This window comes from Lactuca virosa, chromosome 7 (genome assembly GCF_052849685.1).
Source record: "Lactuca virosa cultivar CGN04683 chromosome 7, Lactuca_virosa_CGN04683_v6, whole genome shotgun sequence".
In the NCBI taxonomy this organism is placed as follows: Eukaryota; Viridiplantae; Streptophyta; class Magnoliopsida; order Asterales; family Asteraceae; genus Lactuca; species Lactuca virosa.
The window spans coordinates 59,421,320-59,565,498 of NC_136432.1; the positions used below are offsets into that span (position 1 = coordinate 59,421,320).

At 36.6% G+C, this 144,179-nt stretch overlaps 4 protein-coding genes across 4 annotated transcripts; 3 read left to right on the forward strand and 1 right to left on the reverse strand.

The window, feature by feature from the left end:
• Positions 1-43,899: 43,899 nt before the first annotated feature.
• LOC145123449 (ABC transporter C family member 2-like) lies at positions 43,900-52,454 on the forward strand. Its single transcript, XM_079058661.1, has 26 exons — positions 43,900-44,159; positions 44,492-44,894; positions 45,603-45,781; positions 45,865-45,904; positions 45,977-46,133; positions 46,224-46,338; positions 46,417-46,497; positions 46,584-46,608; positions 46,708-46,764; positions 46,852-46,917; positions 47,051-47,125; positions 47,207-47,314; positions 47,424-47,558; positions 47,650-47,756; positions 47,845-47,938; positions 48,012-48,179; positions 48,297-48,437; positions 48,529-48,729; positions 48,821-48,919; positions 49,013-49,539; positions 49,615-49,795; positions 49,869-50,192; positions 50,270-51,026; positions 51,115-51,482; positions 51,560-51,977; positions 52,121-52,454. Exons 2-26 carry the CDS (start codon positions 44,562-44,564, stop codon positions 52,219-52,221), a joined length of 4,857 nt encoding a protein of 1,618 aa, XP_078914787.1. The 5' UTR covers positions 43,900-44,159; positions 44,492-44,561; the 3' UTR covers positions 52,222-52,454.
• Positions 52,455-71,308: 18,854 nt separating this feature from the next.
• Positions 71,309-81,704, forward strand: NRPD1B (nuclear RNA polymerase D1B). The gene is made up of 19 exons (XM_079059994.1): positions 71,309-71,342; positions 71,524-71,612; positions 71,724-71,850; positions 72,004-72,119; positions 72,651-72,704; positions 72,814-72,978; positions 73,078-73,242; positions 73,359-73,511; positions 73,919-75,643; positions 76,078-76,253; positions 76,356-76,428; positions 76,538-76,665; positions 76,861-77,009; positions 77,156-77,463; positions 78,106-78,279; positions 78,358-78,498; positions 78,959-80,505; positions 80,711-80,825; positions 80,948-81,704. The coding sequence occupies exons 1-19, from the start codon at positions 71,324-71,326 to the stop codon at positions 81,425-81,427; spliced, it is 5,904 nt and encodes a 1,967-aa protein (XP_078916120.1). The 5' UTR covers positions 71,309-71,323; the 3' UTR covers positions 81,428-81,704.
• Positions 81,705-85,443: 3,739 nt separating this feature from the next.
• Positions 85,444-89,667, forward strand: LAF3 (Amidohydrolase family). The gene is made up of 15 exons (XM_079061248.1): positions 85,444-85,615; positions 85,703-85,893; positions 86,101-86,202; positions 86,485-86,557; positions 86,670-86,776; positions 86,857-86,980; positions 87,058-87,252; positions 87,424-87,509; positions 87,619-87,726; positions 87,816-87,911; positions 87,998-88,096; positions 88,349-88,423; positions 88,615-88,746; positions 88,941-89,056; positions 89,145-89,667. Exons 1-15 carry the CDS (start codon positions 85,534-85,536, stop codon positions 89,320-89,322), a joined length of 1,764 nt encoding a protein of 587 aa, XP_078917374.1. The 5' UTR covers positions 85,444-85,533; the 3' UTR covers positions 89,323-89,667.
• A 14,164-nt stretch (positions 89,668-103,831) lies between these two features.
• Positions 103,832-107,226, reverse strand: LOC145124818 (phosphatidylinositol 4-phosphate 5-kinase 6-like). The gene is made up of 6 exons (XM_079060281.1): positions 105,724-107,226; positions 105,303-105,636; positions 105,099-105,215; positions 104,829-105,022; positions 104,529-104,720; positions 103,832-104,412 (listed from the first exon to the last, which is right to left on the reverse strand). Exons 1-6 carry the CDS (start codon positions 106,683-106,685, stop codon positions 104,130-104,132), a joined length of 2,082 nt encoding a protein of 693 aa, XP_078916407.1. The 5' UTR covers positions 106,686-107,226; the 3' UTR covers positions 103,832-104,129.
• Between the last annotated feature and the right edge of the window lie 36,953 nt (positions 107,227-144,179).

Here is a 144,179-nt window from a genome sequence, read left to right on the forward strand (position 1 = left end):
GGATGTTACAAAACCGATTAAAACCGACGAAACTGAAACCGAAAAAACCGAAACCGAAGCAAAACCGACGGTTAGGGTTTGAATTTTTTAAAAACCGAAAAATCGGGTTCGGTTTCGGTTTTTACCTAGAAACCGACCCATCAAACCCGAAAAACCGACCCATACTTAAAACCGACAAACCGCCCTAAGAAACCGACCCATCCAACCCGAGAAACCGACCAATACTTGATTGTGTTTTGGTTATAATAGACTATTTCGGGCTTTGGTTGTAACTTGTAATAGACTATTTGTTGTAAGACTCATGTTTTTTGAAGTATTTAACTTGTTGCTTCATTTATGAAAAATGCGTGAAAACCCAAAACCCATGGGTTTAAACCCAGAACCCGTGAGTGTATGGGTTGAACCGAAGAAACCGAAAAACCGCCCAAACCGACCTCAGAACCCGAGAAACTGATCCTATTGGGTTCTGAAAACCAGAAACCGACAATTTATGAGTTGGGTTGTGTTTAGGTCCAAAACCGACCCAAACCGACCCATGCACAACCCTACTATTTCGGAGTATGATAGTCAATACCGTACATATAACTGACATTTCCGCGTCATGGACACACATTCCGAACACACATTCCAAACCCCATAAAAGTAGATATTTCGTCCTTATATAAAATGTTATCTCATTTAGTTAGTCACATACTCCGCATCATCCACAATTCTTTATTATAATTGTTTGAAGATGAGTTTCTCAGACAGTAAACGCGAAGAAAACTTTAACAACCTGTCTGTTTACATGCGCAACCTTCGGCAGACGAACCCCCATAGTTACACGGACATCAAAATCAATGTTATGGATCGTTTCCAACTATGTTTTGTGGCTATTGGATGTGTGGTAAAAATATTTTGTTCCTTGTTTGAATTGTATTTTAAGGAACCTATAAATAAAATGGTTAAAAAATAACAAACCTTCTAAAGGTTGAACCACCTTTTACGTTTTTATATATAAATTTTATATGTTTTATAATCTTTTTAGTATTCATTGTTTTTTATATTTTCCAATCTCGTAGGTTTGGCTCATGGGTAGATTTTCCCATAAATCAAAAAAGTTTGTAGGTTTGGCTCATGGATAGATTTTTTCATATATCATAAAAGTTTGACAATGTAAGCATAAACATCTCATCATTTTCTTCTCTTGCTAATATAACTATACCTTCCACTTGATATATATATATATATATATATATATATATATATATATATATATATATATATATATATATATATATATATATATATATATATATATATATATATATATATATATATGGGATGGTTCCCTTGAGATTAATAAAAAATTAGAGATTGTGAGATTAAATATCAGCCAATGGAACTTAACCTCAACTGTTAAATGATTAAGGGGTATAACAGTAAACTTCAAATTAATGTTCAGAAAGCGGACACCTTCCTTCTCTAAAAATCATCATATCGCTAAATCATCTATTTTCAGTATCAGTCACGTAATCATATCATCCAATCTTCAACAATTATTCAATATAATAAAAAAGATCATATTTTTAATGAATCTGTTATCAAATTAATCGCAATCTTCAAATCGAAAAAAACGATCGAAACAAAGCATCAGTTCATATCCTCATAAATACGAGATACAATCCTCAAATCGAAGAAACAAGCACCTCGCAATCATAAACAAAGCATTTGAAAATTGAATCAAAATCAATTTTCATAAATGATGTCGAATCCAAAAGAAATTGACAAGTCGATCGCAACTTTTACTATTATAGCTGAAATCAATTCATCTCGTAACGACGAACAAATCGATTCAATTTCTTTCACTTCTGAAGAACTTCAAAATACGATTCGTATTGAAGGTACAACTAATTCGTTTTAATACTACATATTACATTACAGTTTCTGCACTTCATTCTGATTCTTTTATTATACAATATAAATTATGAAAAATCATATATGATTATACAATACAATATGTGATTTAATCATATAAGGATGAATAATCATATATGACTGTTCATATCTATGATTAATCATATGTATTTATAGTTTGTAATTATGATTTATCATATATGTTTTCAAATTGAAATCTATATTAATATTATATTTGGATGAATAATCATATATGATTATACATCATAAAATATGATTAATCATATATTACAAACTACAAATACATATGATTAATCATACATGATTAAACAATATCAAGTATGATTATTTATAAATTAATACGTATAATCATTTATGATTACACAATATATTATATGATCAATCATATAATACAATGTACAAATACATATGATTTAACATCTAATAATATATTAATATCTAAAATCATATATGATTTTTTATACTAAAATATAAATACATATCGTTAATCACATATGATTATTACAACATAAAATTATATAATAACATATTTGTCATTCCCTTCTTTTATCAGGTGAAAGTTCCAATTCAACAAATGAATCATATTGCAGTAACATAATTGAAGAATCTGAATATAAACCAGATGTCCCTATAGAATTTGTACCAGTTGTAAACAGTGTTTTCAAATCACTAAATTTGGCAGTAAAAATGTATACGGATTATGCAGAAATGGCAGGTTTTCATACAAGACTGAGTAGCCAATCAAAATACAATAGCCAAATAATAAAAGAAAAATATGTTATATGCAATAGGGGTGAAAAGGATAAACCAAAACCTTGTGATACGTTGGCTACAAGTTCTGTCAAGAGGAAACCAAATTCAAACAATATAATTATTGGGTGTACAACAAAGATTGAAACCAAATTCAAACAATATAATTACTGGGTGTACAGCAAAGATTATATTTGAAATTTTTTTTTGTGGAACAACAGATTACAAAGTTAAGAAATTCTTTGAAATGCACAACCACCCACTAGAAAGTATTGAGGAAAGACCTTATACGAAAAAGGCAAGAAAGATGTCATATTCTGAAAAAGAGTTTGTAGTACGTGCATCAAAAGCTAAAATTGGTCCCACAATGGCTCACAAAATACGAGCAGTTTTGAAAGGAGGATATGAATATGTAGGGGCGAAGGTAACAGACTACAAAAACTTGATGAGAGGAGTAAATAGAATCTTATGTTACAAGGATGCTCAAATAATGATAAACAAAATGAATGATCGTAGAGATCATTACCCAAATTATTCATTTGAGTTCCTACGTGATGGAGATCTGTTGGCTGCTATGTTTTGGGCATATGAAAGAGAAAAGGCTTTTTATGCAGAGTTTGGAGAAGTTATATCTTTTGATACAACTTTTAGAACAAACAAGTAAGTTAATGTATATAAATTCAAACATACTATTAATCAAATATGATTGTACTAAACACATTTTCTTTATATAGGTATAAAATGGTATTTGTTCCATTCACAGCAGTTGACCACCACAAGAAATCAGTTACTGTTGGTGCTGGGTTGCTGAGTAGAGAGAAAATTGAGTCGTATGAATGGCTACTTAAAGCTTTTCTTAGAGATCATGAAGGGAAAGCACCAAAAATTGTTCTAACTGATCAAGATACAACAATAAAACAAGCAGTGGAATCTGTCTTACCAAATTCAAGACACAGACTATGCGTGTGGCACATAATGAAAAAACTGCAAGCAAAGGTATAATAAAAATACATTATATAATCATATATGATTATATAGTATTATGACAGATGATTCATATATGACTTATCAGATATCATACTATATAACCATATATGATTAATCATATATGATTAACTATTCTAATAATATGAATTATCAGATACCATACTTACTGTATAAACATTTATGATTACATAGTATGTAATATGATAATACAGTATATAATCATATATGATTGATATAATGATATATAATTAAGTATTTTAATAATATGATTATATAATCATATATGATTATATACGATTAATCATATATGATTATAATAATATAAGTTATCATATATCATACTATGATTATGATGATACAATATATAATCATATATGATTATATAATACGATTATATAATCATATATGATTAATCATATATGATCAATCCTACGTTACAGTACATATATGATATATGATTAATCATATATGATTAATCATATATGATTAATCATACATATATGATATATGATTAATCATATATGATTACAGTACATATATGATATATGATTAATCATACATGATATATCCTACATTACATTAATCATATATGATTAATCATATATGATTACTCATATATCATATATGATTAATCATATATGATTACAGTACATATATGATATATGATTAATCATACATGATATATCCTACATTACAGTAATCATATATGATTACTCATATATGATATATCCAAATAGGTATATAATTTATACTTATATAAGCAAAGTTGTTCATTCATAGGTTACTGATGATTTATTTAAAAACAAAGACTTCAAGAAAATATTTAACAAGCTTGTTTGGAACATGCATATCAAACCTGATGAATTTGAAAAGAAGTGAGATTTGATTATTAATGAATTCAGTCTGGAAGATAAAAGATGGTTCAATGATATGTTTGAATTACGTGACAAATGTTGGGTTTTGAGCATTCTAACACTCCTAAGGTGTTCATGCAACCCTAGAAACCTTGGATCTATGTTTGACTAAAATACATGCAAAATAATTTTCCAAGGTCCATAACCTATCTAGCATGGCATGGGGTACTTTTAAACATAAAAGATACTAGAAGAATTACATACCTTTAGTAGTGAGTTGATTCCTTAGGAGTTTGAGAGCCTAGCACCAATAATGTGAATGCCTCAAATGGAAATCACAAAACACCACAAACTTGGAAAACTTTATGAGAGAGTATATTAGCTCTAGAAATCGGCCCCTCTTATGCACACACACATAGTGTCATTTCAAGCATCACAAGCCTCTTTATATAGTGTAGATGATTAGGGTTATGAACCATGTAAACCCTAATAACGCATGTCTTTTCCTTTTCCAAGGATCCATGGATTAAAAGCTCCATGGATCATCCATGGACTCCCATGCAAGCTTAGCCCATTTCCTAATGAGTATTATCCCACACTATATAAATATAATAGCCCAATATTTAATTAGTCACCTTTTGATCACTAAATTAATTCATAATTAATTTAAGATCAATACTAATTAAATAATATGATTTCATATTAATATATTATAACTTATAATATATTAATAAGTCATAAACATACTATTCTCATAATATTATCCATATAAATAGTTCGGGTGAAGTGCAACCCAAATGGACCATGCCGAGTCGGGTCAAGTATACACCAAATAAGTTATGGACTTAGACACCTTATCCAATAGTCTCCCACTTGGATAAGTCTGATAACTGTATTTGCCTATATAGCTTCAGGAACCAACCGACAATCGTAGCTCTCGAAAACTCTGTTGAACTATGAAGCGCCATTTTAGATAAGTGATCATATAATCCTCTGCTCTCATGATATCAACCGGACAAATACATGGAACAATGTCTTACTTATTGTCCAACAGTTTGTTTCCCGATTTCCGATTTGTTTGACAAAGAACTTAATCAAACACATCAATTTAGTTCTGACCGGGCCCGGTACATAGGTCAAAACAAAATCATCGAGGGGCCCAGATATCGCTTCTAATCCAAGAAGGAATATCAAGTTACACAAAGGCACGTTTTATAACATCAAGTTACTAATGCGTTTTCGTGCAATCAATGCACAACCAACTCATAGGCAACAACTCATATCTCTAGGTTTGAAGACTTATATGATATTACCGTCTCACGATCACTCGAGATAAATTCCATGAAGTGATACAAGTGAGCGTGGGTTAATAATGATAGCAACACCTTACTCATAAATAAATCAAAACTTTTATTCATCATCAAACGTCGATTACATTTTACAAGTTTCAGTAATAACTATCTAATCCGTAAAACTAATATCGTCCCTCAGCCCGATGCGCCTCGCATGCTGCAAATGCCTAACCCTCGTCAGTCCCTTCGTAAGGGGGTCCGCAGGGTTCTCATCCGACGATACCCTCTTTGCCACGATGAGTCCTTCTTCTATCTTGTGTCTTATGAAGTGATATTTTCTGTCAATGTGTCGGGATCTGCCATGATCTCTTGGTTCCTTGGCTAAGGCAACCGCACTATTGTTGTCACAGAAAATCTCCATAGGCTCCTTAATAGATGGTACAACTCCAAGGTCTCCGATAAAGTTCTTCAGCCATATCGCCTCCTTTGCTGCTTCACTCGCTGCTATGTACTCTGATTCACAAGTCGAATCAGCTATCGTCTCCTGCTTGGAACTCTTCCAAGTGATTGCCCCTCCATTTAGGGTAAAGACCCAGCCAGACTGAGAGCGGAAGTTATCCCTATCAGTCTGAAATCTAGCATCACTATACCCTACTACTCTCAAGTCATCACTCCCACCAAGGGTAAGGATCCAATCCTTAGTCCTCCGCAGGTACTTGAGAATATTCTTTACCGTAGTCCAATGAGCCTTGCCAGGGTTCCCCTGATATCTGTTGACCATGCTCAAAGCGAAGGCCACATCAGGGCGGGTACAAGTCATAGCATACATGATCGAGCCAACAACGGAAGCATAAGGTAATCGACTCATCTCAGCTATCTCAGCCTCTGTACTCGGACTCTGAGTCTTACTCAGCTTGGCATTGCTTTAGATGGGTAAATCTCCTTTCTTGGAATTCTGCATGTTGAACCTTTTCAACACCTTATCCAAGTCAGTACTCTGACTAAGTCCAATTAGTCTTTTACTCCTTTCTCTTAATATCCATATCCCTAGGATATAGGCAGCTTCCCCAAGGTCCTTCATAGCAAAGCACTTCCCAAGCCAGGACTTAACCTCCTGCAAGGTTGGGATGTCATTTCCTATGAGAAGTATGTCATCTACATACAGTACCAAAAAGCTAACTATACTCCCACTAGCTCTGACATACACGCAGGACTCATCTTCACTTCTCGAGAAGCCAAACTCTTTGACCTTTTCATCGAAACAAATATTCCAGCTTTGAGATGTCTGTTTCAATCCATAAATGGATTTCTCAAGCTTGCACACTCTATTAGGGTACTCTGCACTGACAAAACCCTCTGGCTGATTCATGTAATCATCCTCAGCCAACTTTCCGTTAAGGAAAGTGGTTTTAACATCCATTTGCCATATTTCATAATCATGAAATGCAGCAATGGCTAGCATAACCCTAATAGACTTAATCCTCGCTGCTGGTGAAAAAGTTTCATCATAATCAATACCTTGAGTATGAGTAAAACCCTACACGACCAGTCGCGCTTTAAAAAATTTCAAACAAGCAAACAAATTCAAAGTGCAGCAGAAATAGCGTATAGAAAAATAGAATTTTAAAGGATGCGGATGGAAAAGTAGAATGTTCAAAGCAATAAAGGATGCGGATAGAAAAGTAGAATTCAAAGTGCAGCAGAAATAGCGTATAAAAATTCAAACAAGCAAACAAAAAGATGCTCGGGATGTGGAGAAAGGGCTCCTCATAACTTGCGGACATGCCCAATCAAACTTGCAGCAGAACAATCATCAAAAGCTACATAGATATTTACTGCTTTAATCAGTAATGAATAAGTCATGAATTTTTTTTTCAAAATAATATACTTTTTGTTTAGTACACTTTACTCTTTTTATAAAACAGAATTTACTATGATTTTTTCTACTGGATTTAATCTACTTTGATAATTCTTTCTTTGATTTGATAATATATTCATTCATGATTAAACTTTTATTAAATGTTACTACAAGCATTTAAGATTACATATAAACTGTTATTCAATACATGTAATCATTACACATAACCATATACAATATTCATCTGTATAATCATAAAATATTATGTAATACTACTTCATATGTTTTGTTTAATCATAAGTGATTAAAAATATGATTACACATAAAAAACATCTAACCATTACATATAACCATATACAACAACATCGCTCCTAACAAATATACAACACTGCTCATAAAAAAATCTAAAGATAACAATATTCATCATCATAGAATAACATCAAACATGATAAAATCTTCAATAACAAACAATTTCACAAGTCTCAAATATCACGTTCCCCATTTTCCAAGATTCTTGTTCTTCATATTCCTAGCTAGATTTTCATACAGATTGTAGCTGACTCCAAGAACTCTTCCACCATTACTTAGAAAGATTATCTCCATTGAACATAACAAATCTTTACTACATATTTGATGTAGAGAAATGTTGTTCATTAAAAAGAAATATTTTTTAAATGAACAACATTCCTCTACTTCAAAGACATCTAGTAAAGATCTGATATGTTCAATGAAGATAAACTTTTTAAGTAATGGTGGAAGAGGCCTTCTTGGAGTCAGCTATAATCTGTATGAAAATCTAGCTACAAATAAAAGAACAAGAATCTTGAAAAAATGGGGAACATGTTATTAGATACAACAAAATTAGTTCTTTTAGACTTATGGACTCCATATTTTACCTGAAACAAAATGGAAGTTATTTAGATCATAAATAAATAATTGTGATATATAAAAATTGAAGAAATTAATAAACAAAACTAACCATTTGGAAGTATAAGGACTCATCTTTGAAGAAATATAAGGGGTAGCACGAGGCTACCCCCTTTATACAAACATAATCACTTATCAAAAATACAATATATGGTTGTACAAATCAGTTTTCATTTATAAAGAAAAGATTCTTCAATACAAACACTAAAAAACAAAACTAAAATCTTACAAAGATAAGATTTTGCATGGTGATGTATTCCATGCAGTAAAGATAAGCTCACTTATCAAGAAAAATATATAATAAATTATAATGTGTTGTACAACAAATATAATCATTTATGATTACAAAAACATAAAAAAATAATCGATACAATCACTAATGATTACATATAAACAACATATAATCAATACTAAAAACATAAATTACATATAAAAATATAACATAATCACTTATGATTAACATTCAATAACATAATTCACACAAACAAACTTACATAATAAAATCCACCAAAATACATATTAACTTGTTTTCCATCACCATGTTTTCCATCATCATAAAAACAAACATTCTTCACAATATCCATAACATACACAACATAAACAAACTTGTTCTTATAACATCATCAATAAGAAAATATTCAATCAAAAAAAATTTGACAGCCTTCTTTCTATATTCCATTGAGCATCATATGAATGCTTACCACGAATCTTTTGATCAACTTTTTGATACTAATATGCAGCTTTCAACACATCATCACGCTTTGTATTAATCTCAGAAGTTAAAATTGCTGCTGCATATTTCATTCTCAACTTTTCCAGAATTTTTTCTTGAGAACCACCTTCTTTTGGAAGACCACATTTCCATTTAGAACCTTTTTCTCCAAAATAACTCTCCATATGTCTCATAGCAAAAACTCCACTATCCACTTTGTTATAAATTGTCCTCCATGACATTGTCAATCTTACTGGAGTAAGATTTTTATCAGCCATTTCATTTGCTTTAACATGATCAATCTCTTTTAGATACTTCAAAAAAGACTTTTTCTGAAAATCATATATGATTTCAAGTCAGAAAAATATAAGTATAATAATTATAAAACATATCATATATGATTTCAAATCTAAAGAATAAATATCATTTGAAACTTACAAGAGGTTTAAAAACTGCACCATACTTATCATCGAAATCAACATCATCTGCACCATTATCGATAACCTCAAAAACACGTTTCTTCAGATTCATAACAATAAGATATATGTGCTTATGCCTCAAAACCGGGAAAAATACCTAACATCAACATGTATAATATTATAAATAAAATATTAATGTATATATATATATATATATATATATATATATATATATATAAATGTATAAAAAAATAAATATATCATATCAACATCCTTCAAAATCTTCAAGTCTCTATCACCAGAAATACTGCGAGAGAAGCTGTCCTTGAAAACTTTATATTTTGCAGTTTCATTCAAATGAGTATATTCAAATGACAAAGTCTGTAATATAAGAAAATCATAAATGATTATATAATAACATGTAAATATTTAATAAAAAAATTATTAATGATTATCAACATATGAAAAGCAAAGAATAAAATAAAAACTTACAGTGTCAGAATTCATGAACAATCTGAGTGGAGAATTAACAACATCTCTGAATTTCTCTTAATGATTTAGTATACGAGACCATGAATCAAGAACACTAACATGCAAATGGGTTTTTTTAAAAAGACTTTCATAATTAGCTCTAAAACCAATAACATCTGTTTCCATAAGCAATACAATATCCCTGTATATATTTAATTAAATGTTATTTAAAATAAAAAATTATAATTATAAAAATAAAAAGTTATATTAAAAAAAATTACCCTGGATTTCCTTGAAGATTGAAAAGCCATTCACAAACAACATTTTCTACTTGTGTCAAACTAGGTTTAAAATCAATTAACCTTTCCTTAAATGGTGACTTATAAACATAAGAAAACTTCATTTGTATCTTTCCTTTGATATCCACTACTGATGTTGCTTCTTCATTTATATCTTAAGGTTTGCCAGAAACAGGTTTTGATGGTCCTTCTAATGTACCCAAAGGGGGTGCAAAAGAAACTGGACTAGCATCAATAACATCAACATTTGGAATAACACACTCTGGACCAGCACTTGGTTTTCCCAAAATAACTCTATCCTTAATCTTTTTCTTTGTCATCCGTTCAGAAGAAATTTGACTTTGAGATGACTTCTTGGAACCTTCAGAATCTTGACTAAATCCAAGACTAAAACTTGGAACAATATCATTTTTCAATGATCGAGTCTCATTTGAATCCTTGTTTTTAATTGAACAATCTTCAACATTTCTACCCAATAAAATTATAAAAATCATATATGAATAAACAATAATTATAAACACAATTGTATATGAATAAACAATAATTATAAACAAATTACCTCCATCTTTATTTTTATGATCATCCTCACCCAAATTTACAGTCCCTAAATTATTAAAATCATAAATGAATCATCTATATAACATATTTATATTTATTTTATGTATTAAAAATACATAGATAAATACTTACCATTATCAATACCAGTCAAATTCAAATTCACATCATCTTCAACTAATTTCTGATTTAAACAACCATCAGTACCTATAAAATTCAAATATAAAAAATTAAAATCATATATGATTAAAGTATATATAATAATAAAATATGCCTACCTTGATCCAAAGTTTTAAGAAAACTTTCAACAATTGGATCGCAAATAAATTGACTAAAAGATACACATTCCTGGCTATCAATTAGACCCACACTCTTAGTAACATTTTCGACAACAGAATTTAAATTCATGGCCTCTTCTTTATTACATCCACTTTCATTTCCTTGTTCATCATATTCATCATCATCACATTTACCTTCAACATGATTTTTACCAATATTGCCCTCATGTGGATTACTTCCATCCCCCTGACCACCAGAAGATTTCCCTTTATCATAATCTTCAACATTTTCATCATGCTTAAGAAAATCATTCTCATAATCTTGATCATTAACTTGAACAAAACCAGGTGTTAATATCGGTTCTTTATATTTTTTTGAAACATAATTGAAATCAAAACTTTCTGTGCTTAAATCTTCAACAGGAAATAATAATTTCCAATTTTTCAAATTTTGACTTTGAGGAAACTTCAACACTCCCTCATCTATCTTTACAACAAGATCCTTTTTCAAATGCTCCATCTTCTGATACATACATGAAATTTTACTTTTATACACCTACATAAGAAAAAAGATACTTACAACTAAAATACTTAAACATAAAAAGTCATAAATGAATAAACTAATTAAATCATAAATGAATAAAACTATAGAATTACCTCCACATCACTAACTTTATTAACATCAAAATCTTCTTCATCCTCATCACATAAATCCTCTTCACCATCAGATTCAACCTCATCACCACTAGATTCCTCCTCATTATACTCAGATTCTTGAAATTCTTCTTCAACATATGCTTCATTAACATGTCCACATCCAAATCCTCCACTCTCTTGTAAAATATCCTCAAGAAACCTTATCTTCTCTGACGTCTAATAAAAAATAGTTGGACGTTTACGTGTGACTTGCAAATGATCAAACTTGAAAGTATCCACATACAACAACTACAAAAAACATATATAACATCATAACATATATAACATCATATATGATTTTGATGTGTAATATATAATTAAACAAAAATTATACTACATAATCATATATGATTATATGTAATAAAATCATATATGATTTATTATAAAAACAAACATATTTTTACAACTAAAAAGAATAATAAATATAAAAAAATAACTCACGTACCATAAGGTATGTTGCTGGTCCATAAAAGAAAGAAGATTCTTTCTCTGGATTGTAAACCTTCTTCGTCCTTACCAAACAATCCACAATGTAATCGCACCAGTCAATGCTACTTAAACCAGTATCTCTTCTGATTAAATACAATGGATTCAGATTACATTTACCCATGCTTGTAGACTCACAAAAAGTATTAATAAAAAGAACCAAAAAATTAATTCTGAAGTTGTCATCCGCAGCACTAGTTTGAACAAGTTCATTATTTAGCTGTTTCAATCTCAATTTATCATTATTTTCATACTGTTTCTTCCACTCAAACATACAACTCTCTTCATTATTCTCCGAAATGTAATCCATGTTTGAAAGTAATGAGCCACCAGATGGTAATCCTAACATCTCTTGAACAGACTTACTATCAACATTAACTTCACAATTATCAAACTCCACCTTCAAAGATTCAAAATTAAAATGATCAAGAACATAATAAACAATCTTCAACGGTACGTCAATCATCTTCATCCCTAACAAACTCCCAAATCCCATAGCCCTAACACAATCCTTCTGTTCTCTACTTAAACCTTGAATAACACCCAACAATGACCTGGGTGAACATCTATTCTTCAATGAAGGAAATTTTTTTATAACAGCAGCTTGTTTATCTTTCTTCAAAACTTTAGTTTCTCTCTTTGGTTTCTTTGAAGATCCAGGACGACTCTGAAAATCTGAATCATCTTCATCAGATGGTTCGCGTTTTTTACTTACAGTTTTGACCTTAACCCTCAGGTTCACTTTTGGTTGTTCAATAACTGTTTTTTTTATGTCTTTGAACGTGTTTGCGACACCTCATTCGCCTTTCTCTTTTGGAAGATGACCGTGTCTTCCTTGAGCTATCTACATTTCCTTTTTTAACTACAATTTTCATTACAAACATAGTGTTAGTAAAAAATAAAACATACATTTATCATTACTATTCACTAATGATTATAAACAGACATATAAAATCATTTATGATTAGAACAATAAATAAAAATACAACTAAATGTTATATACAATCCACTTAAAAGAACCACAAAATCAGTTATGATTACAAAAATAACTTTATATTCATGTTTGATACATAAAAATACATTTATCATTACTATTTACCAATGATTATAAACAAACGTATAAAATCATCTATGATTAGAAGTAGAAATAAACATATAACTAAATGTTATGTTCAATACACTGAAAAAATCAAAAAATCAGTTATGATTACAACAAATAACTTCAAACATTAAGTTATATGTTTATTTCTACTTCTAACCATAGATGATTTTTTTGAACTGTACCTTCGGAAATAACAACACTTCTACCGCATTCGATATTTTTTTGATTTTTGAATTTTTTTCGAACATAGTTTCTTTTGAAATCATTATCTGTGAAAATATAAACAAAAACTTACATAAAAAACCACCACAAACAAACATAATAAAAAAACATATCAACTCTAAACGAGACAATCATCAAAATCAAGTTAAAATGACGAAAAACCTACTGAATCAAAACAAAAAAACACCATTATCAACATAAAACGACAGTTAACTAATTAATAAAAACATGCATTATCAATAAAATGAATAATAACTCGCATTCTAACCTTTCATTTCGATTAACGAAGATGTGTGACAACCGTCACTTTCTGGTCAGGTCAAAGTCAAAGAAAGTCAACAAGTCAAACTGGTCAACTCAACTAGTGTTAATATGATTAGGGATTTCTTTATGGTTACTAATGTATGACTCTAAATCTTAAATGCAAAGTATCACTTGAAAGTTTCAAATGTTCAAAATTCTAAACCCTAATCAGAATGGGGGAAGTAGCAACTCTATAAAACACTATTACGTGCCCTTCGGGGGTGTATAACACTCAAAATGGGATGTAACTAAGTCTACGGTCTTTGAACTTCGAAGAAAAATATTAATAAAGGCTCCTGACAAAGTCTCTCGCAATCTCTCCCATTGTATCTATATCTCTTCCAAATCTCTCCAAGTATGTGAAATCTCTCCCAAATCTCTCTATGTACCTTCCTCAGTCGAAAACAGCACAAAACCGAAGGAGAAAACCCAAAAGGACCCTCTTGGTCCGAAACCCTCTTGGTCCGGAACCCTCTTGGTCCGGACTCCTCTTGGTCGGGAACCCTCTTGGCCCGGACTCCTCTTGGTCCGGAACGCTCTTAGTCTGGATACCTTCTAAGAAACCAAGAAGCTTCTCACTTCAGATCTCCTTTAGTCCGGACTATCCTCCTGCTTCGGAACCTCCTTCTGACTCCGGAACATGTGGGGCGGTTCGGACCTCCAAGCTGAACCGGACGAGTTTCGCTCCTAACCTCGGATCCGAGAAGAAAGCTTCGGACCTCGCCCAACGCCTCCGGAACTTCCTGCCTACCCACTTCGGACCCTCGCAGCCCTGATCCTCTCCTTCGGAAATTGGGTTATAGCTCCGGAATGCTTAGAGGAGCGTCGGAAATTTTGCTGTGGCTCCGGATTTCACCCCTTCACTCCGGATTTTCATCAATTTCGTACTTTTTAGTAATTTTAAGTGATTTTTACTCTGGAAATTTCCTCAAACTTTTATTGTTCATACTTTAAACACTCCAATCCCATATTTTGATATGTAAGACCCCATATTATCATATTTTAAACCACATTTTGGGAGAGGAACGTAAACTAAGGACAATATCTATTGGGTGAGATATTGTGTTAGAGTATTGATTTTCCATAGAGTGTGACACAAGCTATCTCCCATACCCACATAGGACAACCCTCAGTCACTATCCATCCATATCTTTCTTCCAACACTCCACCAGATCCTCTTCAACAAACCTACTCATTAGATTTTCAACCTTCACCTATAAAACTCACCCATATCCTCCAAAGGAACACTTTTCCTCCTACCACCTTTCTCTCTAGAATTCGAGATCATTCCCAGGAAGTAACTATTCCTACTTCACTCTTGGTAAGTTCTCCCTCACTACTCTTAAATATTCTCCACTTCTACATCCAAATCTCGAATTTCTCATTCAAATGTAATCCTAATGGTACTTAGGATCTTCAAGTCCTCAAGCTTTCTCCAAGTGTTCTTGACTTGGAAACCTCATTCCTCCAACATCCATCTCAGGGAAACACTCAATGTGAGGTCATACCCCCACATTTTCATGTTTTCTTTAAGTTTTAGGGGGAGAATACAAGTTAAAATACCAAGAACTTAACTAAACTCAAACATCAGCTTTCAACAGGAAAGTTTAGTTCCATTCACGGACTGTTTTGACCATCTTAAACTTAATATATTTCAAAACTGTTTAATATGAAAATAGTTCAGCTTCATAACTTTAAAATGACTACTTGCACATCTCCATACGATTTTTCTACAATTTATGGTGATTTTTACAAAACTGCCTATCATTTCAGAAACGAATTCGGACCAGTCTGTGAATATGGACATTTTCACACCAGTTAGAGACTTCTAAAAATCATAATAAAAATTATGAATAAACTAGACATATTTTCTAAACTCTCAGAGTTTACGGATTTAGTTTTCGACTTCGTATGATTTTTCTATGATTTTCGTAAAACAGTGCAGAAAGGTTAAAAACTAGTTACATAACTTACAATATTAACAACACTTTGTAGTATGTTGAGCAAAGTGCATAACAATAAGTTTCTAAATGTTGGAGGTATTTCTTGTTAGTTTATCATCATAAACAGAAATAAGTCATTCGTGATAAGGTTTTTGCTTTGTTCGTCCGAGAAGTGACTTTTTCAATTATATCTATGATGGTTGTATTTACTTTGAGCACTATTATACTCGTTGTTATGATACTATACATGAAGTCCTCCACCCCCGGACGTTTCCGCCATCCTTGGTTTGGGGGTGTGACAGATTGGTATCAGAGCATTGTTTATAGTGAACTAAGTATATCGAACCACATAAGATATACAAACTATAAATGCATTGGGACTAACGTCTCTGATTAAACATTTTCAAATAACTATACTTTTAGAAATAAATAGTTTCTTGTTAAAAGTATAAGTACATACATGCATACCTGTATAGTGTCACGTCAAAGGAAAACACAAAAGTTAAAAATAGAGGAGTTGTGCAATGTGAATATGCACCGGGATGTGCAATCAAGTCTGGGAGGAATATAGCCTGATCAACTATATTCGTCCGAGAAGTGACTAGTATGTGCCGGAGGATGGTCATAGTGGACAACAAGTCTATCAACTCACCAACACCCATACCAGAAAATCATTAAGAACCAAACATAACATTTAAAATACTATAGGAGTATTTTGTGGTGCTATAACTTATTTGAAAACTAAACAGATTCTTGCTAGTAGATCTACAATCACTAAGTCCATACTCTAAAGTTATATATAACTTAGATATCATAGACTTAGAATCTGTGATCATTGCTTTACTTCCTGTTCCTTGTTTGGTTGTGGTTTTGGAGTATGATCACTTATTCGAAGGTCTATTATATCCTTGTTTATATGTAACTGGTATGCACCATGTCATTATAGAAGTAACTAAGGAGTATCAAACCCCTGTAAGTATTTCTAGGGATATGATAATTATATGCCTCTTACCTCACCCCTATTCTCGCACGGACATCATGACAATATTTTACTTACCAGGAGACCCCTACTTTCCGAACCCGGAGAGTTAGTGGGTCATTAGGAAAAGAGTCGGAAGTGGAGCCAGAGGTCGACAACTCTCCTTACATAGCCAGGACTCTCGCTAACCGTTTCGACTACATCGAACCTGTGCCCCGTTGGGCAGCATTGATCAAGGGATGGAGTCGCCATCAACAACAACAATTGCCATTTGGGGACCAACAAGGTTGCAGTAACCTCAACCATCGGGGACCAAAACAGGGAGACTGCGAATCGAGTTCGGGAACTGCGTGCTACTACAGACGCTACCATCTCACAAACTCAAGACTTAGAAAGAGACTGCTATTTTAGAGACCAACTCATTAAGGACCTTGTCGCCACCCGGGAGAAGGCAATAGAGCATCAGGATAGACACTCGACACTCGAAGAGAGAGTGGTCGCAGCCGAGCATAGGTTGGCAGAACTACAGGACGCATCGGCTTCGTTTCAAGCACCACTGGGGACGTATTGTCGTGAGCAGAGTTCATTTTACTCACAAGACCTTGTAGATTAGGTCTATGAGTATGCGTTGGTGCTACTCCCCTCCATGTGTAGGCCCGACCCTGTGAGTTAGTGATTACACTAGTTGAGAGATTGATTTGCGGTCCAAACTTTTCCTTGCAATGATGTGGTGTAGGCCTACTTCAGGCACAAAATTTTCTCTAAAACTAAATATGCTAGAATCATACAAACAAAATGGGCATGCGTATTATTTCATTGGGAGCAATACTACTAAGAATTCATAAGTTTATTATATACATACTCTCGTTATGAATTGTTTTCAGAACACCATAAAAATTGGAACACAATAATCTCATAACTAATATAAACTTAGTGAGATAACTCCCGACGTATAAACCCTTATTCAAGACTCATTATCATCTCACCTTTTTAAACCTCATAGTTGAAAGGTCCCTTTTTCGTAGACCTATAGGGTGCGATCGTACCAGCACTAATGCCCCGGATCCCATCACAACTCCTCAGCTAAGCGTGTTTGGACAAACATAATCCTAGGATGGGTAAAACTTAACGCCGTACCAAACCTACTTCTACCCATTACCATAACTCCGACTCAGGAACGTTAGCAGAAACATCGAGAATAGTTCAGTAAAGTGCGAAATTTAAATGTGTATATAAATGGTAAGGATATAACTAGAGATAATCATCCCCACTCACGACATCGTTTCTCCCCATGCAACAGGGTAATGTCTTCACAAGAAGGTAACCAACCAACAAGCAAGGTAGCAATCCTGCAGATAGACTCTGCTACTTTTCAAGTTGCGGTCACAGCAGCCGTGACAGCCGTCATGGCGCAACTCAATGCTAACAACGCGAGTAGAGGTGAAGGCGGTGTCGGCAATACTAACCGCAGTAACAGTTAAGAACACCAGCGGGTGTCCACCAACAAAGGCGCCTCAGGCCACAAGCCTAAGAACAAGAAATGAGAGTTTTGGGACAAAAAGAAGCGCAACCTATCTCAAAAACGTGCTAAAAGACAAAAATCCGTGGCTGTCCCTGTAATTACAACAACAGTCACGACTCATGCCTCGACACTAGCCACAACGTCTGTCACTCAAGCACCGGTCAGACAATATATGGGAACACTCCCAAAGTGTAACAAGTGCAGCTACCATCACAATAGGGTTTGTCGGGTGCCGCACTGTAAAAACTGCAACAAGAACGGACATACTTCCCGCTTCTGCAGGACCCAGACCCAGCGCATCGCTTCAATCACCAATACTAGTGTAAGTCCAGTATGCTACCTATGCGGTGAAACGGGAGACTTCAAAAGAGACTGTCCAACTGAGAGGGATAATGGGGGAGCAGGAGGAGCGTGACAAACAAACCAGCAGGAGCAACAAGGAACCTTATTAGGACTTTTGTAATGTTTCCAACAACAAAAAGGTTTAAGTACCTTCTGTTTGTAATGAATTTGGTATGTTTGCTAAAATTACCGTATTTCAAAAAGTAGTTAAAATACTCTCTCGTTCAATCAAATCAAAGACATTCATATATGACCTTAGGATCATCACCGGTGAGCTGTGATGACTTGGTGTATACATCAGGGTTAATTATAATTAAAATACTACAAGCTTAAAGCAAATAATCATGTCCTGACTCCTGTTCCATGTCTAGTAGTGGGGTTAGGGCAGAGTCACTCACCCGACGATTTCATCAATACCAAATTTCATACGACTTGCATATACCACTCGATCATAGAGTGACCTGTCGGGGGTCATGATATAAAGTATCATTACTAGCTATCAGAACACACTTACTAAATTTGCACCGATTTAAAACTTTTTAATTCATTCAAAATCCATTAAGTTATTACAACTTGTTTTCAAAAGAGTTTAAACATCAGAGTATCCCCATAACCAAATCACAAAATATGAAACATGAGGAGCGGTACGATCACGCCTTCGCCTTGCCACGATCTCCTGAAGTACCTGAAACATAACACTACAACTGTAAGCCCGAAAGCTTAGTGAGTTACCCCCAAAATACCAACCACATATAACCATACACATATCATATCACAATACAGAACAGCCATGCATATCGAGTCTACAGTGTGACTGGTCTGCCCGCACCGAGCCTTCAGTCCACCTGGTCCACTCTCTGAGTCTACAGTATGACTGGTCCGCCCGCACCGGGCCTTCAGTCTGTCTGGTCCACTCTCCGAGCCTCGGCACGTCTGGACCGCCCTCTTGGGGCCTTCAGCCTATCCGGACCGCTCGCTGGGCCTTCGGTCTTTCCGGTCCGCCCTGGGTATGTTGGCCTACAACACAAAGCAGGACCCGCCTCAACCCAACCCCAGTCAAACAACCATGTGCACATAAAACATTTAACCACGTAACAATCCTCAGTCAAACAAACGAATCTATCAGATCATGCAGCATGACAACATCCTAACCAGGATACCGACCTGACCGGTCACTAGCATAACACCATCCTAAAACCAGGATGCAGATCTAGCAACTCAAAAACATATCAAACAAATACCCAGATTTCCATCCGATAAAGGGCCGGCCTTGGTGCCGTAGACCCTGTTGATATAGTGAGGATAACTCACCTCGCAATTGCCGACCGAAAGGATAAGATCAGCTGCTCCGACCACCGACACGAACTCCACCACCGTACACTACCAAGAACCAGATTCATAAGCGCCAATATTACCACAATACCCTTGGAAGTCAAACTGGTCAACTCTTGGTCAAAGTCAAAGTCCTCAGTCAAAGTCAACCTTCCTGGTTGACCCTACTCTCCGAGTCAACCTAGTGACTCGCCGAGTTCCTGCACTCAGAATACTTCCATAACACGACTCAACTCGCCGAGTCGCCCTAATACTCGTCGAGTTCAACGATCTGAATTCCATCCTGTCCAACTCACTGAGTCGCCAACCGACTCACTGATCCGAAGCTTAACCAAAAGAGGTTGGGGTTCTACGACCTGACTCGTCGAGTCCAAGAACAGACTCGCCGAGTCCAAGGCAATCTTCAACAGACTCGCCGAGTTGTGTTGGATTAATGTCTAAGTCCATAACTATAATTGGTAAGACTTGACCCGACCCGGCATGGTCCATTTGGGTTGCATGGCATCATGCATTTGGATAGACTATAATGAGAGAAATAACACTTAAGGTTGGTTAATATATTATAAGTTCTAGTATATTAATAAGGTTATTTAATTAGTATTGATCAAGAATTAATTTGGAATTAATTAAGTGATCAAAAGGAGACTAATTAAATATATGGGTTGATTGTGTAAATCATTCATTCTTATATATGTGGGCTTGTGATCCAAGATTCCTTATGTTGGACTAAGTCCATGGGGTGACCCATGGATACTCCATGGAGGTTAAAATCCATGGAGCATAAGGAATGGGTAAAGTTATGAGTTACATGGTGTAACCCTAATAGCCACCATATAAAAGAATCCCATGGCTCAAGAAATCGTGCACTAATGTGTGAGTGTGAGGGCTAGACGATTTCAAGGAGTGTTCAAGTTTCTCTCAAGTTATTCCAAGTGTATTTGGTGTTGTGTGAACCATTTGAGGTGTCACACTTGGGGCACTAGGCACTCAAGCTTCATGAAGACATTCTACATCAAAGAGGTATGTATTCTATCTTTTTATATTTATTATTTTGTATGCTAGATTAGGATAATACCTTGGATGTTCATAATTGTATGTATAATAGAGAAAACATAGATCCAAGGTATTTAGGGTTGCATGTACACTTAGGAGTGTTAGAATGCTCATAACCTAACAGTGGTATCAGAGCCTAGGCTTGTTTTCTTGTTATACTTGCAAAAGTAGCTGAAAAATCGAGTTGGATGCATATATTCGATTGTTTTGGCTGGAATTGGACTAGGAACATTACCCTAAGATGTTTTTGGACTTATAAACTTGTTTTTGATGTGGTAATGTTCATGCTAATCCAATTTCTAAGATAATTGTCATAATTTCAAGATTTGTATTAGTTTGTATGTTCATGCTAATTTCTTGAAGATTGATGATTTGAATTATCTTGTTCTTATGAGGTTCTTAGATTAATAGAAAAGTTGTGTGAAATAGTTGTTTTCAATCCATTTTAATCTAAGAGTTGATTCCAAAGTGTGTTTTTGTAACTTGTCCTCAAGTTATATGAAAAGTCACATTTAAGAATCATAAAACTCATAAAAGTTGGCAAAGGTTACAAAATGAAGAGTCTCTTCATTAAATTAAAAAAAAAAAGTGTAACCTTAATTAGTTCCATAAGTTACAATAAAAAAAAGGTTATTTTTTTTATTAATTAGTTTAAAGTCTTCCATAACTTGTCCTCAAGTTATGGAACTTGAAGAGTTTTTTTTTTTTTTTAATTAAAACTACTTTAAACTCATAAGTTATGGAATTAATTAGTTTTGAATAGTTTCAAAACTTGCCCTCAAGTTTTGGAATTTGAAAAGTTTTCACTTATGAATACTTTAATTCCAAGTTAGCCCTTAGAATTTTAAAAGTTAAAATTCAACCCTTATACTTTATAATATTATAAGGTAATAATATTTATATATATGTATAAGACTAAAGTCAGTCTTACCGTTAGTAGGCCTCATTCACGAAGCTGGTCTATAAGGGGGGTATAAGGTTGCTGCCTATAAAATGGCAGTTTAATGGGTGTCCACTCTCACCCACCGCTTCCTTGACTGGTGGAGGGTCGTTAGCCGAACGGGTAGGACAAGGACTATAATTCTCCTCGGCATCCCAGTCACAAAACCTGAAGGGCACACTCGAGATTGAAACATGCCTTTGAACAGTTCAATGAATCTCAAAGATCTAGGACTTTCAAATCCAATTAAAACCTAATAAATTATTTCGTTTTTCATGGTGGAAATTGGTGAATCGTCATTCACCTACCTTCAAATATTTTATAGCGTGGATTACGGCATCCCTCTTCTAAGTTATAAAAAAGTTTGTTGGGTCCTAGCCTTAATATTTCATATTGGGTGTCATATTAAGGACTTTAAATCAACTATCTTGAATATCTCCCAAAAATATGTCTGGTCTAGACATTTATGATCTTCCCAAATCTCTTGAAACAAGCTTTCCTAAATGAAGATGATGTCCCATGGATATCATACTTCTTTCACCTCCTCCAATTATTCTCCCTAACCCACAAGTTCCTAAAAAGTTTAAGGTCACTCAAGCCCTATTGGCAAGGCAAGGTCTAGGTGTGATCACATCTTGGAGATGTAGTCACATATTGACAAGCCGGGAGAGTTGGGTGTCAAAGTCTTGAGAAAGTTGGTGGCTCAACTACTTTTTAAGTCACATAGTGAGTTCTTTTGGGAATCCTATGAAACAGACTAAGACAAGACCCTTAATGATCTTATCTATTTGCTAAGATCAACTTCCTAAAACGCTATGGACATTGACAATGATGCCATTGGATATCCAGTAAAGCTCTCTCTTCCTAATGGAAAGGGATCGGCCATAGTCAACTCTGTTGACCCAATGGTAAAGAGAGAGGCGAAGTCTGAGATAGTCCCATTATCAAGGATCCATAGGTAACTATTGCCAAAGGAAGGGGCATTGGTTACGAAGCTGCCAAATTTACCTAAGGATGTTAAAGTCAATAAGTTTGGCTCTACTTCAGGTAAAGTCCATTGTCTAACTCTATTAAGTACATGCTGATTCTGATCGCGAAGATGGATTCCAATCGCATGGTTCGGTGATCAGAATTTTGGGCTATTACTTAAGAGTTATGATATTTATATTGCTTAGGAATAGATAACAACAAGGTTTTCATATGGATTGTAAGGATAAGTTTTTCCGTAAAGTTTTAAAATAAAAGAAAAAAGGTTTTGATTTTATTTATTTTAAGTATCCTTACAATGGCATTTGTGAAAAGTTGTTGCTTATAAGATTCCATTGATAGCAATATTGGAAAAATGGATTTGATTCTTTCGGTTGTGGTAGTGTCTAATATTACCAAATAAGGAAAGATTCTCATCACCCAAGGTTCAATTGGACCGAAACTTGGAATCATGCAAGTTGTATAGTCTGATGAATGAGAACTTTCAGCTTGGAAAATTAAGACTAATTCCTTATGTGAATAAGGAAAGGACTAAGGGATCGAGTACACATTCTTGTGCACTGGTCAAGTCCACCACAAAAGATCAAGAAGACTATTCGTCATGATTTACTTAAGTTCAGTAAATATGGTTATACTTATAAGTTTAAGTATAAGTCTGTAGCATTGGAGAAGTTTCAATGTGAGACAGAACGAATAAGAAGAATCAAAGTATGGCAGAAAGATAAAAGTTTCTCAAATCTGAAAAGATGGGAGAGTACTTTAGTATCATGTTTATGATCATCTTAATGATTAAGATACCATATCACAATTGGTCCTCTAAAGTCAAGAAGAGGAATCATGAATTGTTGAAATGGTTAAATCAAAAAGATGAGTCATACTTCGTTCCAAAACAATTCTTAGAGTCATACTCCAAGATTGTAACTTGAGTGACATATCTTAAAGAGGGTTTGTTAACACTAGTCAAATGTAAGAGTAAAAGGTTATCTACTCTTGTACATTTGAAATTGGTAAGTTGTGATGTTTTGGATAAAACAGAGACCAACTTAGGCCAATTGTGTAAAGTGTTAGTCTTGATAAAGAATCCGCACTATCTCTTGAATATTTGACAAGGGAGTCTTATATGTCAAGAGGACAGTGGGAGTCTTAAAGCTCTTGAAAGTTTCAAGACTTAATCAAGAATAAAACCTAAAGTCCTTCACTAGCACACGACTTGAGGTTTATAACCTATTGTGTTGAAATTTTTGTGCCTATTCAAGTTGGCTTTGCATAGGAGTTCTGAGAGTTCTCAATTGGTTGCACAACTACTTGGAAGCAATGGAAGGCACCTGAGCTGCCAAATGGCAAGAATTTAAGATTGCACAAGTTTAATCAATATGAGTTTGGATTTGTCACTAACCTTGTCTTGTGATTATGGTTTTGACAAATTCACATGGACAATAACACATACACTATTAAATCTAAGTGTCATAAGGTTTCTCTCCGATTCACGAAAATGATGGTGAGGAAACACTTTCACTAAGTAGATTTTAGCTAGATAGCAATTGTGATATTTTCATTCTCAAAGTCGTTAGTGGAGCGTGTGTGGTTTACCGGCACACTAACATGGACTTGTGAGAAGTGGCAAAGGTCTAAACAATTGAGACTATGATTACGGCATCCCTTTTCATAGTTCTAAAATTGTTTAGACACACATGTGAGCTATCTAAGAGAGGTGTATGATTTTGATAAAGTTTTATCAAAACAATCTAGTATCAGAAATCTGAACTTTGGTAAGAAAGTCAGCTGATTTCTGAGTACATGTCAAAGCTAGTGGGAGCATAAGTGTTATGCTAATAATCATCATGTTAGTGGGAGCATGATAATTATGACAAAGGTTGCAAGTTAGCAATGTTAATTATAGAAAACAAAAGTTTCAATTCGTGAGGTTGCAGGCGTTGAAAAAGTTGTTTTGCTATAATTAAGGGAGAGGAAATTATACTTCATTTCAATTCTAAAAAGCTTATATTGAGATTTTAATCGTATTTAATCAAGGATATATATATGAATTTCATGTTGGAATGGCTCAACATAAGGAAATTCTATATATGGGTCCATTATTTGCGTTCTAAAATTCGATTATGATTACGGCATCCCTTTTCATAATCTGAATTTTGAGAACTTGGCAAATTGAAATGGAAATATTATAGCAAAAGACTGGTTTAGTCTTTATGTGAGACATCAATCGTGTCCCATATGCTTCAGATATAGGATCGATTACATGTGCTATATTCATCCTTTCTAAAATTTTCCAAATGCCTGGGACATTATGAAGGGAAAACGTCTAGAATTGGATATGACTAAAATGATTAAGCAATTGTCGAGGACAATCTAAGGTTTACCAAAGATTGGTTGCTCAAGGACAGTTGGAAGTATAATGTTAATTCTGGAAGGACCATATTGACATAATCTGTAAGGAGGCAACTCTTGTTCAGAAGTGATAGTCAAAATGGAATATGGAAATGTTTCAAAGTTAGAAATTATTCAATCTGTGTAAGATTAGGAAACTTAATGAAAGAAGGATGTTTCCAAGTAGCTGATCTCCTTTTGAATGCCCTGTAATGATTGTTGTCAAGTCTTTCTGACTCAAGAAATCGTGCACTAATGTGTGAGTGTGAGGGCTAGACGATTTCAAGGAGTGTTCAAGTTTCTCTCAAGTTATTCCAAGTGTATTTGGTGTTGTGTGAACCATTTGAGGTGTCACACTTGGGGCACTAGGCACTCAAGCTTCATGAAGACATTCTACATCAAAGAGGTATGTATTCTATCTTGTTATATTTATTATTTTGTATGCTAGATTAGGATAATACCTTGGATGTTCATAATTGTATGTATAATAGAGAAAACATAGATCCAAGGTATTTAGGGTTGCATGTACACTTAGGAGTGTTAGAATGCTCATAACCTAACAAGTTGTTCTTCTAACTCGTCGAGTCCATGCCCATCTTCATATGACTCGCCGAGTCCACCCATGTGACTCGCCGAGTCCCTTCAGTCCTTCATCCATACAGAGGCTTTTCGAGCCATGCAGGGGCTCCAAACTGTAGATCCACTCTTCTAGGGCATAACCCCTACGTAAAGTTGCAAACTTTACGTGAAACCAAGGAGTTAAAGGTCCAAATCACTCTAGGGCTTGGGTTTAAGACAAAGGGGGTTCACCAACAACTCATTGACTGATGCTTTATGACATTCTGGACCAACACAAGTGTAGATCTGAAGTAGCAACCTCAGATCTAAACTCCAAACCCAAAATAGATCTCAAATATACCAAAATGGCCCCAAATCTCTTTCATGAATAGATCTAGATGCAAAAGAGTGAAGGTAACAGCTTATTACCTCCAAGATGTGCCCAAACTGAAGTAGATTCTGGATCTACACCACTCCCTTGATGCGAGCCCTTTATGATCTTCAAGTTTCTTCCACAAAAGACAACTTCAAAAGCTTCAATCTCCCTCCAAAGGCCTCACACACACGAGTTTAGGGTTTTCTGGTTCTCAAGGGCAATAGGGGGCTGAGAGAAGGACATAAAGTCCTTTAAATAGGGTGCAACCCTCGAGATTAGGGTTTTCTCATTCCAGCACCAACTCGTCGAGTTCAGCTTCCAACTCGGCGAGTTGGCCACTTAACTCGCGGCCAAATCCCACTCCGAATCGACAAGTAAGAATGCCTACTCGTCGAGTAGCTTCCTTAATTTACACTTTAAGCCCTTCAATCATACTTCTGGAATTTGGGGTGTTACAACTCTCCCCCACTTAAATTAGGCTTCGTCCTCGAAGCCTACTGCAATATACGATACTGAATAAACCTCTTGTACTGCAGACTCCGATTTTCCAACCAACTCAGGTCCTTCCAAACCCTACCACTGCACCCCCTTTAAAATAACTTCTTCTCGCGTGGCATCCTTGCTAATTATTCTGGGCCGACCACCGGCCTTTTCTACTTGATGTCAAAAACACATCAACCCAAGTATCACCCGATGATACTGCCACCTTCCAGTCATGAACACACCTTCGCGACTTGCGAACGTTAGATACCACAATAATTCACTGGGTCCTCTCACATTGCTAGACTATCCTTCCCCTTCCAAGACTGGCGATACCCCGGGTAACTCGCAATATTGGAAGTCGTCCTGACCCCTCCATGGATCTATTCCCTTTTCGCGCTGACAGGCTGATACTTCCTTCAGCTTCTAGAATTTCCATGAACCGACCCGCTATATCACATAACCATTCGTACCCAAATGTACCTACAACAATACTCTCATAAAACCAACACTCACACCTGGCCCAATCAGCCTCGGGCTGGAATATCAGGCGTGCCAACGACGGGTCCGGTCATCCCTAGGATGAAATACCACTACATACATGACCCATGACTATATCCATACTTGGAATCCAAGGATCTATCCTTGCATCTTTTCCGAGCTCCTCTGATTCAACACCACCGATAATCATTACATAACCTCAACAGACACCCCAACCCGGATGTACTTCTATACAACCAGTATAATCCCAATGCTCACTATCCATAACTGAAATACTTTCGATCATCCATCCACATTACTACTTTCACTTCAGCTGACCAACACTCCCTCCCGGAGCTACATACTTTTCCCTTCCATTATTCAAGGGAGTCTACTCGACGACCTTACCACATTAACAAGTGCCACGGTGCTAACACTCCACTCTACACTATCCATTGTTGAGCAACCGATACTCCAAACATTCCACATACTCAAAATCTGATCACAATGGCCATCGAAGCCCATGCACCGCCTTCAATTAACTCCACTATCACGATCAATACTTGGGGCCAGACCTACTGTTTGCTATTACATAGCAACATACCCAATCACCCTCCGTATACATGTCTACTAACACATACAAAGTCTTCAGCATGACTGGACCGCCTCGCCAGGCCTTCAACCTATCTGGACCACTCTCAGAACCTTCAGCATGTCTGGATCGTTCTTCGAGCCTTCAGCCTGAATGGTACGCCCACCGGCCTTCAGTCTATCCGGATCGCTCAAAACTGTTGTACACCATCCTGAACCATTCTTCCTGGGAATCTCTCCCATGCATATTGTTCTAGCCCTCTTGGGGTTCCGAACTCCAGCTCTATTCCATATACTCAATTCCCGACCTAAGCCTAGGCCTTACAACAATTAGTCACCTTTTCCGAAAACCATGGTCTGTTCTCCGCCCACTTGTCTACCACTTGCTCTCACCAATCCACACCCTCAGCAAAACACTGCTGAAATCCAAACAACTAACCATCCTTGGATGCATGTAATGGGTTTTGAGCATTCTAATACTTCCTAAGTGTACATGCAACCCTAATAACCTTGGATCTATGTTTGTCTAATAATCATGCAAAGTTGAATTCCAAGGTTATATTCCTATCTAGCATACATGGGGAACATTTTTAACTTGAATGAAAGATAGAATAACTTACCTTGTTGTTGATTATGATCCTTGAAACCTTGTGAGCCTAGCACCCCAAGTGTGATGCCTCAAATGCTTCACACAACACCAAATGCAAAGGAGTAAACTTTGAGAGAATCTTACACTTGCAAAATCGGCTCTAGCCCTCTTGTTTCTTATGTGTAGCCAATTTTGGTGGAGAATGGGTTTCTTATATAGTGTTGACACATCTAGGGTTACACCATGTAAACCCTAATGTGTCATGACTCTTCATTTCCATGACCCATGGGTTTGTAACTCCCATGGAGCATCCATGGAGCATCCTATGGGTGGAACCCAACTTGATAATCCATGGAGCCTCTTAGCCCACTATATAAGATATGAAAGATTTACATAATCTACCCATATATTTAATTAGTTATTTTTTGATCACTTAATTAATTCTAAATTAATTCTTGATCAAACTAATTAAATAATATTATTAATATATTAGAACTTATAATATATTAATAAACCATAAGTGTTATTTCTCTCATTTTAGTTTATCCAATTTCATGGTGCCATGCAACCCAAATGGACCATGCCGGGTCGTGTCAAGTACATACCAGAAATAGTTATGGACTTAGACACCTTATCCAACAGTCTCCCACTTGGATAAGTCTAATAACTATAACTGCAATACTTCAGGAACCGATCGGCAATCGTAGCTCTTTCAAGGTCTCTCGGAACTGAGAAGATGATGATACGCCATTTAAGATAAGTGATCATATAATCCTCTGTTCTAGATATCAGCCGGACAAATACATGGAACAGTGTCTTACTTTGTGTCCAGCAGTTTGTTTCCCGATTTCCGATTTGTTTGACATAGAACTCAATTGAACACATCAACTTAGTTCTGACCGGGCCCGGTACATAGGTCAAAACAAAATCATCGAGGGGCCCAGATATCAGCTTCTAATCCAAGAAGGAACAGATAAACTTCGACTCATATGTTTGTTCTACTACTCATTGAATTATACACAAGAGCACGTTTTATAACATCGACTTACCAATGCTTTTTCGTACAATCAATGCATAACCAACTCATAAGTAACAAATCATATATCTAGGTTTGAAGACTTATATGATATTACCGTCTCACGATCACTCGAGATAAATTCCATGAAGTGATTCCAGTGAGCGTGGGTTGAGTCCAATGCTCAGAACTTATGAGCACTCATGAGTGTTGTAGCCATGTCCAACAACTTAGACCTCTGCAACCAATCATGACAGTCTTGATTCATACCTACTTCCGACATAAGACCGACTGTGGAGGTTCGAATAATATGATATACCAAACATAATTATTCTGGAAGTCAAAACATGCAAAAGAAATATAGTAAACGATCGACAAGAGATAGCAACACTTTACTCATAAATAAAACACCTTTTATTCATCATCTAATGTCAATTACACTTTACAAATTTCAAGGTTATCTAACTACTAAATCTAATATCATCCTTCAGCCCTATGCTCCGAGCATGCTGAAGATGCTTAACCCGAGTCAGTCCTTTCGTGAGGGGATCTGCTGGATTCTTATCCGATGATACCCTCTTTGCCACGAGGAGTCCTTCTTCTATTCGATGTCTGATGAAATGGTATTTTCTGTCGATGTGTCTGGATCTCCCGTGATCCCTTGGTTCCTTGGCTAAGGCAACTGCACTTTCACTATCACAGAAAATTTCCATTGGCTCTTTAATAGCTGGTACAACTCCAAGGTCTCCAATGAAGTTCTTCAGCCATATCGCCTCCTTTGCTGCCTCGCTAGCTGCTATATACTCTGATTCGCAAGTTGAATCAGCCACTGTCTCTTGCTTGGAACTCTTCCAAGAAATTGCTCCTCCATTTAAGGTAAAGACCCAGCCTGACTGAGAGCGGAAATTATCCCTATCAGTCTGAAAGCTAGCATCACTATACCCTACAACTCTCAAGTCTTCACTCCCACCGAGGGTAAGGACCCAGTCCTTAGTCCTCCGTAGGTACTTGAGGATATTCTTTACCGCAGTCCAATGTGCCTTGTGTCTTACTCAATCTGTCGAGTACACGTCAAAGCAAAGGCTACATCAGGTCGAGTACATGTCATAGCATACATGATCGATCCTACAGCCGAAGCATAAGGTATTCGACTCATTTCTGCTATCTCAGCCTCAGTACTAGGGCTTTGTGTCTTACTCAATCTGGCATTACTCTGGATAGGTAACTCTCCTTTCTTGGAGTCCTGCATGCCGAATCTCTTCAACACCTTATCCAAGTAAGTACTCTGACTAAATCCAATTAGTCTTTTACTCCGGTCTCTCAAGATCCTTATCCCTAGAATATAGGCAGGTTCTCCTAGGTCCTTCATAGAGAAACACTTCCCAAGCCAGGACTTAACTTCCTGCAGAGTTGGGATGTCATTTCCTATGAGTAGTATGTCATCCACATACAATACCAAAAAGCTAACTATACTCCCACTAGCCTTGACATGTACACAAGATTCATCTTCACTCCTAGAAAAGCCAAATTCCTTGACTTTCTCATCAAAGCAAAGATTCCATATGCGAGGTGCTTGATTTAACCCATAAATGGATTTCTCAAGCTTACACACTCTATTAGGGTACTCTGTGTTGACAAAACCCTCTGGCTGACTCATGTAAACATCCTCAGCCAACTTTCCATTAAGGAAAGCGGTTTTGACATCCATTTGCCATATTTCATAGTCATGAAATGCGGCTATGGCTAACAGAACCCTAATAGACTTAATCTTGGCCACTGGAGAAAAGGTCTCATCATAATCAACTCCGGAGTTTGTGAGAAACCCTTTGCAACCAGTCGTGCCTTATAAGTGTGTACATTACCATCCATGTCGGTCTTCTTCTTGAAGATCCATTTGCACCCTACAGTCTTATGACCTGGTACATTCTCAACCAAGTTCCAAACTTGATTGTCATACATGGACTGTATCTCGCTGTCCATTGCCTCTTTCCACTTGGCTGACTCAGGGCCTGCCATGGCTTCCGCGTAACTGTTAGGTTCATCCAGACCTATCAGTGTCTCATCACTGATAAGTGTATCACCTTCCGCAGTAATATGGAATCCATAGTAATGCTCAGGTGCATTCCTAACCCTTGTGGAATGCCTCAGAGGTACAGACTTGTCAATTGGCTCAACAGAAGTTTCCTCCTCAAGTTGAGTGCTAGGGCTTGAAGTTCCTTCACCACTTGACTCTTGAATTTCTTCAAGGTCAACTTGCCTCCTACTGTCTCCTTGGCTTATGAACTCTCTCTCTCTCGAAAGAAAGCCCTCCTAGCTACAAAGACCACATTCTCACTAGGTCTGTAGAAGAGGTAACCAAAGGATTTCTGTGGGTAGCCGATGAAAATACACCTCTCACTTCGAGGTTCGAGCTTATCATGAGTCTCGCGTCTCACGAAAGCCTCGCAACCCCAAATCTTAATGTGGTCTAGTTTGGGTACTTTACCAGTCCACATCTCATGAGGAGTTTTGGCAACTTTCTTTGTGGGAACTAGATTAAGGATATGGGCGGCAGTCTCTAAGGTATACCCCCAAAATGAGATTGGTAGCGAAGCTCGACTCATCATGGAACGAACCATATCCAACAAGGTTCGATTACGCCTCTCAGCTACACCATTCAACTGCGGTGTCCTGGGAGGTGTCAATTGTGAGACAATCCCACATTCCCTAAGATAGTCGAGGAACTCTGAACTAAGATACTCACCACCTCGATCGGATCGAAGCATCTTAATGTTCCTGCCCAATTGATTCTCGACTTCCTGTTTAAACTCTTTAAACCTCTCAAAAGTCTCTGACTTATGCTTGATTAAGTAGACATATCCATATCTACTGTAATCATCAGTAAAAGTCAAATAATAACGATTAGCATCCCTTGTGGCATGTTTGAAGGGCCCACACACATCCGTGTGTATAAGATCCAACAAACCTTCACCCCTCTCACAAGAACCTGTGAAGGGTGACTTTGTCATTTTTCCAAGTAAGCATGATTCGCAACTATCATCTGACTTTAGGTCAAATGACTCCAATACTCCATCCTTTTGGAGTTGGCCTATGCGTTTTTTGCTTATATGTCCAAGACGACAATGGCATAATGATGCTTTATCCAAGTTATTATCATTAACAGAATCAATACACAATACATTATTTCCTAAGTTATCAACCACATATACAGTTTCATACACACCATCACAAGGTAATGCTTTAAAATAAAGAACATTATTAAAGAAAGCATTAATCGAACCAACTTCATTATCAAATGAAAAGGTGAAACCTTGTTTATACAATGCATGAAAGGAAATAATATTTCTTGCCATTTCTGGCGAATAACAACATTTATTCAAATCTAAACTAAACCCACTACTTAGCGATAAAGTATAAACTCCAATCTTGGTGACAGGTAAAGCTTTCCTATTCCCCATGATTAAGTTTATTCTTCCATGCTCCACATTCTCACTTCTTCTTAGTCCCTGCAAATCAGAACAAATATGAATACCACAACCGGTATCAAGGACCCAAGAGTTAGAATGGGGTGAGTTATTAGATAAGATAGTGTAAATACCTGCATGGTTGGGTTTAACTTTCCCATCCTTCACATCTTGCTGGTACTTTGGGCAGTTCCGCTTCCAATGTGACTTTTCATGGCAATAGAAGCATTCAGCCTCTTTAGGGTCAGAAGAAGGAATGACAAAACCTTTCTTGGTTCCACTTGAAGAAGAGCCATCAAGGGTCCTAGCCTTGGTACCCTTCGAAGAGCTCTTCCTCTTCTTCCCTCTACCTTTCCCGATTGCCAAAACCGGGGCGGAGTTTGGAGTAGGAGTGTTAACTACCGACTTACCTTTAAGACCTGTTTCTGCGGTCTTGAGGAGTCCCTGAAGTTTGCTGAGTGTGACCTCTTCCTTATTCATGTGATATGTCATGCGGAATTGATCATAGCACGATGGTAAGGAGTGCAAAATGATATCTATTGCAAGCTCCTCAGGGAAGTTCACATTAAGCTTCAGCAACCGATCCACATACCTTTGCATTTTCTGCATGTGGCTCGTGACGGATTCCCCGTCCTTCATCATGGTTGTTATGATAGAGCATATGATTTCATACCTCTCTTGTCGTGCACTTTGATGGTATCTTTCCATCAGATCTTGGTGCATTTCAAAAGGGTAGAAGTCCTCATAGGACTTTTGGAGTTCCGCTGTCATGGTGGCCAACATGATGCATGCCACTTTTGTAGCATCCCTTTCATGTTCCCGGAAGTCAGCGATCTCCTGGGGAGTTGCAGTGGTCTCATCAATCTCCTTAAGCTCCTTGTCAAGGACATATTCTTTGTCCTCGTAGCGGGTAATCATCCTGATGTTTCTGATCCATTCATTGAAGTTGGATCCATCAAAAGTGACTTTCCCACACAAGTTCATAAGGGTAAAGGAGCCATTAGGATTAGAGCCAGAAGCAGCATTGTTTGAAGACATCTGAAGAAGAGAACAAGATTAGTTTAGATATTAAGAGAGTCCTTAATAAAACACCCAAATGTAATATTAAGGCTAGGATCCAATCACAATATATTATAACTTAGAAGAGGTATGTCGTAATCCAAGCTATAACATATTTGAAAGGTAGGTGAATGACGATTCACCAATTTCCACCATGAAAAACGAAATATAAATATTAGGTTTTTAATTGGTTCTAAGAAATTCCTAAATTCTTTTGAGATTCAATGAACTTTTCAAAGGCATGTTTCAATCTCGAGTGTGCCCTCCAAGTTTTGTGACTGGGATACCGAGGATCACAAAACGAGGTGTGAAGTAACCATGCAAATCACTTGGTACACTCAATGTTTATTACTCAATCGATGTGCCGATTAACCACACGAGCTCCACCGACCTATAATAAACTTTAAGTCACCCTTTACCTACCTTGTTAAGTCCAAGTTAGTGTGCCGGTTAACCACACGAGCTCCACTAACGACTTAAACAAAGTGTAAAGTGTAATTTCATGGATTAGCACCTTATTCACATTTTCCTAAAGTAACTAAGATTGGGAATTTAATAAAAGCATTTAGTTACTTTATAATATTCATCATACTTTTAATGAGAATTTATAAGTCCTTGTCTTACCCGTTCGGCTAACGACCCTCCACCGATCAAGGAAGCGGTGGGTGAGAGTGGACACCCATTAAGTTGCCATTTTATAGGCAACAACCTTATACCCCCCTTATAGACCGGCTTCGTGAATGACGCGTACTAGCGGTAAGACGACTTGACGTTATACATATATATATTAGTAACTTATAATATTATAAAGTATAAGGATTGAATTTTAACTTTTAAAATTCTAAGGGTTGGAACTAAAGTTTTAATCAAGACTTTACATGTTCCAAAACTTGAGGGCAAGTTTTGTAAACTTCCAAAACTTTTCATTTCTTATAACTTATGAATTAATTGAGTAATAAAAATGAAGACTCTTCATTTTTATAACTCTTGTGTTCTTTTAATGGCTTTAATAAAAGTGAGACTTTTGGTTTTCCATAACTTGAGGACAAGTTATGGACTCCATTAAAACACATTATGATCATGAATTAAACTACCATGAAGGTTACAAACAATTTCTATGATCATCTAATCTTCATAAGTTCAAGAACATGAATATGAACACTTTCAAGAATCAAAAAATTACACTTAAAAAAACTTGTAATTTTAATAATTGCCATTGTAAATGGATTAGCATAAACATTACACCATCTAAAACAAGCTTTAAAACATCAAAACAGTTTAGGGTAATGTTTCTAGTCCATTTCCAGCAACAAATGTGCAAACTTTCATACGAGCAGAAAACATAAAAACGATTTTTTTTTCAAGCTGTTTGCACACACAAAAAAAAAAAAAAACAAACCTAGGCTCTGATACCACTGATGGGTTTTGAGCATTCTAACACTTCCTAAGTGTACATGCAACCCTAATAACCTTGGATCTATGTTTGTCTAATAATCATGCAAAGTTGAATTCCAAGGTTATATTCCTATCTAGCATACATGGGGAACATTTTTTACTTGAATGAAAGATAGAATAACTTACCTTGTTGTTGATTATGATCCTTGAAACCTTGTGAGCCTAGCACCCCAAGTGTGATGCCTCAAATGCTTCACACAACACCAAATGCAAAGGAGTAAACTTTGAGAGAATCTTACACTTGCAAAATCGGCTCTAGCCCTCTTGTTTCTTATGTGTAGCCAATTTTGGTGGAGAATGGGTTTCTTATATAGTGTTGACACATCTAGGGTTACACTATGTAAACCCTAATGTGTCATGACTCTTCATTTCCATGACCCATGGGTTTGTAACTCCCATGGAGCATCCATGGAGCATCCTATGGGTGGAACCCAACTTGATAATCCATGGAGCCTCTTAGCCCACTATATAAGACATGAAAGATTTACATAATCTACCCATATATTTAATTAGTTATCTTTTGATCACTTAATTAATTTTAAATTAATTCTTGATCAAACTAATTAAATAATATTATTAATGTATTAGAACTTATAATATATTAATAAACCATAAGTGTTATTTCTCTCATTTTAGTTTATCCAATTGCATGGTGCCATGCAACCCAAATGGACCATGCCGGGTCGGGTCAAGTACATACCAGAAATAGTTATGGACTTAGACACCTTATCCAACAGCATGTTGTTTCACCGGAGAATTTTCCAATTCTCCCCCACTTAGTGCACCGACTACTAACCACCGATGCCCAAAACCGGCATAGCTCAATCGCCCTTACTCCATATATTCCCTTTTATCCATGAACTGACTCCATCGGGAGTGAGTAACCTTCACCGAATAACCCTTTCGCCATCGCACACCCGAACTCCAAGGAAGTTGAATCTCAGCTGAACACTTCTCACATCGCAGGTGCCATACCCAGCAAAGATATCATATACCCTACCTTCGATCGTCTATCCTCTTGGATTCTAATCAACTACAACTCCTAACTACTAAGATCCTCAATCATACTATGATTCATGCGAAAAAGAAGACGAACATATTTACAATACCACACAATCAACAAGATAACAAGATATCAAAATGGAAACATACCCGCAGCTGCATCCGACTCTGCCTTGATCTCCTCTGCTGTAAGCTAGAATGCGTGTCCCTGAGCCCTCGGAGGCTCCGCTCCACCATGACCCCCGCCAGTAATCCTCAAAGTGGTTGGTGCTGGAGCCTGCACCGATCCCGCAGCAAGCTGTGGACAGTTGGCCCTCATGTGACCAACCTGATGACAGTGGTAACAAATCCTCATATCCTGAACCGGGGCTGACTGACGGCAATCCCTCGCATAATGCCCCTCTCTCCCGCACTTGCGGCACGCACCACCGGACCTACAAACTCCGGTATGACCCTTCCCACACTTCTCACAAGTGCGGCTGCTCTGACCTCCCAACCTAAAATCAACGGTCTTGGACCGTTTCGGCGCCGGCTGCGACTGCACCGGGGCCTGCCTCTGCTCTCGAAACTGCAACTCAATCTCCAACTCACGCCGCCTGGCGGCCTCCTGCAACTCTAACAAGGTATCACATCTCTGCGTGGACACAAACTGTCTAATATCCCTCTTGAGCATACTCAGATACCGGGACATCTGAGCCTGCTCCGACGCGAACTCCGGGCAAAACATCGCCCTCTCAATGAACATCCTGGTGATCTCCGTCACCGACTCCGAATCCTGTTTCAGCTCCAAGAACTCCTGAGCCAACCTCTCTCTCTCAACCCGCGGAACATAACGAGTACTGAACATCTCCCGGAACTGATCCCAAGTAACCGCAGCCCGCTGTGCATCAGAATAAGATCCCGTAGTCAACCTCCACCAATCGTTCGCCCCGAGCCTCAAAAGGTTCAGAGCACGCCTCACCCTCTGGTCCGCAGGGCATGAACACGTGAAGAAACAACCCTCCACATCTGACAGCCATCTCATAGCAATGATTGGATCCTGAACTCCATCAAAGGTAGGGGGCTTCGTGTTATCGAAATCCCGATACTGAAAGCCCCGACTAGCTCCCCCTCCTGCCGCTGCTACAGCTGCTGTAGCTGCCACATAAGCCGTCTCTGCCAGGGCTGCATAGCGCTCATCAAAGTACTCAACCATGACGGTCTTGATTGACCCAAACATCTCTGGCAACTCAGCCCGGAACATAGCAGCAACCTCATCATGCAGGATCTCCCGAATCCTGGCATCCAACTCATCCGTACTCATCTGACCAATGACCTCGGGTGGTACTGACCCATCCTGACCACCCTCTCTCGATCCTGATCCCGAACCGGATCCTGCTCCAAAATGCCTCGTAACCACCATACTGAAAATACACCACAAAATATTAGGCATTTCTCATAACAACCCCGGGAACTAACTCCCAACAAAACCCTAGGGGTTGTGACTTCCTTGATACGCGTATGGGTCCTGTGCTTTCAGTAGTACGGGCCCATACTACCTTCCACACCTACCCATATTTGTATCAAGTATCACCACAACACCCTGAAAATAACATATACATAATGAACATTCCATCCTCACTCCTAGAGGAGCACAACTATCTCATAACCGACCTATTGGTCCCACACAACCCACCCATCCATGAAACTTCCGCCAACCCTGCAGCACTAGTGTATGCTAGTCATACATAACACTGGACCCTATAGACTTTCGAATATCCAATTCTACCCTAAGCTCCCAATCAGACAAGAACAGAACATAAGGCCAAATCAAACATTCTCAGGCTATAAGATCTTAATTATGTATAACAATGATGCATACACTAAATAACTACAGTAATGATGTCAATTTCATAATAAGAGAACCCTAGGCTAGCAGGCATTATGTAATCAGGCAATTCTATCATGCAATTCCTGAAAATCCCTAGCCTAGTACTAGCATGCTGTTCTAACATATCACATAATCAAATAGCTTGTATGGTATTTTGGGTTCTACTTACTGGCTCTGGCTGATCGTACCCTCTACATCCTCCTTTGCTTATTTTGAAAACCTTTTGAAAACCATTTTAGAAATCATTTTGAAAATTTTCCTTGGTTTGAGACTGGATTCACACGAATGTTCCTCCAATTCACTCAAACCAAGGCTCTGATACCAACTTGTAACACTCATAAAAATTTGCACCGATTTAAAACTTTTTAATTCATTCAAAAGCCATTAAGTTATTACAACTTGTTTTCAAAAGAGTTTAAACATCAGAGTATCCCCATAACCAAATCACAAAATCATGAAACATGAGGAGCGGTACGATCACGCCTTTGCCTTGCCACGATCTCCTGAAGTACCTGAAACATAACACTACAACTGAAAGCCCGAAAGCTTAGTGAGTTACCCCCAAAATACCAACCACATATAACCATACACATATCATATCACAATACAGAACAACCATGCATATCGAGTCTACAGTGTGACTGGTCCGCCCGCACCGAGCCTTCAGTCCACCTGGTCCACTCTCTGAGTCTACAGTATGACTGGTCCGCCCGCACCGGGTCTTCAGTCTGTCTGGTCCACTCTCCGAGCCTCGGCACGTCTGGACTTCCCTCTTGGGGCCTTCAGCCTATCCGGACCGCTCGCTGGGCCTTCGGTCTTTCCGGTCCGCCCTGGGTATGTTGGCCTACAACACAAAGCAGGACCCGCCTCAACCCAACCCCAGTCAAACAACCATGTGCACATAAAACATTTAACCACGTAACAATCCTCAGTCAAACAAACGAATCTATCAGATCATGCAGCATGACAACATCCTAACCAGGATACCGACCTGACCGGTCACTAGCATAACACCATCCTAAAACCAGGATGCAGATCTAGCAACTCAAAAACATATCAAACAAATACCCAGATTTCCATCCGATAAAGGGCCGGCCTTGGTGCCGTAGACCCTGTTGATATAGTGAGGATAACTCACCTCGCAATTGCCGACCAAAAGGATAAGATCAGCTGCTCCGACCACCGACACGAACTCCACCACCGTACACTACCAAGAACCAGATTCATAAGCGCCAATATTACCACAATACCCTTGGAAGTCAAACTGGTCAACTCTTGGTCAAAGTCAAAGTCCTCAGTCAAAGTCAACCTTCCTGGTTGACCCTACTCTCCGAGTCAACCTAGTGACTCGCCGAGTTCCTGCACTCAGAATACTTCCATAACACGACTCAACTCGCCGAGTCGCCCCAAGACTCGTCGAGTTCAACGATCTGAATTCCATCCTGTCCAACTCACTGAGTCGCCAACCGACTCACTGGTCCGAAGCTTAACCAAAAGAGGTTGGGGTTCTACGACCTGACTCGCCGAGTCTAAGAACAGACTCGCCGAGTCGAAGGCAATCTTCAACAGACTCGCCGAGTTGTTCTTCTAACTCGTCGAGTCCATGCCCATCTTCATATGACTCGCCGAGTCCACCCATGTGACTCGCTGAGTCCCTTCAGTCCTTCATCCATACATAGGCTTTTCGAGCCATGCAGGGGCTCCAAACTGTAGATCCCCTCTTCTAGGGCATAACCCCTACGTAAAGTTGCAAACTTTACGTGAAACCAAGGAGTTAAAGGTCCAAATCACTCTAGGGCTTGGGTTTAAGACAAAGGGGGTTCACCAACAACTCATTGACTGATGCTTTATGACATTCTAGACCAACACAAGTCTAGATCTGAAGTAGCAACCTCAGATCTAACCTCCAAACCCAAAATAGATCTCAAATATACCAAAATGGCCCCAAATCTCTTTCATGAATAGATCTAGATGCAAAAGAGTGAAGGTAACAACTTATTACCTCCAAGATGTGCCCAAATTGAAGTAGATTCTGGATCTACACCACTCCCTTGATGCGAGCCCTTTATGATCTTCAAGTTTCTTCCACAAAAGACAACTTCAAAAGCTTCAATCTCCCTCCAAAGGCCTCACACACACGAGTTTAGGGTTTTCTGTTTCTCAAGGGCAATAGGGGCTGAGAGAAGGACATAAAGTCCTTTAAATAGGGTGCAATCCTCGAGATTAGGGTTTTCTCATTCCAGCACCAACTCGTCGAGTCCAGCTTCCGACTCGGCGAGTTGGCCACTTAACTTGCGGCCAAATCCCACTCCGACTCGACGAGTAAGAATACCTACTCGTCGAGTAGCTTCCTTAATTTACACTTTAAGCCCTTCAATCATACTTCTGGAATTTGGGGTGTTACAACGAGTCCTACCATGAACTTCGGGACAAGGCTACCCAGGAGTGCGAGTGAACGTTCTACCATCTGAATAAGTCTAGTCGCGTAAACCGAACCCATATGCTCCCTACCGATCTAATCAAACGAGAAACACTAAAGCAGGCCCTATGCAGCGCTATGAGGAGAAGTTATTACTTATGACTTAGTACAAATTCGAGAAAGGCTGAAAGCATCTCGAAACCGACAAAAGAGCTACACAGATAAGCGACGCAAACCCTCGGAATTGCGGGTTGGTGACCGAGTTCTGCCAAAGGCCTCAACGTTGAAAAGAATGATATGTTTCGGTAAAACATGGGAAACTAAATCCAAGGTACATCGGGCCGTTCGAAATCCTTGCCAGGATTGGCCCGGTGGCATACAAACTTCGGCTACCCCAAGGACTTAACAACGTACACCCGACCTTCCACGTGTCAAATTTAAGGAAGTGTCTGTCTGAAGAGACTCTTGTGATCCCACTCGAGGAAATCGAGGTCAACGAGAGTCTCCACTTCGTAGAAGAACCGGTATAAATCATGGATCGAGAGATCAAGAGAACAAAACAGAGTCGCATCCCTATAGTGAAGGTCCGTTGGAACGTTAAACGATGACCCGAGTTCACCTGGGAACGCGAAGACCAGATGAAACAAAAATACTCGCATCTTTCCCCAACTCTCGAAGTCCCGGTCAAAGTGCTAATTTCGGGACGAAATTCCTTCTAACGGGGGGATGATGTGACAACCGTCACTTTCTGGTCATGTCAAAGTCAAATAAAGTCAACAAGTCAAACTGGTCAACTCAACTAGTGTTAATATGATTAGGGATTTCTTTATGGTTACTAATGTATGACTCTAAATCTTAAATGCAAAGTATCACTTGAAAGTTTCAAATGTTCAAAATTCTAAACCCTAATCAGAGTGGGGGAAGTAGCAACTCTATAAAACACTATTACGTGCCCTTCGGGGGTGTATAACACTCAAAATGGGATGTAACTAAGTCTACGGTCTTTGAACTTCGAAGAAAAATATTAATAAAGGCTCCCGACAAAGTCTCTCTCAATTTCTCCCATTGTATCTATATCTCTTCCAAATCTCTCCAAGTATGTGAAATCTCTCCCATATCTCTCTATGTACCTTCCTCAGTCGAAAACAGCCCAAAACCGAAGGAGAAAACCCAAAAGGACCCTCTTGGTCCGGAACCCTCTTGGTCCGGACTCCTCTTGGTCCGGAACCCTCTTGGTCCGGATACCTTCTAAGAAATCAACAGCTTTTGAGGATGAGACGTTAAATCGTCAAACTTTTCATTTTGTCATCATAGTGTAATTGATTTGAAACATGTAAACACATACTATGGCGTAACTTTTTCAATTATATCTATGATGGTTGTATTTATTTTGAGCACTATTATACTCGTTGTTATGATACTATACATGAAGTCCTCCACCCCCGGACGTTTCTGCCATCCTTGGTTTGGGGGTGTGACAAGATGCGACTTCGTTTATATTTTCTCCTGAAGACATTTACTGATTTCTCAATAACAGGTAAGAAACGAAAACTAGGACAAAATACGATAAAGAAAGAAAAAGAGGGTTTCCTGAGAGTTCGAAGTGAGACTTTGATCGAGAAAGAAAAGAAAACAATAGGCGGTTACAGTATCGTAGCCTGCAAAATTCATATCAATCTTTGTAAAATTACAACAATAGCCCCACAATCGTAAATTAACAGCGTTAGTTTAATAAGTTACCAATATAATTACAAATATGTCACCACATAGTTTCAGAAACAAACATAAGCACATTAAACGATTATACACATATCTCACAATCTCTAATTTTTTTTTTTATCTCAAGGGAACCAACATATATATATATATATATATATATATATATATATATATATATATATATATATATATATATAATATCTTTTAAATCTTGGAACTGATTATTATTTCGAATATATGGTTTCTATAGTTTTGGAAAATTATTGATCTTTGAAGAAAGTGTCTAATATCCCAAATCAAAATACATGTGTACAAGAAGCGTTGAAAAACAACATCATGTCCATCATAAAGGTTCCATCTTGGAGAAAAACTGTAAATGAAAAAAGAGAAGTAATGTGGTTGTGTAAATTCTATCTTAATCGTTACGTTATAATCCAAAAAGATTAAATTGCCCTTATGGAATAGCATAGTTGTTCCAATATGGGAATTTAGTTCCAATGTTGAATGGCATCCTCATGGTTACAAATAGCAGAAAAAAAAGCTTGCAGCTTGTGACTTACTGTATGCATGCAAATATGCGGACAACAAATAGAATATATTTATAAGCATGCTACTATATCCTCAGGTGTCCAGTCTCACAAAAATAGTTGAAGTTGCATAAGATCCTATCCTTGTATTGTCAACAAAATATGTATTTAAAAAAATTTGTTTGCAATTTCTAGATAAGTAGTTTGAAGGATTTTCACACCTTATTATTTGGATTTTTTCGGGCACTACAACATGAACCATATAAGATTAAGTGTAAAAGGTATATTAATTACAATATTATACTTTCAGTTATTTTCTTATTTTAAAAGTATTTTTCAAAATATGATGTTGTAATAGAAAGAAATAAAAGTATGATGCTCTATCAAAAGCTTGGACTCGTTGCGAAGCACAAAACAAACATGTTTTATGAAAGTTAATCGTAATACTAGCAAGCCAAATCAAAATTGGATTTGTATAAATTTCATTTCCGCTTTGTATATATGATTTTTTTTAATATGATACGATATATATCATAATTCTTTATTAAAGTTGTTGGAATATAAATGAAATATCTTTTGAGCAACTTTACAATTAATTAACTATTAAGTTTTTGATAAAAAGTATATAAATCAAAATAAAAATGTGAAACTCACATTCGATTCCGTTGATAACGAGACATAAATTGCAGTATCAGTGGTGTGTAGACCACAGAAGGAAAAAGACGCCCACTTTCGATCTTTTACTGGGTTAAAAGTCCCTTTGTCCTTTATCTCCCAGTTCTTAGGTCCATAAATCATTCAACATTCAATCATATTCTCTTCTCTCCGCCGAATTCATCACCTTTATAACCTAATCATCATCAATCGCTCCGTTTCTGTGGCTGGGATCTTTGCTTCTACCAAAGATCTCAATCTCATAGGTATTCACAATCATATCATCACTTGTAAGTCCCTGCAACTAATGGGTTCTTGGGTTTTTTTCATGTTCGTTTCTTACTTAATATTATCTGAGATTCACTACGAAGTACGATCACTATTCTCGTTCTTTAATCATTAGTTTATTAGTTTTTACGGAATCGGTGAAGCGTCACTCGTTTGAAGCCTAAATCTGGTATAATCTGTTGTGTGAAGGAATTCAATAAGATTGAAATTAGCAGCCGTTGACTTTTCTATATGAACTGATTGCTGCACCAGTTATACATGTTTCGAGTTCCCATACATATCCTAAATACTTTTTCTCAGGATTTGGAGTGATCTGGAATGCTTGTTTTTGCAGGAAAGCAAAAACAAAACATCCAATGAAGTTTGCAATTTAGAAGCAGCTGATTCATTTTCAATCGGAGAAGATGGGGTTTAATCCCTTGGACTCATACTGTCGTCCTGTGGAAAATGGTGTATGGGCGACGGCGGTGGAAAACGAATTTGGGCCTTACACACCTTGTGCAACCGATTCACTGGTTACTGGAATTTCCCATTTGGTACTTCTTGGAATTTGCATATACAGGATATGGGTGACGAAGAAGAATTTCAAAGTGCAAAGGTTCAAATTGAGGTCGAATCTCTACAATTACTTTTTGGGATTATTGGCTCTTTACTGTACTGCTGAGCCTTTGGTCAGATTGATAATGGGGATTTCGGCTTTCAATGTTGATGCAGAGACTGGTCTTGCCCCATACGAGGTTTGTTTCTTTCTGATCGACTTAATGACTTAATGGCATGTTTGTATAAGTTATCTTTAATTGTTCATTCGTTATAACCTATATATGGGTAGGAAGAATAAGTAGTAGGATATTTAATTTCTCATGGTGATTTTATGAAAAATATTATTTTTTCTTTCAGTTACATGCAAGTAGATATGAATGTATATTTATGGCAATGTTAGTTGATTATTGAATATTGATTTGAGAAACTGATTAGAGAAGTGTATTATTGTCTTCTTTTTTCCTTTTTGGTAAATTTATTTCTATAAAGCAAAATATACTTAACTCTTTGAATTCTCTGTTTACCAAAATTCTGTCACCTGCCAACTTGAATTGACTCATAAGATGTTTGACACTTATTTCATATAGGCTTGAATATTTAAGTGCATATGTTAGGGTAGAATATTAATTAAGTAAATATATTGTTTCCATAATAACATAACTCTATAAATATGGACTACAGGAGATTGATTATTCATTATTGTGCTTGATTTGATTGATAATATTCTAGAATTAGATTAGCCATGGAACCTACCTCTCATGAACTTTATGCTAATAACAATACTAATAACAACTAATTAACTATTAGGGAAGTTAGAAAATCTATAAAGGAGGGGTGAAATTTACCAATCGATTATAAATGCTATAAGTTGTTGCAAACTTGAAGATTTTCATTTATTTTTGCAGATTGTTACCTTAGTTATCAAGACTCTTGCATGGTGCTGTGTGTTGATTGTGCTCGGGGTCGAAACCGTAATTTATGTTTGTGAAGTTCGTTGGTTTATGAGATTTGGTGTCATTTATGCTTTGCTTGGAGATGCTGTCTTGTTCAACCTTGTGCTTTCTGTGAGCCAATATTACACAAGGTCAGTTTTTTAATACTATATTCTTGCATATTTACACCATATGAAAGTTTTATAATAATAATTCAAACTTTTTTTTTTTGCAGAGATGTACTGTATCTCTATTTCAGTGAGGTTGCCATCCAGGTTAGTTTCTTTCTTTCTTTCTTTCTTTTTTTAATTTATGAATCTTCTAGACATTTGTTTTATCTGATGTAGGTTTTGTTTGGGGTATGCTTGATTGCCTATCTTCCAACTTTGGATCCTTATCCGGGTTACACCCCAATACGGGTCGACCCGTTGGATGATGGTGAATATGAAGAACTTGGTGGAAGTGAAGAAATTTGTCCAGAAAGACGCACCAACATTATTTCTAGTAAGTCCTTTTATTGGTTTAATTTGAAATTTAGTTTTACAAATTAACAACTTGAATCTTTTTATAATATCTTTTCTTGTTTCTTTTTAGGTATCTTCTTCTCTTGGATGAATCCACTCATGCTTTTAGGTTACAAAAGACCTCTCACAGAGAAAGATATATGGAAACTTGACACTTGGGATCAAACAGAAACACTTAACAGCAAGTATGTTGTTGTTTCCAGTTTCTAGTTTTTACTTATATATATTTTTCCACAAATGCTAATTCCATTTTTGCCCTTCAGATTCCAAATATATTGGGAAGAAGAGCTCCGCAAACCTAAACCATGGCTTTTAAGGGCTTTACATCGTAGTCTTGGAGGAAGGTTTGTATAATAACATTCTCATACAAAATTCTGTTAATATTAATTCATGTTTCTGTTAAAAGATTATAACTTTTATTTAATTACAGGTTTTGGTGGGGAGGCTTTTGGAAGGTATTTAATGAATATTTTGGTTTTGACTTTTGAGTTCAATTGTTTTTGCATAGTTTTGAATCTCACATGATTTGTTCCTTTTTTTTTATCCATTTGTAGATTGGCAATGATCTTTCTCAGTTTGTTGGACCACTGATTTTGAACCAACTGTTATTGGTGAGTTTACTATTAATTTCCAAACATTTCCAATGATTTATGATTTTATTCCCTTTTTTACTATTTTTAATAATGGATAATTTGTAGTCTATGCAAGAACGTGGTCCAGCTCAGATTGGTTACATCTATGCTTTCACAATTTTCGTTGGAGTGGTATAAATTCTATAACTTTTTTCTCTATGTTTATTATTCTTAAACAATTCCAAGTTCCTATTACTTTTCCTTTTTCCCAATAACCAAGGGTAAATTTGTAAAATGTTAAAGAAAGTTATTTTGGTTCATTTAGGTACTTGGTGTGTTGTGTGAGGCTCAATATTTTCAGAATGTGATGCGTGTTGGTTATCGCCTTCGTTCGACTCTGGTAATTACTTTTTTAGCATATTTTAAGGATGTTTGGAGCTTGTTTTTGTACACACCTAATTGAACCTACTTTTCCTCAAAGATTGCTGCAGTCTTCCGGAAGACTTTGAGGCTAACTAATGAGAGTCGCAGAAAGATTGCATCTGGGAAGATAGTCAACTTGATGACAACTGATTCTGAATCACTTGGGGCATGTTTCATTACCATTTTCCTCCATTTTAGTCATATATATATATATATATATATATATATATATTTTTATTATCTTTCTAATTTTCTTTCCTTTCCTTTTTCAACAGCAAGTAACCCAATCCCTTCACACTTTGTGGTCTGCACCTTTTCGTATCATTCTTGCTTTGGTTCTTCTCTACCAACAACTTGGTGTTGCTTCAGTCCTTGGTGCATTATTGCTAGTTCTTATGTTCCCCATACAGGTACTATCACTCATACATACATACATACATACATACATACATGCATGCATACATACATACATATAACTTGTAATTTGTCATTTTGAAACAGACCTTGGTTATTAGTAGAATGCAAAAAATGTCAAAGGAAGGACTGCAGAGAACCGATAAGAGAATTGGTCTCATGAATGAAATCTTAGCAGCCATGGACACTGTCAAGTACTCTCCTCTCCCTCTCTCTTTGTTCCCAATATTTTTTTTAATTATTTAAAATACCATCTTTGACTTTATTTGACTTTTGTATCAGATGCTATGCTTGGGAGAATAGTTTCCAAGAAAAGGTCCAAGTTGTTAGAACAGATGAATTGTCATGGTTTCGAAGAGTACAAATGCTAGGATCGGTATGTTATCAAGGAATGATCAAAGAATTATACTTTTTTGTGATTTTGACATTATTTCTTTTTCTTTTTGCAGTTGAATACTTTTTTCTTGAATAGTATTCCAGTGGTTGTGATTGTGGTTTCATTTGGGTTGTTTACATTATTTGGAGGAGACCTGACACCTGCTCGAGCCTTCACATCACTTTCTTTATTCGCTGTATTACGTTTTCCACTCTTCATGCTTCCAAATATGGTCACTCAGGTTCATGACTTCTCATTCCACATGCTATATCTTTACACAAGTTTCTTGTAGAACAAGCCATCTCTTTCTCTTTCTCTTTCTCTTTGGTCTTCTAACTGTTTTTGTTTTCATTTGCAGGTTGTAAATGCTAATGTGTCTTTGAAACGTTTGGAAGATCTTCTATTAGCTGAAGAGAGACTTCTTCTTCCAAATCCACCTCTTGAACCAGGGCTTCCAGCTATCTCAATTAGAAATGGCTTCTTTTCATGGGATTCAAAGGTGTCTTTTTATTTAATATGTGTTTTTTTTTTTAACTTAAGTTATGACAAAATGTGGGGACTAATTGCAAATTCTGTTATGGTTGTTGCAGCCTGATAAACCAACACTGTCAAATATAAACTTAGATATACCAATTGGTAGTCTGGTGGCAATTGTGGGAAGTACAGGAGAGGGTAAAACATCACTTGTATCTGCCATGCTTGGGGAGCTTCCACCTGTCAGTGATTCACATGTTGTTATGAGAGGAACTGTTGCTTATGTCCCACAAGTCTCATGGATCTTCAATGCAACTGTATGTACTATGTCATACTCATAAGTCATATACTCATATCATTCCTTTTTCTTAATTCCAACTTAGTAATTTATATATGTTTATTTTTCAGGTACGTGACAACATATTGTTTGGATCAACCTTTGAATCTGGTAGATATGAGAAGACAATAGATGTAACTGCACTTCACCATGACTTGGACTTGCTTCCTGTAAGTATATATCATTATGTTTCATCAATTTTCAATCTCCAGTTTCTTGTGTTCATAAGTCACTCATGAGTTATATGATCTTTTATGGTATAGGGTGGTGATCTTACTGAGATTGGTGAAAGAGGGGTGAATATTAGTGGAGGGCAAAAACAAAGAGTTTCCATGGCTAGAGCTGTATACTCCAACTCAGATGTATTCGTGTTTGATGATCCTTTGAGTGCTCTAGATGCTCATGTAGGTCGACAGGTGTTTGAGAAATGTATTAAAGAAGAATTAAAAGGAAAAACACGAGTTCTAGTTACAAATCAGCTACATTTTCTTTCACAAGTGGATAGGATCCTTTTGGTCCATGAAGGCATGGTGAAAGAGGAGGGAACATTTGAGGAACTTTCAGAGCATGGTGCACTCTTTCAAAAGTTAATGGAAAATGCAGGAAAGATGGAGGAATATGTGGAAGAACAGGAAGCCATTGAAGAAACTGATACAAAGGTATCAAAACCCGTTGCTAATGGTGTCAATGGTGAGTCAGCAAAAGATGATAAAAAGAAAGGACCAAAATCTGTTCTTATTAAACAAGAGGAACGCGAAACAGGTGTAATCAGCTTCAATGTTTTGAAGAGGTAAACCACTTACATATACATACATACATACATACATCTATACTTATATTTACTTTATTTATTTATTTATTTCAGGTATAAAGATGCATTAGGAGGGTGGTTTGTTGTGGTTATACTATTCGGATGTTATGCAGCAACAGAAACTTTAAGAATACTGAGTAGCTCATGGTTAAGTATTTGGACAGATGAAAGCACCCCAAAGAACTACAGTCCACTATTCTATAATCTCATCTATGCACTTCTATCACTTGGTCAAGTATGTTACTAATCAATCACACAAAAATTGCAATTTTTGTTTTCTTTCAAAACTTACAATTTGGGATTTTCAGGTTATGGTGACATTGGTGAACTCTTTTTGGTTGATTGTGACAAGTCTTCATGCTGCTAGGAAGTTGCATAATGCTATGCTTGGGTCCATATTGAGGGCTCCTATGGTCTTTTTCCACACGAATCCCCTTGGGCGTATCATTAACAGATTCTCAAAAGATCTTGGTGACATAGATCGAAATGTTGCCCCATTTGTGAACATGTTTTTGGGACAGGTGTCGCAGCTTTTGTCAACTTTTGTTCTAATTGGATTATTAAGCACCATGTCTCTATGGGCCATATTACCACTTCTCTTAGTCTTCTATGGAGCTTATCTCTATTATCAGGTATGTCATTTCCACATTTATACTCAAATATGAAATTTCATTGTCATTAACTCATTAATCATTATTCATTCTCTCAGAGCACAGCACGTGAAGTAAAACGATTAGATTCCATCACAAGATCACCTGTATATGCTCAATTTGGTGAAGCCCTAAATGGTCTTTCCACAATTCGTGCATACAAAGCATATGATCGAATGGCAAAAATCAATGGAAACTCAATGGACAACAACATCCGGTTTACATTAGTCAACATGAGTGCAAACCGTTGGTTAGCAATTCGGTTAGAAACAGTAGGTGGGCTCATGATTTGGCTAACTGCAACTTTTGCAGTTATGCAAAATGGAAAAGCAAGAAACCAAGAAGCATTTGCATCCACCATGGGATTGCTTCTAAGTTATGCATTAAACATCACAACATTGTTAACAACTGTTCTTAGACTCGCAAGTTTAGCTGAAAACAGTTTGAATGCTGTTGAACGTGTTGGGACTTATATTGAATTGCCTTCTGAGGCTCCTGGTGTTATTGAGGATAACAGGCCGCCACCTGGCTGGCCTTCTGAGGGTTCTATAAAGTTTGAGGATGTTGTTTTGAGGTATAGGCCTGAGCTGCCACCTGTCCTCCATGGGTTGACTTTCTTGATTCCTGCAAGTGATAAAGTTGGAATTGTTGGAAGAACAGGAGCGGGGAAATCGAGTATGTTGAATGCTTTGTTTCGGATTGTGGAATTGGAGAGGGGTAGAATTGTAATTGATAATTCTGATATTGGGAAGTTTGGGTTGACTGATTTGAGGAAAGTTCTTGGGATTATACCTCAAGCACCGGTTCTTTTTTCAGGTATGTTGAATTTCCTGAATCCTGATTTGATTAAATAACAAAAGAAAAATGTAGTTTTTGCTGATTGATTGATATTTTGTGAATGAAGGAACTGTGAGATTCAATCTTGACCCTTTCAATGAGCATAATGATCCTGATCTTTGGGAATCTTTGGAGAGGGCCCACTTGAAGGATGTTATCAGGAGGAATCCTTTGGGGTTAGATGCCGAGGTGTCAGAGGCTGGAGAGAATTTCAGTGTAGGACAAAGACAATTACTAAGTCTTTCACGTGCATTGCTTCGAAGATCAAAGATTCTTGTTCTTGATGAAGCAACTGCAGCTGTTGATGTTAGAACAGATGCACTTATCCAAAAAACAATCCGTGAAGAATTCAAATCATGTACTATGATCATCATTGCTCATCGTTTAAACACCATCATTGATTGTGATCGCATCCTTCTTCTTGATGCTGGTCAGGTATATATATTATATATCTCCCTTTATTTTTTATTTAAAAAAAAATGTAAATAATTTGCTATTTGATTTTATTCCAGGTTGTTGAGTATGATGCTCCAGGAAAGCTATTGCAAAATGAGCAAACTGCATTTTCAAAAATGGTACAAAGTACAGGGGCTGCAAATGCACAGTATTTGCGTACCTTAGCATTTGAAGCGGAAGGTGACAAGGTGGAGAAGGCGGCGGTGGCCGGACAGAAGAGGTGGCTGGCCTCCACGCGGTGGGCGGCTGCCGCCCAGTTTGCACTTTCTGCTACCCTGAATTCATCTCACAACGACCTTGTTCATATGGAGTTTGAAAATGATAATAATAATATTCTTAAAAGAACAAAGGATGCGGTTGTAACTCTTCAGGGTGTTTTGAAAGGGGAACATGATAAAGAGATTGAAGAGTCACTTGAACGTTCACAGGTCCCTAGGGAGAGATGGTGGTCTGCTCTCTATAAAGTAGTGGAAGGTATATGATTCTTAATACCCAATTATAGCAATGTACTTTTGTAAAAATATATACATATATATATATATATATATATATATATATATATAATAAAAGTAGGTTGCTGTTTCTTGCATTTGACTTTGTGTGGGGTCCACTTGCAGGTCTTTCGGTGATGGGGAAGTTGGGGCGTAACAAGCTCCAGCTATCAGAATATGGGGGATTTAAAGATGAAGCGATTGATTGGGACCATGTTCAGATGTAGTAATGGAATGAATGGCTTCAATGATCAAGTCAAGATCAATTATGGTTGATTGGTTTTGGTCTAATTTGAAATATATAATTAAAATGTAATTTCCATGGAACTGTAATTTTTGACCAGATAGCCTATAAACACACGGGGATTGGCCCCTTATCTACATTTTTGTTAATTGTGTTTAAGAAAGATTTTTACATAGATTTTGAAATAAATTTTGCACCAAAGGGGGATTTTGTCAATTTACTTTGAAGCAAAGAACATAATTTTTCATTGATTCGAGTTTTTTACTTAAAAGTTAAAGGCTAAAAGCTCGTTACCGAACATACTCTATGTATTTTTGAGTTGCTTAAACTTGATTAAAAAATCCTCGACTTTTTGTGATGAGAATATTTTTAGTTGAATTTATCACCATACTCTCCTATCCTCTTCCTCATGTTCTAGTTAAATTTACAATCATACCCTCCTACTATGAGAGTATGATTTGTATGTTGAGTTTGCGATGACGTGTAGGTGGTGGAGGGGATGGCGGAGTGGGTGGGGAATTCGGTTGGGGTGAGGGTGGTGGTGACGGGTTGCCAGTGGGAGATGCCGGATCAGGTTGCGATTCGACGGAGGTGGCCTCGGGGACAACAGGTGTAGGTGTGGGAACCGATTGGAGAGGAGTATAGGATATGGGTGTATTTGGAGGGGTGGGAGTAGGAGAAGGTGGTACAGGAGCATGTGGGGTGGGGGTGGGGGGAGAGCTATGTGAGAGTGGTGTATTGGAGGTAAAGAATTCCTCAACAATGGGTAAGGAGGAAAGAGGAAGTGATGAATTTTTGTAAGGGAAGATGTGTGTGTGGAACTCAACATGGCAAGAGTGGTAGAGTTGGCGAGTTTCAGGATGAAAACACTTGTAGGCCGATTTGGCAGCGGAATAACCTAAAAAGATGCAAGGGGAAGATCTAAGATGAAGTTTTGAGGTGGAATAGGGACGGAGCCATGGATAGCAAAGGCATACGAAGGGTTTGAGTTTCTTGTAGTTCGGGTGACGACCATAGATAAGGTTAAATGGACTTTGGGAGTTTAGAATTGGTGTTGGTAAACGATTGATGAGGTGAACAACTGTTTGGAAAGCATAAGACCAAAAACGAGAAGGAAGACCCGCAAAGTGTAAGAGAGCGAGACCAGTTTCGACAATGTGGTGATGGTGACGTTCGACTATGCATTTTGTTCGGGTGTATGCGGAGGAGTGGTGTAGTGAGAGATGCCCATGGATTGAAACATGGGAATAAGAACTTGATACTCCCCACCATTATCAGTGAATATAGATATAATGAGTGTATTAAAATATTTTTCAACCAAGGTCTTGAATTGTGGAAATAGTTTGGCAACATTGGATTTATATTTGATTGGATAAAGCCATATGTATTTGGAGTAGTAATCAACAAACACCACATAATAGACAAAGCCATCAATGGATTTTTGCATAGGGCCCCATACATCCGAGTAAATGAGTTGAAAAGGTTTTGTTGCAACAAAAGAGTTTTCACCAAATGGAACTTTGTGACTTTTATTAATGGAGCATGAAGCACAATGTAAATTAAATTGCGAAAAGGACTTGAAACTAAGATTTATATCTATAACAAGATGTTTTAAAATGTGAGTAGATGGATGGCCAAGTGTGAGATGATAATCGAGAAGTGATGCTTTAATGGTGGTGTTGATTTACAACTTCAAGGAAGGGTTGATGTAGTAGACATCATTTATGCTCTCCCCCCACATTAGAGACGCCCCCGTTCATAGATCCTTCACGAGAAAATGGAAAGGAAAGAATTCAACAAAAACTCGATTAGCACGACATAATTTAGCAACAGATATAAGATTTTTACGAAGACAGGGGAACACAAAGAACATTAGATAAGGATAGAGGACGAGATGAAGTGGGAAGATTAGTGTGACCGGTGTGAAAGATAGAAAGAGTGGTATCATCGCCTAGAAGAGTTACATCCGGTCCACCATATTCTGATACAGTGTGAAGAGCGGATCGATCAGAGGTAAGATGATGAGAGGCTCCACTGTCAAACATCCATGGAGCGGGGTTGGATGCGGAAGTTTGACTCGAGGAAGTGTTATTAGCAACTGGGTTGTGATTGGTGATGTGATGATCTTTAAGGAAGCGGGTGAGTTTTTGGCATTCTCTGGTTTTGTGACCAGGTATGGCACAGAAGTGACAGAATGATGATGAGCGATTGTTCCTGTTCTGGTTGTTGGTAACTCGATTATTTCACGACTGATTTTCAGCAGTGGATCTATTGGGACGGAAAGAATATCCGTTTGATGAGCGATTGTTGAACCGCCCAGATTGGTGTTGTGAGTAGTTAGCAGTGGCAATGATTGGAGCAACATCAACCTCGGTTTCCTTGAGGGATCTTTCAAATTCAACAAGTTTGTCAAATAATTATGTGAATGAAATGGAGGTTTCGCGGACCTTCAGAGCAGCAGTAATTGGTCCATACTCTCCACCAAGGTGATTGAGTATGTGGACCAAGAGATCTTCTTCATGAACAGGGCTTTGCACAAGTGTAAGTTCATTGGAGATGAGTCTCATATCATTGAGACATTCAGTGACGGAGTGATTTCCTTTGGGATTCTTAGCAAGTTTGGACTTGAGTGACATGATTCTAGAATGAGATTGACTGGCAATGGCATAACTCTTGCTTAACTGATCCCAAGCTTCCTTAGCAGTGGTGGTGGATGTGATGATTGGTTGAATGACGTCGGAGCAGCTTCCAAGAATTGTGCTAGTTGAAGATGATTTGATATTTACGATACCAGACTATGTATGCTGGATTTTGTGTGGTGATATCTTTATCAGTTATCGTTTTGATTGGTGTGGAATCGCCAGTGAGGAAGTTTTCAAGATCAAGACCAATTAGGGTTGATTGAACTTGTTTGCGTCATATTGGGAAATTAGTTGTAATGAGTTTGATCGGAAAGTAACTGGCGGTTGTGATTTGAATGATGGTGTTGGTGTTGGATTAGGTGTCTAAGCCCATAACTATTTTGGTATGTACATGACCCGATTATGAGCATGGTCCTTTTGGGTTGCCTTCACCATAGCAATTGATAGGATAAATTAAGGAGAAAGAGGATTAATTATGATTATTAATATAATATATGAATAATATATTAAAAGAGAAATCATATTGTTTAATTAATATTGATCAATAATTAATTTAGAATTAATTTTGTGGTCAAAAGAGATTAATTGAACTTAGGGGACTGGAATTGCAATTACAAGATAATTGGTTTTGGGCTGTAGATCCCTTAGGAATAAGGTGGACGAATTCAAGGTGGAAGCCCACTTAGAAATCGTCCAGGCCTTGATTTTGGAAGGATCTAAAGGGCTGCTTGGTGGCTAAGCAATCCAATTAGGGTTTTGACTGAAACCTTAGCAGCTCACCTATAAAAGGAACCCTAAGGCTCCCAAAATTCGGCCCTATGCTTCTCAAGAGTTCCTTGGACGAATTTTATGTCTCCTCCTCCCTCTCCTAAGTCATCTTGTTGCTTATGGTGTTTGTGACTCCATTAGAGGTGCAACACTTGGGGCACTAAGCTTTCAAGAGTCAATGACTTTGTGGTTTGTGATTGTTATTGCTACATAACAATCAAGGTAAGATCTAAACCCTAATTACATGTTAATTTCGATTATAGTATGCTAGATCTAGGGTTTATGAGCTTTGGATGATTATTTCATGTACAACTAGATAAACTAGATCCAAAGCTTTAGGGTTTGCATGTGCACCATATGATTGATGTAATGCTCAAAACCCATCAGTGGTATCAGAGCCTAGGCTGTTTATCTAATGTATTTGATGCTAATGTGAATTGTTTAAAGCTGGAAAATTTTAGTTTTTGCTTTCTGCCTGATCACCACGAGGTGGTAAAATCACCACAAGGTGGTGTCGGGTCAGATGGCAGTTTTTTCGGGATTTTGACCTATTTTGGCTTGGGATAATTACCAAAAACGTTTTTTAACAGATAAAATCCAATTTTTTCATTATGGTATTGATTATCCTAATCCAAATAGTAGATAATTGTCAAAATTAAGATAATTACTTGTTTTATAAGATAAAGATTAATTATTTGTAGTTTTGATTTGAATTATCTTGTAAGGAAATTGAATTAGGTCAAAGATAATCACCAATTATTTGATTAATTGAATTATTTGTAATTTGATCTAGAAGGTTTTGAAAAGTTTCAAAACTTGTCCTCAAGTTTTGGAATTTAAAATTTAATTAAAAGGTCTTAATTTTGAAATACTAAATTTTAAAACCTTAGTATTTTGAAAAGTTCGAATTACACCATTATGGTTTTATTAAATTAATTAAGTGTGTAATTAAAAGAGAGTTATGTAACAGCAGTCAAATTTAGATAAAAAATAAGTTGTTCAATAATCTTAATTGGGATGAACAAAGTGGTAGAGACTGTAACAAGGTTTCCAAAAATATAAAGAACACTAAAATCCGAGTTATAACGAAGAAGTTATGACCAATCGAAGATCCGCGACAAAAGCGGCAAAACACTGTTCAGTGTAAAAAGTGAGTTTTCAATAAAAGGCTTTTTAGCCTTAACAATCTAAATGAAAGTTGTAGAATATGTTAAACCGAGAACTTTCATAAAAAGAATGTCAAAATCTGACTTCATATGAGGAAGTTATGATTTTTCTAAGTTTCAGTATAACAGTATACAGCTAAAAACTCGAAATAAAGATCGAGTGATTTTTAGCCAACACAACCTAAACGACAATTGAAGGTCTCGTCAATAGTAGTACATCGGTAAAAAGACAGACAAAAACGGACGTCGGATGAAGAAGTTATGAATTTTTAACCGATTTTCCTGTCCCGGTCTGTTAAAAATAATAATATTAAAAATAAAGTCAAAATTAGCCGACGAAGTCTAAACAAAAGTCGTAGATTGTAATTTTACCTACGCGTGCATATAAAGAACGTAAAAAACGGAGCTCGTATGCGAAAGTTGTGAATTTCGCAAGTTTTGGGCACGAAAATTGAAAAATATTGAAAACCGGGAAAAATCGCAAGGCTGAGAACCGGCCACGTCCCCTCGCATGCGAGGCTGCCGCGTGTCGCCTCGTGTCAGCTTCTGATTGGACCGAAGTCGCGGTCCAGTGCGCATCCGACACACCCTTCGCACGGTGGCGCCTCTGAGCTCGGACCCGTGTCCGCTTGCGAGCCGAGCCACGCGTCCCCCTTCCCTCGCTGCCACCTCGCCTGCTGACTCCTCCCCCTCGGTCCGAACTTCGGCCTATAAATAGGTTGCGAGATCTCCCGGTTCTTAACTCATTTTCACTCCAAATTTCATGTTTTTTTCACAATTTTCACCCCTTTAAACTTCCTTACAACCCCCCAAAGCCCCGATATCATATTTAACACTCGAAGCAAGCCCCGAAGCCCCGAAATTCTCGAAAAGCTAACCTCTTTCCAGTCGAAGTGCTGCCCGCATAAAGCCCGGTTTTAATCGAAAACTCGCAGTTTCTTCGAGAAAGATCATTTATAGAAACGAAACGCTGCCCAAATCACCACTTATCAAGTGAGTTCATACCCCTATAATCTACATTTTTAATGGTTTTAAATGCTTTTTAGGGGGGAATACAAGTTGAACACAAGCTAATTGTGTTAATAATTACATGTGATATCAATCACATAAACGATTTCCTTATGCTTTTAATTACCAAATGCTTCCAAAATGACTTAAAGTCATGTATACTCTTTTCAAAATCACATAGACCCTTTTTAAAATACCGATAAACTCTTTTAAATATGTTTATAACTCTTTAAATTTATAATTGTCAAAAGCATGTTCTTATATCTATAAGTATATAAATAAGACTTAAAAGGCTTAGGACTAATGAGTTGCCTTAATTCCTTTTTCCTTGTTTGGATGTGGACTTATGGTGGTGTTATTTGTCCGAAGGCCGTTTCCTTCTTAATTATATATATTATACATATGGAAATCTAAAAGGTTACTTCAATCGGTATCATTGCCTTTGTATCATGCTGAGCAAAGGGATACTTTCAGGATAGATCATGCTAATCAGATAGAACCTATAAATTATAATAGATATAATTTATGAAAACAACGAGAAATCTATTTTCTAGATAAGTATACGAGATCTAAATTACTTTGTCAAGAAAAGGTTATAATTCAATCTTTACTCAAACTAAAATGTGATGGTACGTCTTCAGGACATAGCAATACTTGCTATGTTATATCCTTGCAACCAGAATCTCCTGGAGGGAGAGCGGGCATTGTGTGTATAGATCTATACGGGACCGACAATCCCACATCCCGACTGCTAGCTACAGTTCGACAGACCAGCCATGGGGTGACAAATGTCACATATTCAGTTTCGACACCAGTAGGTCGTCGTGTTCATTCTAGTCCAGCATGGGTACAACTTTATCACATTTTAAACCCTAATTAACCAGGTTAATATTAGGGTAGTTATTCATCGGTAGTTTATTTTTAAAAAATACTATTGTGTTCATTCCGAAGGACAGGGCACGAGATTGGTGGGAGGAGATTGGACGAGCTATTGGTGATGACTCAGTTTTGGATGCGATGACCTGGAGTGATTTCACGACCAGGTTTAGGGCCGAGTTTGCACCTGTCATTGAGGTGCATCAGCTTGCTATAGAGTTTCAGGACCTCCAGCAAACGATAGAGACTGTGGCGGAGATTGCCGCAAAGTTTAGGGAGAGGGCCCTTCTCGTTCCACAGTATGTGGCGGACGAGGAGATGAAGAAGGCCCGATATCATGAGATGTTGTGGAGTGATATCCGCCAGTTTGTGAGCCGCTCCAGCTGCAAGACGCTGGAGGACATGATTGCGAGGGCTCGTGAGAGGGATATTGATCTAGAGATGGAGAGGAAGAGGAAGCCAGAGGTGGCGTCTGGCGCAGCGGGTTCGGGCATGAAGCCCAAGGTGTCTGATCACAGGTCTAGGGGACAGCAGAGCCACAGTCGGTGTGGCAAGTGTGGCAGGTTGCATGATGGGGTGTGCAAGGCGGGGAGTTCCGATTGCTTCAAGTGCGGTTGGATTGGGCATATGAGTAGAGATTGTACAGCTACACCACTACCCCCATTGCAGCATCTGATCTGATTTGCTTCCATTGCAATCAGAGGGGACACAAGAAGTCCCAATGTCCGAGTTTAGCATCAGCAGTACAGGTGGTGGTACCCGCTCCTACCACACTGAGGATTACAGACGACCGACAGGGTCGTGCTGAGGCACTAGTGGCGAAGAGTAGAGCTTTCCAGTTGACAGCAGAGGAGGCACGAGCGACTCCTGATGTGGTTGCTGGTATGTATTTTCTCCATCTTCTCTTTACTACTTTTGATTATTACTCATGTTTTTGTGTTGTTTATAGGGTCGTTCCTAGTGAACGACATTTCAGCTATGGTATTGTTTGATTCGGGGGCTAGCCGATCGTTTGTGTCGCTTGCACTTAGCAAGCGATTTAGCAGAGCTCCGGGGGAGCTGGATTGCCCACTTGACGTTGAGATAGCAGATGATAGGACCGTCAGGGTCGCAAGAGTTCATAGAGGATGTACACTTCGGTTATTTGATGAGCAGTTTTCAGTGGACTTGGTTCCTATTCCCCTGTGAGGGGATAAGGTTATCGTGAGTATGGATTGGTTGAGCCCCAATGGGGCGGTTATAGATTGTGAGCATCAGTTGGTTAGAGTTCGCACTCCCAGTAGGGGAGAGTCAGTGATTCAGGGTGAGAGACCACAGCGCAGACCGATTCTTTGTTCAGCAGCAAGAGCGAGACGCTACTTTCAGCAGGGTTGCGCAGGATATGTTGCTTACGTCATGGATACCCGGGATAAGGGTAAGACGACAGTCGATGATGTACCAGTGGTATGAGAGTACCCGGATGTGTTCCCGGAGGATGTTCCTGGAATACCTCCGGAGAGACAGGTCGAGTTCCGGATCGACCTGGTCCCTGGTGCGGCTCCGATAGTCAAGGCACCATATCGGTTGGCTCCTCCCAAGATGCAGGAGTTGTCTAAGCAGCTGCAAGAGCTGCTAGACAAAGGTTTTATCAGGTCGAGCAGTTCACCATGGGGAGCCCCGATCCTGTTTGTGAAGAAGAAGGACGGGTCGCACCGTATGTGCATAGATTACCGGGAGCTGAACAAGGTGACGGTGAAGAACCGTTACCCGCTCCCGAGGATAGATGATTTGTTCGACCAGCTTCAGGGAGCATCTTGGTTCTCCAAGATTGATCTACTGTCCAGATATCACCAGATGCGGGTCATGGATGATGATGTGCAGAAGACCGCTTTTAGGACCTGCTATGGTCACTATGAGTTTGTGGTGATGTCGTTTGGGCTCACCAATGCTCCAGCCGCGTTCATGGATCTCATGAACCGCGTGTGCAGACCGATGTTGGATCGGTCTGTGATAGTATTCATTGACGACATCTTGGTTTATTCCAAGACTCAGGAGCAACATGAGGAGCACCTGAGAGAGGTGCTAAAGACCTTGAGGAGGGAGAGACTTTTCGCAAAGTTCTCAAAGTGCGAGTTCTGGTTGCGCGAGGTGAAGTTTCTGGGACACCTCGTCAACCAGAAGGGTATATTAGTCGATCCGGCCAAGATATAGGCCATGATGCAGTGAGAGGTCTCGAAGTCTCCATCCGAGGTTCGGAGCTTCCTGGGTTTGGTAGGGTATTACAGGAGATTCATCCCGGATTTCTCCAAGATAGCAGTTCTGCTAACCCGACTGACCAAGAAGTCGGTGGTGTTTTGTTGGGGTCCTGAGCAGCAGACAGCCTTTGAGACGCTCAGACAGCGACTGTGCGAGGCGCCGATTCTTACGCTGCCAGAGGGAGTAGATGACTTGGTAGTCTACTGTGATGCTTCGATCACATATATGGGAGCAGTGTTGATGCAGCGGGGGCATGTGATAGCTTATGCCTCGAGACAGTTGAAGCCTCATGAGGCTAACTACCCGACGCATGATTTAGAGCTGGGGGTTAGTGGTGTACGCCCTCAAGATTTGGCGGTATTACCTCTATGGGTGTAACGCCCCAATTCTCAGGTATTAATTTTTGTTATAAGATCTCTTTGAATTCAAGGTCTACTCGACGAGTCGGTTGCCTTGACTCATCGAGTAGCAGCGGGTTGGTCCACGTGTTTAAGTGACCTACTCGCCGAGTCCGAGGAGGGACTCGACGAGTAGGAGTTGGAGGATGAAACCCTAATTTCCGGGGTTTTTCACCCTATTTAAGGGATCATTTGGCCTCCTCAGCCTCCCCTATATTGTCCCTTGTCATCTCAAACCCTAACTTTGTGTGTGTGTGCTTTCTTGGTGTGATAAGCTTAAAGAAGGATTTTGGGTGGGAAAACACTTGAGGAAAACAAGTAAGTTGAAGCAAGGAATTTGTGGGGAATCAGAGAACTACTTCTGTGAGCACTCTTTTGAAGGTATCCAGCTGTTCTATGGCTCATTTCTTCTTAGATCCCTTTTGGATGATTATTAAGAAGCTATTCGGGTGTTGGAGCTAAGATCTGAAGTTGCAAACTTCAGATCTGAACTTTCCTTGGTCTCTAAGGCCCTAAAGTTGCCAGCTTTGACAAGTATGGACCTCCCCTCAAGTGTTAGATCTCATTGCAAACTTGGTTTTGTCATCTTAGAGCTTTAAAGCTTTGCATGCACGTAAAGTTTGCAACTTTACGTGATAACCATGCCTTAGGAGCTTAGATCTGCAATTTGGAGCCTTTGCATGACTTAAAAAGCATCTGTATGGTTGAAGAATTGAAGAGACTCGGCGAGTCGCAAGGTCGACTCGCCGAGTCATATGAAGATAGTCATGTACTCGACGAGTTGGATGAACAACTCGGCGAGTCCGATGAAGATTGCCTTGGGCTCGGCGAGTCAGTCGTATGACTCGGCGAGTCGGCTAGGGTTTTTCCCCAACCCTTTGATACGCGTGAACTCGGAGAGTTATAAGGAAACTCGACGAGTCAACCAAGGATTTCACCACATCTCGAGTTCAAGAAGGACTCGAAGAGTCGGTAAACTGCACTCGAAGAGTCGGGTCAACATGGACTGTTGACCTTGACTGCTGGCTTTAACATTGACCAAGGGTTGACCAGTTGACCTCTGGGGGTATTTTGGTAATTAGAAATTTATGAAAAAGGGTTTTATGGTAACTATAGGTGGTAGAGTTCGTGTCGGTGATCCGAGAGGTTGAGCTTATCTTCTGAATCGACAGCTGCGAGGTGAGTTATCCTCACTATATTAACAGGGTCTACGGCACCAAGGCCGGCCCTTTATGATTTACATCCTGGGTTAGGATGGTCGTTATGTTATTGCTATGTTAGATTACGTCCTGGTTTAGGATGGTTGTTATGATTATTGTTATGCTAGAATTCATCCTGGTTTAGGATGGTTGCTATGGTAGGTTTCATCCTGGTTTATGATGGTTGCTACGCTAGAGATCGGTTAGATCGGCATCCTGGTTATAGGATGGTTGCCATGATTAGTGATCTGTAAGATCTGCATGTTTAATTGTTTATATATATGTGCACATGTTTGTTGGTTTGGAGAAAGGGTTGAGGCAGGTCTTGTTGTCTGCAGTAGGCCAAGACACCCTGGGCGGACCAGGTAGACTGCAAGCCCGAGCCGGGCAAATCTAGTCAGGCTGAAGGCCCAGCGAGCGGTTCGGATAGGCTGAAGGCCCGAGGAGGGCGGTCCAGACGTGCCGAGGGCTCGGAGAGCGGTCCAGATAGACTGAGGACCGGGAGTCAGTCCAGTCAGACTGATGACTCGTTATGCATGATGTATTGTTTGCTTATATGTTTATATGATATGGTTATATCTGTATGACGTTGGTATTTTGGGGGTAACTCACTAAGTCTTCGAGCTTACATTTATCGAATGTTGTTTCAGGTACTTCTGATGATCGCGGGAAGGCAAAGGCGTGATCGTACCGCTCCTCACATTTTATGATTTTATGATTTGATTCTGGGATACTCTGACAATATACTATTTTGGAAACAAGTTTGTAATAATCATGTGTTTTGAAATGTTTTAAAAAGTTTTAAAATTGGCTCGAATTTTATGGGTGTTACAAGTTGGTATCAGAGCTTTGGTTTGAGTAAATTGGAGGAAACACTCAGGTGTATCCAGTCTCAAACTGAGGACAAGGTTATAAAACGATTTTCTTAAAATGTTTTCAAAATAATAAAAGGAGGATGCAAGTGTACGATCAGCCGGAGCTCGCGGATAGACCCCAAAATACCTTACGGATTATTTGAGTTATGAGATATGATTAGAACAGCATGCTAGTACTAGGCTAGGGGAGTACGGAGGTAGTACTCAAGACCACGGAGCGGATTCAGCAAGTCCGGAGCAGGCTCCAGACTGCTCAGAGTCGGCAGAAGAGTTACGCCGATAAGCGACGTTCGGATTTGGAGTTTCAGGTGGGCGATATGGTCCTCCTGAAAGTGTCACCCTGGAAGGGTGTTACCAGGTTTCGGAAAATGGGGCATGCTGGGCCCCCGGTTCATTGGCCCGTTTATGGTTTTGGTCGGGGTGGGTCGGGTTGCCTATCGGTTAGATCTTCCAGCAGAGCTCAGCCATATCCACAGCACGTTCCATGTTTCTCAGTTGCGGAAGTGCTTAGTGGACGATTCATCAGTGGTACCCCTTGAGGACATTCAGGTTGATGATAGCCTGAACTACATCGAGAGACCAGTGGCGATTTTAGATCGCAAGACGAAGGAGCTGAGAAACAAAAGGGTGGAGTTAGTGAAGGTGCAGTGGCAACACCGCAAGGGTTCGGAGTGGACGTGGGAGTCCGAGGAGGAAATGAGGGAGCATTATGCATAGTTGTTTTCAGAGACAGCAGACTTCGAGGACGAAGTCTAAGACAAGTGGGGGAGAATTGTAACACCTGGTCTCAGGTACGCGGTTAAATTCAAGTCAAACTTCACATTTTACCCTTAGACTCGGCGAGTTGGAGGCCCAACTCGTCGAGTAGGATCGACTCCGGGTCGGGGGACTAAGTGGCCTACTCGACGAGTCGGAAGACCGACTCGGCGAGTAGGAGTTGTCCGAGTAAAACCCTAAATTGGAGGGTTTTCACCCTATTTAAATAACTTATGAGGCTTCCACCCAGCCTCCATCACCCCCAAGTCCTGTCCTCGAAACCCTAATCAGTTGTGAGCATCTTTGAGCTATATTGTGCCTTTGCATCTTGATTTGAAGCTAGAAGAAGGGAGGGAAGCTTGGTGAATCAAGGAGAAAGTCAGTGGATTCTGAGTTTGGTTGAATTTTCCAGTGTATTTGAGGTAAATAGCCCATATCTTGACCTCCTATGTGTTAGATCTAATTTGGGGTTTGAACCTTGGCATCTTTGAGGGCATTTCCATGTCATTTCGGACTTTAGGGTGTAATGTAGGGTAGAAGCTTCAGATCTGGAACCTTGGAGGGTCCTCATGGCATAAAGGTGTCATCTCTATGGTCATGAGAACCCCATGCATGTAATAAACCCCATTTTTGGTCCTTTAAGCTTAAAAGTCCCATGCATGCACGTAAAGTTCGTGACTTTACGTGTTATATCAGCCTTAGGAGCCCAGATCTACCTTTTGGATGAGCTTTGCACAACAGAAATCGAGTTATGGACTTGGACATAAGTAGACTCAGCGAGTCTCTTTTGGGACTCGGCGAGTCGGGGGGTTTGGTTCTCCAATCTTCTATGTTTTGAAGGGATCCAATTATGTTTAGAAGGGATCTAGATGAGTCCAGAAGAAGGACTCAACGAAATAGACGTAGTTATGGACCTGGATACCATGGGACTCGGCGAGTGGATGAACACACTCGGCGAGTCCAAGGCAATCCCCAACCCATGAAGAAGGACTCGACGAGTTGTTCATACAACTCGGCGAGTCACATACTAGTCACACTCGTATGGTGAAGATGAACTCGACGAGTTCAAGGATGAACTCGGCGAGCCATATGAGGATAGTCGCGATGTTAGGTTTGAAGGAGAACTCGTCAAGTTCTTGCTAGACTCGAGGAGTAGAGTCGGGGTTGGGAACAAACAAAAGAATAGGGACTCGACGAGTTGGTGAATCAACTCGGCGAGTCAGGTCAACTGGGTGTTGACTTTGACCAGGATGTTGACTTTAGCCAGGGGTAAAACGGTCATTTTTACCCTAAGAGCAATTATCAGTTTTTTTTTGACTAAGTACCTTTATGGAAATTATAGTCGGAGAGTCGCCGGAGCAGCAGGTAGAGATTCCTCACCCAGAGTTACAGAAGTCAGTCATACGAGGTGAGTTTCCTTCCAGTAGGAACAAGTCTACGGCCACAATGCCGACCCGTTTAGATGATAGTAGTTCCGGACTTCGTTCCGATGTCGGGGTGGTCCCGAGAAGTAGTTATGTATGCTTGATGTCTTCGTGATTCATGCATGCTATGATATGTGTTATATGTTCCGAACTCCGGTCCGATGTCGGGCAAGCCCGATACAGTATATGTGATTATGTTATATGTTATGTTCAACTTATACCGGACTTTGGTCCGATGCCGGGCGGGGCCCGATGCAGTGGGCGGGGCCCAAGTTATTCCGGACTTCGGTCCGATGCCGGGCGGGGCCCGATGTAGTGGGCGGGGCCCAATTTATGCCAGACTTCGGTCCGATGCCGGGCGGGGCCCGATGCAGTGGGCAAGGCCCAATATGTGTTATATGTGTTATTGTATGATATGTGGTAGTTTGGGGGAGCTCACTAAGCTTCGTGCTTACAGTTTTCAGTTTTGGTTTCAGGTACTTCCAGTAGCAAAGGGAAGGGCTCGGGTTGATCGCATGACACACACCATAGTCACAACCTGGGAGTTTACTCTGATGATTTGTTATGAGATCTTGATTTGAGATAGACACTATGATGTTTTATGATACATGAATTATGATTTTACTTATGACTTGAATGGTTTATGATTTTAATGATGATTTGAAAACAAAAATTTTTGGGTCATATTTTTGGGATGTTTCATATATATATATATATATATATATATATATATATATATATATATATATATATATAGTTTATTAATGATTTATGAGATGATAAATTAATTAGAAACTAGTTTGGAATAAATTTGGATTAATTCAAAGTATAGGGACTAAATGGTATTTATTCAGTAGTTGAATAATGGAATGTTTTGTCCCATGATAATTACAAGGAAGGAGATTTGAATGTTGACAAAATGGATTATTTTATTATTATATTTATCTAGTTACTAATTCAAATTAACTTTCTTTCCAAGCAACTTGTAACAACCCAAAATCCCAGACTAAATTTTCATTTTTTTTAAATAACAAAACATCTATTTTTAATAAAGCTACATTCAAAATGGAGCGTTTTGTCAAACGCTAAAAGCTAGAAGCTCTCAAACGCTCCGTGCCGAACACGCCCATAAAATAGTCCCATTTGACTTAGTTAATAACCAATTTTGTTTTTATTCAAGCCATACCAAACACCACTTAAAAGGACATTGTTCTATTCTATTCCATTCAGTCCCACGTAACAAATGCTACCTTAGGATCCTCTTACGAGCCCTCATCTTAGGGTGGGTGATGTATAATAACATTATCATATGAGAAAAGGGCTATATAATGTTAAATGATAAACAATATTATAAAGTAATGTTGAAATTGTACCCTGTAACATACACGTTTTGAAATCGTGTTATGTAATTTGAAAAGCTAATAATATTATGAAATATTATGTGAAATTGAGTGTTGAGTTCTAACAGATAGTTTTTACTAGAAATGAAGTAAAACTATGTTTAGAATCACTCATAAAATATTGGAAGTCTTATGAGATTCCAATTAAAAACCAAATAGTGAAATTTAGCGAAAATATAAAATTTGAAATAAGTAAAATTTTATTATTGAAAGTTGTAGATAATCTCGTTAGAAACATTTAAGCAAAAACCTCATCGAAATCCGAGTTATAACGAAGAAGTTATGACCAATCGAAGATCCGCGACAAAACCGGCACGGCGCCGAATGACGTAAAAAGTGAGTTTTTGATAAACTACTTTTTAGCCTTAGTGATCTAAATTAAAGTCTTAGTATTCGTTAAACCGAGAATTTTGATAAAAAAGAACGCCAAAATCTGACTTCGTATGAGGAAGTTATGATTTTTACAAGTTTCAGCTTAGCAGTAGACAGCTAAAAACTCGAATTTTAGATCGAGTGATTTTTAGCCGACATAACCTAAATGAGAATCGAAGGTCTCGTCATTAGCAGTACAACGGTAAAAAGTCTGACGAAAACGGACGTCAGATGAAGAAGATATGAATTTTTAACGGATTTACCAGTCCCGGTCTGTTAAAAATAATAATATAAAAATAAAGTCAAAATTTTCCAACGAAGTCTAAACGAAAGTTGTAGAGCATAACTTTCTCTACGTGTGCATATAAAGAACGTCAAAAACGGAGCTCGTATGAGAAAGTTATGGATTTTACAAGATTGGACACATTTTTCGAGAAATTTCGCATGAATAGTGCTGCCACATCATCCTTCGCATGCAGCCTCCACGTGGCGTCTTTTGATTGGACCGCAGCCTCGCGTGGCACCCGCTGATTGGTCCGAAGTCGTCACCCTCTTTCCCCATTGGACCGAAGCTCGGTCCACTTAGGAGCTTGCATCTGTCTGAGCCGGAGACCCAGCCGATGACTCATCCGAAGCCGATGACTCCTCGCATCCGAAGCGCGCCAGCTGCTGCATCCGAGCCTCGCTGGCCTTCGCTGCTTCTGCCGCGTGTCCGAACCCCTCGTTGCCGCGTGTCCCTTCTCGGACGACCTTCGGATCTCTCCTCCTATAAATAGGAGACTTGCGAACCCTCCCGGGTAAAAATGAGATTTTGCCATTTTTGACCCCTTTTTCCATATTTTTACTATCTCGACATCCCCCGAAGCCCCGAGATTAATTCCAATGCCCGAAACACGCCCCAAATTCCCGAGAAGCCCGAAAAATTTATCTTTTCGGTTTCGAAGCCCAACCCTCGCAGGGCCCGGTTTTCAACGACGAAAGTCATATTTAGAGCCGAAATGCTGCACAAATCATTATTTTGACCGCCGGTTAATTCAAGGTGAGTTTAATATATAGGAACAATTGTATGTTATGTGTTATATGTGTTATGTGCTTTTCCATGATTATCATCTCGAGTTATTATTTCCGCTATTTTTATAGCAATGCTGTACCTTTGACTTGAAGTGTATGACATAAGCATCACTTGGGTATTGGTATGAACCGTTGACCATGAAGTGTATGACATAGGCATCACTTTGGCTTCGGTAGTATGCTAAGATAAGGCTGAAAGCCTAAATATTCTAGCAAAATGATATTCCTGAGTATTTTCTGTGCCATTTGTGCTGAAACTTTATTGATTGTATATCAAGTATGAAAATTGTTATGTCTCATTGATTGATATGGAAAGCTTTTCGCATTATGCCTTTGTTGTTCCTTGTTCCTCTTTGCTTCTGGCATATTGAAGTATATATATGGCATAACGTTATATTGTATCTATTATTGAACTCACTAAGCGTCGCCGCTTACCCTCTCAATGTTTAACAAATTTGCAGGGAATAAGTAACCAATATAGTCTTATACTGTTGGAAGGTTTAGAATAGTTGTAATATTACTTTTGTATTTCGGTTTATGTTTGTATAAATTTACAATATCCTGGGTAGTTATGTAAAATATTAAAACATAGTCGGTTTGTATCCAATCTTTTGTAATGACTTTGTCAATGTATAATATTATTTTATAAATATGCATGTAGCATGTTTTGGAGTAACTATATTGTCAAATATGAAAGTTTGGGTCTTTCAGAAATATGAAAGTATAGAAATGGGTCCTTTCATACCCTAGGATCCTTTTTGGGTCCATACATTTGTAATAACATTATCCTATAATAAGAAAATGGTTATATATCAAAATTAATGATCAACTACATTGTAAACATGTAATATCAAAATTGTACCTCAATATCCTTTGAGGGTCCCTTAATCTACAGGATACGACGAAACGATTTTGCCATGAACATTCATAAGGGGAAACGCCAAACATGTTAGTGGTTTATCATCTGCAATTTAGAGATTTAGGGTCTGGGCTGTATGATAATATTCCAAATACAGTTTCAATATATGACAAACGAATATGATATGTTTTTATTGAATTAAATAACACCACAAATGTCAACTTAAAGTCCAGGCTTAATAATTTTGCCATATGTTGTCAACATTTTTATTGAATTGGTTTTCACCTTCTCGAATGCAATGCCGTTTCTCGATTTTACTTGAGGAAGATTTGAAGCTTAAATAGATAAATATACTTAAGCCAAGACGGTGTATATCCATTAAACTATCGAACAAATGTTACAAACCACAATTATCCCCAATGTTCTAAATAACTTAGGCATGACTTGACGACAATATCAAACCTCAAGTTTTTTCAAAGGCGACATTTTGTTAAAGTTTGACGACAAGTCGACAATTTTGTCTATAATTAATAATTATATATATATATTTTCTACTAGTATTATTTATTTTTATATGTATATATGATTCAAGGCGACATTTTGTTAAAGTTTGACGACAAGTAGAAACTTTGAAGCCATGAGGAAACCATGACGAGTTTTAAAAAGATTAATTATCCCCCAACAATAATAATTATTACAAATGATGTCACCCTTCCATGGTTATCTTTGCTTTTCCTCACAAATAATATATTTAAATTGAACATTTTTATTACACCAGCCGGTCATATTAAATTAGCAAATTTTGAACAATTTTCTTTTGTGATAAGCGGAATATTTCTAGGCAAATTGACCACCATGCCCTCCTACCTCTTCATATTTCTAGGCAAATTTACCACCATGCCCTCCTACCTCTTCATATTTCTAGGCAAATTTACCACCATGCCCTCCTACCTCTTCATCTCATGTTATGGTTATACTTTGTACTATGAGATCAATAGGGCTAATTTGGTCATTTGAAGCTCAAAATTTCACACGATTTACCTGAGTAAAGGTTAAGGGTATGATAAAAAATTCAAAATGAGAAAACCCACACAAAACGTTAAAAAATCACTTGCTGCATGCTCCTCCTGGCTATAACACAAGAAAGGGGAGCCCTCACAAATCAGTCATCACTCTCTTTCTACAGACGCTTGTAAAACCCTCTTCTCTCTCTTCTCTCCTCAATTTCGCCATCGATCGATAAAGGTATCTTTTGATGGTTTCTGAACTAATCGTTACGCACATTTCACAGTAGCATTTCAGTAGAATTAGGGTTTTTCTGTCGAAATTTTTTCTCGGGAAAACAATTTCCGTTCTGAGGTTCTGTTTTGTTTTTATTTCTCATTTCGTAGTTCTCCTTGATTTTGCAGAACATAAATGCATGTGGTTAGTCTTCTGATTTTTTTGCGTAAATGTGTCGTTTGACTGTTCAGTGCTGTTTTAACACATGTTTTTGCTTGTTTCATTGTTTGGTTGTTGAAAATGTAGGGTTTAACTTTCTGTTCTTTCTATATCGCTTTACTCGTCGGAAATGTTATTTTAAGCGATCTTCTTCTACATAATGCTTTGATCGCTGTTCTCTTGTTCTTACAACCATCAAGTGATTATTCCTCTTTTCTAGGTCATAAAACTTACCACATTTGTGGATTTTGCACATATGCATAAACATTGTTTCGTTTTTGCTTTGACGAGTCGTGTTGTTGGTGTCTTAGCGTGCTAGTTATGCGATGCTACTTTACTGATGTTTACAGTATGTGAAATGGAGAGTTATTGTACCTTATGGTTTACTTTGTTTCTACTACCCTATACTTGCATCATAGTACTCTAAATGCTTCTATTCCTAGAAATATCCTTGTTTCAAACGTCCAGTTTTAGGCTAAGTTTAATGTACTTGAAGATCCTTTTATGTTTTTGAAAGCTAAGCATCTCTGTCTCTCTATTAAGGTAGCTGCTAAAAGTGTGAAAAGTTCTATGGACATCTGTGCTGTAATTGGGAAATGAAGGTGTCATTATTAGGTTGAAAATGATTGGTTTTTTATTTCTCTTTTTTCTGATTGATAAAGCTATATGTTGCAGGGATTAAAGGCATGTTATATATTACAGTACATTATTTATCATGTGTTTAGTAAAACAATTAATTTGGTTTTCTGGTTTATTCTTTCCAAGGTGGTGTAATGCTTTTTTCTTGATGAAACAGATTTGATGACGGAAGAAAATCCTTCACCACCTGTTTTGGAAGGGAAGATTACCGGAATAAGTTTCTCATTGGCCACTGAAGACGAGATTGTTAGTTTTTTTTTACTTTCCTGCGTAAATATCATTATATCAGTTATCTTGGTAATTTTTTTGTCTAACTACCTTTTTGTGTGTGATGCATGAACATACAAATTCGAGTAGCGTAAAGCTTCCATTAGTGATTGCCCCATTAGCCATACGAGCCAGCTGTCCAATCCATTTCTTGGACTTCCCCTCGAAGTGGGAAGATGTGAATCTTGTGGCACAGCTGAACCTGGCAAATGTGAAGGTGTGTAATGTGTACCATTTGCTTATCTTTTCCCCATATTGTAAATATCTTACATTAGTTTTAATGTGCTTGATACATTCTTTATTAGGCACATTTAACCAATTAGTTTTTTTGAATCCATTCTTTAAAATCTGCTTCTCTTACCCGTTTCAGGTCATTTTGGGTACATTGAGTTGCCGATTCCGATATATCATCCATCTCATCTTAATGAGCTCAAGCGTATCTTGAGTTTAATATGTCTCAAGTGTTTAAAGTTCAAGAATCGCAGGGTATATATTTTTTGGTTTCTTTAAGTTATGTTTATATCTCATATTTTCTTTCTTGAATCTTTTATAAATTTCTGGGGTATTGGAGGGGACAAAAATAACAACATTTTAATAAGGAAGTGCTTTAATTCTTCTCTTGTTTTACACAATGTTTTTGCCACTCTATGAATTCGTTCAATAGGACTTGCCTATTCATGAGTAGACACGAGTGCACACATTATTATCCTCACTGTTTTGTTTTAGTTATTATTTATGTTTATGGCAAGAAGGTTCATTTTGAAAAATATTGTTAAAAACATTCTAAAGACAGTTATTTGCAGTGATAAATAATAAATATATGAATATTTCGCAAGTATACATGCAGTTCTATAAATTATTCTTAAAGAATATTAGAGGATACGAGTTACAAATATTGAAACACGCCTAGTTGACTTTTTATTTTTTATTTTTCATTTTCATTTATTTATTTGCTACATAATTCATTTGGCATAAAGCAATCACACATCCATTTCTTATACTTTCTCTTGCTTTCAGTTGCCAAACAAGACCGCTGGTATGTTTGAAAAGGTTTTGACTGTATGTTGCGAGGTAAGCATCCTATATCTATCTAACTTTCTCAAACCTAAATTTCCGTTGATACATTTTATTTTTTTATTTATTGTATTGATTTAGACTCTTGTTGCTAAATGTTGTATAGGAAACTGCAAATGTAACTGTGGACGTGGTACAAAAACAAGATGGTGCATCTTACTTGCAGCTTAAAGTTCCATCTAAAACATGTAAAGAAGGGTTATGGGAATTTCTTGAACGTTATGGATACAGATATGGTGATGGACACAAGCGACCTTTACTTCCATCCGAGGTACTTCATGAAACTATTCGATGATATGATATGATAAGATAATCAGTTGATTAAATATAGTTAGTTTGATAACTTTTACTTTTTGTGCAATGATTTCAGGTGTTGGTGATGTTAAAGAAAATTGACAAGGAGAAGGCAACTAAAAAGAAGTTAGCTGGGAGGGGATGTTTTTTCCAGGAAGGGTATATCATGCAACATCTTCCCATCCCTCCAAATTGTCTGTCAACACCAGATGTCTCTGATGGCATCAATGTTATGTCATCGGTTAGTTACTTTTTCTTTAAAGATTTCTGAACATAGTGTAGAATTTTTTAATGAAAATAAACTTCATTTTGTTGTTTCTGAAATTATGCATGATTATCTTTGTAATGGAATTCCAGGATATTTCAATGACAATGCTTAAAAAAGTTTTGAGACAAGTGGAAATTATTAAGAGTTCCAGATCTGGGATTCCAAACTTTGAGTCTCTTGAAGTCGAGGTTAATGATCTACAGAATGCTGTAGCACAATATCTTCAATCAAGGGGGGCTAAGGTATTTCTATTGGCTGTTATTATCTCTCTTTTTGTGTTAAATGAAAGAAATAGCAATGTACTTTAATTGATTTGTTATTATATCATTCTACTTCTATTTCTTCTTTGTACAACCTTGTAGTTTTGATGAGTCTACCAAATTAGACAAATGTTATTCAAATACAAAACATATTTGAATGCTATAATTGTGTAGATTTTTTAAGTATGTCCTATAACTGGCTAGATTTTAAAAAAATACAATGCTTTAATAAGAAAAAAAAGTAAAAGTACAACCCTGTAATAGACAGAAATGTAAGTAGGATGGTATAATACACAAATAAATGCTATTTCTTGCATTTAGCCCTTCCATTTTTGCTCTTTTGTTTTTGTGTAACTAATGTTTTCTTTTGATGCTTTTAATTCTTATAGGCTTCTCCTAACAGAAATATACGCTATGGAATTGCAAAAGAACTGAACGACTCCTCTTCAACCAAAGCATGGCTTGAGAAAATGAAAACTCTTTTCATCAGTAAAGGATCAGGATTTTCATCCAGAAGTGTCATAACAGGTGACCCCTACAAAGGTGTGGGCGAAATCGGAATTCCTTTTGAGATAGCTCAGAGAATCACATTTGAAGAAAGGGTAACTGAATACAACATGAAGTTCCTTCAGAAGTTGGTAGATGACAAGTTGTGTTTAACATATAGAGATGGCAATAACACATATTCTTTAAGAGAAGGGTCAAAGGGGCACACGTTTTTGAAACCAGGACAGGTTGTTCACAGAAAGATTATGGAAGGAGATGTGATCTTTATCAATAGGCCACCCACTACCCATAAGCATTCATTACAAGCTTTATCGGTTTATATCCATGATGATCATACTTTCAAGATCAATCCTTTAATCTGTGGGCCATTGAGTGCGGATTTTGATGGAGATTGTATTCACATTTTTTACCCTCAATCCCCGGAAGCAAAAGCTGAAGTGTTGGAGCTTTTTGCAGTTGAAAAGCAGCTTTTGAGCTCACACAGTGGAAATGTAAACTTGCAGTTTGGGTCTGACTCTTTGTTATCTCTTAAAACTCTGTTCAAGAAATTCTTTTTCAAGAAATCAGAAGTCCAACAGCTGGCATTGTTCACATCCAGTACATTGCCCAAACCTTCAATGTTAAAAGTCGGGGATTCTGGCCCGTTGTGGACGGTTTTGGAGCTTCTGGAAACATCTTTACCTCCGGGATTTGATTGCTCTGGGGAACGGTTCTTGATCAAAGACAGCAAAATATTGAAGCTGGATTACAGTCGGGAGGTGATACAGTCCATCATCAATGATGTGATCAGTTCGATATTTTTCACTAAAGGCCCCAAAGAGGTGTTGAAGCTGTTTAACTCTTTGCAACCGATGCTAATGGAGAATCTTTCCGGTGAGGGATTTAATCTAAGTTTGGAGGATTTTATTGTCCCGAAAAGTATATTGAGAGATATCGAAACCGAGCTTCAAGATTTATCTTCTTTGCTATATCATTTGAGATCAACCTACAACGAGGTGATTGCGTTACAGCTTGACAAACATCTGAGGGCAGTAAAATCGCCAATTTCTGAATTTATCTTGAAGTATTCATCGATGGGTAGTTTGATCGATTCAAAGAGCGATTCTGCTGTTACAAGAATCATCCAACAAATTGGGTTTTTGGGACTACAGATTCTGGAAAAGGGGAGGTTGTATTCAAGAACTTTGGCAGAGGATTTATCGAAACATTTTTGTGGGAACTATCCGTTTCCAGAGAAATACCCGTCTGAGGAGTTCGGGTTGATCCGGGGCTGCTTGTTCCATGGGCTTGACCCGTATCAGGAATTGGTGCATTCTATTTCAAACCGTGAAGTTATGGTGAGGTCTTCGAGAGGGTTGACTGAACCCGGAACTTTGTTCAAAAACTTGATGGCTATTCTTCGTGATGTTGTGATCTGCTATGATGGGACTGTGAGAAATGTGTGTAGCAATTCAATCATACAGTTTGAATACGGGGTCCATACACAGAATTTGTTTGCGGCTGGTGAACCGGTCGGAGTATTGGCGGCAACCGCCATGTCAAACCCTGCATACAAGGCGGTTCTTGATTCTTCCCCGAATAGCAACTCCTCTTGGGATATGATGAAGGTATTCTATTCTGCTCATTCTAATTCATTTAAATTTTATATATTTGTTTATTATAGCATCCTATATTCTATTCTGCTCATTCTAATTCATTTAAATGTTATATATTTGTTTATTATAGCATCCTATGCCTATCTCTACTTTTTCCTATTACAGCATTGTACTTTTATGCCATCCAAATGCAAAGCAATTTTCACTTGGGGTATTGAAAGTACAATGCTATAACTGGGTAGATTTTTTTGAAGTACTAGGCCTTGATAAGAAAAAAAAGTTAAAAGCACAAGGCTGTAATGGAAAGAACTGGAAGTAGGCTGCTATAATACACAAATAGATGAACTGAAAGTACATTGCTGTTTCTTGCATTTAGGTTAATTTGAAGTTTTTCTTGCTTGTTCTCTTGATATTCTTAAATTGTTTCTCTGATTTCCAAATTTTAGGAGATTCTGCTTTGTGGAGTGAATTTCAAGAATGTGCATAATGATCGTCGGGTGGTACTGTATTTAAATGACTGTGATTGTGGCAATAAGTATTGCCTTGAGAAGTCTGCATATTTTGTGAAAAATCATTTGCGAAAAGTCAGCCTTAAAGATACTGCTGTTGAATTCCTTATAGAGTATGTTTATCGTTACCTATTCACTTTGTGGCGTTTTCACCCCGAATCTGTATTGATTACTTTTACTCCTATTGTTTGCTGAATGCTGATTTCTTCCTACAGATTCACAAGACAGCAAACAAGTGAAAATACTGAAATTGGTGCAGGACTTGTTGGTCATATTCATCTGAATCAGGTTTTTGTTTTTTGTTATATAAAATTGATGTGAGCATAATATAATGCTTTCCTCAATTTCAATTTCTTTAGTTTAGTTTGACAACAAGTTATAAACGTTATCCGAGCAGGCAATGTTGAAAGAATCCAAGATTAGCATGGAAGAGGTTCTTGCGAAATGTGAAGACACCCTGAATGTCTACCGGAAGAAGAAGAAAGAAGTTGGATTATTGTTCAGGAGTATAGCTTTATCTTGCGGGTCTGTAATATGCTTGTTTCTTTTTTACTTTATGGGGAGAGAGAGGACTTAATCTATAAGCTATATGAGTGTCACTTTCTGAATTAATGGACCATTTTACCCTCGTTTGCTTTTTCCCCCCACTTCCCCAAACGTGGCCTTTTAGATATAATACAACTTTTTTTTTTTTTTTTTTTTTTTTTTTTTTTTTTGCAGTGAATGTTCGTTCCACCAATCATCAGAAAACAAATGGATGCCATGCTTGAAATTCTTTAGGCAGGACACTGGCGGTCATCAATTGGAGAAGGCCACACGCATACTTGCTGACTTCGTTTGTCCTGTTCTTTTAGATACAATTATAAAAGGTATTTATCGATTCTTGTTTATTTCTTAGTCCTAAATAATTCATATATAAGGGCATTCACGTCTTTTACGCAAACAAGCTATCGAAAGCGAGTAGCTATCCCACTTTTTTGGTTGTGACTTTTGAAATTGTTTTATCATTGAATAGGCGATCCGCGGGTTAAAGAAGCAAATATCATTTGGATCGGTCCGGAATCAACCGTTTGGATTAGAAATCCAAATAAGGATCAAAACGGTGAATTCTCTAATCCAAATAAGGATCAAAAAGGTGAATTGGCAATTGATGTGGTTCTTGAGAAGGCAGCTGTTAAGAAAAGCGGCGATGCATGGAGAACAGTGATGGACACTTGCCTTCCCATAATGCATCTGATCGACACCACACGATCCATTCCTTATGCAATCAAACAAGTCGAAGATCTTCTTGGTACATCTTGCGCATTTGAGCAAGCTGTCCAGGTAACACTATCTATCTATCTTCACAATTTCTAATTTGGTTACACTAGACTTCAAATCCAACCTCGATAACTGCTATAAACAACTACTGGAAAGTGTTATATAAATCATCATTAAACTACATATCACATGTAAGGATTTTTAAAGTCGTGTGACCAAAATCCAAATTATAAATGAAATGAAAATTAATTGTTATTTGTTGCAATTTGCCCTCAGTTGTAAGCCAAAAGTTTTAGTTTCTTTTTATAATTGGGCTAATGCCAAGAAATAGCAGTTACTTCCATTTATGTGTTTTATAGCATCCTACTTTCAGTTCTTGCTATCACATCTTTTGTACTTTCATTTTTTTTTTCTTGTTAGAACATTATACTTTGAAAAACCCACCCAATTATAATATTTAAAGTTGCTCTGACATTGCTATAACTGGGTGGATTTTTCATAGTACAATGCCATAATATAATAGGAAGAAATGTAAATTAAACGGAAAAAATGAAAGTATAATAGGAGGAAATGAAATTACATTGTTATTTTTGGTTAACCTTTTATAATTTCTTTTCAGAAGCTTATAGTGATTTTCAATAAAACACGACATGCGGCATATGATAAGAAAAATGTAACTGATCCGTTTTTGCTTTTGTTGTGTAGCGCCTCTCAACCTCTGTTTCAATGGTATCCAAAGGCATGCTGAAAGAGCACCTACTTCTATTGGCGAATAGCATGACATGTGCAGGAACTCTTGTTGGTTTCAATCAAGCTGGCATAAAGGCCTTGTCCAAAACCCTTAATTTCCAAGTACCATTTTCCGAAGCGACATTATACGTAAGTCATCTACTTTGTACCTTATAGATATTTGTGTCTGACCAAAAATTTACATTTTTATCCTTTGAATTTCTCCAGACACCAAAACGGTGTTTTGAGAAGGCGGCTGAGAAGTGCCATTCTGATTCTTTATCGAGCATTGTGGCTGCTTGTTCTTGGGGCAAACCAGTTGCTGTGGGTACAGGATCTCGGTTTGATATACTGTGGGACACAAGAGAGGTTTGTACTTGATTCCAATCCATGGTTTATTATGAATGCGTAGAGTACAGTTACTTATATACCCTCATATTATCTTAGGGTTAAATGCTACGATTAGCAACATTTTTGGATTAATTTAGCATCCTAGACTATATTTCTAATATAACTTTGAAGAATCTTAGCAAATAATAGGTGGATTTTTTTAAAGTATAATGTCCTATCCTAATAAGTAAAACTTGGAAGTACAATGCTATGATTGTGGATTTTAATAAGCATTGAAAAAATCGAATGTACAATGCTGTAATAGAAAGAAATGAAGGTAGGATACTATAATACACAGTAAATTTGTTTTGATCAAAATTTGATGGAGATTGCACCAACATGTTTATTATAACTGATTATTTGATTATGTGATTAATGATATTATGTGATCTCTTTGAAAATGCACATTATTAAATATTAATATGAATTATGTTTTCAGGTTGAACTTAACCAAAAGGATGGCATTGATGTATACAACTTCCTTCATTTAGTACACGGTGGATCAGAAGAAGAAGCTGATAATGGGTGTCTTGGTGGTGAGGTTGATAGTTTCGACATGGAGGATAATTTCATGGAAGCGGGGTCTCCCGAGCATGATTCTGGTGCACCTAAAGCTGTTTTTGAGGACAGTTTGGAACTAAATCTTGGTCAAATGGAGACTGCAGCTCCTGAAGACGGGAACTCCGGTGGCGGATGGGGAGCGGCTGTGAAGAGTACACCAGCTGAAAGCAGCGGTGGCTGGGGGACTACACCTACGACTGAAGGTAGTGGTGGCTGGGGGGCGGCTGTGAAGACTACACCAACAACTGAAGGTGGCAGTAGTGGTGGCTGGGGGGGAGCTGTGAAGGCCACACCAGCAACTGAAGGATCTGGATCCGGGTGGGGCAAAAAAGCGGAAGAACCTGCATGGGGCGTGAAGAAACCGGATTCAGACGCTGGGGCAGGATCAGGATCAGCTCCATGGGGTAAAAGAGAGGAAACTGCTTGGGGTAAAAAAGCCGACAGCGGGGGTTCAGCTGCCACCTGGGGTAAAAAAGATGACACCGGGGACTCAGCTCCATGGAGCAAAAAAGCTGACACTGGGGGTTCAACTCCAGCTCCATGGGGTAAAAAAGCCGACACTGGGGGCTCAACTCCAGCTCCAGCTCCATGGGGCAAAAAAGATGACACTGGGGGCTCAGGCTCAGCTCCATGGGGCAAAAAAGATGACACTGGCTCAGCTCCATGGGGTAAAAAAGCCGACACTGGGGGTTCAACTCCAGCTCCAGCTCCAGCTCCATGGGGCAAAAAAGATGACACTGGCTCAGCTCCATGGAGTAAAAAAGCCGACACTGGGGGTTCAGGTTCAGCTCCATGGGGCAAAAAAGATGACACCGGATCAGCTCCATGGGGTAAAAAAGATGACACTGGATCTGCTCCCGCTCCATGGGGAAGAAAGGATGTTAAAGCTGACGAGCCCAGTCAAGTGGAAGAGTCTCAGTGGGGTAAAATAGAGTCGTCTGGTTCCTGGGGCAAATCAGTACAAAAACCTGATTCCGTTCCGAAATGGGGTGGGAATAATAAAAGCGATGAGGGGTCGGATTGGAGCAAAAAGGTGGAGGAAAAAACAGAATCCAAGGATGGATGGGGTTCTCAAAGTCAATGGGGTGCAAAGAATCCTGAAGGGGGGTCATCAGTAGACACCACCACCACCACCACCGAAGGCGAGAAACCAGGAGGAGCTTGGGGATGGAATCGGAAACCTGAGCAGAAACCGGATCAGGGGCAGGGTGGCTGGAAAAAGAAGGAAGGGTGGGGGCCAAGGAGAGACCGGCCTGCTCGGCCAGCTGGCGGGCCTAATGATGGGCTGAGGCCGGGTGGGGGTGGCGGTGGACCGTTCACTGCATCTCGTCAAAGGCTGGATCTGTTTACTTCAGACGAACAGGAGATTCTCGCTGATATTGAGCCCATCATGCTTTCTATTAGGAGAATCATGAGCCAAGAGGGGTGGGTAAACTCTGTTGACTATTTAAATTATAGCATAACCTTTCCCAATATATCGTTCTACTTTGATAAGGGTAGTTACGTCTTTTGCACAGAGGAAATAAGTCCCTCCCCGTGTATTTTGTAACAAATGCATGGGGATTTGTATTTTTATTTGAAAGTACATTAAGTTGCTAATAATAGCATTTTTATTGTTGTTGTTGTGAAGATATAATGATGGCGATCCTTTGTCTGCTGAAGATCAAACATATATCCTTGAAAATGTATTCAACCATCATCCAGAAAAAGCTCAGAAAATGGGAGCTGGAATTGATTATGTCATGGTATTAATTTTGTTTTTCACCAATCCAATCTACTTGCTATATATATATATATATATATATATATATATATATATATGGATTTGGAAATTGTAATAATTATTATATTATTGTTGTACTTGTAGGTGACGAAGCATACGCTTTTCCAAGACAGCAGGTGTCTTTTCATAGTGTCAACAGATGGGCGGAAAGAGGACTTCTCTTACAGGAAGTGTTTGGAGAACTTTGTTCGGGGAAAATATCCGGACAAAGTGGACGAATTCATGTCAAAGTACTTCAAGAAGCCTCAACCTCGGCCCCCAAGGGAACCACGCCCCCCTGGCCCAGGTCAAGATGAAGCCATCGGGACCCCTAATTCCCAATCCCAGTCTGGATGGAAACGGGGGGATTCCAATGATGAAGGCGGCACCCACACCCCTCGTTCCCAGCCAGGATGGAACCGGGATTCCGGTAGTGATGCCGGAACACCCCGTTCTCAATCGCAATCGCAATGGGGAGGGAGTGAGGCGGGAACACCTGTTTCTGGTTCTGGATGGAAGAAAGAGGCAGAAGGCGGAGGAGGATGGAACAAAGGAGGTGGAGGGGGAGGGGGTTGGGGGTCCTGACTCCTGACTCGTGAGAGTGAGAGTTGATTTGAATTTGGGATTGGAATATTTGTAACCCTGTAGGTAATGTAGGGTAGGGTGCTGGCTTTTGCTTTTTTAATCTCTGGTGCACAGCAGACAGTAGTAGTAAGTAGTAAGAAAAGGAAAGGTTTTGGTGGCATGAATGACATGATGGGATGTGATGTGATGTGATAAATATTTTGGATGATTAGTTGCTTCATCTGCGATTTGTGATGTGTATGGTAATTAATGCAGATGCAGATGTATGGGTGTGTTATTGATCGTTTTTATTATAGATTCTATCAATGGGCATCTGTTTGTTTCTTGACAATGCAAAAATCCATTCCTTCACACTTCACGTGTGCTAGCTAATAAGACAGATCCATCAATATTGATTGAGATAAGCATCACATGTGTTCATCTCCATTGTATCATAATCATATAGAATAAAATTACACACATCTTGTAAATATGATAGGATATTCTACAACACTCCCATAGTCCCATGTAAAAAGAACAAGTTCAACCAACTACCATCAAACTACAATAAGGTAAGCAATGAACTAATAGCCATAACCATACCTTGAATTTATATATGGAAATGAGTCGAGTCTGGATTTGTACTATGTGCCGTGCTTTCAATGCTTTCTTCTTTCTCCTAAAACTAAAACTTCTCCTTTTAGAGCCACAAACCACAAACGTCTTTTGCAACTCTTCTTGTGGTGAGTGTAGTACCCCAACTATAATTTCTGGGCTTCTTTCAGTAAGCTCATTGACCGATGTTTGTATCTTATGTTGTTGTGGGTAGGGGCTTGTTAATAAGGACCATTTTAAGTTTTTAGACTAAACTGCACAAATGGTCCCACTGGTTTACTCAAAATTGCCACTTTGGTCCAAAAAGGTTTGGACTAGCACCAGAGGTCCAAAGTTTTCATTTTGTTGCTTGTTTGGTCCAATCTGTTCTGATTTTTTTCAAAATGACGGATTTGCCCTTGTTTATATGATTTTTTCTTTTTTCTTATTTGTTTTTCTGATTTTCAGATTTAAAAAAATAAAAAATAAAATAAAATAAAAATAAATCTCTCTTTCTCTCTCTCTCTCTCTCTCTCTATATATATATATATATATATATATATATATATATATATATATATATATCTCCCCCCCCCCCCTATTTCTCCTTCATTCTTCATTTGTTCTTCAAGGTTCTTAAGAACCCCTCATTGTCGACTCCACCACCGTCGTCGCCCTCAGCCACCACCTGCCATGGACTACCATCTTGCCGTCGCCATCCATCTGTAAACCCTTTCTCTGATCTCGTCGCCGTCGTCTATGGGCGTGTTCGGCAAAACTAGCGGGTAACTTGTAACGTTTTGTTAAACGCTACATGAAGTAGCTTTTAGATTTGGAGCGTTTTGTTTAAACTAAACGCTAGAAGCTTGTAGTGTCAAACAAGACTTTCTGTTCAAAACGGAGCGTTTTGTCAAACGCTAGAAGCTAGAAGCTCTCAAACGCTCCTAAAAGCTCCGCGCCGAACACGCCCTATATCTATAAACCTTCGTTTTTCCGCCGATCTGAAAAACTCCGTTGCAACTCAACGAAGCTCTAGATCTGTAAATTATCATTCTTCCGGCGAACCTCGTCTATCTCCATGTTTCTCTGCTTTCTTCATCAGCAAACCCTAGCGATTTGGCGACGACGTTCCAGATAAGACGAAGGGCGGCGACGAGTTAGGGTTTTCAGAAAACTCTAAGCGGCTATTCTTATTTCAGCGCCGCTATCATCCACCGAAAACCCTAGCTCCGTCATCTTCATCAGGAAACCCTAGCTCCGTCATCTTCATCAGGAAACCCTAGCGCTGGTATGTGTTGAACGACGCCCTTACCTTCGTGTTTCCAAATCCGACGAGAAAAAAGAGAAAGAGGGTGACGAACAGATCAGGTGACGAACATATCCGCTGGTTAATTTCTTTTTCTTATTTTTTGGCAAATTTGGTGTTGCTGGTGGTTTGGCGATCATTTTGTGTTGATGGATGATGAAAGGGAGTGAGGATGGTGGGTAGTGTAGGCTGTGATGGATAAATGAGGGTGGTGATAGATGATGAAAGGTTCAGTTGAGGTTGAAGGTTGGTGAAGGTGATGAATGGTGAGGGTGGTAAAACGGTGTTGGGTCCATGTTCGGATTATGAAGGGAGTGAGGATGGGGGGTGGCTGAAGATGGACGGTGGTGGATTCGACGATGAGGGGTTCTTGAGAACCATGAAGAACAAATGAAGAGAGAGAGAGAGAGAGAGAGAGAGATTTTTATTTTTTATTATTTTAAGAGAGAGAGATTTATTTTTATTTTTTATTTTTTTTAAATCTAAAAACCAGAAAAACAAATAAGAAAAAAGAGAAAATCATATAAACAGGGAAAAATCCGTCATTTTGAAAAAAAACAGAACAGATTGGACCAAACAAACAACAAAATGAAAACTTTAGATCTCTGATGCTAGTCCAAACATTTTTGGACCAAAGTGACAATTTTGAGCAAACCAGAGAAACCATGTGCAGTTTAGTCTAAGTTTTAATATAAAGTAAGGGGATAATGACTTAAAAGGGTAACTTATTTCTTGATTTGTACAAATTTAGTCACTGAGTTTTTTTTTGTTCATATTTTCCCATTGAATTTTTTGAACCGTTTAAAAAAATACCCTTATGACCTGCTATAGGAGGTATAGCCGGTTTCCGACATATCTGACAACTCCGGAGATGCTCCGTTCATCTTCTCCGGCGAAATATTATTTTTCCGGCTACAAGTGAAAACTCATTTTCTCCCTTTAAGTCATTCTTCATCTGCATCTTTTTTTGTAAGTTATTTCTTCAAATATCATTTTGAATTAGATAAACACAAAAACTCCAGATCAGATGAACACAAGAACCCCATATTAGTTGTTTCTTCAAACTCAAGAACACTAGGTCAGATGAACATACACACGATCTTCAACACAAACATAAAACCATACTTATTGTTCTGTGTGTGTTTTCCAGAAACACAAAGACCAAAAATCGAACTCAAGAACAACCTTAAGTCGAGTTGGGGTTTTTAACCCAGAAATCGATTTCCAAGAACAAAGAAGAAATCGATTTGGTGTGTTTTGAGTTCCTTGAAGATGAACACACTCAAATCGAGCTTGAAGGTATGACGAGTTCTTGAACACACTCAAACCCAGAAATCGATTTTCAAGATATGTGCTCAAAACCCGTCATGAAAACCCTTGAGTTCGTGTTTAAACAGATCGAAGGTATGTGTATGTGTATTCATTTTCATCTATGTTAGAATTTAAAAACTACTAAATCGATTTCCACATCTGAAAGTGAACTCGAAATCTAGGGTTTCAGGTGGGTTTTTTTTTTTTTAAAAAAAATCGATTTCTGAAAAATAACTTACCTGAAGGGCTGAGTTTGTGAGCATAATCTGGAAAGAATTCGACTTTCAGGTGGATTCTTCATATATAAACTCGAAATCTAGGCTTATTCTGGTGAGTTTGTTCATGATGTTCTTCAAATCTTTGTCTGGTTCATTAAGGTTTGTTCATTGTGTTCTTGAGAGCTTCTTCAGATTCAAGTTTGTGTGTGTGTGTGTTAGATCAGAAATTGCAACCCCTGTTTTCAGAAATTAAAAATCATTACATTGATTTTGTGTTTTGCTAGATCTGTCATGGATGGACTTGTTTTACAAATCTGTATATGTATTAGATAAACACGAATCCAGAATATCATGTGTGTGATTTCAGGAAAAAAAATGGGTTTTTACTTGTCGCCGGAAAAATAATGTTTCGCCTGAGAAGATGATCGCCGGAGTTGTCAAAGACGCCGGAAACCGGCTATACCTCTGATAGTAGGTCATAAGGATGTTTTTTGAACAGTTCAACAAGTTCAATAGGAAAATATGGACAAAAAAAACTCAATTACTAAATTTGTACAAATCCGAAATAAATTACCCTTTTAAGTCATTATCCTAAAAGGTACCCGATTGGAACCGATATTTCTCTGAATCTTTCAAACCTTGGCAGAATGGCACGACAAGATTCCACCACAATCATCGACTAAAAAGATTCTCTCGCCATGAATACTCGTGTCCTCGTCTCAACTTCACTCGTTCTTCTTCTCTCCCTCCTACTGTCACTTCATCTCCACAATAATCACAGTTAACCAAACATCCTTCCTTCCAATCTTCAATTTAATCACTTATATCCACCTCAATTCATTTCATCAACAATTCAAATTCTTGCAGATGAATCCAGCTGGAGCAACCGATTATGGTGGTTATCATCGAAATCATCCTTCTCTTCAGGAATTGCTGATGCTGACCTGTTGGTGACGAATGGGACGATATACACCAGCGATTCCTCTCTCACTTTTGCTAATTCCATGGTTATTCGTGACGGGAGAATAATCCGTATTGGCAACTATTCGTTTGTTCGGGTAAGATATAGTCAAATTGCCAAATACTTTGTTTTCAGCATCAACTGTGGTGCTTCTAAAATATGAAACGTTGTGAATTAATTTCACAACTACTCCAGAATATGGAAAAAGATTAGCAAGAAAAACACTATTTAGCATTGAAGACGACTATCTGAGCATTCTGTTTTTCAAGGCTTTGTGTAAACTGTAAACTATATGCAAATGCAGGAAATGTCTGGATATGGAACAAAAGAGTTAAATCTTGAGGGAAAAGTTGTTGTTCCTGGATTTATTGATTCTCATGTCCATTTGCTTTTTGGAGGACTCCAGGTTCTAAAATCCCTCACCTTCTTCATATGATATACATAAAACATTTGTGTTTTGTTCTTTTCAGTTTAGGGCTAAATGCAAATCATAGCAACATACTTTAATTTATTTGTGTATTATACCATTCTACTTTCATTTCTTTCTCCATTACAACATTATACTTTAAATATATTTATCTTACAAGCCATTAATTCTATTTTGAAAATTCTATTTTTTTCTCATCAAGACTTCATTTTTAATGTACTTCCAACTATGATATGCTGATTGAGTTAGAAGTGAAAACAGATGGCACGGGTAGAAGTTCGAGGTGTCAAGACAAAAAAAGACTTCATTGAAAAGGTTAAAGAAGCAGTGAAAAGTAAGTGTTTTCTGTATTTACAATTTTGTTTCACTCTTGGATATTTTGGAAGTTTTGTAAATATGGTTATGGGACCTACAACATGATATACATCTCTTCATCATCTTTGTAGACTTGAAAGAAGGTTCTTGGTTGTTGGGTGGTGGATGGAATAATGATCTTTGGGGAGGAGAATTGCCATCAGCATCTTGGATTGATGATATCACACCTCATCATCCTGTAAGAAAAAACCAAATACAAATTATATAAACTGTAATTAAACCCCAATTAATCACAATTAGTCTTTTCAATCTTGACAGGTATGGCTTTCAAGAATGGATGGCCACATGGGATTGGCTAACTCTTTAGCTCTAAAATTAGCTGGAGTTACAAGTAACATGCAAGATCCAGTTGGTGGAACTATTAGCAGAAATGCAAATGGAGGTATCATAATATTATATATGATTATTATATTCTTGGATTCATTTTGTAAACTCATGTAAAATCATTACTATATGCAGAACCTACAGGCCTTATGATTGATTCTGCAATGAAAGTTGTTCTTTCATGCATTCCAGAAGTTTCTGTTGAAGAAAGAAGGCAGGCATTAGAAAGAGCTAGTAGGTATGCATTGATGAGGGGTGTCACAACAGTTGTTGATTTTGGAAGATATTTTCCTGGAGCATCATTAGAACATTCATGGGAAGATTTTGAAGGTTTAGTGTCTGAAATGACCATTTTACCCTTACATTCCAACAAACAATTTACTCAATGTACATCAATTTTAACATAAGAGGATTTTGGAGGCAATTAAAAGAAAAGGGAAAATAAAATAATTTAATGGTTAAATCAATAAAATAAAGTGTTGACTTTCTTGTTAATTTCAGATGTTTACAAATGGGCTGATTTATCAGGAAGAATGATGATTAGGGTTTGCCTTTTCTTTCCAATGCCAACATGGTCACGTTTGCTTGTATGACTTTAGTTGACTACTAACTACTTCATGATAATTTTTCTATGTTTACTTTTTCTAATGAATTAAATGTTTAACATTAAATTTGATGTTCTTGTTTTCTTTTTAGGATATAATAGAAACAACAGGGCGTAGGCTGAGCCAGTGGATATTCTTAGGTGGTGTTAAAGCCTTTTCTGATGGATCCTTAGGATCTAACAGTGCACTTTTTCACGAGGTGCAAATAAGTTTTATTTTTTTTTTCTTTGTTTTCTAACTTATTATTATTAAGTCAATGGGATAACATTTCATTCATGTTTCTTGTAGCCATATGCTGATGAGCCTTGGAATATTGGCCTCCAAGTTACAGATATGGAAAGCTTATCTAATATGACTGTTCAATCCGACAAATATGGCCTCCAGGTATTTTATTTTTTTCGTTTATCTTTAAAAATGTGCTTGTAAATATGTAAAACAACTTATCAGTTGACAAACAATTTTTTCATCAGGTTGCTATTCATGCTATTGGAGACAAGGCCAATGACTTGATCTTGGATATGTATAAATCAGTTGTTTCAACAAATGGGAAGAGGGATCGAAGATTTCGGGTATATGTTATTTAAAACTAAAACTATTATAAATCATTTGACATCAATCTTTATCACAGTCCAATTCATGTCAGACACAGTACATGACATAGGTGGCCTTAAGGTCCTGTTTAAACCTATGGGAGTATGGGTATTTATATGAGTCCTCAAGGTTCCCTTATTTGTTTTTGATTGAGGGTATTTAGGTAATTTATGAATAGTTGTATAATTATTCATAGATGTTTCTATGAATTAGTAATCCCTTTTTTGTAGATTGAACATGCTCAACATTTGAGTCATGGAAGTGCAGCCAAGTTTGGTGAACAAGGGATTATTGCTTCAGTGCAGGTAATTTATTTAAAGGGTAAAAGTTATTGATAATAAAAGAAAGTTTCTTTACAGTCTACAGACACTATGTGGGACTCCCACATGGAAATAAAATAAAATATGTTACTATTATGGGTTAAAAGTAAAATACATTAAAGAAATATATGAATACATTGCTATTATGGTAAAAAAAAAAGTACATTGCTTGACAGCCAGATCATTTGCTGGACGATGCTGACTCAGCAATTAGAAAAATCGGGGTAGAGAGGGCGCAAAAAGGATCTTATTTATTTCAGACACTCCTTACTAGCAATGCACTTGTTGCATTTGGTTCTGATTGGCCAGTGAGAACTCTTTTTCTTTTCTACACTCACCTTTTTAGGCTCTGTTTATAATGACATGACATGACATGTTGTACTGCTTTTGTTGGGATTGGGACAAAAGTAAGCACTTTTTTGTCGCACCCAGAAAGGTCCTCCATCTCTTGTCTGTGTAAAAGACGTAAATGTCCTCCTCATTACTGATAGAAAAATTTTAGGTAGCAGAAATCAATCCTTTGAATAGCATAAAGACTGCAGTTAAAAGGAGGCCTCCTGGTTGGGATAAACCTTGGAATTTAGGCGAGTGCATGAAGCTTACGGATGCATTAAATGCGTAAGTAAACATGAAATAGCAACATACTTTCATTTTTATTTGTGCATTAGATCATGATTCTTCCTGTTTATTTGTTTATGCTTTTCAGGCATACTATTTCAGCTGCTGAAGCATGCTTTCTTGATGAGGAAATCGGGTCATTATCTTCTGGAAAAATGGCTGATTTTGTGGTGCTGAATGCACATACTTTGGATGACTTAATAACACAAGAAGAAACCTCTTCAGTTGCAGCTACATATGTTGGTGGTGTGAAAGCTTACCCTTGATATTTATGATCCGTGTACACAATTGTATAACCAGAACTAAGAACTAAACGTAATAGAACGAGACCATTGATGTCAATGAGACAAAAATTCCAATATTGTGTTCCACACGAAATGGTGGAACATTGGCTCGCTCTCAATCTCTCGTATGTGCAAAAGACACAAATGCCCTCCCCATCATGAGAATAGCCTTAGAAAGCTGGTCCTCTCCCATGTAACAAAACGAGAGTTATGAGGCAAAATTACTTGTTTTCTTTATCTTATCTATTTGATCTATAATATGAATCTTAATGTAACACCACTATATATGAATTTCTCAGTTTACAAATTTAAACCATATTGATGATATGTTGTTGAGTTGTTATGTCATTTTAAGAAAAAGTAGGGCGGGTCCAAACATATTTTGGGTTCGGGGCGAGAGGAAATAAAAATGTCCTTAAAAAGACACAAGTATACCCAAACAACAAAAATATACTAATTTAAAGTGTATATATATATATATATATATATATATATATATATATATATATATATATATATATATATATATTGTAGCTTTTATAGACATAAAATCATTAATTATAGTCAAGATAAAAAAAAAGACCTTAGTTTAGTGGTTGTGTCGTATGCCTTCTATCAGGTAGGTTGGTTAGAAGTTCGAATCCAAGAAAACCGATTTTCTTTTCCATTTTAACATAATAGTATCAAAATCAACATGTCTACCATATCTTTATCCATACATAAAGTAATCAACCCGCAACAAGAATGGTTAATAAGATATTATATGCAATGAGATTCTAACTGTTTAAGACTAAGGAATTGAGATGACATAGTCGACTAATCCATTCTATCATTGCTTGATTGTTTCATAGGCTGTTAGTTTACAATTCATTCCCCCATTTTGGTTGCACCTAGGGATGAGCATATGGACCGGGGAACCGGCCGGAACCGGAACCGGAACTGGAACCCGATGGAACCGGTCGGGCCGGGACCGGGACGTTATTTTTGTGGATTTTCGGAACCAGGAACCGATATAACCGGAACCGGTAGAACCGGCAAAAACCGGAACCGTATGATGCTATTTTTCAAGGACCGGTTCCAACATTTGAAGACACGACAAGAACCGGTAGGAACCGGGAACCGGTAGAACCGCCGGGCCGGTTCGGTTCTTGATTTTGGCCGAAGCCGGTTCCCGGGTCGGGTCCGGTTCGGTCCTTTTGCTCATCCCTAGTTGCACCTACTCACATTCTTTATAAACAACAATAATTATACGTTTGCTATTGCTTCTTCATGCTTCCAGTAATGTATCAATTTGGGCCTTTGAATTTGGTCATTCTCGATTCATGCAATTTATCTTTTTTTCCCATAGAAATAGATTAATGATTATTTATTAATATTACATAGCCCATAAAATTTTTGGACCTCTTGGAACGATGGGTCATGGGTGGTAATTCCTCTCGCCCACTATCTGTGCCGGGCCTAAGAAAAAGGTGTCACGGGATATGTGATGTTTTGAGGAAAATTAAAGTATAGTTAATGTCTTAACGAAAGAAAATTTAGAATGTATATGATATTGATTGTGCAAGATGTGTTCATCAATTATATAATCATGTTTAGGGAAGGATACATGCAATTGTCTTTGTTTATTTATTTATTAAATTGGGGCTACTTTTTAGGATGTTACATTTAAGACTATCTTCATCAACAAGCCCATCCAACTTAACTTTTTGTTAAAAAAAAACTACTTTTTCTTCAACCACATACACAACACAACCAATTCGACAAACCATAAAGTATAAATAATTTATTTCAGATATGTACATTTTCCAGACAATTTGAATGTTTAAAAAATGTACATATGGGATTCTTCATGGGGTTAGAACTTCGAACCAAAAGTAAAAAATAATGTACCAAAAAAAAAACATATTTGAGTTTATTTTAAACTTTACATTAATATAAACCTAAAAAAATACATAGTTTACAACTTTAAAAAAAAAATCATAAAAAAATTAATTGGATTATTTATTGTGTTTTATAAATTGGGACGGACATGAGATTTGAGAATAGTTTGTGGTGTTTGGACTACGACGGGGACATAGGCCGTGTCTACCGCTCACGCCAACTTCAATTTTTCAGAAACACATTCAATTACTTCAGCATCAGGATGTGTACGTGTTTCAACCGGATTGGATGATTCCAGAATACAAAAAATACAAAATAATGGAATCATAGACAGATTGGTATGTATGTTCATGGTTTAGACTTAGACACACGTTCGGGTTCAAACCGGAACGTGAAACAAATATTTAATTGGGGTTTTTTAATTTAAAAGAAACATAAATAGTATAAAACAACGAAAACTGATATGGAGGATATTTTTATAAACAGATCAGTTTGATTCTAGTTACAGATCACATACATTTTGTTTAAATTTACCTAATTAACTTTCACATTATAAAATGTAATAATATATATATGAAATATGAGCAATCATAAACAATAAGCACACAATTGCAAAACATAAGTATAATAAATTGAATTTAAATATTTATTATTGTTTGGTAGTAAATATTTTAATAATTATTTATTAGTCAAATTATAAACAAAACTATATTGTTGCTAATACTTTATTAAATCTATATTATTTATAAGTAATAATGATATCTATTAAAACCATTAAACCGTTGCTTGTTTGTTAATAAAACCATCCGTACAGGTACAAAGTATTGCTGATTTGTTAGTAAAACCATTTACGGACAAATTGTTAGATTATAATCATTATATTGATGTAAAGATAGTTGCAAAATCAAATGCCACACAATTAAATAGCTAATGACATTGTATTGGATAGTGTTTGGTTACTTTGGTATGTATTAATAAAAGATGAAATGAAGTGGAACATTATGTGGTAGAATGATAAAATAATGTTTATTTGTAGTCAATGAATTAAATAGAACATTTATAGAATGTCATTTCTTTTTCATGACTGGTTTGAGAAATAGTGTTTTTTTTAGTAAAAATACTTTTAGAAAATAGAAATTAATGGAAAATTTCAAATTGTTTTTTATTCTAACTTTATAATGATATTTAATTTTTTTATTTTATTAATAATTTCTTGAATGATATATAATTCCATTTTGAGGATTTTAATCACAAATATGTATTTTAATCGAAATAAAATATGTTCATTTGCAATTTATATAATGGTATGTTTTATTTAAGTAAAGTTTATTTTATAAACTAATATATATATATATATATATATATATATATATATATATATATATATATATATATATATATATATATATATATATAGGTGAGTTCAATTGAGAAAATAAAAAATGTTGAGAATGGGGGAATCATTATCAGCCACTCATTTAATCTAAGCATAAAAAGACACGATGGCAAACTTGTAAATATATTAATAACCTTCAATCTCAAATACGTAACTATAGAGAATTCGATAATAGTTCGTTCATCATCAAAATTTCTCCTCCAACCTTCAACAATCATCCAGATTCGCAACCCAAATTCATCAATTTCATCGATTTCTTTGTTGAATACTCCGAATGTTCGTAGCTTGCAAGCATTTGTTAAAGTTCATAACGGATTTGGAACTGGAATTTCCCAGATTCGCAAACGAAATCAGTTGGAATCGGAATTTCTTCGCTGTTCATGAAATTGGAATCGGAGTTCTAGACTCGCAGTCACAGTCGACATTGAAGGACTCAGAATCGGTACTCACAGGTTCCCAATCGGATTTTCGGAAATCAAAATCAAAATGAGAAATCGATCAGACATAGGATGTCGCATCTGAAGTCGAAATCGGAAGTATATGATGATTTGGAATTGATAACTTGATGTTTTTAACATTTTTAAAATAGTTAACTTGTATGCACTCCAACTGTTTGATGAAATGCATAAACTAAATTACCACGTTATATTCATATATGAATATGTTTTCTCACCTGAATCAGTATATGATTATTAAAAACGCAAAACAAATATGCAAGTCTGTATGTTATTCATATGTGAATAACATATAAAAATTATATATTTGTCAAAATACCTTCTAATATTCATAAGTGAATATATTCATAAGTGAATATATTCACAAGTGAATATACTTTGTAATATTCATATGTGAATATACTGTGTAATATTCATAAGTGAATATATCATCTAATATTCACAAGTGAATATACTATGTAATATTCACATGTGATATACCATGTAATACTATGTAATATTCACATATGAAATATCATTTAATATTCATAAGTGAATATACAATCTAATATTCACAAGTAAATATACTATGTTAATATTCACAAGTGAATACATCGTCCAATATTTAAATATGAATATACTATGTTTATTATATGCTATATTTATATATGAATGATATTTAAATTGTAAAAAAAATAAATCATACTTTTTATTCATAAGTGAATAACGAATGTACTGTAATAAAACCTGATGCATTTTTATTCACTTATGAATAACGATAGCTGAAAATATAATTTTTTTTTATTTTATCTTAAAACTATATCAATATGGATGTCTATTTGTAGAGAATAAAAAATCATGAATTTTGGTATATTTAAAATCATTTTTTGATAAAAATAGCTTCTAAAAATTAAAAAAAACGAAAAAAACTATGTTTTTGTATATATTAAGGTAATGATTAGCATAGTTTAAGGAAATATGTTTTGTTGGAAAACACATGTCTATTCATCTCCCATTTCCGCTGGTACAACGGAGGCTTTTGCGGCAAAAATAAATGAGTGACTGAGAATGATTCCCCCATTCTCAACCTTTTTTTTCTCAATTGAACCCTCCCCTATATATATATATATATATATATATATATATATATATATATATATATATATATATATATATATATATATATATATATATATATATATATTCTTTATTTATCAATTTAATATTTAGTTTTTTTATATATACATATAATATAACATATATGAATGAGCTATACTATTCATTTTAGTTGATTAAATATGACGATCGATTTTATTATTATTTTTGTTAAAATTAGTGTAATGTTTTAATTTTAATTGAAATCTAGTATTTTAATTAATTAATTTCAATGATGACGTGTTGCGATGGGTATACCATGTTTAATATGGTGTGATAGTGGTGATGAGTTGGCGTTTAAATAATATTATCCTTTGTGCGGTCAGTGAATATACTCCATAGCCTAAGGCTAAAAGTTAAAGACTAAAGACTATGGTTACTTCATGAGTTGGTGCTTAGGTAACTATATGGGCGGACTTATGTGGTGTCCCGGGTCCCAGGCCACCACACCGATTCCGACCATTAGTGTATTTTTTTTTTTGGTTTTTATTAGGTGCAACGTCTTAAAATATGAATGTCACTACCATTTTAGATTTGTTTGATTTTTTTTGGTGCCACTACTACTTAACGTTCCGTGTTTGCCACTGGGTAACTATATGTCTACTAGAAGATGTTCAATCAACGTCATATTATCTTCACAACATCTCTATTACCACACCACAATCCCTTTAAAATGGTAACCACTCCACTTCATCTATACTTTTTTATTTTTATATTACATTAAATAAAAAAACATAATTTTTAAAACCATGTAAACATTTTACTAATAAAAATAAGATAAATATATATTATCAACATGACAAACAAAATTTAAATAAAAAGCAATCCTATTATATCAATCAAAAGCTCCAATCATAATTGTATTCGGATCACTAAAAAAATTTTAGATCTAAATATGACTATTTTTAATTTACCAAAAAATAAGTCGATTAATTAAAAAAAACATTCAGATTTATTATGCATTAAATTTGCCAATCTTTAAATTGAATGATATTAACTATTTATTAATTTAAAAAAACAAAAGATAAAAAAATGTTGACCGATAATTCCATTGCAAATTAAAATTCATGAGAAAACAAGAAATACCACATAATGCGAAAGCCAAATTGCAGTTCCAGCCTCCAATCCAATGAAAATATTCGTGAGCATCCGTGAGTCGAACCAATCCACAAGAGCTTCATTCACACGTGAAAGAGGCATGCCATGTTGACTTCTACGCGTAGAAAACTCCCATACCGTATAGCATTATAGCCTGATAGTAGAGGAGTAGATTTTAAGTTGTGACAATCTAACAATTTAGATTGTCACATCAATTCATTTAGATTTTCTTGTGTTACAAGCATAATCAACGTTATAGCATAATTTGAAATTTTAACAAAAATTCTTAACGTCCAATAATACTAGAATGTACCTCCAAATTTTGTAAATACCAATTACACATCAAAATAACATAATTTGAAATTTTAACAAAAATTCTTAACGTCCAATAATACTAGAATGTACCCCCAAATTTTGTAAATACCAATTACACATCAATTTTTTATGGGTTAAATTACATGATCTTTTTACACAGAACACACTTTTTAAGACATAATAACATAATTTCTTTCTATACAAACAAACATAGTGCAGGTAACTTTAAACAAGAACTTACAATTATAAAAATGAGTAAGTGATACTTATAAGCAATTAAAAGCTTTTATTATAAATATCCAATAAGTCTCAATTCATCAACGGTCATGTTGGGCAAGATGGATTGACCAATACGGCAATACCTATAGGAACCGGTGGGGGTCATGTTGGGAAAAATCGATTGACCAACAGCTATAGAAACCGGTTGGGCCCCAAAGGTTGCAATGCTAAAAACATGTCCATTAAATAGTACAACTATAGGAATAGGTTGCCAATGTAATAAAGTTTTACAATAGATTGTCAACAAAATACAATATTTGTTCGAGATACAATCTTATTACCTTGATACTCGAGGAAACAAAACATAAGGCTAAAGTAAGTACATACGGAAATTACATGCTCCCTAAGCATCCTCTCTAGGGGTGAGCAAACCAAACCAGGAAACCAAGAAACCGACTAAAACCGACGAAACCGAAACCGAAAAAACCGAAACCGAAGCAAAACCGATGGTTAGAGTTTGAATTTTTTAAAAACCGAAAAATCGGGTTCGATTTCGGTTTTTACCCAGAAACCGACCCATCCAACCCGAGAAACCGACCCATACTTAAAACCGACAAACCGCCCCAAGAAACCGACACATCCAACCCGAGAAACCGACCCATTCTTTATTGTTTTTTGATTGTAATAGACTATTTTGGGCTTTGGTTGTAACTTGTAATAGACTATTTGTTGTAAGACTCATGTTTTTTGAAGGATTTAACTTAAATTTGGTGTTTTTTGAAGTATTTAACTTGTTGCTTCATTTATGGAAAATGGGTTAAAACCCAAAACCTATGGGTTTAAACCCAGAACCCGTGACTGTATGGGTTGAACCCAAGAAACTGAAAAACCGCCCAAACCGACCTCAGAACCCGAGAAACCGAACCGATCAGAAACCGATCATATTGGGTTTTGAAAACCAGAAACCGACCATTTATGGGTTGGGTTTGGGTCCAAAACTGACCCAAACCGACCCATGCACAACCCTAATCCTCTCTAATAAATAAATGTTTTTTTTGCCAATTGTTACATTCTTATTCAATTTGCTAAATACCATTTTATGGTTATTTAGAATATCTTTTTTTCCACACGTCATTTTATGAGTTTTTCTATTTTATTAAATTCCACATAATATTTTAATGTAATAATTGCAATAAATGTAGTAATAAATGGATATTAATTTCATTAATAAATTTATCTTTTAATTTCAAAATTTCCAAAATTAAAGCTCATTAGTTTCTTTTCTTTATTTAAATTTAAAAGATAAAAAACATTTTCATTATAATAAATCATTATTTTTTTATTTTCTTATAAATTCAAAGTTCTCAAATATTTTGACATTTATATTTAACTTTTTTTTTAAATTAACACATGTAATACACGAGTCTCATAACTAGTTCCATAATATTCTAACAAGTGTACGATTAATGCATCATTTGCTTTTATCGGATCAAAAAACATTAACACTAATATATTTTTTTGAACGGCTGAATTATATAAAATCAAAAATTACTAAGAAGGAGCTAGAGAAAAAGATAAACAATTACATTAATAAGTTCAAAATCATATTTAGAAGCCAATTATTCCAAACAATATAAAATTTATGCTTCCTATGCATCACCCAAGTATAAGTAATTGTAACAATATCATCAAAAAACGTATCATTTTTAGGTCTCGACCTGTCAAAAACACATTTGTTTCTAAAGTTTCACAAACACCAACACATCGTGGTCGCAACAATATCTATCACCAACTTCCGCACCGCTATAAAAAGGACATAAAGTGTACTATAATTTCATTTTTTTTTGTTAAAATAAAATTACTATAAGTTAAAAACTATAATTCAAAAAAATAAATACAATTAATTGAAAATTGGTTAATAAACACAATATATTAATGTGTGTAGAGTTACACGACTTGACTTTACCATCTCTAAGATCTTTCAGGTAGTCAGGACAGCTTCACAACCAATGCCCCTCCAATATTTTGTTGAAACTAGAAACATATGGACCTTTTAGGATTAACACATGAAATTATCTCAGAACTAGCCTTTCTCTTTCACCACATGGTCAAACGGTTTGACATTGGCTGATCTCTTTCCATTGGGAAGAGAAACCTTTTCTGGACTACCATTGTTGCCATTTTCATTGTCCATGAAAATTCGGAGACAGATCCTTCAAACACTTTTGCTTCACTTGTGCTCTTAATCATTTCTGCTTCAGCAACAATCAACATATGTGTTATCAATTAGGGTCACGTTGTGGTCGCTCATATAATAGTCTTTAATGAACCGACTATATGACTCAGGAAGCGAAAGCAGAACCAAGTCAATGGCTAGCTCCCTTGGGAAAACGACACCCAACATATCCAATATGTTAATGTACGATTTCATTTCCAGAACATGCGCACACACAGACTTTCCATCTTGATGTTTACATGCCAACAGGGCTTGAGTAATTTCGTATTTTTTCAACTTGAAGAAAGCATGACTTAGGGAGAGTCACTGGAGGAGGAGGAGGATGAAGATTTGAAGAAGCATGACCTCCATTTCCATCGTTGCTTGAAGAAGGGAACACACTTTCACCTTGACCACAATGTGGAATGTCATCTTCAGAAGGTAGAGGAAAAACATTTCCAAAAGAATGAGAAAGACCATTGTTGTCTGAACTTGACATCTATAATAGGAGAAAAGAGAATTCAAGTTAGTTGATTTTAAATCTTAATTATTAACCCATAAATTTAAATTAAGACTAGGATCCATATTTCGATTCGAACTTTGAAGAGGGATGTCGTAATCAAATTCGAATCTAATTTAGGTAGGTACGACTTTTACTAGTTTCAATCTTATGAAACTCCTAGTTCTTTTGAGATTCATTGAATCTAATCAATAACATGTTTAATCTCGATTATGCTCTCACTTTTGTGACTGGGATGTCGAGGATCACAAACGAGATGTGAATAACCATGCAAATTAGTTTGGTACTCTCGATGTCATTTATCATCTCGTTTTAATGTGCCGGTTAGCCACACACGCTCCACTAATCAACGATAACTTTCGAGACACCCATTACCACCCTTTATTAGTCCTCCATTAGTGTGTCGGTTAACCACACACGCTCCACTAACGACTTATAAAGTGTAATGTGCAATTTCATGGATTAGCATACAAATTCACATTTTTCCTAAAGTAACTAAGATTGAGAATTTTATTAAATGAATTTAGTTACTTTATAATTCATTATACTTATTAATGAGGATTATGTGTCATATCAAACCCGTTCGGCTAACGACCCTCCACCAATCAAGGAAACGGAGGGTGAGAGTGGACACCCATTCAACTACCATTTTATAGACAGTTTTCTTATACCTCCTTATAGATCGGCTTCGTGAATGAGGCGTACTAGTGGTTCGATTGACTTAGTCTTATACATATAGTTAGGGCTGTAAACGAACCAAACGAACACGAACGAAACTTGTTCATGTTCGTTCGTTTAAGTTAACCGAACAAATGAACGAACACGAACGGTTAAACGGACGTGTTTTCTTGTTCATGTTCGTTTGTTTAACAAATTACATTGTTCATGTTCGTTCGTTTATGTTCGTGAACATGCTAAACGAAAATAAACAAACGAACATAAACAAACATATATGAACATAAATGAACATATAATATGGTAATGTAATCAAACACAATTAAACATATATGAAGATAAAAGGAAATTATATGAACGAACATGAACAAACGTAAATGAAGAACGTAAACGAACGTTCACGAGCATAATTGAACGAACGAGATCATTGTTCATGTTCGTTCGTTTAACTAAATGAACGAGAATTTGTGTTCATGTTCGTTCGTTTATTAAATAAACGAACATAAACGAACTTCCCGCCGAACGGGTCACGAACAATTCGTTGAACGTTCAGTTCGTTTACAGCCCTACATATAGTAAATCTTAAACATTTAATTTTACATATAGTATAAGGTGTATTTTAAACATTTCAAAATACTAGGTTTAATTACTAAATTTCAAAAATTAAAACATTTAATTTAAATTTAAAATTAAACCATATGATTTAATAATTATCCATTAATTAAACATTTAATTAATTTATTAAATCAATTTGAGGATTATCCAATTAAATTAATCAAGATAATTTAACCCTAATCCTCTCCCCCTAATTTTAAAAAATCATGGGAGGGATAAAACAAATTTTATAATTATCCAATTAATCAAATAAACAGATAATTACCAAAAATAAGATAACCCTACCAAAACCCTAATTTTCAAAAAAGGCTTATTTTGGCGAGGAGGCAAGGATTTCAATCCTTGCCATTTTCAAAACCTAAAAGGGTTAAGGAAACCCTAAAATCAAAAATTGTAAGGCAATGGAAAAGGTTAAAACCCTTTCCTAATTTTCGAAACTTAAGGCTTAAGGAAACCCTAAATTCGAAAATCCCTAAGTTTAAAAGGGTTTAATTGCCATAAACCCTAATTAATCAAATTTAAAAAATTGTAATCAATTCAATAGAAAACAAACCAAAGCTCTGATACCACTGATGGGTTTTGAGAATAACAAACAAAAACCTATGTATGTATGTAACCCTAATTTCTTGATCTATGTTTTCTCTAATTGAACATACAACATTTGAACATCAATTGGGAAACCCTAGGAATCCTATACTATTTTCGAAATTAGCATATAGGGTTAGAAAACATATCTTTGATTGTTATTGAAGAATAATAAGAATTCCTTGTGTTGTTGAAGCCTTGAGAGCAAGCACCACAAATGTCATGCATCTAGTGGTTCATAGCCAACACTAGCAAGAATATGAGAGAGGAGAGAGGAGAGGGGAGATGATATTTTTGGCTATCTCTTGAAGGGTGTAGAATGACCGAAAATCCTAGGGTGGAGAGGCCTTTATATAGTGCACCAAGGATGCTCTGGATAACCCTAATCTGAATATAATAATATTATTTCAAATTCGGTAATTATCCACCTCCTTAATTATCCATATGAGATATTCTAGAAACTCTAGAATTATCTCATAAAACCATCCACCTCATTCCCTAGGAAGGTTCTGGAACCTCTTGCTCAACTATTAAACAATTGCACTTTAGCCCCTGCACTTTTAACTAATCCCTTTAATCCTAAAATTAATTCCAATTAATTTATGATTAAATATTAATTAAATATTGCTATTTCTAATTAATATACTATTCTCATAATATATTAAAAAATTATTTAATCAAATAATAAATTCAACATCTTTCTCCAAAAGTCATCCTGTCTAGTTGCTAGTTTTGAGGGCAACCCAAAAGGACTGTGCTACCATCAATTCAAATATATACCAATTATAGTTATGGGCTTAGACACCTAATCCAACATCACACGTATATTATGTTCTGCAACCTTGCGATCTCATATGACCATGTCAGGACTTGCAGTATTAGCCAACACCTCTTAAGTACACCAAATGTTGGTTTTATGTGCTTCCTATCTACTTCTTGGGCCGTCTTAAACTTTATTTTTTTCGTTGTTTGGACATGTGAACGATTTCACAAATATATATAAGCTAGGATATATCCCATCAGTAAGATAGTACCCACGCTTATATGCTAGTCGTTGTTTGTTGTTGGGGGGCCAAAAAATGCATGCCATATCCAAAGATCAGGGTCACGATTGCTTCTAGAAATTGGCTCTTTATGATCACATCGCATGTATTGACCGCGCCATGCATTAGGCACAATGCCCAGGAATAATGCATGCAATCGATGCTACCTAGCATATCAAAGAACCCATGTTTGTTTTCATGCACCGTGTACAATTGGTGGACATCGTTGATCGTAGGTTTGCGTAAATATCAGTCATCGTTAACAAAAATAACAACTTTAGAAAACTTGTGGACACTTTTCCATGTGGTCCGCTTGGACATTCTCAAACACTCATCCTATTTGTCTGCTCGTATGTTGTATGCTAACTAACAAATTATGGTTGTGCATTTTTATATCGGAGAAAAACTTTTTCTATATCGTGCATCCCATTTCAACTGAAAATATGGAAAGCGACCCTGCGAATTGATCAACAATACATAGAAATAACTATTTCCTCATTCAGAACTGTCGTTTAAACTTTTTAGGGTACACAATATCATTAGCAAAGTAGTCTTCTATGAGACAATTATGCACAACTTAACGATTTCTCTTGAAAGGACTTCTTGTTTTAAAACGCGAGCTTTGAGCTTCTTGGTTTTTATAATACACACTTGTTTTTCTCATAACATTCCCGATAGACATTGTTTCTCGTAATGCCAACGTATCCGACGAAGTAGATGATGGCCATGACATTGTAGTTGAATGCATTTGTGAGAGAAAATGTAGAAAATGGTGTGAGATTAAAGGTTAAAGTTTGTTGGTAGTTATAGAGTGGTAAATAGTTTAAAAAAATAACCGTTAGTTTCAAAATAAAAAAAAATTAAATTAAAAGTTTGTAGCCGTTGGAGGAGAAAATAGACGAGAAAGAAAGGAGAGAGAGTGTTATGTATCTTCATTGTGCGTTTCTTCATCGTGGCTACAACATACTGACAATGTAGTATTTCGTTGTTCAGCGAAAATGTCAGCTCACCCTAGCACATCATCAAGTTGGGGTATTCCCTCCAACCTCATCAACAAAATATGTGAATTCTCTTTTCCAAAATTTTACAATATTATTTAACAAAAAAACCAAAATTTTAGGTGCATGTTCTATAAAACTAAACGACATTGTATAATAGACATGATTTTAATCACATTGGTTATTTATTTGATTAATTATTTAAGATCTTTTTGATTTTTGTTGCAGTTAGTTGTGTAGTTACTTGGTGGATTCAACTCTCTAAATATTCTTTTTCCTATTATATGTTGCAAAAGTGAAGAAGTCAAGCATGTCACACATCAGTTTTTTTTTTCTTTTCTTATTTACACCATCCACTCACACAATACATGAAAATTCATCTCGCATATCCATCCCAACCTAAACACATTTTGGTACAAATTTTCATGTATGCAATACAACTAACCAAAGCTTGAGCTAAGAACTGGTGGAACGAGTTAATTTACCATTGAATCATGAAAATATGTGGTACTACGAAGGGAGGAAATGGTGTTCCTTGTGGTAGTGTCGGTACCTCCCAAAAATCTTCAAACCTCTATCCAACCCTAATGTTTGCATATATCTTCACTTCAATAAGTCCACGTATTGATTTGATAGTTTTATTGCTTTATGCAACAAAAAACTAAACTAGAAAAAACCAAACAAAATCGATTTTTCTGGGACTATATATAAACGACATTTTTAACAATTTATTTCACTTAAAAAAAAAGAAAAAAAAAACTACTCACTCAAAAAACTCTTTTATAAATAACATAAAACAAACATTTGTCCCTTTATTAAAATATGGGTTACAATGCTTGGCGTTCAACACAACATTGGGCACACGTCTTTAACCATAAATGTGAAATGGTCATATGACAGATTCCTCAATCCCCCCATGTTGTCTTGTCTCCTTACCAACCATTTCACACTTCATAAATGCCCACGTTTCAGCTTTTAAATAACACTGTATATCCATTAATTTCCATTCAAATAATATATAACTTCTTTTATATATATACAGTAATCTACTTTTAATGATGACATTTTTATCACTTTTACAAAAATTATTAACATATTTTAAATGTAATCAGCTCAAAAAAGTTAAGATATGTTCTTTGAAATACCCGTATAGCATATGGTGCGAGAGTAATTGATTTAAATAATACAAGACTTCATTTTAACTAATTGCATTGAATTTATGAATAATTTATTAATATGATTGTTATTATTATTCTATGTAATATACTATTACATACAATGTCAACAACATTCTATTTTTCTCTCTAATGCACTTTCATCATATTACAATTTACACAAAATAGCAACATAATATATTTTTTGTCCATTGATAATATAATAATTATGTATACATTTACCATATCACTACAAAATTCCACACATCTACAACTTCAATAACCTCTAACCTCTATACTAACCTACAACTAAAACCGAACCAAATTTGGCCCTGAAACCGCATATGTATACATTATATCACCAATTAAATATGTGGAGTCCTTGATTTTCTCTGTCTCCAAAAGAATTTCTTCTGATATCCATCTTATAAATCCCTCCCTATAACTATACATTTGAGGGTCACAAAAAAAAACTCCCGAGCCCTTTTAATCGTCTTCTTTAAAAACACTAAATATAAAATCCCGAAAACGTTTCGCGTATTGTATCGGGTCAACAGCCGAGATAGAAGTCGGGTCAAACTGGAATGATTTATACGCATGTTCAAGCTTCTTATTGATGTCATAATTTTGTAGTATATCTATTATACCAAAAAATAATATGACATCATAAAATTCCCCCATTGCTTCTCCAACTAATTGATTTTGATGACTTCTAACCATGGATTCAACCCGTGCTGGCATGTTCATTCCAAGCCTCACAGATGCCCACCTGCATCAACAGCGACTTAATACAAAAAGCCAAAAAAAATAATAATGTTTTTTTTTTTGTATTTTATTAAACATTATTTATCCAGACAACACTTAATGTGAAAAAAGAGATTTTACCTTGTGGGATTGAGAGAAGTGATAGAAGTGTCAGTATCGGCTGAAGAAACCCTAGGAGAAGTCCCTGTGCTATTCGGCTCAGAATTTAAATTTTCTAATTCTTGGTTGGATTCACGAAAGCTTACACCAACTAAAAGACTATAATCCATAATTCTTTCGTGTTCAAGAAACTCGAGGTCTTTCTCCACTTGCCTGCATCAAACCACAATCTACTCAGACAACAACAGACAGTAGCCAGTAGACAGTAGACAACAGACAGATTGATTTAAATAAAGAACAGGGAAAAGGTAATAAGTTCACCTACAGAAGTCTTGAAACCAATCATTCTGCAAGCGGAAGATGAAATTAAGATCAAGATCTTTGAGAGTGGTATTTGCATCGATTTGAGACTCGGGTTTATCTGTTATTCGCCCATGTGAAGATCCTTTCAAGTCAAACCGCCTGTTAATCCGTACATTCGTATGGAACAAATTTCCCATGATAACAAATCGCACCTGGATCATTAATTAATACAAAACCATGAGTATCGATATTTTTGTAAATTTGTATCATTTTTATTTTCAATCATACCTTTTTTTGAGAAGTTCCACTCAACTTCACACAATGTAATCCAAAAAACTTGGTCACAAGAGTGTTTTCATACGCTTTCACATGCTCAAAATACGATGGAAGCATCCTCTTTAGTACCTAAAATAGTTATTTGTCACTTCTCATGAAAATTTTGATACATATGATGAAATAAAAAGTGGAATAGCTGGATTAAAATTGACTCACTTTGACTTCTGCTTTTTTCATTGTCTTGATCATGTACTTGTCATCATGTGTCATGTAAAAAAAGCTTCCACTTTTTCCAGGTGAAGATAACTCCCGAAGAGCCTCATCCCCACAAATCGATAACATGTATTCAGCTGGATCCACATTGAACAGTTTCCTTAAAGTCCTGAAAACGAATGGACAGTAATCTTTCCATCTAAAATCACATGATTGGTGAGGTGGCGTATGTTTGGAACCTTCCGGAGGAAATTTTGTCCATAACTTTTCTTCAGTATCAAAACCCGTAGCCTTCAAATCAACAGATTTACTCGGTGCAGGTCTCCCTACAGAATGTCTGCAATTACACCATTGATTAGTTAATAAGAAACATGAATATATATAGATATAAATTTTTACAACTATAAAAACTATGTTCTTTTACCTTATTCCAAGCTGTAAATTGAGCATGAGTTCATAATTCTTGTGACCTTTGCATATTGTGACACCTTGTCTCTCTACTGGTTGTAGATTAATTCCTAAACCACGAATACATTCTTCATGATTTGTGACTCTTTCATCAACAGAAACAGATTGTCTTCTACCTTTGTTTTCATTTTTGGAATTTATCCTAATTTGTTGTTTGTGATGCTTGTGATGTTTGCTTTCACCTTTTGACCAACTAAACATCTTCTCAGAAGGGAATACAGAAGGGGATTCCGCCTCATGAACCACACATTCACTCATTTCAACTGAAAATAACAAAAGAGGATCCAAATCTTTATGAGAACTCGGTAATCCACCTTCCCAATTCCCATCAAACCGATTTCCATTACTCCAAATCATGATTCCATTCCCATTCATCTTTCCCTTCTTCCATTGCCCTATATACTGATGACCACTATTCCATTGATATGTCCCTTGTCCATCTTGTAATCCCTTTCTCCAATTCCCTTCATAGTGATCACCATTACCATAACTCTCTTTCCCTTTTCCATGTTTCTTGTTCATCACCCAAAAGCCTTTGTAAGTATCATTTAAAGAACCTGTAAAAGTACCCTCACCATCTATATAACTGTTCTTGAATTGACCTTCATAAGTAGCACCTGAAGGCCAACTAAATTTGCCTTTACCATTACTCTTACCTTTACACCACTCACCAACATACATACACCCATCTGACCATAAGTACTTTCCATCTCCATGAGGGTAGTTTTCTGCAACCCATTGACCAATATAGATGTCGCCATTGGAGAAGATCTTTTCGACATGGGAAACTTCTATGTCACTAGCTTCCTCGTCTACATGGGCTACAGACATTGTTGTGAACATAGTCGCTGCTCTTTTCTTAGCAGATGCCTGTGATTTCTTAACTTTCACTTCCCAGGCCTTCAGAACGTTGTTCATCGTTTCTTTCTGTACAAATTGGTATGTTATGTGGATTTGTTGCTTGTTAACTTACATACAATACAGTAACGCTGTTAACCGAGATCAAATTCTCCTTGTTTCATCAAAGTAACTCTCAGGCGCATTACAACAAACATCTGTAACGCAACCCAAAAAGACACAAATCTAGGATAACGCGAGACAAACCCAAATCCCAAAACAGAAACGAGAGTGTGATAATGATGAAACTCGTAAAAGAAACAAAAAGGAGATGACGAAGAAAAGAATGTCAGAAGCAATTCTTGAGATTGCAAGAGGGGTGTGTATCAGATTTGGCAGATACTAACTGGGGTACCTGTGTTTTCTAATTTACAAATGAATGTGCCGAGCTGTTCCATTCCATTGATTCCAAAAGGCAAAAAGCTGTAAATGGAATCAAAGCATGACTTTTTCCGTCGATATTTTTTTATTTAGAAGTAAATTTTTGCAGGGTGGTGGTGGTGGTGGTGGGGCTAAGGATTGGAGAACACAATGTTTCTTGATACACCCCTTAAGAAACAAAGAAAAGGATGCGTATTTGATATGTCGTTTTTTTTTTTTACTCTACTCGTATATATAATTATACATTACATTCTATTTTATATTATATATATAAAATACAAAACGGGGAATGTTTAAAAATTATTTTCAAGGAGATCGAGGATAACCAGTCGTGTATGACTTGCAATTACGATAATTTATTTAAAACATGTTTTCATGGAAAGATAATAAAGATTAATTGTGTATCTTAGATTAGATTAGTATATTAGTTTATTCTTATGATTAATCGTGGCAATATAATACCAATTTGGAATACTTACCAAAATTTTAATCTTACTTTATTCACGAAATATAATTGATTTAATTGGATTCAATTTCCCTATATATTTCCTGTAATACGCGGTGATGTTTACAGTATCTTCTTGAATGTTCATTTGAAATTATTTATTTGCCTTTATTAAATCACATTATCACATGCGAGTTTATAATGTTGATATGGATCCATAAAATCTGCTTTTGGATAGTTACGAAGTATTTTATAATAGAACAAAATTAAATTATATTAATTAGAACTTTTAAAATTTTATGATACGGATCTCATCATTTGGTTTATGGATTGGCGAAGAAGGAAAGATATGTAAGATATATTTTTTTTAATTGTCGTGTTGAAGACATGTTAACAAAGTCGTGGGATAATAATTATTTAACAAACATTTTTCATGTATATATAGAAAAAAAATTGGTCACGATAACAAAAAAATATGGTGAAAAACTGACAACATCATAATAATCAGATTGTGGTGAGATATGCGTAATCACATAAAAAACATCGGCATTAATTACTTAATTGTTATATAAGAAGATTAAAGACATTGTCTAATCTTCCAAAAAATAGTTGTAACTTGTAAGAGCATGATGATCATTTCATTTGAACCATAAACCAACACTCCCTCCCAGGTCCTCAACTTTCTTTAATATATGGTATTCTTGATTTTGAACCATAAACCAACATGTGTTATTCTTGTTTTTGTAATCTAAACTTTCTTTGATATATATTATTCTTGAATCTTGATTTTGATAATCAAATTGAAATAAGTTTGATGCAGAATAAAACAAGGAATGAATTTTTGGAACATGTAATGAAATGTTTATGGGTGTGAAAGACACCAGCACTTTGAAGTGTGTTTAGGTAAAAGGAAAAATCTCTCAAAAAATCTTGAAGTTTTGGTTTTTAGTCGCAAATTATTTTTTAATGAAAAATTACAGGATACACGGCTAATGTAATCAATTTGATCATTTTTAACCTACTAGACGTGCAACACTGTCATGTGGCACGTCAAACTGAAAGGGTTGTTAATGTGGCATCCTTAGCTTAAATAATGTATCAAACGCGTGTGTGACTTTCATTAAGTTATCCTTCACACTTATATATAATGTACTAGTTGTGAAACTCATGTAAGTAACGCTCGTGTTTCTAGGCTAGACATTAATATTGACGTTATAGTCTAGGTTAACATTTGTAACTCATTTTGAAGAAATGAAAAGGAATTATGTGAAAAATTATGTGTTTTATGTTTAATTATTAGGGTTTAATTAATTAAGAATAAAAATGAGCGTCGAAAATAAATATTAGATAAAGCCGATATCTATTAAGAAAGTTGTAGTGGTCGTGACAAGGATTACAGATATATAAAGAATACCAAAATCCGAGTTATAACGAAGAAGTTATGACCTGTCGAAGTTTCGCGACAAAACCGGCACGGTGCCGAATGTCGTAAAAAGTGAGTTTTTGATAAACTACTTTTTAGCCTTAGTGATCTAAACTAAAGTCGTAGTGTTCGTTAAACCAAGAGTATGTATAAAAAGAACGCCCAAATTTGACTTCGTATGAGGAAGTTATGATTTTTCTAAGTTTCAGCTTAGCAGTAGACAGCTAAAAACTTGAATTTTAGATCGCGTGATTTTTAGCCGACACAACCTAAACGAGAATCGAAGGTCTCGTCAATAGTAGCGCAACGGTAAAAAGACAGACGAAAACGGACGTCGGATGAAGAAGTTATGAATTTTTAACGGATTTTCTGTCCCGGTCTGTTAAAAATAATAATATAAAAATTAAAGTCAAAACTAGCCGACGAAGTCTAAACGAAAGTTGTAGAGCGTATATTTACCTACGCGTGCATATAAATAACGTCAAAAACGGAGCCCGTATGCGAAAGTTATGGATTTTAGAAGTTTTAGCACAAAAATCGAGAAAAATGCTAAAACCGAGGAATTTCGCATGGCCGGTGTTCGGCCACGTCACCCGGAACCTCGCATGCATGCCACATGCTCGCTGCTGATTCGACCGAAGGGAGGCCCAACCGAAGCAGTCCACGTGCCGCCTCGTGTCCGAAGGAGCTTAGTCATCGATGCGCTGTGTAGCCGAGGGTCCGACGCGTGCCTTCTCATGAGGTGTCCGACCTTCGCATGGTGTGCCACGACCGAAGCCTCAGACCTAGACCTCGGTCCAATCAGAGGCCAACAGCTCACCCCTCGCACGTGCAAGGCACCTGACTTCGCTTCGGATCTGCTGACGCGTGGAGGCTTCTCAGCCCTTGGATCAGGAGCCTCGCCCCTATAAATAGGAGGGTGCGAGACCTCCCGGTGATACTTTGAAAACTTGTCATTTTTAGCCCATTTTTCAATATTTCTTTCATTCCAACTTCCCTAAAAGCCCCGGTATTCTACCAAACACCCGAAATACGCCCCGAAGTGCCCGAGAAGCCCGAGAAATTTATCTTTTCGGTTTCGAAGCCCAACCTTCGCAGAGCCCGGTTTCTCAATAAAACTCCCGGTTTTATTAGAAACGATCGTTTTAGGAAACGAAGTGCTGCCCGATTATCAGTAAATCAAGTGAGTGTGTAGTCACCTTCATCTTACACCTAGATATGAAGTATTTTCTATAAAATACGTGCTATGTGTAATTATATTAATTGTTTAATTGAGGTGACTGTTGAATAGATGTTTTATACAAGTTTTAAACTGTATATGTATTTTTATCTACAAATATGTTGGGTAAAACATGGGTAGATAGTTGATGTGTGATGAAATAAAATGATGAGAGGCCTCGATGTGACAGTGATCCAGTCATCTAGCGGAGTATGGATGACGACCACAGACTTTTCTAGACAGTCCAGTGGAACGTTGGCATGCCCGCAACCTGTAGGTGTTAATGAACTTGGGTGTTCATTTGCTGTACTCCATCCCCCTCATGGTTGCCTTTAGGACATGTATGGCTGAGGAGTCCCCTTAGCAGTAGTGTCCATCCCGATGATATTCTTTAGGCTAGGTCCCTTGTGATAAGTGTTTAGGGACGTAAAGTGAGGATAACGGGAATGTGTAATCAGGGTTATTGTTGATTGATGGACTTAATAAGTTTATTATTATTGTGGGTTGAAAACCCTATATGCTCACTAGGCTCCCAAGCCTGACCCACTCAGCTTTTTATGTTACAGGTAGTGGACCCCGAGCATAGTCGGAGGATGATGAGAGATTTTTAGATTATAGGTCAGTAGTTGTAAATAACTGTTGAAAGGCTTATAATGTCTTGTTTATGCTTTTGATCTGTATCGGAACATGACATCCCGAGGTTTTGATATGAAATGAAATTATATATTTCTTAAAGAAAGGTTTTGACATACTTTTATCATATGTTGTTTTGGGGACCAATTCCGCAACATCTTTTAAAAGGATTTCTCTGACTTTATTTTAAAAAGCATAAATTAAATCGGTCTTTTCTGGCCGAGAAATTAGGGATGTCACAGTTGGTATCAGAGCATTAGTTTAAGCGAACTAAGAAATTGTAGGATTTCTAGACTTAAACTTAGAATGCTAAGTGATGATTGTGAGATGAGTGTCTACCATATTTTAGACACGAGCACTAGTTTATTTTAGGAAAGATGCCTAAAATGCTTTTATGTGCTAAATGTTATATGTTTGCCATATATGCCATTATTTGTTCGGATCTATGGTTTGTTGCCGACCGGATCTGGAAACCTTATGTGTGTAGGATTCTAAGCGTACGATTACGATATTAGAACTAACATGTAAACGTTTCAGAGTGATAAGGGAATTTAAATACCTATCGAGGATAAAGACCTAAATTCGCCTTATTCGGTATATAGATTATAATGGCAAGAACTCGCAGTGGAGTTGCAAATGCAAACGGAAACAGGAATCAACAACCTCAACCCCAAGTAGTTGAGCAAGTACCTGTTGTAGGAGCTGCACCTGAGCCAATGACGATGGCTGGGGTACAAGCAATGATGCAGATGATGTTGGATCGCCAAATGGAGGAGACAAGGCGATTACTACAACAGAATAGGGAAGAAACTACGATACCTGTTGAACAACCCGAATTGAATGAAGGGAAATCAGTAGGAGGGAACTACAGTGGGACTCTTGGTCAAGCCAACCCACCGATAGTTAGACAAAACAACCAGGATGTAGGAGTTGATGGACGTGGGTGCAAATACAAAGATTTCATGGCATCCAAACCACTATGCCTATCTGGAAGTCCGACACCGGTGGAAGTCATGAATTGGATCTCCGAAATGGAGACGATGTTTGAAAGTTGTGAGTGCAACAACAAACAGAAGACCGCACTTGCAATTCCTCTGTTAAAATATGGTGTATTGAGCTGGTGGAAGTTACTAGCTGATTCGATGCCCAAGGGAGAAGCTAGCAAGATGTCTTGGGAAGACTTTGTAGTACAACTGAAATTGCAATACTGCTCTGAGCAGGATCTTCTGGAAATCAACAATGTGTTCCAGAATTTGAAGAAGGGAAAGATGAGCGTTACTGAATACGCTGCTAGTTTTACGGAATAGATGAAGCTTGTTCCTCATCTAGTTCCTACTGAACTCTATAAGGTCAACAAGTTTGCCCTCGGATTACCAGTGGACTTTGGTCCGATGGTCAAGCAAGCAACCACTTTAAAAGCCGCCATCTGGACTGCTAAGAATGTTGAGACTCAGATCAGAGAGAAGGGTCTGGAGAGGGCAGAAGTTGGCGAAAAGAGAAAGTTTGAAGGAACTTCAGGTTCCAACAAGAAAAGCAAATTTTCAAAGTCTAAGAAGTTTGGAGGAGGAGGAGGCAAAGTGAAATGGTGTGAGAAGTGCAAGAAAAAGCACTCTGGGAAATGTAGTGAGGGGGTGACTTGCTACAAATGTGGAAAGACTGGGCATTATGCCAACGAGTATCCGTCCAACAAGAGGGTATGCTTTGGATGTAACGAAGAAGGGCACGTTTTGAAAGACTGTCCGAAGAAGAAGGATGCAGCAAAGCCCAATCTTCCACCAAAGCCGAAGGCGAGAGCCTTTCAGATGACACTTGAAGCTGCGAAAGAAGAAACCGATGTCGCTTCAGGTACCTTTCTCGTAAACGAATTGCCTGCCCAAATTTTGTTTTATTCTGGAGCCAATTACTCCTTTATTTCGCATGAATTTGGTAGAAAACTAGCTTTGCCTGTAGATAGACTAGTTAATGCTATAACAGTCGAGATTGCTAGTGGCAAGTTTGTACCTGTTAGCCATCGTATGAAAAACATCCTCATTGACTTGAATGGGAATAAGTTCCACGAGGAATTATTACCTATCGAGTTAAATGGTTTCGACATAGTTTTAGGAATGGATTGGCTTAGCGCCAATGATGCCGAAATATTGTGTAGGAAGAAGATAGTAAAAGTAAACCCGCCAGGGAAAGAGTCGTTTATGGTGTATGGAGACAAACATAGAGTAAACTCTGGAATCATTTCCCTAATGAAAGCCAGAAAGTGTTTGGCCAAGGGATGTACATCATATCTAGCGTTCGTGATCGATGCTAAGAAGGAAAAGAAGGAGTTGCATAATATTCCGGTGGTGTGTGATTATCCGGAAGTCTTTCCCGAAGATCTTCCCGGATTGCCCCCTGATCGACAAGTAGAATTTCGTATCGACTTGTTACCAGGAACGACGCCGATAGCAAAAGCACCGTATCGATTAGCACCAAAAGAGATGAAAGAACTTATGACACAACTTCAGGAGTTATTGGACAAAGGTTTTATTCGACCTAGTTCATCACCCTGGGGAGCCCCGGTGTTATTTGTAAAGAAGAAAGACGGGAGCATGAGAATGTGCATCGATTACAGAGAGCTGAATAAAGCGACAATAAAGAACAAGTACCCGTTGCCGAGGATCGATGACCTGTTCGACCAGTTGCAAGGTTCGAGCTATTTTTCGAAGATCGATCTTAGGTCAGGATACCATCCACTAAAGGTGAGAGAGCAGGATATCGAAAAGACTTCGTTTAGAACAAGATATGGACACTATGAATTTTTGGTTATGTCGTTCGGACTAACCAATGCCCCAGCAGCTTTCATGGATTTGATGAACAGGGTTTGTAAACCATACCTTGATAAATCCGTGATAGTATTCATAGATGATATCTTGATTTATTCAAAAAGCAAGCAGGAGCATGACAAGCATCTGCGTGAAGTGCTAGAAGTTCTGAAAAAGGAGAAGCTGTATGCAAAGTTCTCCAAATGTGAATTTTGGATTCAAGAAGTCCAATTTTTAGGTCATGTGGTTAACCAAGAAGGAATAATGGTTGACCCAACAAAGATTGAAGCTGTGATGAAGTGGTAACAACCAAAAAGTCCTACGGAGATTCGAAGCTTTTTAGGATTAGCTGGATATTATCGCCGATTTATCCAAGGCTTTTCTTCGATTGCTACTCCATTAACAGCTTTGACCCACAAAGGAGCTACTTATACTTGGAATGAGAAGCATAAGGAAGCCTTTGAGAAGTTAAAGAAGAGATTGTGTGAAGCACCGATTCTTTCGTTACCTGAAGGAGTTGATGACTTCGCAGTTTATAGTGATGCCTCTGGAGTTGGGTTAGGTTGTGTTCTGACCCAAAGGGATAAAGTGATAGTGTATGCATCGAGACAATTGAAAGAGCATGAAAAGAACTACCCCACTCATGATCTGGAGTTGGCAGCGATAATATTCGCCTTAAAGATATGGAGGCACTATCTTTATGGTACTAAATTTAAACTTTTCACTGATCATAAAAGTCTTCAATATCTCTTTAATCAGAAGGAATTGAACATAAGGCAACGGCGCTGGCTAGAGTTACTCAAGGACTACGACTGTGAGATACTTTGCCACCCTGGTAAAGCAAATGTTGTTGCTGATGCTCTCAGTCGGAAGGTAAATCTTGAACAGAAAAGGCCAAAGGCGTTGATAATTGTAGTTGTCTCAACAATTGTGGAAAGTATAAAGAAAGCTCAAGAGGAAGCTTTAGGGAAAAATGACCGAAATGAAGAACGTTTGGGCAAAACGTTGGTGTTTGATACAAACGGTCAAGGACTGAAGGTATTCAAAGATAGGATTTGGGTACCTAAGACGGGAGGAGTAAGAGATCTTCTGATGGAAGAAGCTCACAAGACCATGTACTCGATTCATCCCGGCAGTACAAAAATATATATGGATTTAAAACCCTATTATTGGTGGCCGACGATGAAGCTCGATGTTGCTAAGTATGTGGCCGAGTGTGTAACTTGTGATAGGGTTAAGGCACAACATCAGAAACCGTATGGGAGTTTAGAACCTTTACCTGTACCCATGGGTAAATGGGAAGACATCACTATGAATTTTGTGACTAAACTGCCCGGAACAAGGAACGGTCATGACATGATTTGGGTGGTCGTTGATTGCTTCACTAAGAGTGCGCATTTCATAGCAGCCAACGAGAAATGGTCTATTGATAAACTTGCGAATTCTTACGTGAAGGATATTGTGAGGCTTCACGGTGTTCCGTTAACGATTGTATCCGATCGTGACAGCTGTTTTACCTCAAGGTTTTGGAGAAGTCTACAAGAGGAATTGGGTACCAAGTTGTGTTTGAGTACAGCTTACCATCCGCAAACCGATGGTCAGAGCGAACGAACAATTCAAACATTGGAGGATATGCTGAGAGCATGTACCCTTGAATTCCAACGTAACTGGGATGAACATTTACCTCTAGTAGAATTTTCCTATAATAATAGTTTCCACTCGAGCATCAAGATGACACCTTATCACACTTTGTATGGAGAAAAGTGTCGAACGCCGTCATGTTGGCTGGAAGCTGGGGAAAAGCAGTTTATGGGACCTGAAATAGTCCATCAGACTGCTGAAAAGTTGAAAGTGATTAGAGAAAGGATGTTGGCAGCTCAATATCGACAAAAGAGTTATGCTGACAAGAAAAGACAACCGATATCCTTTGAAGTTGGAGATTCGGTTTTACTTAAAGTCTCGCCGTGGAAGGGACTTATAAGATTTGGTAAAAGGGGAAAGTTGAGTCCAAGGTTTATTGGACCGTTTAAAGTTCTTCAGAGGATCGGGAATCAAGCTTACAAGCTAGAATTACCGGAAGAACTGGAGGGTATTTATAATACCTTTCATGTGTGTTATTTGAGAAAATTCACGGGAGATGTACCCGACATAATTCCCATTTCTGAATTAAGGTTGGATGAAAACAAGAGGTTAATTGAAGAACCTGAGGCAATCGTTGACCGTAAGACTAAGAAGTTGCGACGCAAAATGGTCGATTTAGTGCTTATGCGATGGAAACATACGAATGGGCCAAATCTCACATGGGAAACGGAGAGTGACATGATGAGTCGCTACCCGCATTTGTTTGCTGATGTGTGATTCCGGGGACGGAATCATCCTAAGGGGGAGAGAATTATAACGCCCGTGTTTCTAGGCTAGGCATTATTATTGACGTTATAGTCTAGGTTAACCTTTGTAACTCATTTTGAAGAAATGAAAAGGAATTATGTGAATATTATGTGAAAAATTATGTGTTTTATGCTTAATTATTAGGGTTTAATTAATTAAGAATAAAAATGAGCGTCGAAAATAAATATTAGATAAAGCCGATATCTATTAATAAAGTTGTAGTGGTCGTGACAAGGATTACAGATATATAAAGAATACAAAAATCCGAGTTATAACGAAGAAGTTATGACATGTCGAAGTTTCGTGACAAAACCGGCACGGTGCCGAATGTCGTAAAAAGTGAGTTTTTGATAAACTACTTTTTAGCCTTAGTGATCTAAACTAAAGTCGTAGTGTTCGTTAAACCCAGAGTATGTATAAAAAGAACGCCCAAATTTGACTTCGTATGAGGAAGTTATGATTTTTCTAAATTTCAGCTTAGCAGTAGACAGCTAAAAACTCGAATTTTAGATCGAGTGATTTTTAGCCGACACACCCTAAACGAGAATCGAAGGTCTCGTCAATAGTAGCACAACGGTAAAAAGACAGACGAAAACGGACATCGGATGAAGAAGTTATGAATTTTTAACGGATTTCCTGTCCCGGTCTGTTAAAAATAATAATATAAAAATTTAAGTCAAAATTAGACGACGAAGTCTAAACGAAAGTTGTAGAGCGTAATTTTACCTACACGTGCATATAAAGAACGTCAAAAACGGAGCCCGTATGCGAAAGTTATGGATTTTAGAAGTTTTAGCACAAAAATCGAGAAAAAATGCTAAAGCCGAGGAATTTCGCATGGCTGGTGTTCGGCCACGTCACCCGGAACCTCGCATGCATGCCACGTGCTCGCTGCTGATTCGACCGAAGGGAGGCCCAACCGAAGCAGTCCGCGTGTCGCCTCGTGTCCGAAGGAGCTTAGTCATCGATGCGCTGTGTAGCCGAGAGTCCGACGCGTGCCTTCTCATGAGGTGTCCGACCTTCGCATGGTGTGCCACGACCGAAGCCTCGGACCTAGACCTCGGTCCAATCAGAGGCCAACAGCTCACCCCTCGCACGTGCAAGGCACCTGACTTCGCTTCGGATCTGCTGACGCGTGGAGGCTTCTCAGCCCTTGGATCAGGAACCTCGCCCCTATAAATAGGAGGGTGCGAGACCTCCCGGTGATACTTTGAAAACTTGTCATTTTTAGCCCCTTTTTCAATATTTCTTTCATTCCAACTTCCCCCAAAGCCCCGGTATTATACCAAACACCCGAAATACGCCCCGAAGTGGCCGAGAAGCCCGAGAAATTTATCTTTTCGGTTTTGAAGCCCAACCTTCGCAGAGCCCGGTTTCTCAATAAAACTCCCGGTTTTATTAGAAACGATCGTTTTAGGAAACGAAGTGCTGCCCGATTATCAGTAAATCAAGTGAGTGTGTAGTCACCTTCATCTTACACCTAGATATGAAGTATTTTCTATAAAATACGTGCTATGTGTAATTATATTAATTGTTTAATTGAGGTGACTGTTGAATAGATGTTTTATACAAGTTTTAAACTGTATATGTATTTTTATCTACAAATATGTTGGGTAAAACATGGGTAGATAGTTGATGTGTGATGAAATAAAATGATGAGAGGCCTCGATGTGACAGTGATCCAGTCATCTAGCGGAGTATGGATGATGACCACTGACTTTTCTAGACAGTCCAGTGGAACGTTGGCAGGCCCGCAACCTGTAGGTGTTAATGAACTTGGGTGTTCATTTGCTGTACTTCATCCCCCTCATGGTTGCCTTTAGGACATGTATGGCTGAGGAGTCCCCTTAGCAGTAGTGTCCATCCCGATGATATTCTTTAGGCTAGGTCCCTTGTGATAAGTGTTTAGGGACGTAAAGTGAGGATAACGGGAATGGGTAATCAAGGTTATTGTTGATTGATGAACTTAATAAGTTTATTATTATTGTGGGTTGAAAACCCTATATGGTCACCATGCTCCCAAGCCTGACCCACTCAGCTTTTTATGTTATAGGTAGTGGACCCCGAGCATAGTCGGAGGATGATGAGAGATTTTTGGATTATAGACCAGTAGTTGTAAATAACTGTTGAAAGGCTTATAATGTCTTGTTTATGCTTTTGATCTGTATCGGAACATGACATCCCGAAGTTTTGATATGAAATGAAATTATATATTTCTTAAAGAAAGATTTTGACAAACTTTTATCATGTTTTGTTTTGGGGACCAATTCCGCAACATCTTTTAAAATGATTTCTCTGACTTTATTTTAAAAAACATAAATTAAACCGGTCTTTTCTGGCCGAGAAATTAGGGGATGTCACAATGTATTACATGAGTTTATTCAAAAAAATAAACAAAAATGAAGATCTATCAATTTAGAAAATTTAAATTTATAAGAAAAAAAAGTAAAATATTAGTTATTAAAATTGAAATGCATATTTATCTTTTAAATTTTAATAAATAAACAACTAAAATAATTGGATTCAATTTAGAAATTTAGAAATTATAAAGAAAGTTGTATTAATGAATTTGATATACATTTATTTCATTTAAGTATTATATGGAATTTAATAAAATGAAAAAAAACCACAAAATGACACATAGATATAATTTAATATAAATTTACCATAAAGTGACATGTGACATAATGCATAGAGGATGACAAATGACAAAATTATTTTTATTTATTTGGGAGGATTAGATGCTGAAAATTTGAATATAATAATAATAGTTATTATTATTGTTATTGTTATTATAATTATTAAAAACACAAATAAATATATTATTTTTGAATTCGTTTTTATTAATATTATAAAAAATTACATATAGAAATATATTTTAAATAGATATTTATATGTAAAAAAATACATATTTATATGTAAAAAAATACATATGAGGTTTTTTTTCATCTGTACATATAAATAAATATAAATACGTATAAAATAATATAAAAATCATATTAAAGCGTTTTTAAAATTAACAAAATTGTAAAAATGGTCCCTATGGTATGCATTTTTTTTCTGTGGTTTGATCCAAATTCTGACTGTTTTTGGCTCCGTAGTCATTTTATGCTAGTTTCGTTGTGGATTTAGCCCCTCGGTAAATTAAAATTACTTTAATACCCTTAGGTATTTGTTTTTTGTTTTTCTTTCATTTTTTTAAAAATCTAATTAATTATTTATTTATTTAAATAATTAAAAAACAAGTCTCTCTCTCTCTCTCTCTCTCTCTATATATATATATATATATATATATATATATATATATATATATATATATATAGATATATATATATATATATCTTAAACACATACACACATCCACCTATGTCTTTCTCCTTTACCTCTAAAAACATTGAACCCCCTCTCCATTAGAACCGATAGCCTGCCATCTGCTCCCACATATCCACTGCAATCCCTTCCCGTCAACAACCCTAAATCAGATTTGAGTAAAAAGCTTCACGAACTGATTACAGAACATGAGGCAAAATTTACTCCTAAACCTGTGTAACCTACCTTATTCCCACTATCAGACCACCACCATTGATGTCATTAAACAATGTTGCTATGTTTCTCATCCTGGAACACAAGCAACCATGTGTCGCCATCGTGATTTTGATGCCACCGTGAACTGGGCCACCGTGAATGTGTCACTGCCAACAATCTGGGTTACGACGGTGCAAAAGAGACCTTGGATTTTCAGCAAGGAATTATCGGGTAAAGAAAGGGTTTGTAGTTTAGATTTTGAAATCAAAGATGAGAGGCTTTAGGGTTTTGATAATGAATCCACATGTGTATCATATATGCTCAATCGAGCTTTATCCCCCAATAACCCTTTACATACATCGATCGACAGAGTTTCCCTTGGGTTTGGTTTTCAGATAGTCGTGTTCAAATGCAAGTCTGAGTTTGGTTTCTCAGACGGAGTGTATGAAGGGGGATGAAGAGTCTGAGTCGTGATCTTCTTGGTCATCGGAAACTGGGGTTCTGTTTGTGTTCATCGGTTGATGTCGTTGCAAAGGGAGGTGTTAAGACATTTCTTGGTGGTGGTGGTGCTTATGATGTCAGAAATTCTTGCACTGGACGTAAAACAAAGGGAGAGTACTCGACGGAGGGAGTCGATTTTGGCCATGACGATAGTGACAGAGAGAATGACAATGAATGAATACATTGTCTTTTTGTTGAATTTTGGGGATGAATGTTGGATTAGGTGTCTAAGCCCATAACTATAATTCGTATGTACTTGACCCGAGAGTAGCATGGTCCATTTGGGTTGCCTTCACCAGAACAATCTTATAAGATGGATATTTGAGAAAGAGGTTATTTATTATTTATTAATATATTACAAGTATAATATATTAATATGAAATCATAATATTTAATTAGTATTGATCAAGAATTTATTTGGAATTAATTCAGTGATCAAAAGAGAATAATTAAATTAACGGGGATAATCACTTAAAAGGGTAATATATTTTTCGATTTGTACACATTTGGTCACTGAGTTTTTTTCGTCCACATTTACCCCTTCAACTTGTTAAACTGTACACATTCAGTCCTTATGACCGGCTACTCCAAGTTAGCCGGGAAAAATGACTTAATAGGGTAATATATTTCTCATTTTGTACACATTTAGTCCTTAATATTTTTGTATACATTTAGTCCTTAATATTTTTTTGTTTCAATATAAGTCATTTTTGTTTTTGTACACATTCAATACTTATGAATGTTTTCTTTAGATTTTTCTCACGACATCTTACGTGGAATAATCATTGATGAAGTGTGTGGGGCTGTTGATGTTTATGTGTAGTGTCTCATTTTCACAACCAAAAAATTTCATTTTTAAATAAGGCAAAACTCCCTAATTATAAATCCATTATTAAGAAAAAAACGTTTATTCCAAAATACATTTATCGAAAATCAGAGTAATATAAGAAACACAAAATTCTCAATATTGTTGATGAGTGTGTACAGTCATGCATTCGCCTTCCCACAGCCAACGATAGAACCTGAAAACATAAACAACTAGGTAAGCACAAAGTTTAGTGATTTTCCCTCAAAATGCCCAATACAACAAACGTATTATCATGCATAACGGACCAACATTCATCAGATTGGAATACATTGGCCCAATCAGTCATCGGACTGGAATGCCAACATGCAACAGATCCAGTCAGTCATTGGACTGGAATACCCAGGGTTTGTTGGCATGCCGCCTTAATCCAACCGCTCTTCTCGAGTCTCCGTGCCTACAACTTATAGCCGACCCGCACCAGGTATCTTGGCCTACAACATATAGCAGGACCACCTCAACCTATCCCACCACCATATGGATATCCCACATAAGATGTCGTGAGAAAAACCTAAAGAAATAATTCATAAGTACTGAATGAATACAAAAACAAAAATGACTTATTTTGCAACAAAAAAAAATATTAAGGACTAAATGTGTACAAAAATATTAAGGACTAAATGTGTATAAAGTGAGAAATATATTACCCTATTAAGTCATTTTTACCGGCTAACCTGGAGTAGCCGGTTATAAGGACTAAATGTGTACAGTTTAACAAGTTGAAGGGGTAAATGTGGACGAAAAAAAAACTCAGTGACTAAATGTGTACAAATCGAAAAATATATTACGCTTTTAAGTCATTTCGGGGACTGATTATGTAAATCAGTGATATATATAGTGTTTGGGCTATTGATCCATGATGGGCTAAGTTTATGTAAGTATCCATGAAGAGTTAGCCCAAATGAGATATGGATCATAACCTAAGTGTATGGATTAGGGTTTACCCATGACCTTTGGAATCCTACACTATATAAATGTCACCCCTTAGCCAAATCGGTTGACCCTAAGAGTTCTAAGAGAACCCTAGCCGAGTTTGGTGGTGCTTAACCTCTCTCTCAAAGTCCTCCTTTGTTCATGGTGTTTGTGAACCATTTGAGGCATCACACTTGAGGTGCTAAAACTTTCTAAGGCCAAGAACTACAACTACATCAAGAGGTATTCATGTAACTATGAGTTTTGTATTGTATATCTTCTATTGTATGCTAGTTAGGATGTATTCTTTGGAAAATTGACATTGCATGTATAATTAGGGAAAACATAGATCCAAAGCATCTAGGGTTGCATGTGCACCATAAGAGTGTTATAGTGCTTAAAACTCAACAATGGTATCAGAGACTAGGATTGTTTTCTGTTATATTTGATGCTTGTTAATTTTCAAAGCTGAAAAAAATCAATTTTCTGGCCTATGACTGATGAACTCGCCGAGTCCACTGGCTGACTCGACGAGTCCACTCATTAAAAGGGCAACTCGACGAGTCATGTTCTTGCACTCGTCGAGTAGATGCTTCTGGTTGCAGAATTTCGAGTTTTTGGCCAGAATTGGATTAGGATCATTACCACAAACTGTTTTGTAATCATAAAAAATGTATTTTGTGATTTGGTAATGATGATCCTCATCCAATTAAAGGACAATTGTCAAATTTTAAGATAATTAAGTAATTATTTGTATTATTTGATATGAATTGCCTTGCTATGAGTTAGATTAGATCAATAGTGAAATTATATGATAATGTTGTTAGCTAAAATTGATCTAAGTTGTTCTTGAAATGAGTTTTGTAACTTGTCCTCAAGTTATATGAAGAGTCTCATTAATGAACATTAAAACTCATAAGTTTTCATAAGTTATGGAAATGAAAAGATTTTCAAGAGTTACAAAACTTGCCCTCAAGTTTTGGTATTTGAAAAGTCTCAAATTATGAAAACATTAACTCTAGTAATTGAAAGGTTTCAAAAGATGCAACTCTTGGGTTCATAACTTAAAAATTGATTAAATAGTTTTAATTTTGAATTTTTAATAACCTAGATGCTTTGAATAGTTCAATTACATCTTATGGACTTTATTAAATTAATTAAAGTGTTTAATTAAAAGAGAAGTTTAATAAATCGATAATAACATGGTTTAAGATTAATTAAATTAAGAGTATAATTTATTAATAGATTAAACCACCAAATATTTTAAATGTGTAAAATACACCATTATACTATATAAAATTAAAAGTTTAATATATTATATATGTATAAGTAAAAGGTCAGTCTTACCGTTAGTAGGCCTCATTCATGAAGCCAGTCGATAAGGGGGGTATAAGGTTACTGCCTATAAAATGGTGGTTTAATGGGTGTCCGCTCTCACCCACCGCTTCCTTGACTGGTGGAGGGTCGTTAGCCGAACGGGTAGGATAGGACATTAATTCTCATTAAAAGTATAATGAAATACCAAGTAACTAAACACTTATCAATTCCCAATCTTAGTTACTTAGGAAAAATGTGAATTTGATGCTAACCCATGAAATTGCACATTGCACCTTATTAGTCGTTAGTGGAGCGTGTGTGGTTAACCGACACACTAATATGGGACTAATGAAGGATGGCAATGGGTAGCTTGATGTTAATCATGGATCAATGGATCGTGTGTGGTTAACCGGCACATTGATTGAATGATTTGTAACATTAAGTGTACCAAGCTAATTTGCATGGTTATTCACACCTTGTTTGTGATCCTCGGCATCCCAGTCACAAACCTGAAGGGCACAATCGAAATTTAAACATGTCATTGAAAACTTTAATGAATCTCAAAAGATCTAGGAATTTCAATTAATTTAAAACTTAAATTTCCTTTTCGTTTTTCATGGTGGAAATTTGTAAATCGCAATTTACCTACCTTCAAATATTTTACAATTGGATTACGACATCCCTCTTCCGAATTGTAGAATATTGTGTTGGGTCCTAGCCTTAATATTTCATTTTGGGTGCTATATTAAGGACTTAAATCAACTAACTTGAATTTCTCCCATTATAGATGTCTAGGTCAGACAACTATGATATTCCCGAACCTTATGGAAAAAGCTTTCCTCATGAAGATGATGTTACCGAAAATCATACTTCACTTCCTCCACCTCCTCCAATAATTCTCCCTAACCCACAAGTTCAAAGACTTGAAAAGTTCAAGGTCACTCAAGCCCTATTGGCAAGCTAACACCAAGATAGAAGGTCTGTGTGTGCACATGTCTTGGAGATGAAGTCACACATTGACAGACTGGGAATGTTAGGAGTCGTTGTGTCAAGGAAGTTGGCTGCTGACTTGGTTCTTCAATCACTTACTGAGTCATATGGTGAGTTCATTAAAGATTACTATATGACAGACCGCGACATGTTCCTTATTGATCTTACCTATTTGCTAATTGTTGCTGAATCAATAATGATTTGGCGCACTGATAGTGCAAATTTTATTGGAAGATCTACTTCCCAAACTTCCATGGACATTGACAATGGAAACATTGGAATTCCAGAAAAGATTACTCTTTCCAAGGGAAAGGGAAAGGCTAAGTCTGAGATTGTCCTGTGTACCATTCCAAATGAGTCTTTTTGCTTCTATTTCCAAGAGAAGGGGCATTGGTTGCGAAGCTGCCGTATCTACCTGAAAGACCACAAGAATGGTAAAGTCAAAAAGTTTTAACTCTGCTTCAGGTAAGTCCATTATCTAACTCTATTAAGTTCCTATTTGTAGATTCTTAATACATGATGTGATAAGATTACATTTTGATGTTTTGTAAGATCAAAGGAAGCTTAAAGGAAAAGCATGCTGAGTCTGATCATGAAGAGATGGATTTTGATCGCATGGTTCGATGATCGGATTTTTGAGCTGATGGTAGGAGTTATGATAAATTGCTTAGGAATATGTAGTAACATAGTTTTCATTTGTAATTGCATTGTAAGGACAAATTTATCCACATTTTATAAATAAAGATAAATTTTGAATTTTATCTTGTTTTATATTTCCTTGCAATGACATTTGTGAAAATTGGTGTTTATACATTGTTAGAAATATTGAAAATGGATTTGATTCTTTCATTTGTGGTAGTGTCATAATTTACCAAATAAGGAAAGATTCTCATCACCCAAGTTTCAATTGAATAGAAACTTGGAATCATGCAACCTGTATTGTATGATAGATGAGAACCTTCGTCTTTGGGAAATTAAGACTAATTCCTTGTTCACATGTATATGTGAGTCAAGTGAAGGACTAGGGGATCGGGTACACTTGGTTGTGCACTGGTCAGGTCCACCACAAAGAACGATAAGACTATTCGTTATGATTTACTAAAAGTTTAGTAAATATGGTTTTGCTTACAAGATTAAGTATAATTCTGAGTCATTGGAAAAGTTTCAATGTATAACAGAAGTAATAAGAAGAATCAAGTTAGGCAGAAAGATAAAAGTTTCTCCAAGGAAGGGAGAGTACTTTAGTATCGTGTTTTATGATCATCCTTATGATTATGGAACCATGTCACAATTGATCCTCTATGGATACCTTAGTGCACTTGTATGGCTAAGAAGAGGAATCGTGAATTGTTGAAATGGTTAAATCAAAGGGTGAATCATACTTCGTTCCAAAATCGAGTCTTAGAGTCGTACTCCAAGATTGAGCCTTGAGTGACATAATCTTAGGAAAGGTTTATAACACTTATAAAATGTAGAGTAAAATGTTTCTACTCTCGTATATTTGAAATTGGTAAGTTGTGATGTCTTGGATAAGACAAAGACCAACTAAGTCCAATTGTGTGACGTGTTTTTCTTGATAAGAACCGACACTAACTCTTCAATATTTGTTTGTCAAGTAATGTTTCTTGACAAAGAGAATCTTATATGTCAAGAGGTCAGTGGGAGTCTTAAAGGTCTTGAAAAGTTTCAAGAACTAATCAAGAGTAAACCTATTGTTAATCACTAGCACACGAGTTGAGGTTTGTAATATGTCGTGTTGACATATTCTTTTTTCTATGCCATTCCAGTTGGTTGACTATGCATGTGAGTTCTATGAGTTCTCAATTGTTTGCATAGGGCAAAACACCTTGATCAGTGAAAGTTCATTAATCAGTAAGGGTGAGCTGCTCAACAACTTGGAAGACATGGTAGGCCCTTGTGCTGCCAAGTGGCAAAAAGTTAAGATTGAACAAGTTCAGTCCATATGAGGTTGATTTTGTCATAGACCTTGTCTTATGATAATGGTTGGAAATGACAATTTCACATTGATAGGAACACATACACCATAAAAAAATCTAAGTGACATAAGGTTTCTCTCCAATTCATGAAAATGATTGTGAGGAAACGCTTTCACTAAGTAGATCTTAAGGAGATAGCATTTGTGATATTTGCATTCTCAAATTCGATTATAATTACGGCATGCCTCTTTATAGTTCGAATTGTGAGAAATGGCAAATAGTTTGAACATTCGGAACTTATTGTTGTAAGTTCTGAATAGTTTAGACACATATATGAGAATTCTAATAAAGGGTGTATGAGCTTAGATAAAGGCTTATCAAAGCATCACGTTTCAGAAATCTGAACTTTGGTAAGAAAGTCAATAAGTATTGATTTCTAGAAGTCCAGCTTATTTCTAGGTACATGTCAAAGCTAGTGGGAGCATAAGTGTTATGCTAGTAAGATAATAATTATTATGCTAGTGGGAGCATAATTATTATAATAAGTGTTGCGAGTTAGCAATGTTAATTATAGAAAACAAAGGTTTCAATTCACAAAGTTGCAGGGTTTGAAAAGTTGTTTTGCTATAATTAAGGGAGAGGAACTTATACCTCATTTCAATTTTAAAAGTTTAGATTGAGATTTTAATCAAATTTAGTCAAGGACATATATGAATGTTATGTTGAAAAGATTCGACATAAGGAAATTCTATATATGGAAATGTTATAGCAAGAGACTGGTAAAGTATTAGGTCTTTATGTAGGACATTATGAATCGTGTCCCATATGCTACGGATATAGGATTGATTGCATGTGCTATAATATTCTCCTATTCTAATTTTCCAAATGCCTAGGGCATTAAGAGGGAAAAAGGTGTAGAACCGGATATGACTAAAGTTATTAAACAACTGTCAAGGACGATCTGAAGTTCGCTAAGGATTGGTTTCTTAAGGACAGTTGGAAGTATAGTAATGAATGGACCATATTGATATGATTTTGAATAGATAGGATTCTATTAAGAATGGATAGTCATATGGAAATTATGGAAAAGTTTCCATAATGGGAGTTGGATATCAAGAATCTATGAATACGTTAGAAACTTTTATGCAAGAAGGATGTTCAAAGGAATGTGCTTTGAATATGAGACTTTGTATCTATAGAATTGTCTTGTAACAATCTCCAATGGAAAGTTTTATAATTGTCAAAGTCTCTGTGACTTGTATACATAGTCATTGCAAAAGGATCACTGCATATAAGCTTAGAATCTAACAGATTACAGTAAGTGGCAAGGACTTGGTATTCTTACACTTACGATAAGGATTTGGAATTGTAAGATGAGTATCATTGGCAATGTTTACAATTGATCTATTTCACAAAGTAAGGACAATAAGTAAACATAGTGTGCATGCTTGGAGCATAGGATAACTATTGTTTTAATTCAAGTATTAAGTTGATAAATCGAAACATTATACAATGAATAATGTGTAATCAATATGGTGATTAAATAAAAGGTGTTTTGTTTATATTCAAAAGTTTTGAGACCATATTGGATTCGATTATTCTTGTGTTTCACTTTGCATGTTTTGACTTCCCGAGTAACTAGGTTATTCAAACTATCCACAGTCGATCATACTTTGGAAGTAGGTATTGAGGCAAGACAGTCATGAATACGTCTGTAGATTGTCTAAAGTGTTTTAGACATAGCACAAGTTTGCTGCAGTGTTCATGAGTACTTCTGGAATAAGATTCGAGTATTGGATTAAACCCACGCTCATCTGAATCACTTCATGGATTTTGTTAGGGTCGAAATGTTGTAATAGTCGAAGTTTGTATTTAGGGTCTTCGAACATTTATATAATGTATTTTACTAGGGCATAATATTCGAAGCTTCATGTTTAGTCCTTAGTATATTTTTTGTATGCTTTTCTCTTCTATAAATAGGAGTGGTTACTAGTGTCTTAGTAACGAAGTCTTTACAGAATATTCATTGTACTCTGTAAAATTTGCAAAAGCGTAATAGAGCCAAACAGATCATATTTACATCGGTGTTCAAATCTTTCAATTCTACTTTGAATTTACTCTATAATTCGTTCAATACTTGATTCATTGTCTCATCAATTGGTATCAGAGCAGGAATCATATCTCTGATCTGATTTTCACTTTGTTCAAAAGGTTTTTGAGTCAACTTTTTGATTCAAAAGTTTCCGCACTTTTTGAAAGTGAAAAATTGTTTAGATCTAAGTATGTGATTCGATTCTGCACTTAATTCATTGAATCGAGTATTCTAAGAGTGATTGTGATTTGAATCATACAGTTTGTTGTCAAATTCTCAAAGTTTCTTCAAAAATTCTCAAGGATCTATTCCGTACATCAATGGCGTCATTCAATCTGAATTCCATGACTTCATTTTCTCATCTTCTAGGATCATCCACCAAAATTCCTATGCTCATCCATGAGTATTACGATCAGTGGGCTGATCGTATGCAGGATTATCTCAATGGATTGGATGAAGAACTGTGGAATTGCATTTCTGGCAATCTCAATCCACCATCGAATGTTCAACCAATTGGTTCTTCCTCTGGAAACTTTGAAGTTTAAAATCAATCTGATCGTCTGAAAAAGCTAGAGAAAAGGTGTATAAGAGAGCTAAGAGGAACTTTGCCTCCAGTTGTTTACAACTACGTGAGGAGTTGTACAACTGCAAAGGAAATCTGGAACAATCTCAAGGAAAAATTTCAGGGAAGTGAGAAGACGAAAGTTAATTCTGTGAAGCAATGTTTAGTGGAGCTGAAGGACTTCAGACAGAAAGATGGTGAAACAATTGAAGTTTATTACGATCGTCTTAATGAATTGATATATCGATGCAATCGATATGGTATCACTAGATCAGCCATGGAATTCAATCTGATATTTGTTATGGGACTTCGAAAGGAATGACGTAGTGTGAGCATGATGGTGAAGAATCAACAGAGCTTTGATACGTCAACATTGAATGACTTGTACAACCAACTTAAGACTCATGAAAGCGAAGTGAACGAAATAGCTGAAGAATCGAAGGCTATGTTGGGAGGTCCACTAGCTTTGGTTTCGAAGATCTCTGAAAAAGATGCTGAGAAAGATGTTTCGGATGAAGATGAAGGGTTCATCATGAACTCAGATGATGAGGCAGTTGCCTTTTATTCAAACAATCGTGTGAAAAAGTTCTTCAAAAAGCCTTTCAATCCGAAGGCAAAGTCGTCTGAGACAAAAGGGAACTTTCTGAGTAAAAGTGCTGGGGAAGAGAAAAAGAAAGATGAGATGAAAGATTCGAAGCCTGTTGAGGGAAAGTCTGAGAAGAAGCTAAAGGGAGATGCTGGGATTGATTGTCATTATTGCAATGGTGCTAATCACCTTGCTAATGACTGTATGCTTCAAAAGAAGGATGAGAGAAAGAATAAGGTCAAGGATGAGGCGTACTATGCTTAAAAGTTGGAGGAGGTTCGTGCGAAAGCCAAGAATTTGTCTCTGGTTGCAAAGGGTGCGAATGAGGATGAAGATGGTACTTATCAAATCTGGTCATCTGGATCAGATGATGAGGAAATGCGAAATCCAACCCATGGAGCTATGTTTGCAAAAATGGAGGAAGAATCAGAGGAGGAAACATACGAAGTGCATGGAAGATGCTTCGTATCAAAAGCTGCTGACAAATCACCAATGACCACAAAGGTACGAAACATTCTTGAATCTTTTAATATTCCAGTACATGCTTATAATTCTGAATTAGTATCTTTTGATGAAACTGTTACTTATTTTGATTCGATTGTGGTATCTGCTAGCAATGAGGCTAAGAAGCTGTCAATGAAATTGCTAGAGACACAGAAGAAATTAGATTCGAAAATCACTAAGATAGATTGTCTAGAACTTCAAATAACGAATATCATGGTTGATAGGGACAATTTATCTAGTGATAATAAACTGTTGTTAGCACAAAGAAACATTTACTGTAATGCTGCTAAAAGATTATATGGGAAAATAACTGAACTTCATCATTCATGCGAAATCAGTAAAGAACAACATAGAAAATTGCTGCCATTTTTAGCTTATGAAAGAGCTAAGGTAGATAACATTTCGTATGACTGTGAAAAAGAAATAGCTGATTTTGACAAAGTTCCGAATGACAAGTATAGATATGGAATTGTCAAAGTTGATGAATGTCTTGATTCGAATGATTTAGTTAACATTGTAAATGATACTTTGACTAAATCTGAACAAATTCACATTTTGAAAAAGACTGAGAATTCATCATCTGATTCTCAATCTAATTTTGCTGATATTGAAGATAATTCTGACAATATTAGTGAAATTCGTGAGCTTGAAGATGTTGATTGTTCTCAATTGTCTATTGTTAATGTTGCTTTGAATTCTAAAGGGAAAGAAAAAGTTAAGGATTTGATAGTTGAGAAAGAAACTGATATTCCCACAACTTCGAAAGTTAATGAAATGAACTTCGTGGATCTCAAAGATTACCAAACTGATGATAGTGATGATGAAGATGTAGAGAAAGTTTCGAAAGAAAAGAAATCTTCAAAGAAAGAAGTAATTCCACGAATAGTTGTTGACCAAGTGTATGGTGATACACAAAAGTTCGAAAAAGTGATGAATGAAAAAGGTGAACATTATCTTGAAACAAACACGGTGGTTTTTCCAAATTTCAAATGCACAGATGATGTCATTTTTCCAAATCAAGTTTTCGTAACTACCGGAAATGTTGAGAATATCAAACCAGAGTTCAAGAAGATGGTTGAGGAGGATAATTCAAAAACAACTGAGGAAAGTTTTTTCGCAAATCAAAACACAGTTGAAAACAACTTAACAAAGAATTCATATATTTTTCAACGACAAAAACCACAAAAACAATGGGTTGAAAAATCAAAAGTTGAAAAAGAGAAAGTAATTCGTGTTGAAAAGGAAAATGAAAAAGTTGTCAAATTAAACTCTAAGGAATTTAAAGATCAAATTGACAAATTTTCGAAGGAAAACAACATTTCAAAAAGACAAGCACGAAAGAAAATATTTTGGCAAAATATTGAGTCTCAAACGATGTCTGAATCACAATCCATCAAAAAGGTTTTCAAAGTTAAAAATGATTCTTTTTCAAAAACTCAACAATCATCTCAATCAAATCAAACAAGGTCTGAAGTACATAAGCAAACAAAGTTTTCAAAAGTTTCTGAAACTAACAAAACAAGAGATTTTTCAGAAAGATCCAATTCAAATCAAAAAGTTTTTCAACGTCAACATTTTAAATCAAATATTGATACATCCTATGCTTACTCTTATGTTACTAAACCCAAAGTTGATTTTGTACCTCAAAAGCCAAATTTTCCTAATTACACAAAGAAAGAAACTATGAAGATGTCATGGGAAAAAGGAATGACTTCAAGGAAGAACATTGATCATTGGCTTGACGGAAGAGGAAAAATGTATCAGACAAATAAATATTCAATAGAGCAAATTCATGAAGCATACGAAAAGTATGTCAATACTTCTTCGAATGGCAGCTCATCATCTAAGGATTCGAATATCTCAGTCAAAACATGGAGACCTGTCACAAAAGCGAAGACTGTTCAATCACAAACTCAAGATGCGAAGGGAAAAGTCAGTGAACATTCGAAACTATCAAACACTTATGTTTCAGTTCCTTTAGATGATGAAGTGAACTTAATTAATAGTCTCAAAACCAAAGTTTGTGATTGGGTTAAAAGTTCTTCATTTCATTCGAAATTGAAATCTAATTTCCAAGGACCCAAAAAGCCTTGGGTACCTAAAATTTTTCATTGATTACAGGTATTGTGTGACGGGCAATATGATAACAAATGGTACATTGATAGTGGTTGCTCTCGTCACATGACTGGAAAGAAGGAGAATTTAAGAGATTTTCGAAGTCTCAAAAATGCTGGAGTAGTAAAGTTTGGGAACAATCAAAAGTGTCAAGTCATGGGATATGGAAAAATTACAAATGGACAATTCACAGTGAATCGTGTTGCATATGTTGAAGGTCTTCAACATAACTTGATTAGTGTTTCTCAACTTGTTGTGGGCACTGGCAATCAAGTTCTTTTCAATGAAGAAGGAAGTGTTATTTCGAATGTTAACACAAACGAAATATTACTGAAATCTAAAAGGAAAGGTGACATGTTCACTTTGGACATCAATCCAATTGTAGGCAAACCAGCAGTATGTCTTCTTTCGAAAGCTACATCTGATTTAAGCTGGTTATGGCATCGAAGACTTTCACATCTCAACTTTCGAAACATAAATAAACTTGTGGTACAAGATCTGGTAAGAGGTTTACCTATACTTAAATTTGACAATGATTATTTATGTGCAGCTTGTGAAGTTGGAAAGCAACATAAACAAGGTCATCCAATCACAATTGATTCGAAAATTGTTGCACCTCTTGAGTTGATACATATTGATTTATGTGGTCCTTCGACTGTTTCAACTCTCAACAATAAACGGTACATTTTAGTTATTGTTGACGATTTTTCCAGATTTACGTGGGTTTATTTTCTCAGGCTCAAATCTGAAGTTGCACAAATTATGATTGACTTTATCAAAAAGATAGAAACCACGTTGAAGAAGACTATTAGAAAAATCAAGAGTGATCATGGAACTGAATTTAAGAACAAAGTTCTTGATTCATTTTTGGTGGACAAAGGAATTTCGCATAATTTTTCATCACCATATACACCACAACAAAATGGTGTTGTAGAACGAAGGAATCGCTCATTATGCGAAGCAGCAAGAACCATGTTGGCATATGCGAATTTACCTCAATATCTATGGGCTGAAGCTGTTTCAACTACATGTTTTACTCAAAACAGATCGTTCATTCATCGTCGATTTAATATTACACCATACGAAATTCTGAATAATCGTAAACCTAATGTGAAGTTTTTTCATGTTTTCGGATGTAGGTGTTTTATTATGAATCTCAAGGATCATCTTTCGAAGTTTCAAGCAAAAGCTGATGAAGGAAATTTTCTTGGATATTCGCACAATTCAGTGGCATATCGAGTGTTAAATAAGCGAACACGAAAAGTGGAAGAAACGTTCAATCTCACATTCGATGATTATTATGTTAAATCAAATGAGCATAGATTTACGAATCATCCAATTTTACAAGAAACACAAATTGAAACTGAATCTATACAAATGGATGATATTGATTATGATTTGATTTTTGGAATTTCAGATCATGCAGTTGATGCTGAAGTTCATGCTCCTGATAATCAAATACCAGAATTTTCAAAACTTACTGATGATTCACCATCGACTCCTCAAGAAGGCGAAACTATGAGTGATAGTCCACTGGAGGGGGAGCAATTGGATTCGAATACTTTAAATGATGAAGAGCATTCTTTCGAGGGGAGAAAGAACAATTGAATGCTGAAATTGAGGGGGAGCATATTGTTGAGGGGGAGCATAATGTTGATGATACTTGTTCGAATGCAAGCTCAGAAAATGATGAAATATACAAAGATGCCCCTTTGGAATTTGATCCAGCATATCCACCCATGGAAAAATGGACAAGAGACCATCCGAAGGATCAAGTTATTGGGAATCCACAAGAGGGAGTTCTGACAAGAGCTCAAATTCGTGCAAAGAATGAGGTATTGAATACTCATCAAGAATTTTGCATGTTTAATGTTTTCATCTCTAAAATTGAACCAAAAACAATTAAGAATGCAATGGAACACTCAGATTGGGTTGTTGCAATGCAATCGGAGTTGTCTGAATTTGAATGAAACAAGGTTTGGAGATTAATTCCTAAACCTGAAAATGTTTCGATTGTCGGGTTAAAATGGATTTTTAAAAATAAAACCGACAAAGATGGAAAAATTATTCGAAATAAAGCCAGACTTGTTGTAAAAGGATATTCACAACAAGAAGGAATCGACTATGAAGAAACTTTTGCCCCTGTCGCAAGACTCGAGGCGGTTCGAATATTTTTGGCTTATGCAGCTCACAAAGATTTTGATGTTTATCAAATGGACGTGAAATGTGCATTTCTCAATGGAGAGCTTGAAGAAACAGTTTATGTGGAACAACCCCCAGGTTTTATTAACGAAGAATATCCTAATCATGTTTATATTTTAGATAAGGCAGTTTATGGTTTGAAACAAGCACCAAGAGCATGGTATGCAACACTTACATCATTTTTGAAACAATCTAAATTTAAACAAGGATCAGTTGATCCCACATTATTTCGAAAGAAAGTGGGGAATCATCTAATGCTTGTTCAAATTTATGTTGATGATATTATTTTTGGCTCGACTGACCCTGCTTTGTCTAGAGAATTCGAAGATTTGATGAAAAGCAAATTTGAAATGAGCATGATGGGAAAAATCAATAATTTCCTTGGATTGAATATTCGTCAAAACAGAGAAGGGATTTTCATTAATCAGGAAAAATATACGAAAAATCTGTTAGAAAAGTTTGGATTGATGAATAGCACAAAGCTTCGTGTACCAATGGCAACAGACATAAAGCTAACACCATCGTTGGAAAAACCTGCTGTTGATATAACGTTGTATAGGAGCATGATTGGTTCATTACTTTATCTAACAGCAAGTAGACCTGATATCATGTTTTCTGTGTGTAATTGTGCTAGGTATCAGTCTAATCCACGCGAACCAGATCTTACTGCAGTGAAGAATATTTTTCGTTACCTTAAAGGCACAATTTCATTAGGATTGTGGTATCCTTCGAAAACTGGATTCTTCGTTCAATCATACTCAGATGCAGAGTTGGGTGGTTGTAATCTTGATCGAAAAAGCACAAGTGGAGGATGTCAATTTATTGATGGCAAATTAGTCAGTTGGCAGTCGAAAAAGCAAACGTGTGTGTCAATTTCCACAGCTGAAGCAGAATATGTGGCTGCTGCTGATTGCACTTCGCAAATAATATGGATCCAAAGTCAATTGCGTGATTATGCAATTAATATGAAAAAGATTCCATTATATTGTGATTCTCAAAGTGCAATAAGAATTTGTCATAATCCTGTGCAACATTCAAAGACTAAACACATAGCTCTTCGTTATCATTTCATTAAAGATCACATGGAGGATGGAAACATTGAAGTACATTTCGTGAAAACAACTGATCAGTTAGCTGATATATTCACGAAAGCTTTGGATGAAAAATCTCTAATACGAATAATAGAAGGTCTTGGAATGATCGATGGCAATTCTGTTCCATGCGAAAAAGAATGAATCAGAGGCGCTGAATAAAAGATAACACAAAGTCATTCAGCATTCAGAGGTTACTGTTCATAGTCAACGCTTCGACCGCTTCGAATTCGCATGATTGTCACTTATTTTCAGCGTTGAGTTAATGGTTACTGTTCATAGTCAACGCTTCGACCGCTTCGAATTCGCATGATTGTCACTTATTTTCAGCGTTGAGTTAATGGTTACTGTTCATAGTCAACGCTTCGAATGCTTCGAATTCGCATGATTGTCACTTATTCTCAGCGTTGAGTTAATGGTTACTGTTCATAGTCAACGCTTCGAACGCTTCGAATTCGTACATTTATCACTCTTCAAGGAATGCCAAATATTCGTCTGTTTAAAAATCAAAATTTCAAAAAGATTTTCTTTTGTTTTGTCCTTAAATTTTCGAAAAATCAAAATTTCAAAAAGATTTTCTTTTGTTTTGTCTTTAAATTTTCGAAAAATTTAAAAAAAAAAAATTCAAAAATATTTTCTTTTGTTTTGTCCTTAAATTTTCGAAAAATCAAATTGTTGCAGATTATGATGATGATTCAGAGGGGACAATGCAGGCAGTTTTAGGGTCAGGTAAAATTTTTCTTATGAATTAATATCTTTTTCATTATTCGAATTAGTTAGGTTGTCCCTAGAAGCATGCTGCTGCATGTCGTCCAAAGCCTCCATGACTCAATGTGTGTGTACGAAAGCCTTAATGAAATGTTTCGTACGAAAATTTCTTCCCAATCAGGCTTATATTCACATTAGTCTCTGAGCTACCTTACTCTTCTCACAATGAGTTAAGAGTTTCCTGTTTGGTCCAAAACATAACAGAGGTACTTTTCGTGTCTTACACCAATCTTTTTCATCCAAAACATTCTTACACGATCACACACAAAGACGTATATCCGAGAGGTCTCTGATCAAACCCATCGAGACTTAGATATATAAAAACTCTGTGTTTATGATCTGACATAATGAGTCCGTGATGGAAGTGAAACCCAAAAATCTTACAAATTAAGGAATTGACGGGGAACATTGTTCCAGATATATACGAAACTTTTGTTTCTGTACCAATGTTCGAAACTCCAAATCATATTCATTTCGAATGAGTGGTCTTGATCAAGCATTCGAAACCCACGATGTTTGTTACCCAACAAGATCCAGTATACAATTTTTTTTTGAATATGATTTCCGTGTGAGTTTCATTCGAATGTCCTAGTCATGTTAAAATTTTTCAAAGCCGACTTGTCACTGACTACACTGGTCATACAAGTAATTTCTGTTATACTTTATCACCTTATGTTTAGGTTGACATGTAACGAAATTTTGAACCTACCCATGAAGCATTCTTAAAAGAAGCCCTTTGATACTTATCAAAAAGTATTCGATTGTAATTCACGGGAACATACACAAGCTGTTGATCATCTCTCTTGATGATTAACGAAGCAACCTTTGCCCGGGGTTTAACTGCCTTCGTGTCAAATTAAATTTTTGACATCACAAAATTTTAAATTTTTTTTTTGTTTCTTGTCTAAACTTTCTTTGGCACAATACACACACAAAATCCTTGAGGTTCTGAGTAATACCAACTCAGGCTGATGATTTCGAACATCTGGCAAATCACTTCGCTTTTTATCCCAAAAGTGAAAGAGCCTTGCCTCCATTCGAAGGGTTCTAACGGTTACAATTCTATTAAGGGGATAATGGCAGGCTGTGTATACGTGACGTATGGTATTTTGCCCGGTTTTCTAGGTGATGTGACAGACACTTTTTGACGCATGGCTACCTTTCCGCTGTACAGGTCCGATTTTCAAGGTGCCACGTCGGATCTCATTAAATGCATCCCGCTTCAAATTCAAATCATTTAGGGTTACATATAAAAGGGGGTTCAAGAGTACTTTATACGTTTATGCGATCAAAACTCAAAACTTCCCAAATTCTCTGTTCTTCATCTTTTTTAAACCCTAACAATGGCGACTACTGCTCATGTCGATCCTTCTACTGAAGATACTTCTTCTGCACCAGTTATGAAGATTCAATCTACCAATTATTATGTGGATGGTGAACTTTCTCAATGTCCAGAAGAATTCAAGATGCTTATTGTTTCTTTAAAACACTCTGTTTTATCCAAAGCAATGTTCAATTCCTTTTCTGTTCCGGTATCCTGGCTTTCTCAAGCAGGATCTACTGCCACATACAACAAAGCCTCTGATTCGATTACTTTTCACCTAATCAATGACAAAAAGGTTAGGCTTTCCAAGAAACTGTTTTGTCAGATTCTTGACATTCCAAATACACCTCCTTTTGTTGAATTTCAATTCTCCCAAATAATTCATATGTTTAATGAAATGGGATATCTGCCCCCATTGTCAAAGATAAGTGACTTTAAGAAGTCTGGTCTTCCAAAATTATGGAATTTTTTGTTTGGGATATTTTTGCGTTGTTTAACCGGAAGAACAGTTGGATTAGATAAAGGAAGGATGGAGGTTTATGTCATGGTGGCTGGTTTATACTATGATCTTCCAGCAGACTACTCTACACAGCTATGGAAGGAATTCCAAAAAGGAGTAGAACATACAAATGTTATTCATGGAATTTCGTGTGCTAGGTACTAGAGTCTAATTCTGCAACATTTTTACAACAAGGAAGGCATCTTGGTTTCAAATGAAGATGAGAAGGTTACTTTTCAATCTTATCACTTTCCGAAGGAAGTTGTTGACAATGATGATGAATTTCCAAACGTTGCTCGGATTCCAGACGCGATGCTTAAAAGGGTGGATCCTACGAATCCTGTTTTGATTGCATATCTGAAAACATTCGATTCTTCTATTCCTACGGGAATTTTGTTGCCACGAGACGAAAAGAAGATCAAAAAGTCGAAGAAAGATGATCCTGCTTCACCTGAAAAGAAAACGAAGGGTTCAACATCCTCTAAATCTTCAAAGAAGAAGACAGAAAATGTTGCAGTGACAGTTGAAGCAACACAAGTGATTGAGCCAATAGTGGAAGAGACTCAAGAGAACGTGATTATTCCTTCGAAAACAGGGATGTTTCGAAGAATCAAGATGAAATCCACTCACAAACGAAAGTCATCATCACAGAAGTTGATTCGCAAGCCTCAAATTACTCACCAAGGAGTTTTAATTCGTGAGGTACCTGTTCCTGTTTCTCCCGGATCCAAGAAAAGAGCAGCAGAAGATATGGCAAAACACTTGTCACAACCGAAAAAGAAGAAGACGAAGAAGACTCGAAAGATTGTTTTATCTACTGAGTCTACAGAAGAGGATGAACGAATACCAGAAACTCCAGAGTTCACTTCTATCATTACAAGTTCCATTCCTGAGAAGACTGTTATCATACCACTCGAAGTTTCGATTGCCAAGTCAATTTTTGACGAGGTTCGAACATCAGGCATCCCTGCACACGTATCTGATACGGATGCAAATGTCAACATGGGTGAAGGTGGTTCGAAAGATGCAGATCAAGGTCCAATTATCTCTACTCCTTTCGAATCATTGGTTTCTGTTACACCAACATCTACTATTCCTCTCACATCAACCACTGTTTCACCAACCTTTGAACATATCATCAATCAACCAATTACTTCCATTTTTTCCTCTCAATCCACTGATACACCCAAACCATCTTCACCCACTGAAACTGATAATGAAGGGTTTGGTGGAACATTCGAAGACCTAGAGTTTCATGATGAAGAAGAAGAATTTCCTGATCATATGTTAATGACAATGAAGCAATATAAAATTCTTAATCAAAAGTTGAACTCCATCATTCAATCTCAAGCTGATCTTGGCGGAGGTTCATCTATTTCAAGTTTGGAGGTTGATTCTATGCTCAAGATGTTTGAATCAAGAGTAATCAACAAAGTTTCTGGAATGATAAAAGCCTCAGAGTCTGTTATTTTAGAAAAGGTTGATTATACAGATCAGAATTCTGAGCTTCGTGTTAAAACTCTCAGATCTGATTTTATGGGAGAAGTTAAGGATCTGCGAAGCATAACAAAAGAACGACATGTTCTTTTTGTTCAGGAAGTCAAGAAAGTGAGGGAGGATGTTAACTCCCAAATTCACGAACTTCGTGAAGACATGAAAAAGGAAATTTTATCTGTTCAACATGATTATGCGTCCTTGAATCAGAAGGTCGATATCATTTGTGATGCTGTCACTCGATTTGTCAAGCTATACGAAGGTTTGAGTCCTCAAATAACTCAAATCTCCAAGTCTGAAAGTGAAAATTTTGAAGGTGTGATCAAGTTGTTAAAGGAGTTGAAGGAGATCTCAACGAAACCGGTTTCGTCACCGTTGATTACTCCAGAATTTTTGTCCCAGAAGTTTGTGCAGTTCGAAGCCATACTTAACAAGCAACTTGCTCCACTATTTCGCATATCTAGTCTTCTTCCCACAACTACTGCCCCTCCTGTTTTCACAGGGGTGCAAGGGGGAGAAAGGAAGTCAACAGAAGAAGAAGCGAAAGTGGTGGGCAAGGTTTTTCCATCTAGCATCCCTTCAACAAAACCAGTAATTGTGTCTGCTCAACCAGTGACCTCAACAATCGTAACAACATTACCAATTACAAGAACAATTTCGAAAGGAATTGTAATTGGTAAACCTTTGGAATCTGGTGGAAGTGGTTCGAAGCTAAAAGACATAACTGAAAAATATGCTTCGAAAGACAAAGGAAAATCAATTCTGGTTGAAAAATCTAAAGAAGAAAAGAAGGCTGAAGCTGAAGCTGAAGCTGAACTCGAGAAAATGAGGCTTATTCAAAGCATCATGACTCAGAGGGCTGGTGATCCGAAGGGCATGAATAAAGGTGATCCAGCAAAACATTACAACTATGAAACAATCGAAGCCTTGGTTGCCTTTAATCACATGTACTCATTTGATAAGAAGCCAAAACAGAGTTATGTGGTTACAAACACTTATGCATGCCAGTTGGATTTCCCTATAAATGAGATGATGTTCATCATGCCTCAGTTCAAAGCTGAAGGGAATTTCAAAGAAAAAGATGAAGGGACTCATATGAAAATTCGTTTTCATGCAGTACTTGGCAAAGCCCCTGAGGATGTATGGTCACTGATCAAGATCAAGAAGGTGATAAGCATGAAAAAGGATGTGGTCTTTGAAAACATTGTTCAAAATGTTAAATATGTTGTGGCCAGGGCAAATGGAAAAACATGCGAATTCACTATTGCAGATTTTCCTCTGATGAACTTGTATGACCTTATACAAGTGACATTGCTTCTAAAAGACAAATCCTTTTCTTTTCTGCAAAATACAGATCCAGAGGAATTCAAACTTGGAGTTGCTCACATCAAAATCTTCATTGAGAATTATTATGAGTGCCTAGCACTGACTGATGTGGAGTTGGCTACTGCAAAAGGAATGGAAGTAAAAGTTCCAATGGCTCCTTCGTTGACTCAGACTGAGTTAAAGAAATATGCTGATGGAGAAATATGTTTAAAGCCATTTGGAATAGTTTTTGCTGGAAAGGATAAAGCTGGAAAAGCGAAGCGGTTTTTGTTCCAAGCTAGCGAAGTGGAGAGATATTCTACATCTCAATATACGAACTTGATTGTTCGTATGAACCACTGCAAAAAGATCAATGAAGGAGACAAGAAGGAATTGAAGAAAATTATTTCTTGGTATACTGAGGTTCGAAGAGTTTTGCTGTACTCCATTACTCTACTTACAAACTGAAGACTTCAACTTTGATTACAAAGGGGGAGATTGTTAGGGTCGAAATGTTGTAATAGTCGAAGTTTGTATTTAGGGTCTTCGAACATTTATATAATGTATTTTACTAGGGCATAATATTCGAAGCTTCATGTTTAGTCCTTAGTATATTTTTTGTACGCTTTTCTCTTCTATAAATAGGAGTGGTTACTAGTGTCTTAGTAACGAAGTCTTTACAGAATATTCATTGTACTCTGTAAAATTTGCAAAAGCGTAATAGAGCCAAACAGATCATATTTACATCGGTGTTCAAATCTTTCAATTCTACTTTGAATTTACTCTCTAATTCGTTCAATACTTGATTCATTGTCTCATCAGATTTTATCACGAGTGATTGTGAGACGATAATATCTTATATTCTTGAAACCAAAGCATGTGAGTTGTAGTTTACAAGTCGGTTGCACATTGACATATGTAAACGCACCAGTAACTTGGTGTTATAAAACATATTGTTGTGTGTGATTTGATGAGTAAGTACAAACAAGCATTTGAGGCGAAGTTTATTCATTCCTTTTACCCAATGTGGGATAAAAGCGATATATGTGGCCCCTCGATGATTTAGTGATGACAACCCTAAGCGCTTGGCCAAGCCTGGACTGATTTGATTTGTTCAATTAGTCGGTCGTCATAAATCGGAAATCGGGAAACAACACATGAACAGAGAGAATGATTATAATCCATGTCTTAGTTCATACGATATCTAGAATGGAGGAATATATGATCCCTTATCTAATGGACGCGTCATTGACTAGGTCAGAGTTCGACAGCGGCTTTTGAGAGCTACGATTGCTAGTCGGGATTTTGGAGTCGTACTTGCAATAATATTTATTAGACTTATCCAAGTGGGAGACTGTTGGATTAGGTGTCTAAGCCCATAACTATAATTGATATGTACTTGATCCGAGAGTAGCATGATCCATTTGGGTTGCCTTCACCAGAACAATCTGATAGGATGGATATTTGAGAAAGAGGTTAGTTATGATTTATTAATATATTACAAGTATAATATGTTGGAGATAGTGTCTAAGTTCATAACTATATTTGGTATGTACTTGACCCGACCCGGCATGGTCCATTTGGGTTGCACTTCACCCGAACAATTTACGGATAATCTTTTGAGAATAGTATAAGTTATGATTTATTAATATATTATAAGTTCTAATATATTAATATAAAATCATATTATTTAATTAGTGTTGATCTATAATTAATTTAGAATTAATTTAGAGATCAAAAGTATGACTAATTAAATATGGGCTCTTGTATTTATATAGTGTGGGCTAATGCTTATTTAGAATGGGCTAGGCTTGCATGGAAAGTCCATGGATACTCCATGGAGCTTTAACCCATGGATCTCATGGAAATGAAAAGACATGGGTATTAGGGTTTACATGGGTGTAACCCTAATCCACCACACTATATAAAGGAGGCTTTGGTTCTTGAAATTGCACGAGTTGATGTGTGTAAACTAAGAGGGCCGATTTCAAGAAATTTGTGACTATTATCTCAAGTTTCCAAGTTTGTGGTGATTTGTGACTTCCATTTGAGGCATCCACATTATTGGTGCTAGGCTCTCAAACTCCAAGCAATCAACTTCTACTACAAGGTAAGTAATTCTACTAGTTTTATTTGATTCATGTACCCCATGCCATGCTAGTTAGGATAAGAACCTTGGAAAAATAATTATTTGCATGTATCTTAGTCAAACATAGATCCAAGGTTTCTAGGGTTGCATGTACACCATAGGAGTGTTAGAATGCTCTCAAAACCCATCAGTGGTATCAGAGCCTGGTTTGTTTATTTGATACTTGATGCAAAAAAAAAAAAAACTTGAAAAATCGAAGTTTTGTTCAAAAGCTCGTATCAAAATTTCAAGTTTTGTATATGTACTTACGATTCTTGAAATTTTTGATATGAACATTCATAAACATATGAGTTTAGAAGATCATAGAAATTATGTGCTAATAATTGATTAGATTAATTCTTGATCTTTATGTGTTTTAATGGAGTCCATAACTAGTTCTTAAGTTATGGATAACCAAAAGTCACATTTATAAATAACCATTAAAAGAACACATAGGTTACAAAAAATGAAGAGTCTTCATTTTTAACAACCATTAACTCATAAGTTATGAGAAATGAAAAGTTTTGAAAGTTTACAAAACTTGCCCTCAAGTTTTGGAACATGTAAAGTCATATTAAAAACTTTAGTTCCAACTCCTAGAATTTTAAAAGTTAAAATTCAACCCTTATACTTTATAATATTATAAGTTTAATAATATTTATATATGTATAAGATCAAGTCGTTTTACCGCTAGTACGCCTCATTCACGAAGCCGGTCTATAAGGGGGGTATAAGGTTGTTGCCTATAAAATGGCAACTTAATGGGTGTCCACTCTCACCCACCGCTTCCTTGATCGGTGGAGGGTCGTTAGCCGAACGGGTAGGACAAGGACTTATAAACTCTCATTAAAAGTATAATGATAATACTAAAGTAACTAAACTTTATTGAATTCCCAATCTTAGTTATTTTAGGAAAATGTGAATAAGGTGCTAATCCATGAAATTACACTTTACACTTTGTTTAAGTCGTTAGTGGAGCGTGTGTGGTTAACCGGCACACTAACTTGAACTTAACAAGGTAGGTAAATGGTGACTTAATGTTTATCATAGTATCGATGGAGCGTGTGTGGTTAACCGGCACATCGATTGAGGGGTAATACATTAAGGGTACCAAGTAATTTTCATGGTTACCTCACACCTTGTTTTGTGATCCTCGGCATCCCAGTCACAAAACTTGAAGGGCACACTCGAGATTGAAACATGCCATTGAAGAAAGTTCAATGAATCTCAAAGAATCTAGGAGTTTCTAAACCAATTAAAACCTAATTAAATATTTCGTTTTTCATGGTGGAAATTGGTGAATCGTCATTCACCTACCTTCAAATATCTTATAGCTTAGATTACGGCATCCCTCTTCTAAGTTATAAAATATTGTGTTGGGTCCTAGCCTTAATATTACATTTGGGTGTTTTGTTAAGGACTATCTCTATATCTAATCTAATCTATTCCCTCTTCTTTTCAGATGTCTTCCAATAACAATGCTTCTGGCTCAAACCCTACTAGCTCCTTCTCTC

Bases quoted from the DNA above. Each gene is read 5' to 3' on its own strand.
- NRPD1B (XM_079059994.1), top strand. The intron at 76,666-76,860 runs GTCTGTAATATG...TTTTTTTTGCAG, and splicing joins AGTATAGCTTTATCTTGCGG to TGAATGTTCGTTCCACCAAT. The intron at 77,464-78,105 runs GTAACACTATCT...TTTGTTGTGTAG, and splicing joins CATTTGAGCAAGCTGTCCAG to CGCCTCTCAACCTCTGTTTC.
- LOC145123449 (XM_079058661.1), top strand. From the start codon at position 44,562: ATGGGGTTTAATCCCTTGGACTCATACTGTCGTCCTGTGGAAAATGGT. The intron at 45,905-45,976 runs GTTAGTTTCTTT...TATCTGATGTAG, and splicing joins TCAGTGAGGTTGCCATCCAG to GTTTTGTTTGGGGTATGCTT. The intron at 46,339-46,416 runs GTATGTTGTTGT...TTTGCCCTTCAG, and splicing joins ACAGAAACACTTAACAGCAA to ATTCCAAATATATTGGGAAG.
- LOC145124818 (XM_079060281.1), bottom strand. From the start codon at position 106,685: ATGAACAACGTTCTGAAGGCCTGGGAAGTGAAAGTTAAGAAATCACAG. The intron at 105,216-105,302 runs GTGAGTCAATTT...TAACTATTTTAG, and splicing joins TGAAAAAAGCAGAAGTCAAA to GTACTAAAGAGGATGCTTCC. The intron at 104,413-104,528 runs GTAAAATCTCTT...CTGTTGATGCAG, and splicing joins ACTTCTCTCAATCCCACAAG to GTGGGCATCTGTGAGGCTTG.
- LAF3 (XM_079061248.1), top strand. From the start codon at position 85,534: ATGAATACTCGTGTCCTCGTCTCAACTTCACTCGTTCTTCTTCTCTCC. The intron at 86,203-86,484 runs GTTCTAAAATCC...AAGTGAAAACAG, and splicing joins TGCTTTTTGGAGGACTCCAG to ATGGCACGGGTAGAAGTTCG. The intron at 88,097-88,348 runs GTATATGTTATT...CCTTTTTTGTAG, and splicing joins AGAGGGATCGAAGATTTCGG to ATTGAACATGCTCAACATTT.